General features: G+C 41.3%; 2 protein-coding genes across 5 annotated transcripts; both read left to right on the top strand.

Moving 5' to 3' along the window:
- The first annotated feature begins 51,945 nt into the window (after positions 1–51,945).
- On the top strand, positions 51,946–73,139 carry LOC306961865 (sorting nexin-1-like). Its single transcript, XM_079554798.1, has 15 exons — positions 51,946–52,066; positions 55,391–55,559; positions 57,799–57,932; positions 58,027–58,093; positions 60,145–60,188; positions 60,285–60,426; positions 60,498–60,576; positions 62,031–62,106; positions 63,724–63,837; positions 66,112–66,205; positions 67,108–67,313; positions 68,627–68,770; positions 72,575–72,655; positions 72,724–72,795; positions 72,874–73,139. Exons 1-15 carry the CDS (start codon positions 51,947–51,949, stop codon positions 72,922–72,924), a joined length of 1,593 nt encoding a protein of 530 aa, XP_079410924.1. The 5' UTR covers position 51,946; the 3' UTR covers positions 72,925–73,139.
- Positions 73,140–82,989: 9,850 nt separating this feature from the next.
- Positions 82,990–142,285, top strand: csnk1g1 (casein kinase 1, gamma 1). 4 transcript variants are annotated; one of them, XM_079554726.1, is made up of 15 exons: positions 82,990–83,168; positions 99,642–99,780; positions 102,062–102,278; positions 105,216–105,256; positions 106,423–106,492; positions 116,104–116,255; positions 121,307–121,541; positions 123,503–123,588; positions 124,447–124,531; positions 125,710–125,858; positions 125,944–126,051; positions 127,994–128,104; positions 133,383–133,483; positions 139,737–139,760; positions 142,171–142,269. In XM_079554726.1, exons 3-15 carry the CDS (start codon positions 102,092–102,094, stop codon positions 142,223–142,225), a joined length of 1,404 nt encoding a protein of 467 aa, XP_079410852.1. In that variant the 5' UTR covers positions 82,990–83,168; positions 99,642–99,780; positions 102,062–102,091; the 3' UTR covers positions 142,226–142,269. The 4 variants fall into 4 exon arrangements, with proteins under 4 accessions (XP_079410852.1, XP_079410853.1, XP_079410854.1 ...); XM_079554727.1 differs by lacking the exon at positions 139,737–139,760 and having other exon boundaries at positions 142,171–142,285; XM_079554728.1 differs by lacking the exon at positions 127,994–128,104.
- Positions 142,286–144,179: the final 1,894 nt, after the last annotated feature.

The following is a 144,179-nucleotide window of genomic DNA, read 5'->3' as shown; positions in this document are numbered from 1 at the left end:
AACCTGCCCATTGAGGCAAACGTCAGATAGTATTTGTATAAACTGCCAAGAGGTACTTGGAGCAACGACCCAACTAACGACATGTTCAGATTTGGAGTACGTGACCTGTAGACCTTTCTCACTGACACACCAGGTCCTTTTCTCATCAGTTTAATGAAGTTTAAGTTTTAATGTTCAACAGTAATGAGTCCTAAGTTTGGACAAGAGCACCTTTTAGCATCCGATATTTATGAAGTTAGCATAAGAAACGAACCCTTCACTAATGTATCTGACTTTTCGCATTTCAGGAAATAATCATGATCCAAGTTAAACATAATGCTGACTAGAAAATGTTTTAGAAGCTCTTAGGCAACGTTCTTTCTAGTTTATCCGGCTTTAGATTTAGCCAAAACCCGATTTAGCTAACGCGTGTCATGACATTAAACATTTGATTAACAAAGATTGAAGCTGTTGTTCCGACAAAATGGAAACATCCATTTTTTAGACAGAAGTTACTGAGAAAAATGACATTTATCGTACACAATATGTCATTCACAGGTAAAAGCGCTCTCTAATATAGATACAGACGGCATCTCTGGAATCGCCCATATATGGTCATGTTTGAAAACAGTTAAGGGGGAAAACAATTTGGAGAAAAATCTAAACTTTCTTTAACAGCCCATAAATACATGAATAACGGAGAATGCTAACTTGATGCTACATGTTTGCATCGGGCTAATGCTAACGGTTAGCTAGCATTAGCAACAACTGCCGTTTTTTCACTTCTACTGAACAATCTGCTGTGAGAAAATATCCATATGGGCCCGATTTACACTTGACTTTACTTATGTGATAAACAAGTTCATATTCCACCAGAAAATGGCTAAAAACTGGAACATTGTGTTTCTCTAAAGATTCTATTTTCCCCCTCGGCGAAGCCACGCCCCCTTCTATGACGAGATGCCGTCTGTATCTATAGAGATCATTTGCATCTCCACATCCGGCTGCTCGGAGAGCCCGATTAGACAGGAGAGTAACAGACATGTAAACGATCAGAGTAAATCTCATTGTTTTCTCTGTCGTCTCTGTTTAGAGCTGTTTGTAAAAATGTGCGACGGCCAAACGTTCAGGGCGTTTGTGAACGAGCGTCTGGCTGCGGCGGCTGGAGAGATTCGTGCGCTGTTTGAAAGGAGGAGAGCGGAGTGCGAGGAGGAACTGCGTCGCTCCGAGGACGAGAACAGGAGGAAACGGCGGCTCCTGGAGCAGATACTGAGCCCGAGAGTCGTACTGGTCAGAGCGAGGGTCCAGACGCCCCCGACGAGGATTAAAGAGGAGCCAGAGGAGGAAGAGCAGCTGCAAGTGTAGGCTCCAACACTTATTTATTTATTTCAAGGATGGCCCCGTTGAGATGAACCATCTCTTTTTCAAGGGGGTCCTGAACACAGAATAACAAAACATAGCAAGTATTGTCACATACATACAACAGTCACATACACATAACAACATAACATCACAAGGTCTCATGTCTTGTTCCCCATCCCCGCCCACCCCACCAGTGAACCCCACTTTCCATACAAAACAATATTAACAATAGGTATGAAGAAAAAATAACATAAGAAGAGGGATAATAGAAAAAAGGAATAATAATAATAAAAGGTTACAACATTGTTTGGACATTAGGAAAAATGCTAGTAACATTGACATTGACATTTTAGATGATTGTACAAGGATGTTTTGAATATATGTAAAGATGTCGTTGATCTAAGTTCTATTGATAATTTATTCCAGTCATTTGGGGCTTTATAACGAAAGGCTTTCCTGCCGACCTCCTTTTTTACATGTGGCGCTCGATAGAACGGTTGGTCCAGATCTCTAAGTGCGTATGATGACGTGAAAGGAACCATCTGCTGTTTTAAATATGTAGGATAATCATATCGAATACATTTATAAACTAGAATAATCCAGTGGAGCGTCTTCTGTCTTTGGGTTGTAGCCAGTCAAGTGTGTTATACATAGAACAGTGATGGGTCAAATAATTACATCGAAGCACAAATGTGCAGAGCGAGTTTGTGAGTGTCGTCAGTGGTTTAAGAACAGCATCTGTGGTGTTTTGGTAAACAATGTCTCCATAGTCGATTATTGGTAGTATGAGTTGCTGAGCTCTTCTTTCCCTGATATTGAGGGTAAAACAGTTGATAGATCTATAGAGTTGACCAAGACAAGCATTTACTTTATTAGTTACATATTCATTGTTTTTTAAAGGTTAGTTCTTGGTCAAGCCATAGTCCTAAATATTTAAATTCATCGGTGTTTTCAATCAGGTTTCCATTTGAATAGTGTATATTAAGGCTCTGCAGAGAAGTGAGACGATTCTTAAAAAGCAAACTGCAGGACTTCTTGTTAAGTATCAAATTATGTTGAAAAAGCCAAGATTGAATATTGTTAAAGTCAAACTGAAGTGATTCTTCAATGTAACATTTGTTCATGTGCGAACTATACATTATTGTGTCATCAGCAAATAGGTGAATTTTTGACTTTTTAATAACTTTAGATAGAAACAAGCAAAGTAAACTTGGTCCGATCAGGAAAAAAGTCTAAATGAGTGAAAACCGCTCAAAACAAGATACATTTCCTCAATTCAAGTCATTTAAGCCAATGCTTGATATTCACTTTTTGCAGTGCAGTCGCCAATAACAGAGAGAATAAACGACTGTAGCTCCTCCCTTTTCATTTCTCTGTCATAACTGAATCCCCTAAAACTGTGTGAAGCGCTTTGGGCGACTTGTGTCATGTGGAAATAAGCTTCCCTTCTGCAACAGCTTCACAAACAACACATGAATGGCCACAGCAGGTCCCAAAAAGAGTTTATTTACATCTATGTGATTTTTCAGGTGTTTCCCGGAGTCCAGTGCCGTGAGCGTGAAGAGAGAAGAGCCGTCCCCGCTTCCGCAAAGACAAACCGAGCGCGGGAGCCTCAGCTCAGAGCCACGTCTCCGCTCAGAGACGGAGGGACACGCCGAGCACTCGTCTGACTCTGACGACGACGACGACGACTGGACGGAGACAGAGGCTGACGGAGAAAATCACCACGACCAGGTCCAGAGCAGAGACAGAAGCACCGGAGTCTCCGCCCAAGACAAGTCTGCACCAGAGACGAGCGCTACGGTCGACGACGGAGGAGAAGAGAAGAAGAAGAAGCACCAATGTCTTGTTTGTAACAAGAGATTTAGCGAAAAATTTAATTTAACAAAACATAATAGAGTGCACACAGGAGAGCAGCCTTTTCACTGTTTAACCTGCCAGAAAACATTCACCCAAAAGTCTAGCCTAGTTAACCATAGAAGAACACACACAAGGGAGAAACCTTACAGCTGCCAGGTCTGTCAGATGAAGTTTACACAGCACTCTAACCTCACGACACACAGAAGAACACACACTGGGGAGAAACCTTACAGTTGTCAGGTCTGTCAGATGAAGTTTACACAGCTTTCTCACCTCACGACACACAGAAGAACACACACTGGGGAGAAACCTTACAGTTGTCAGGTCTGTCAGATGAAGTTTACACAGCTTTCTCACCTCACGACACACAGAAGAACACACACTGGGGAGAAACCTTACAGCTGTCAGGTCTGTCAGATGAAGTTTACACACCTTTCTACCCTCACGACACACAGAAGAACACACACTGGGGAGAAACCTTACAGGTGTGCCGTTTGTGAGAGAAGATTTGCCAGAAAAGACTACCTCACAAAACACATGAGCACTCACTAGATTTGAAGTACAACGCTCAACATTTCCAAGTGTTCAATCCTCATTTGATCAGCGTTTTAAAGTTATTCAGTGCTGACTTTTATCGTTGTTTTTCATTTTTGTTCTAAACGTACATGAGTAAGTTCGTTTTTGTTTTCGCCGCCTTGTGATTCAGTCATTTCTATTGTTCAAATCGACTTAACGCTGACAATCTTTTTAAGTTCTGCTTTTACACACTTTCAAATAACTTATTTTGTTCATAAAAAAAAACATTTGTTGCTTTAGAAGTTACTGTAAATATGTTCAACCCCTTAACTCCCACCTGAACCGAGCACATTTTCTCCAGTAAACGAAAAATTGACCCAAAAAATGACAAAAATGTGACAAAAAATGACAAAAATGTGACAAAAAATGACAAAAAAATTATAAAAATGTGACAAATTTGATTAAAATGTGACAAAAAAATTACAAAAATGTGACAAAAATTTGAACAAAAAATGACAAAAAAGTTACAAAAATGAGTTGAATACCCAACAAAAAAATGATGGAAAAAAAAACAATCTGACGTGAGGAAAAAGATCCTCTCGGTTCAGGCGGGAGTTAACAGGTTAAGTTGTAATCTGAATATTCTGTATTGAAGCTCATTGTTAATCGATTCAAAATGTTGTTGACGTTTATTGTCTTTACCCATATTGTTTCTCTTTTGTTTTGGTAAATAAAATGATGTAAAAAACGCCATTAAATGTCAGTTTCATAATCGTAACAATCAGAAAATCAGATCAAAACCGCTGGGGAAAAGTTTAGCTCTGTCCCTCTGGGCTTTTTTGGAATTTGATTTAGTGGTAAATACGTTTGTAACAGTGTTTAACAAGTGTAGCCTAAGCACCTTCTCAACGATCCACTGCTTTTATCCAGTAATATTATGCATATCAAGATAAGTATTCAGAATACAATAGAGTTTGGGAAAAGTCACCGTTACCATGGAGATCCGAATGTTAGCATACATTATCCATGTACTAACATTAGCTAAAAACAGCATAAAAAGTGGAGAAAAGCCATATTTGCTGCTGAGTCACTGCTGGTAAAAACATGTAACGCAATAATTTGAAATTGATAATAAACAGACAGATAGATAGAGATAAATCGATAAATGAAAATGAAAAAGGGAATGAAAAAAAAGTGAGCATTTGCAGTGTTGAAGGTAAATATTATTGGGTTAGATGGATGGACATATCGGGGACTATTTTCTTACTAGCGCTGGACTTCTGGAAGTCTTAACGAGGAAAAATACAATTTGAATTCATTCACAAAGTGATTGAAACAAGGGTCAGTTTACAACAATATACAGAGCCTCTCGAAAGTATTGATACACCTTGAACTTTTGCACATTTTGTCATGTTTACAGCCCTAAACATAAAGATTTGATTTTGATTTTTTTACTGAACGTTCACACACAAGTAACAGACAACTGTGAAGTGAAAGCAAAATGATACATGATTCCGTTGTTTTTCAAAAAATAGAAAAGTGAAAAGTGGGGCGTGCATAAGTATCATACAGCATTTTCTGAGTGCATTAAATTGCCTTTATAACATTCCTCATGACTCCAGAATGTTCACACCTTGGCCTAACGGTTAAATAGAGGCACCTGTGTGTAATCTACTCTCAGTATAATTACAGCTGTTCTTTTAGGCCCTCAGAGCTGTGGTCGGAGTGTATTGGTCACTAAACAACATCATGAAGGTCCAGGAGCACCAGAGAGGTCAGGGATAAAGCTGTGGAGAAGTTTAAAGCAGCGTTAAGTTATACAAAGATTTCCCAAGATTTAAACATCTCCCGGAGCAACTGTTCAATCCATCATTCAGAAATGGAAAGAGTAAAGCACCACTGCCAACTTACCAAGACACGGCTGTTCACCTAAACTAACAGACCGAACAAGGAGACACTGGTAAGAAATGGAACCAAGTGCCCCAAGATAACTCTGGAGGAGCTGTGAAGTCCTGCCGCTGAGCTGGGGGAATCTGTACATGAGACAACTATAAGTCGTGTCTACACAAATCTGGCCTTAATGGACGAGTGGAAGAAGAAAGCCATTATTGAAAGGAGGCCATAAGAAATCCTGTTTGAAGTTTGTAGAAGTCATATGGAGGACACAGCTCCATGTGGAAGAAGGTGCTTTGGTCAGATGAGACAAACGTTATGTATGGAGCAAACCTGACACTGCTCATGGTCCTGAGTGCACCATCCCCAGTGTCAAATATACGGGGGGGGGCATCATGCTGTGGGGCTGCTTTTCCTCAGCGGGGACTGGGGAGATTGTAAGAATAGTTGTGAAGATGGATGGAGCCAAATACAGGGACATTTTGGAGGAAAACCTGCTGGAGTCACAAGAGAACTGAGGCTGGGGCGGAGATTCACCTTCAGCAGGACAATGACCCTAAACACAAAGATAAATCTACAATGGAATGGTTCAATAAAAACATATTAATGTGTTAGAATGGCCCAGTCAAAGTCCTGACCTGAATCCTATTGAAAATCTGTGGAATAATCTGAAAACTGCTGTTCACAAACGCTCTCCTTCTAATCTGACAGAGCTTGAGTTGTTTTGTAAAGAGGAATGGGCTAAAATGTCAGTCTCTACATGTGCTAATCTTGTAGAGTCAAACCCAAAAGACTTGTGCTGTTATTGCAGCAAATGGGGGTTCCACATTCATGCTGTATGAATACTTATGCACGCCCCACTTTTCGGTTTTCTATTTTTGGAAAAATAACAGAATCATGTATCATTTTGCTTTCACTTCACAGTTGTCTGTTACTTGTGTGTGAACGTTCAGTAAAAAAATCTAAATAAAATCCTTATGTTTAGGGTTGTAAACATGACAAAATGTGCAAAAGTTCAAGGTGTATGAATACTTTCGAGAGGCACTGTACGGGAGAGGAAACAGTTTTTGAAAGAAATTCCCAAAAATAAATGTTTTCCCTGATCATTATTTGACAGTGACTGGATTGACAAACCCGACACATTTTTCTTATGGCTGAAAGTGCTTCTACTGACCCACATCACGCTCATGCTTTTGAATATTGTCTCCACTTTTAAGATAAGATAAACTTTATTGTCCAATAGGGAAATTTGTCTTGGACTTGCCATGCTGTGGTTCACACAATAACAATAATCTCTCAGTGTTGGTTTTACACAGGACAGTAAGAGGCCAAACCAGGAAACCATGTATCTAACCAGGGGCGGACTGGCCATAGCTCCATTCTGGAAGAGCACAGAAGGGCCACCCGTCCCGCCTTAACTGAGCTTTACCCAAATCTAAAAGCTAAAAAGAAAAGCATCAAAATGGCGACAAAAAAAAGATGAAAAGAAAACAAAAATGTGCCGGTGTGACGTATCTGATGGGGGCGGTAAGTCAAACTGGGACGAACAATTTTGTGGCCTGGTCTTGTCTGGACTTTGTTTACAAGGACCAAAATTCACATCATGTCATCTTTGTAATAGATCTTTTCTAAATCGAAAAGGAATGATGATTTAAATGGGCGTATAAACCGTTAAAGCAAATGTTTATTTGTTTTAGAACAGGCCCTTTAATAGACACCTACTATCATCCTTCCAAGGGAGCTTGCTGGCTGTGTAGATGCCTGTCTATAATATGAGTCAGGTGAGCTTACACATGCTAACAATGCGTAATGCCTTGGAGTGGATTTTACCTTCATTACCTCAAGTAAAGGTAAATCATTTGGTGTAATCTGTCACTGTTGAAATATTCAGAGGAAATGACATTCAGTTACCCTGCCTTACTACAGGCTCGAAACTGCACATCAATAATCATCACAACCCAACGTATTGTAGTCATGGCTTATTCAATATATACATTAATATACATAATTGTGACATAAATGTTGAACTGAACAAAAATCACCAGCCTAAAATATGCTACCACTAACAATGTTCAGACTGTGTAAAATCAGCAATGTTTTAAAACAATCTATTCAATGTGGAAACATCCATATACTTGACAGAAGCTTGTATTGTTTTTAATTCTGTTGTCCACTTACAGCATTTTGAGATTTGATGTCGTATGTAAATTGCATTACAAATAAAAATGTATTATTATTATTATTATTATTGACATTATCATCATGCTGCTGATCAGCTGCTTTTAGAGGTTCCTCGCTCCAAGTATGTGACCAAAGGGGACAGGGCTTTCTCTGTTGCAGCTCCAAAACTGTGGAATGAACTGCCTCTCCACATCAGAGCTGCTCAGACACTTGACCATTTTAAATCTTTGCTTAAGACACACTTTTATGCAAAAGCTTTTAACACTGTCTGCACATGTACCTGGCTAAAATCTGAGCTGTTAGTGCTTTGCTGTTTTGTATGTTGTGTTTTGTTTATTATTATTATATATTTCTTCTGTACTGTAGACCTTTTGTGAAGCCCTTTGGTCAACAACAGATACAACAAATACATTTCATTTCATTTGATCATCATTAAGCTGTGTCACGGTCAATGCTAACAAAACATTTCTCTCTTCTCTCTCCAGATGGCGTGGATTTGACCACTATAGTGTATATAAAGGTATAGCAATTGCAATGTGTAGCACTCAATGTGTCATGAATTTACATCAATTCTTGCAAACAAGACTGTCTTCTTAAATTGTCAAACGAAATAACTTAATAAATACATTATCCTAAAGTAACAAACTGCTATGAAAACACACACAGCATGTTTTAACAGTTGTCAAGATCCTTGAATGTGAATAAAGCTGTGTACACCAAACCTGGAATTTCAACTCGTATGTCAAAGCATATTTCAAACTATCTGAAACATTTGCCACCACATCATACTAAAACAGCTCATATAAATCAATGTCACATCTAAATGTAACTTGAGATGATCCACTGCTATTGTGATACACCTGTGTATGAAAAGTGTCATAAATAAATGTTGATCAGCAGCATTATTACCAATTAAATATTGGAGGTTGTGAGCTAAATACAGCGTATGCATTCTGGGTCTGCCTGCGCAATGAAAAGTGTGTCCAATAAAGTCAGTCAAAAACTCTTGACTCTAAAGTGTGTTTATTATGATTCACATTTTGCTCAACATACAAAATATAGATGTGTAACACAAACAATACAACAGAACATGTATTTCCAACACATGCATAGATATATGATCATGTGACACACATGTGCAGTGTTTGAAGTGGCATAAGACACTTCAAATCTTTATGAATGACATGACATGACATGACATGCAAGTAATAACACATGCATTACATACTTACTAAGTGCATCACACGCACGTCAAGTGTCATGACCTACACCTGGGTCACGCCTGGGCCACACAGGTGCAAATCATTGCATGTGGGTTATTTAAGCGCCAAGACAATGGACCCCAAAAAGGCTGAAGAAATTTCAAAATATTTGAAATACAACATTTTCCCTCCTGGACTCAACCACAAGGAGCGATACAATATCAAGAGAAGGGCTGCAAGCTACTCCATAAAAGGTAAAACGGCATATTGAGTAAGTCTGTTCCTGACATTTAGTTCAATCATATGCATCTCAATGTTAGATGGGGAGCTTTACTACCAGTGTAAAAAGCTGCAAGATCAATCCCGGTGGCACCTGGCGAAGGTGGTCACTACCGCCAAAGAGACAAATGAATTTTTCATCGCATTTCATGACTCACCTTTGGGTGGCCATTTTGGCATTGAAAAAACCCACTATGCAATAATACAAAGATACTACTGGCCAGGGATGCAAAGTGACATCAAGAAATGGGTGAGTTGACATGTCAAAAGAAGTTCAACAGTTTTTGCATAGTTGATACCTTTTTATCATGCATATTGCACTCCAGATTGCACAGTGTCCTGCTTGCCAGAAAAAACGGGCAATCTCCCAAATCAAGGAGAAGACACAGTACTGTCCCATCGAGGTAAGAGTATTATGTCAGCCACTAAAAGATTTGCTACCACCATGTATGATTTAAAAATAAATCACTGTTGCACATACAGGTGTCAGAGCCCTTGGAACTGGTGGGGATGGATTTGGTGGGTAAGCTCACAAAAACCGATGGTGGCAACCAATACATGTGTGTAATGGTTGATTATCTCACCAAATGGCCAGAGGTATACCCACTAAAAGGCAAAGCAGCAGTCGAGGTGGCATTTTGTATTCTGGACTATGTATACAAATATGGCGCACCAAAAAGACTGCTAACAGATCAGGGCAGGGAATTTTGTAATAAGGTATGTGATTGTACATTAAATAATGCTTGTCCTTGATTGTGCTCATTCCTAACTATCCTTTAAAGATCAATTTTGCGCTGTGCAAAACCCTGGGCATAACACGCAGTTTCTGTACCCCATATCATCCACAAACAAATGGGTTGGTAGAGAAACCGAACGGCACCATTCAGCGGTAAGTTTTATTTATTTATTTTTCTTTCCCCTTATGTATGAACTTTTCATATACACTGCTCACAAAAACTTAGGGCACACTCATAAAACACCATGTAACTCCAAGTCAATCAAATTTCTGGGATATCAGACTGTCCAGTTAGGAAGCCACGCTTATTGTGACTCAATTTCACTTGGTGTTGTGGAAATTAAACAGACACAGGTGGAAATGAGAGGCAATTAGCAAGATCACTCCAAAAGAGGAATGGTTTTGCAGGTGGTGACCACAGACCATCTCCCTGTCTTCATCCTTTGTACCGTATTTTTGGAACACTTTTGCATTTGTCCAGTGTTCTCACCACTAGAGGCATCATGAGGAGCATCTACAACCCACAGAAGCCGGAAAAGCAACAAAAAAAGTGACAAAAAATGTGATGAAAACTCAACAAAAACACAACAACAAAGCAACGAAAAAGGCCACAAAAACATGACAAAAACACAACAAAAAATTATAGAAAAATGTGACAAAAACACAACAAAAAGCCACAAAAAAGTGAAAAAACAACAAAAATATGACCAAAAAACACGGCGACTTGACAAAAAGCTACAATCACTTTTGTAGGTCTTTCAAATGAGGCGTTACACTGTTGCTCTCCAGTCGAGAAGCTTTTAGATTTGGGTAAAGCGAGGATGTAATGCGCGGCTTCCTTACGTTGTGCCGCTCCACTGTGGCGCCTGCTCCCTCGTGGCACCTTCTACTTGTCGGCCTCTTCCAGCGTTGTGGCCAGACACTGCAGCTCCAGTGGCTGCAAACAAACTGGACGCAGGTGGACTGGAGGTGGTCATCACCCAGAGGCAGCAGCGGTGGAGGAGGGGCATCCGGATGGCGAGGGATGACTCGGCTGACAGGCAGTGGGTGTTGAAAAGCAATAGGGCTGCCTTCCTGCACTTTCCAAAAGCCGAGTGGACGAGAGGGACATCGGCGCTGACGGCCATGGTGGTGATGAGAGGCGCGAGGTCAGCTGGAAAGTCCTCATACACCTCTGCAACCCAGAGGACATCAGTGTCAGGCATTTCTCCCCGCACTGCTTTGTAACTTTTGGAGTAAAAAAAAAAAATCTACATTGGCACAGAACAACTCCACGAGAACTTTAACAACTATTACCTCACACCATTTCCAACAGTGGCTGCTTTGGCCTCGCGGACACAAAAACCATGTCGCGTACACGGCCTGGTTTCACACCCTGGCAGCACATAAACTGACATTAGTTACAGCACATACTTGGAGAGAAGGCATGATATATGTAAATGTACATCCCATAAATATTAGTGTCATTATACATGATGTGAACAGGTCTATATATACACTGCTCACAAAAACTTAGGGCACACTCAAAAAACACAATGTAACTCCAAGTCAGTCAAATTTCTGGGATATCAGACTGTCCAGTTAGGAAGCCACGCTTATTGTGAATCAGTTTCACTTGGTGTTGTGGAAATTAAACAGACAACAGGTGGAAATGAGCGGCAATTAGCAAGATCACTCCAAAAGAGGAATGGTTTTGCAGGTGGTGACCACAGACCATTTCCCTGTCTTCATCCTTTGTACCGTATTTTTGGAACACTTTTGCATTTGTCCAGTGTTCTCACCACTAGAGGCATCATGAGGAGCATCTACAACCCACAGAAGCTGCTCAGGGAGTGATGCTCATCCAAAATGGCACGTCCATTCGTGCTGTGGCAAGAAGGTTTGCTGTGTCTCCCAGCGCAGTGTCCAGAGCATGGAGGAGATACCAGGAGACAGGCCAGTACACCAGGAGACCTGGGGGGGCCGACCGAGGTCAACAACCCAGCAGCAGGACCGCTATCTGCTCATGTGTGCACGGAGAAACAGGAGAAGCACTGCCCGAGCCCTACAAAATGACCTCCAGAGGGCCACAAATGTGCATGTTGGTCCTCAAACGGTCACAAACCGACTCCATGAGGGGGGTATGAGGGTGGTATGAGGGGGGTATGAGGGGGGTATGAGGGTGGTATGAGGGGGGTATGAGGGCGTTGGGCCGGTGCTTACTGCCCAACACCGTGCAGCCCCATTGGCATTTGCCCGAGAACACAGCGATTGGCAGATTGGCCAATGGTGCCCTGTGCTCTTCACGGATGAGAGCAGGTTCACCCTGAGCACATGTGACAGACGTGACAGAGTCTGGAGACGCCCTGGAGAACGTTCTGCTGCTGCAACATCATCCAGCATGACCGGTTTGGTGGTGGGTCAGTGATGGTCTGGGGAGGCATTTCATTGGAGGGCCGCACAGCCCTCCATGTGCGAGCCAGAGGTTCCCTGACTGGCATTGGGGACCGGGATGAGATCCTCAGACCTATTGTAAGACCATATGCTGGTGCTGTGGGCCCTGGGTTCCTTCTGATGCCTGATAATGCCAGGCCACATGTGGCAAGAGTGTGTCAGCAGGTCCTGCATGATGAAGGTATTGATGTTCTGGACTGGCCGGCCCGTTCCCCAGACTTAAATCCAATAGAGCACATCTGGGACGTCATGTCTCGGTCCATCCATCAACGCCACGTCGCACCACAGACTGTCCAGGAGCTACTGATGCTCTAATCCAGGTCTGGGAGGAGATCCCTCAGGAGGACATCCGTGGTCTCATCAGGAGCATGCCCAGGCGTTGTAGGGAGTGCATTCAGGCACGTGGAGGCCACACACACGACTGAGGATGATACAGACTCGTTTGGAGGAATTTCTACAGAATTTGGATCAACCAGTGACCTGATTTGTCACTTTGATTTTGACTATAATTTTGGATCCAGACCTCCAGGGGCTGAGAATCTGATTTCCATTTATCATTCTTATGTTATTTTGTTCTCCACACATTGCCCTACACTATGAATAGAAGAATGATGAATGAAGATTTTCATCTGAAAAATCGAATTGATTGACGTCTAGGATGTGTTTTTTGAGTGTGCCCTAAGTTTTTGTGAGCAGTGTATATATATTTAACTTATGTTAATGATAACTAATGTTTGTGTTAGGTTTAACTAAAGAACCCCAAAGCAGAGTCAGAAGCAGGAGGCAAGTTTAACAGTTTATTTAGCAAACTGATGGCGGCAGGCAGTGGAGGCAGGGAGCTGGTCGTCGAGGAGCAGGTCACCAGAAACGAGACACCAGGAGAATCTGAACAGATGAGGACACAGCAGGTAAGTATTTTCCAGGAAAGTGAAAACACACGTACTTCCAAAACAAAGAGCTCTGTAACACTACTGAACAGGACGGAATTATCTGGCAGTGAGTGCTGAGACATCCAGGCCTTCATACTGTGGTTGATTAGGTAATGACGTGCAGGTGTCTAGTCTGCAGCACCAGGAGGACTCAGCCACGCCCCCTGCCACACACTGCTCTGCTGCAAAAAGAAAACAAAAAGGGGGGAGGAGGCGCCAAGACCCGCCAGGCTTATCCGGGTGAAGAACATAAAAATCCCTAATGAGATCAGGGTCCAAAATGAAAGAGCGCGGAACCCACGAGCGCTCCTCAGGCCCATACCCCTCCCAGCCCACGACCCCGACGCCGGACATCCAACAGGCAGCAAACAGAAAAGGCCGGGTGGTCATCGACAGCCCGGGGGGGTGGAGGGGGCTCGGCCGGAGGGCAAACATTACTGGAGGAGACAGGCTTCAGGAGGGAGACATGGAAAGAAGGGTGAATGTTCAAAGAGGAAGGCAATTTTAAACGGACGACAGTGGAATTGAGGACGCGCTCAATCTCAAACGGCCCAATGAATCTGGGAGACAGCTTTCTGGACTCGCACCGCAGAGGAATGTCACGAGTGGACAACCAGACTCTCTGTCGAGGGCTGTAGTCAGGGGCTGGGACACGGTGCCGATCTGCCAGCATCTGGTTACGAGTCCTCGTTCGCGAAAGAGCAGCCCGGGCCTCCCTCCACACGCGTCGAGCCCTCCTCAGGTGTCCCTGAATCGAAGGCACTGACCCTGCCCTCTCCTGTGTCGGGAAGAGTGGAGGCTGATAGCCGTTAGACGCCATGAATGGAGACATACCTGTGGCCGAGGAGATCAGGGTATTGTGGGAGTATTCGATCCAGGGGAGATGAACGGACCAAGAGGCAGGGTGGCTGGCCGTGACACAACGTAAGGCAGCCTCCACATCTTGGTTGGCCCAAGTCTCAGTCTGGCCATTGGTTTGTGGGTGATAACCTGAAGATAAGCTCACAGTGGCTCCGATGGCACGGCAAAAAGCACGCCCTACTCGGGAAATGAACTGGGGACCTGTTAAAAGGCCGTGCCCTGAAATCGACTACATTACCCAGAATGCATGTGTTCTTGTAGTTTCACTCACTCGTGGTTGCGCTTGTTGCTTTCGCTTTGGTGTGGTCCCGTGCAGTGAGAGCAACATCCACGGAGCAGAGAATGGCCATCAATAGTCAATCCTGCTCTGATCTCGTGTGTATGAGTGTCGTGTGCGTCCTTAAAATGTAAGTATAGTTTTTGCATGACTGGTGTGTTTATTTCAGCGTTATAATCCCATTGTGGCGAGGTTGTTATGCTCGTGTTATTGCCTACTGCTATACTGCCGCGGCCCGCTCCAGCGCTCCACATGCGCTCCTACATTAGCCATCCGCTGTCTTTATAAAAGCCATTCAGTTGTAAATACCTGTAGATATTATGTTTAATGTATATTACGCCTGTTTTGGCACTTTCCACTATTTAGCAATCTTTTATGCATGTTCATTTATAGTGTTAGCACTCCCCCTAGTGGATTTTCAGTGGTACTGCAGGTCATATTTTATACAACTGTATGCAGCCTGCTCACATGTTATTAATATACATTTTATTGTTTTTTTCTGTTTCAGATAACCACACACACACACACACACACACACATCCACGCACAGACATCCACATCTGTGTCACCCATCATCATCTCATGTACCTAACTCCTCAATAAATTCTCAAAACTGCACCATTGTTGCCTATTCCTTCTGACCGAGGAAGACTCAGTTGACGAACAACCACAATCAGCAATAGACGCACACGGTCTCTTACAAGACCCCTGTCCGAAACTATGACCTGAGGGAGTCCATGGCGCCTGAACACATGCTCAACCAAAAGATTAGCCGTCTCAAAGGCAGACGGGAGCTTGGGAAGAGGAACAAAGTGGGCTGACTTGGAAAAACGATCAACAATTGTTAAAATAACGGAGTTACCTTCTGACGGGGGAAGGCCGTTCACAAAATCAACTGCTATGTGGGACCAAGGGCGATGAGGTATGGGAAGTGGCCGCAGAAAACCAGCAGGGGGACGATGAGATGCCTTGTTGCGGGCACAGATGGAGCAGGCAGAGACAAATTCCCTTGTGTCGGCTGTCATAGATTGCCACCAAAAACGTTGTTGAAGCAGGGTCAGGGTGCGGTGGATACCGGGATGGCATGCGACCTTAGAGCTGTGTCCCCACTGAAGCACCGCAGACCGGGCAGTAGGTGGCACAAACAGAAGCCCTGGTGGACACTCAGCAGGGGTAGGAAGGTCTCCCTGCGCCTCCTGAACTGTCCGACTATGCATGAGGAGGGTAGGATGGTGTCCTCTGGTGGATCAGCAGAGATAGCAGGGGTGAATAGGCGTGACAAGGCGTCGGGCTTCACATTTCTGGACCCTGGACGGAAGGTGAGTGTGAAGTTAAAGCTGCCCAGGAAGAGGGCCCACCGAGCCTGGCGTGAATTCAGCCTGCGGGCAGAGCGAAGGTAGGACAAGTTTTTATGATCAGACCATACCAGGAAAGGTTGAGAAGCTCCCTCCAGCCAGTGTCTCCACTCCTTGAGAGCCAGGACGACTGCCAAAAGCTCACGATTGCCCACATCATAGTTCTTCTCTGTTGGAGTGAGTTGTCGAGAGAAAAAGGCACAGGGGTGCATCTTCTGATCGGCGCCTGACCACTGAGAGATCACAGCCCCAACTCCAGACTCCGAGGCATCTACCTCCACCACAAACTGAGCAGAAGGATCAGGATGACATAAAACAGGAACAGAACAAAACAGGTGCTTTAACCTGACAAAAGCGGCACCTGCTTCGGGAGACCAGGAAAAAGGTGCCTTAACAGAAGTAAGCTTGGTGAGAGCAGTGTTAATTTTGACAACATATTTTAATTTAGTTTTAGTCTTAGTCTTTTGACGAAAATGTAGTTCGATTTTAGTCTAGTTTTAGTAAAAAAAAATCTTAAATTTTAGTCTAGTTTTAGTCGACTAAAATTGCAAGTAATTTTAGTCGACTAAATTTAAGACTAGTTTAGTCGACTTTGCATTGATAATATTCATTATAATCATATTTAATCTTGTTCCTCTGCTTCATGGAGCTGCTCCACATGAACAAAGCTCAGAGCTGATCCTTTAACAGAGAATTTACATGATCTGAGGCTCTTTCAGACGCTCAATAGAAGTTTGGATGATTTTTGTCTCTCCTTTTCATTATTATTTAGTCTTATTTTAGTCGACTAAAATATCTGGACATTTTAGTCATAGTTTTAGTCTCATGAGAAACTTTTAATTCAGTTTTAATCCAATTTTAGTCGGAAAAAATATCACTTTGACTAAAATTAAGACTAAATATTTTAGTCGACGAAATTAACTCTGGGTGAGAGGAGACACAACTCTACTATAGTTGCTTATAAACCGTCGGTAAAAGTTTGCAAAGCCCAGAAATCTTTGGAGTAGTTTTCTGGTCGTAGGTGTGGGCCTGCTTGATTTTTTCTGTCTCTGCGGGGTTCATGCGGGGTTCATGTTGGCCAGATAATTCTGTTAGGTTTAACTAAAGAAAACCAAAGCAGAGACAGAAGCAGGAGGCAAGTTTAAGAGTTTATTTAGCAAACTGATGGCGGCAGGCAGTGGAGGCAGGGAGCTGGTCGTCGAGGAGCAGGTCACCAGAAACGAGACACCAGGAGAATCTGAACAGATGAGGACACAGCAGGTAAGTATTTTCCAGGAAAGTGAAAACACACGTACTTCCAAAACAAAGAGCTCAGTAACGCTACCGAACAGGACGGAATTATCTGGCAGTGGTGCTGAGACATCCAGGCCTTCATACTGTGGTTGATTAGGTAATGACGTGCAGGTGTCTAGTCTGCAGCACCAGGAGGAGTCAGCCACGCCCCCTGCCACACACTGCTCTGCTGCAAAAAGAAAACAACAAGGGGGGAGGGGGACAGCACACAAACCCCCCTCACAGTTTTTTCAAATAGAACTGGAGGGCATCCAAATGTATGTCACACAAGTTAATAAAATGTCACTATTATTTCATCACGTCTCATAGTACAACACCCAAGCAGGCCTGGATCTACAGGGGTGCAAAAGGGTGCATTGCAACCTCATTTTTTAAATGTTTGCAACCTCTGTTTTAGTGGCGTCACAATATATTTTAGTGGCGAGAATCTCTAGTTGATCCTTTTGAAACTCTAATGCCGCCTCAGTCAGGTTGTTCTGGGGCCGGCGCTGCACCAAAGTATTGACACTTTCATTATACCAGAGTTAATTCACTGCCTCCTCAAAAAAAACTGTCTTAACCAGTAGCAAAAAAGTGAGCACATCCAAGCCCATTGGGATACATAAAAATATGAACCAACTGGATCCACTTTGAATCCCTATGGACATTTCCATATGGGCAGGCTCACTTTTTTTATTACCTTCTTCACTGTCGTCCCATTTAAACTTATACAATATTGGCGGAAATATGATGGGTGTACTTACTTCCTTTACATACTGAATACATCTCAGGTTCCGTTGAGATGTGCACTTACCACGGTCCTTGGTTTGTGCCAGCTTTGTTCTGTCTCTGTGCAGCTCAGCACTGGTGGCACAGCTGACACATTCAGAGCAGAGTAGTGTGCGGTCTGGTACAGCAGAGCAACACTGTGATCGCACAACACGGTACCAGCCGCACAAGAGCACTCCACCTCCGCTATCTCCACAGGGCAGCGGTCTTCAAACATAACCTAAACATAAAACAAACTGTCACAAAAACAGCAGAATAATCACCATCGTCAGTCGGCCGCTAGAAAATGAGAATGTGGGAGCTGGCAAGTCAAATATAATATCAAATATGTAAGATATAATGAAAGAGGCAAATGCTTATTCTGTCATGTAAACATCTATAACTTCCTACTAACTGTCCCATATTGCTCATTTTCACATTAAGCTGGGAACACAATTCAGGATTTTAAGTAAGCACCAGGATGCATTTAGGTCTCATAGGACCCAAATGCATCCTGGCCAGAACCTGTACTGCGTTCCCAGCTTTAGACAGAACAAATGATAACCACGAAAAGTCTTAAGCCGACTGAACTGGCCCGTGAACTGGCCTCAGCATTAACAAAGTGAAAGAATTCCAACTTAAAGTAGAACAAGGAACTGAGGCCATCAAGACCGGCTTCTGGGGTTCTCGTGAAAGCTATTGATGCAAGTGTGCACACCCTATCATTTAGCTCAGTGGTTCTCAACCTTTTGGCGCCGCAACCCCCATTTTAACAGTAAAAGGGATTCGTGAGGAAGAGAAATAGTAGCCGACATAATTCTTAACCTCTTAACTCCCGCCTGAACCGAGAGGATCTTTTTCCTCCCGTCATCACTTTTTTTTACACCATTTTTTTGTTGGGTTTTCAACTCATTTTTGTCACATTTTTGTCAATTTTTTTTAATTTTTTTGTCCAATTTTTATCACATTTTTGTAATGTTTTTGTCAATTTGTTGTGATATTTTTGCCACTTTTTCATCCATTTTTCATCACTTTTTTGTCACATTTCCATCATTGTTTTCAACTCATTTTTGTATCTTTTTGTCATTTTTTAGTCAATTTTTGGTAATTTTTTTGTCCAATTTTTATCACATTTTTGTCATTTTTTTGTCACTTTTTGTCATTTTTTTGGTCAATTTTTGATTATTTTTTTGTCCATTTTTTATCACATTTTTGTAATTTTTTTCTCACATTTTTGTCATTTTTTTCGTCATTTGTCATTTTATTGTAATTTTTTTGTCACATTTTTATCACTTTTTTGTCACATTTTTGTCTTTTTTTTGGTCAATTTTTGTCAATTATTTGTGTCATTTTTGCCACTTTTTTTTTTCACATTTCCATCATTGTTTTCGACTCAGTTTTGTTGCTTTTTCCCAGAAGCTTTTGGATTGGGGTAAAGCCAAACTGGAGAAAATGTGCTTGGTTCAGGTGGGAGTTAAGGGGTTAAAAAAAAAAGTCTAAAATGAAATTCATCAAACTACAAACAAATAATGGCACTCTGGTAAAATAGCACACACATGCTACAACAAAACATCAGATTATATGCTAATGAAAATATGGCTATTTTATCTAAATGATCTGGTGACCCCCCAAATCTGAAGCCGGATACACTACAAATCACGTTGCCTAAGAGCTTCTAAAACATTTCCTTGCCAGCGTTACGTTTCGATGATAATTATTTCCCGAAATGCGAACATAAATGCGTGAAATTCAGCATAAAGTCAGATGGAGCGCACGTTTACCCGCAGCCTTCATAAACAGAGCAACTTGCTAAATGTACTCAATGCCGTCAAGTAACAGCAACTAGGCCTACGTAACTTTAACATTAGTGACATAAGAAACCCAAAACATAGTCCGACTGGCCTGGAACAGATGAGCGTTTTTGTTGTGGCACTGACCTGTAACAGACTGCCCTGACGCTCACCCTCCCTGATGGGTCTGGGTTAGAAACTGTGGAGAATTAAGACTGTGAGACAACTGAAACTGTAAAGACTGAGCTTACTTTGGAACATACATTTTACAACTGAAGAAAGGCACACACACAAAAAGTTGATGAGCGCTAAAGCTAGTTAGCCTGACAGTGACAGGTCGTTCTTTTGTTTTACTTACCTTCATAGTTGTCGATGTAGTTTGACACGTACAATTTGAAGCCCTTCTCCTTCTTGCAACGGGGAGCCGATGATAAAGCCCGAATCAAGCGAAGAACGTCGTTAATAGACACTTTTGGCAGGTCCTGAAGACAGCGGGTGTAAAACTGCGCCATTGTTTTTTCAGCTGAACCGGAAGTGCAAGCAATCCCACCGTGGAATGCGGAAGTGAATTTACGTTGCGACACCACTCCCTCTGTGAAGCCGACGACGGATTTTATTCAATTTAGACACAAAACAGGTAAGAAGATTCATTTGTTTCATAATGTTTAATAACGTCGTTTAACATTTGTTTTCATTATTGTTGGCCTTAATCACGATGAAGCTGAAGCTACAATCTCTGACGAGCTAACGGCTAAACGTCAGTTAGCTCGACAGGAGAAACTTAACTGTTTCTGTAGCAGCAAAAATATGTGAAAGTGACATTTATGTGGGCGCTTTATGGTCAGTCCACACGAATATGTTTCAAAAGACAAATCAAAATGAACGTTATTTGTCTCGTCTTGTGTTTTGGTGACAGTTTAAATGTTAGCTTTAGCTCTATAGGGCAGTGTTGTGTGAAAAATCAAAATGGCGGTTATAGCAAAGGTGAATACAACGCTCTCATTGAAAACACCGGCAGATCGCTGGCATTGGGTGGTTGTCGTTGGACTTGAGAGGATTTATCAAACTGAATAACTCCCACCTGAACCGAGCACATTTTCTCCAGTAAACGAAAAATTGATGAAAAAGTGGCAAAAATGTCACAAGAAATTGACAAAAAAAGGACAAAAATGTGACAAAAAATGACAAAAAATGTGACAAAAAATTGACCAAAAATTGACCAAAATGTGAGACAAATTGACAAAAATGTGAGAAAAATTTGACAAAAAATTGACCAAAAATTGACCAAAATGTGAGAAAAAATTGACAAAAAATGACAAAAAAAAGTTACAAAAATGAGTTGAATACCCAACAAAAAATGATGGAAAAAAAAAACAATCTGACGTGAGGAAAAAGATCCTCTCGGTTCAGGCGGGAGTTAACAGGTTAAGAAGTTGTAATCTGAATATTCTGCATTGAAGCTCATTCTTAATCGATTCAAAATGTTGTTGACTACGTTTATTGTCTTTACCCATATTGTTTCTCTCTTTTTGTTGCTGTTAATAAAACGATGTAAAAAAACGCCATTAAATGTCAGTTTCATAATCGTGAGAAATAAGAAAATAAGATCAAAACAGCTGGGGAAAAGTTTAGCTCTGTCCCTCTGGGCTGTGGGTAAAGTACTTTTTTGGAGTTGTATTTTGAAATTGTTAATAGATAGATAGATATTTAGATAGATAGATAGATAGATAGATGAGGGAAAAAACTATTGGGTTGGATATTTCGGATACTATTTTCTTACTAGAGCTGGACTTGATAAGTCTCAATAAGGAAAAATACAATATTGAATTTCATTCATAAAGTGATTGAAACAAGGGTGAGTGAACAACAATGCATGTGGTATGTTGCAAGAAGAAAAACAATATTAAACCTTCGAAAAACATAAAATTGAGGATGTTCAAGATTTTAACCTCTCTTCGCCAGAACCAAATGCATTCTCTCCTCTTTGCCATTGACGTCACTTATTATTTCCCTTATGTGTTTTTGTCTCTTTTTATGATGGATTTTTGTCATTTTTTTGCTGGATTTTTTTCATTTTTTTTGCTGGATTTTTGTCATTTTTTGCTTTATTTTTGCCTTTTTTTGGCTGTATTTTTGTCTTTTTTTGCCTCTTTTTTCTGGATTTTTGTCATTTTTTGCTGGACTTTTGTCTTTTTTTTGTGCTGGATTTTTGTCTCTTTTTTATGATGGATTTTGGTCTTTTTTTATGGATTTTTGTCCTTTTTTTGCTGGATTTGTCCTTTTTTGCTGCTTGTCATTTTTATCAATTTACATCCTCATTTTCTTCTCGTTTTTTGTCGCTATTTTGAAGAAGCTTTTAGATTGGGAGGATTTGCAGAACAGGAGAAAACATGTTCAGGTGGGAGTTAAGAGGTTTAAACTAATGGTCACACTTTACACGTATTCTGTGCAGTACCACCCTCCACCGCCAGAGCGCGCTCCTCAGTTTACTCCCGGTCCCGCCGCCCTTTGACCTCCCGCCTACGTCAGCGCTCACAACAAACCAACATGGCGGCCAGCTCGGAGCGTGAAGCCGACGACTGATTTTATTCAATTTAGACACAAAACAGGTAAGAAGATTCATTTGTTTCATAATGTTTAATAATGTCGTTTAACATTTGTTTTCATTATTGTTGGCCTTAATCACGATGAAGCTGAAGCTACAATCTCTGACGAGCTAACGGCTAAACGTCAGTTAGCTCGACAGGAGAAACTTAACTGTTTCTGTAGCAGCAAAAATATGTGAAAGTGACATTTATGTGGGCGCTTTATGGTCAGTCCACACAAATATGTTTCAAAAGACAAATCAAAATGAACGTTATTTGTGTCGTCTTGTGTTTTGGTGACAGTTTAAATGTTAGCTTTAGCTCTATAGGGCAGTGTTATGTGAAAAATCAAAATGGCGGTTATAGCAAAGGTGAATACAACGCTCTCATTGAAAACACCGGCAGATCGCTGGCATTGGGTGGTTGTCGTTGGACTTGAGAGGATTTATTCAACTGAATAACTGTCTGATTGTGATGAAATGTGATTTGATTACCACGATAACCTGCCCATTGAGGCAAAAGTCAGATAGTATTTGTATAAACTGCCAAGAGGTACTTGGAGCAACGACCCAACTAACTACATGTTCAGATTTGGAGTACGTGACCTGTAGACCTTTCTCACTGACACACCAGGTCCTTTTCTCATCAGTTTAATGAAGTTTAAGTTTCAATGTTCAACAGTAATGAGTCCTAAGTTTGGACACGAGCACCTTTTACCATCCGATATTTATGAAGTTAGCATAAGAAACAAACCCTTCACTAATGCGTCTGACTTTTCGCATTTCAGGAAATAATCATGATCCAAGTTAAACATAATGCTGACGAGAAAATGTTTTAGAAGCTCTTAGGCAACGTTCTTTCTAGTTTATCCGGCTTTAGATTTAGCTAAAACCCGATGTAGCTAACGCGTGTCATGACATGAAACATTTGATTAACAAAGATTGAAGCTGTAGTTCCGACAAAATGGAAACATCCATTTTTTTAGACAGAATTTACTGAGAAAAATTACATTTATCGTACACAATATGTCATTCACAGGTAAAAGCGCTCTCTAATATAGATACAGGCGGCATCTCTGGAATCGCCCATATATGGTCATGTTTGAAAACAGTTAAAGGGGAAAACAATTTGGAGAAAAATCAAAACTTTCTTTAGTTCTTTAAAAACTACTTTAACAAATGCTGAATTATGAATATATTTTTCTACTAAATAAAGATATAAAGACATGGGGAGGAGCAAAGTGGTTCAACAGCCCATAAATACATGAATAACGGAGAATGCTAACTTGATGCTACATGCTAGCATTGGGCTAATGCTAACGGTTAGCTAGCATTAGCAACAACTGCCGTTTTTTCACTTCTACTGAACAATCTGCTGTGAGAAAATATCCATATGGGCCCGATTTACACTTGACTTTACTTATGTGATAAACAAGTTCATATTCCACCAGAAAATGGCTAAAAACTGGAAAATTGTGTTTCTCTAAAGATTCTATTTTCCCCCTCGGCGAAGCCACGCCCCCTTCTATGACGAGACGCCGTCTGTATCTATAGAGATTATTTGCATCTCCACATCCGGCTGCTCGGAGAGCACGATTAGACAGGAGAGTAACAGACATGTAAACGATCAGAGTGAATCTCATTGTTTTCTCTGTCGTCTCTGTTTAGAGCTGTTTGTAAAAATGTGCGAAGGCCAAACGTTCAGGGCGTTTGTGAACGAGCGTCTGGCTGCGGCGGCTGGAGAGATTCGTGCGCTGTTTGAAAGGAGGAGAGCGGAGTGCGAGGAGGAACTGCGTCGCTCCGAGGACGAGAACAGGAGGAAACGGCGGCTCCTGGAGCAGATACTGAGCCCGAGAGTCGTACTGGTCAGAGCGAGGGTCCAGACGCCCCCGACGAGGATTAAAGAGGAGCCAGAGGAGGAAGAGCAGCTGCAAGTGTAGGCTCCAACACTTATGTCTTATTTATTTCAAGGATGGCCCCGTTGAGATGAACCATCTCTTTTTCAAGGGGGTCCTGAACACAAAATAACAAAACATAGCAAGTATTGTCACATACATACAACAGTCACATACACATAACAACATAACATCACAAGGTCTCATGTCTTGTTCCCCATCCCCGCCCACCCCACCAGTGAACCCCACTTTCCATACAAAACAATATTAACAATAGGTATAAAGAAAAAATAACATAAGAAGAGGGATAATAGAAAAAAGGAATAATAATAATAAAAGGTTACAACATTGTTTGGACATTAGGAAAAATGCTAGTAACATTGACATTTTAGATGATTGTACAAGGATGTTTTGAATATATGTAAAGATGTCGTTGATCTAAGTTCTATTGATAATTTATTCCAGTCATTTGGGGCTTTATAACGAAAGGCTTTCTTGCCTCCTCCTTTTTTACATGTGGCACTCGATAGAACGGTTGGTCCAGATCTCTAAGTGCGTATGATGACGTGAAAGGAACCATCTGCTGTTTTAAATATGTAGGATAATCATATCGAATACATTTATAAACTAGAATAATCCAGTGGAGCGTCTTCTGTCTTTGGGTTGTAGCCAGTCAAGTGTGTTATACATAGAACAGTGATGGGTCAAATAATTACATCGAAGCACAAATGTGCAGAGCGAGTTTGTGAGTGTCGTCAGAGGTTTAAGAACAGCATCTGTGGTGTTTTGGTAAACAATGTCTCCATAGTCGATTATTGGTAGTATGAGTTGCTGAGCTATTCTTTCCCTGATATCGAGGGTAAAACAGTTGATAGATCTATATAGTTGACCAAGACAAGCATTTACTTTATTAGTTACATATTCAATTTGTTTTTTAAAGGTTAGTTCTTGGTCAAGCCATAGTCCTAAATATTTAAATTCATCGGTGTTTTCAATCAGGTTTCCATTTGAATAGTGTATATTAAGGCTCTGCAGAGAAGTGAGACGATTCTTAAAAAGCAAACTGCAGGACTTCTTGTTAAGTGTCAAATTATGTTGAAAAAGCCAAGATTGAATATTGTTAAAGTCAAACTGAAGTGATTCTTCAATGTAACATTTGTTCATGTGCGAACTATACATTATTGTGTCATCAGCAAATAGGTGAATTTTTGACTTTTTAATAACTTTAGATAGAAACAAGCAAAGTAAACTTGGTCCGATCAGGAAAAGTGTCTAAATGAGTGAAAACCGCTCAAAACAAGATACATTTACTCAGTTCAAGTCATTTAAGCCAATGCTTGATATTCACTTTTTGCAGTGCAGTAGCCAATAACAGAGAGAATAAACGACTGTAGCTCCTCCCTTTTCATTTCTCTGTCATAACTGAATCCCCTAAAACTGTGTGAAGCGCTTTGGGCGACTTGTGTCATGTGGAAATAAGCTTCCCTTCTGCAACAGCTTCACAAACAACACATGAATGGCCACAGCAGGTCCCAAAAAGAGTTTATTTACATCTGTGTGATTTTTCAGGTGTTTCCCGGAGTCCAGTGCCGTGAGCGTGAAGAGAGAAGAGCCGTCCCCGCTTCCGCAAAGACAAAGCGAGCGCGGGAGCCTCAGCTCAGAGCCACGTCTCCGCTCAGAGACGGAGGGACACGCCGAGCACTCGTCTGACTCTGACGACGATGACGACTGGACGGAGACAGAGGCTGACGGAGAAAATCACCACGACCAGGTCCAGAGCAGAGACAGAAGCACCGGAGTCTCCGCCCAAGACAAGTCTGCACCAGAGACGAGCGCTACGGTCGACGACGGAGGAGAAGAGAAGAAGAAGAAGCACCGATGTCATGTTTGTAACAAGAGATTTAGCAAAAAATCTAATTTAACAACACATAATAGAGTGCACACAGGAGAGCAGCCTTTTCGCTGTTTAACCTGCCAGAAAACATTCACCCAAAAGTCTAACCTAGTTAATCATAGAAGAACACACACAGGGGAGAAACCTTATCTCTGTTTAACCTGCCAGAAAACATTCGCCTTAAAGTCTAGCCTAGTTAAGCATAGAAGAACACACACTGGGGAGAAACCTTACAGCTGTCAGGTCTGTCAGATGAAGTTTACACAGCACTCTAACCTCACGACACACAGAAGAACACACACTGGGGAGAAACCTTACAGGTGTTCCGTTTGTGAGAGAAGATTTGCCAGAAAAGACTCCCTCACAAGACACATGAGCACTCACTAGATTTGAAATACAACGCTCAACATTTTCAAGTGTTCAATCCTCATTTGATCAGCTTTTTAAAGTTATTCAGTGCTGACTTTTATTGTTGTTTTTCATTTTTGTTCTAAACGTACATGAGTAAGGTCGTTTTTGTTTTCGCCGCCTTGTGATTCAGTCATTTCTATTGTTCAAATCGAGTTAACGCTGACAATCTTTTTAAATTCTGCTTTTACACACTTTCGAATAACTTTTTTTGTTCATAAAAAAAAAACATTTGTTGCTTTAGAAGTTACTGTAAATATGTTCAACCCCTTAACTCCCACCTGAACCGAGCACATTTTCTCCAGTAAACGAAAAATTGATGAAAAAGTGGCAAAAATGTGACAAAAAATGACAAATGTGAAAAAGATCCTCTCGGTTCAGGCGGGAGTTAAGAGGTTAAGAAGTTGTAATCTGAATATTCTGCATTGAAGCTCATTGTTAATCGGTTCAAAATGTTGTTGACGTTTATTGTCTTAACCCATATTGTTTCTCTTTTGTTTTTGTAAATAAAGCGATGTAAAAAACACCATTAAATGTCAGTTTCATAATCGTAACAATCAGAAAATTAGATCAAAACAGCTGGGGAAAAGTTAAGCTCTGTCCCTCTGGGCTTTTTTGGAATTGGATTTAGTGGTAAATACGTTTGTAACAGTGTTTAACAAGTGTAGCCTAAGCACCTTCTCAACGATTCACTGCTTTTATCCAGTAATATTATGCATATCAAGATAAGTATTCAGAATACAATAGAGTTTGGGAAAAGTCACCGTTACCATGGAGATCCGAATGTTAGCATACATTATCCATGTACTAACATTAGCTAAAAACAGCATAAAAAGTGAAGAAAAGCCATATTCGCTGCTGAGTCACTGCTGGTAAATACATCAAACGCAATAGACGATGTTGTATTTTGAAATTGTTAATAAACAGATAGATAGATAGATAGATAGATAAATGAGGGAAAATACTATTGGGTTGGAAATTTCGGATACTATTTTCTTACTAGAGCTGGACTTGAGTCTCAATAAGGAAAAAACAATATTGAATTCATTCATAAAGTGATTGAAACAAGGGTGAGTGAACAACAATGCATGTGGTATGTTGCAAGAAGAAAAACAATATTAAACCTTCGAAAAACATAAAATTGAGGATGTTCAAGATTTTAACCTCTCTTCGCCAAAACCAAATGCATTCTCTCCTCTTTGCCATTGATTCCACTTATTTCCCTTATGTGTTTTTGTTACTTTTTTTGTTGGACTTTTGCCTTTTTTTGCTGGACTTTTGCCTTTTTTTGCTGGATTTTTGCCTTTTTTTGCTGGATTTTTGTCTTTTTTTTGCTTGATTTTTGTCTCTTTTTTATGATGGATTTTGGTCTTTTTTTTATGGATTTTTGTCATTTTTTTTGCTGGATTTGTCCTTTTTTCTGCTTGTCATTTTTGTCAATTTACATCCTCATTTTCTTCTCGTTTTTTGTCGCTATTTTGAAGAAGCTTTTAGATTGGGAGGATTTGCAGAACAGGAGAAAACATGTTCAGGTGGGAGTTAAGAGGTTTAAACTAATGGTCACACTTTACATGTATTCTGTGCAGTACCACCCTCCACCGCCAGAGCGCGCACCTCAGTTTACTCCCGGTCCCGCCGCCCTTTGACCTCCCGCCTACGTCAGCGCTCACAACAAACCAACATGGCGGCCAGCTCGGAGCGTGAAGCCGACGACTGATTTTATTCAATTTAGACACAAAACAGGTAAGAAGATTCATTTGTTTCATAATGTTTAATAATGTCGTTTAACATTTGTTTTCATTATTGTTGGCCTTAATCACGATGAAGCTGAAGCTACAATCTCTGACGAGCTAACGGCTAAACGTCAGTTAGCTCGACAGGAGAAACTTAACTGTTTCTGTAGCAGCAAAAATATGTGAAAGTGACATTTATGTGGGCGCTTTATGGTCAGTCCACACAAATATGTTTCAAAAGACAAATCAAAATGAACGTTATTTGTCTCGTCTTGTGTTTTGGTGACAGTTTAAATGTTAGCTTTAGCTCTATAGGGCAGTGTTATGTGAAAAATCAAAATGGCGGTTATAGCAAAGGTGAATACAACGCTCTCATTGAAAACACCGGCAGATCGCTGGCATTGGGTGGTTGTCGTTGGACTTGAGATGATTTATTAAACTGAATAACTGTCTGATTGTGATGAAATGTGATTTGATTACCACGATAACCTGCCCATTGAGGCAAACGTCAGATAGTATTTGTCTAAACTGCCAAGAGGTACTTGGAGCAACGACCCAACTAACTACATGTTCAGATTTGGAGTACGTGACCTGTAGACCTTTCTCACTGACACACCAGGTCCTTTTCTCATCAGTTTAATGAAGTTTAAGTTTTAATGTTCAACAGTAATGAGTCCTAAGTTTGGACAAGAGCACCTTTTAGCATCCGATATTTATGAAGTTAGCATAAGAAACAAACCCTTCACTAATGCGTCTGACTTTTCACATTTCAGGAAATAATCATGATCCAAGTTAAACATAATGCTGACTAGAAAATGTTTTAGAAGCTCTTAGGCAACGTTCTTTCTAGTTTATCCGGCTTTAGATTTAGCTAAAACCCGATTTAGCTAACGCGTGTCATGACATTAAACATTTGATTAACAGAGATTGAAGCTGTAGTTCCGACAAAATGGAAACATCCATTTTTTAGACAGAATTTACTGAGAAAAATTACATTTATCTTACACAATATGTCATTCACAGGTAAAAGCGCTCTCTAATATAGATACAGACACATCTCTGGAATCGCCCATATATGGTCATGTTTGAAAACAGTTAAGGGGGAAAACAATTTGGAGAAAAATCAAAACTTTCTTTAGTTCTTCAAAAACTACTTTAACAAATGCTGAATTATGAATATGTTTTTCTACTAAATAAAGATATAAAGACATGGGGAGGAGCAAAGAGGTTCAACAGCCCATAAATACATGAATATCGGAGAATGCTAACTTGATGCTACATGTTAGCATCGGGCTAATGCTAACGGTAAGCTAGCATTAGCAACAACTGCCGTTTTTTCACTTCTACTGAACAATCTGCTGTGAGAAAATATCCATATGGGCCCGATTTACACTTGACTTTACTTATGTGATAAACAAGTTCATATTCCACCAGAAAATGGCTAAAAACTGGAAAATTGTGTTTCTCTAAAGATTCTATTTTCCCCCTCGGCGAAGCCACGCCCCCTTCTATGACGAGATGCCGTCTGTATCTATAGAGATTATTTGCATCTCCACATCCGGCTGTTCGGAGAGCCCGATTAGACAGGAGAGTAACAGACATGTAAACGATCAGAGTAAATCTCATTGTTTTCTCTGTCGTCTCTGTTTAGAGCTGTTTGTAAAAATGTGCGACGGCCAAACGTTCAGGGCGTTTGTGAACGAGCGTCTGGCTGCGGCGGCTGGAGAGATTCGTGCGCTGTTTGAAAGGACGAGAGCGGAGTGCGAGGAGGAACTGCGTCGCTCCGAGGACGAGAACAGGAGGAAACGGCGGCTCCTGGAGCAGATACTGAGCCCGAGAGTCGTACTGGTCAGAGCGAGGGTCCAGACGCCCCCGACGAGGATTAAAGAGGAGCCAGAGGAGGAAGAGCAGCTGCAAGTGTAGGCTCCAACACTTATTTCTTATTTATTTCAAGGATGGCCCCGTTTTTCAAGGGGGTCCTGAACACAAAATAACAAAACATAGCAAGTATTGTCACATACATACAACAGTCACATACACATAACAACATAACATCACAAGGTCTCATGTCTTGTTCCCCATCCCCGCCCACCCCACCAGTGAACCCCACTTTCCATACAAAACAATATTAACAATAGGTATGAAGAAAAAATAACATAAGAAGAGGGATAATAGAAAAAAGGAATAATAATAATAAAAGGTTACAACATTGTTTGGACATTAGGAAAAATGCTAGTAACATTGACATTGACATTTTAGATGATTGTACGAGGATGTTTTGAATATATGTAAAGATGTCGTTGATCTAAGTTCTATTGATAATTTATTCCAGTCATTTGGGGCTTTATAACGAAAGGCTTTCCTGCCGACCTCCTTTTTTACATGTGGCGCTCGATAGAACGGTTGGTCCAGATCTCTAAGTGCGTATGATGACGTGAAAGGAACCATCTGCTGTTTTAAATATGTAGGATAATCATATCGAATACATTTATAAACTAGAATAATCCAGTGGAGCGTCTTCTGTCTTTGGGTTGTAGCCAGTCAAGTGTGTTATACATAGAACAGTGATGGGTCAAATAATTACATCGAAGCACAAATGTGCAGAGCGAGTTTGTGAGTGTCGTCAGTGGTTTAAGAACAGCATCTGTGGTGTTTTGGTAAACAATGTCTCCATAGTCGATTATTGGTAGTATGAGTTGCTGAGCTATTCTTTCCCTGATATCGAGGGTAAAACAGTTGATAGATCTATATAGTTGACCAAGACAAGCATTTACTTTATTAGTTACATATTCAATATGTTTTTTAAAGGTTAGTTCTTGGTCAAGCCATAGTCCTAAATATTTAAATTCATCGGTGTTTTCCATCAGGTTTCCATTTGAATAGTGTATATTAAGGCTCTGCAGAGAAGTGAGACGATTCTTAAAAAGCAAACTGCAGGACTTCTTGTTAAGTATCAAATTATGTTGAAAAAGCCAAGATTGAATATTGTTAAAGTCAAACTGAAGTGATTCTTCAATGTAACATTTATTCATGTGCGAACTATACATTATTGTGTCATCAGCAAATAGGTGAATTTGTGACTTTTTAATAACTTTAGATAGAAACAAGCAAAGTAAACTTGGTCCGATCAGGAAAAGTGTCTAAATGAGTGAAAACCGCTCAAAACAAGATACATTTCCTCAATTCAAGTCATTTAAGCCAATGCTTGATATTCACTTTTTGCAGTGCAGTCGCCAATAACAGAGAGAATAAACGACTGTAGCTCCTCCCTTTTCATTTCTCTGTCATAACTGAATCCCCTAAAACTGTGTGAAGCTTTGGGCGACTTGTGTCATGTGGAAATAAGCTTCCCTTCTGCAACAGCTTCACAAACAACACATGAATGGCCACAGCAGGTCCCAAAAAGGGTTTATTTACATCTATGTGATTTTTCAGGTGTTTCCCGGAGTCCAGTGCCGTGAGCGTGAAGAGAGAAGAGCCGTCCCCGCTTCCGCAAAGACAAACCGAGCGCGGGAGCCTCAGCTCAGAGCCACGTCTCCGCTCAGAGACGGAGGGACACGCCGAGCACTCGTCTGACTCTGACGACGACGACGATGACGACTGGACGGAGACAGAGGCTGACGGAGAAAATCACCACGACCAGGTCCAGAGCAGAGACAGAAGCACCGGAGTCTCCGCCCAAGACAAGTCTGCACCAGAGACGAGCGCTACGGTCGACGACGGAGAAGAAGAGAAGAAGAAGAAACACCGATGTCATGTTTGTAACAAGAGATTTAGCCAAAAATCTAATTTAACAACACATAATAGAGTGCACACAGGAGAGCAGCCTTTTCACTGTTTAACCTGCCAGAAAACATTCACCCAAAAGTCTAACCTAGTAAGGCATAGAAGAACACACACTGGGGAGAAACCTTACAGCTGTCAGGTCTGTCAGATGAAGTTTACACAGCTTTCTGCCCTCACGAGACACAGAAGAACACACACTGGGGAGAAACCTTACAGCTGTCAGGTCTGTCAGATGAAGTTTACAGACCTTTCTAACCTCACGGCACACAGAAGAACACACACTGGGGAGAAACCTTACAGCTGTCAGGTCTGTCAGATGAGGTTTACACAGCTTTCTGCCCTCACGACACACAGAAGAACACACACTGGGGAGAAACCCTACAGGTGTTCCGTTTGTGAGAGAAGATTTGCCAGAAAAGACCACCTCACAAAACACATGAGCACTCACTAGATTTGAAGTGAAACGCTCAACATTTCCAAGTGTTTAATCCTCATCTGATCAGTTTTTTAAAGTTATTCAGTGCTGACTTTTATCGTTGTTTTTCATTTTTGTTCTAAACGTACATGAGTGAGGTCGTTTTTGTTTTCGCCGCCTTGTGATTCAGTCATTTCTATTGTTCAAATCGACTTAACGCTGACAATCTTTTTAAGTTCTGCTTTTACACACTTTCAAATAACTTTTTTTGTTCATAAAAAAATAAACATTTGTTGTTTTAGAAGTTACTGTAAATATGTTCAACCCCTTAACTCCCGCCTGAACCGAGCACATTTTCTCCAGTAAACGAAAAATTGATGAAAAAGTGGCAAAAATTTGACCAAAATTTGACAAAAAATTTGACAAAAAATGACAAAAAAAAGAGTTGAATACCCAACAAAAAATAAATTATGGAAAAAAAACAATCTGACGTGAGGAAAAAGATCCTCTCGGTTCAGGCGGGAGTTAACAGGTTAAGAAGTTGTAATCTGAATATTCTGTATTGAAGCTCATTGTTAATCGGTTCAAAATGTTGTCGACGTTTATTGTCTTTCCCCATATTGTTTCTCTGTTTTGTTTTTGTAAATAAAACACTGTAAAAAACACCATTAAATGTCAGTTTCATAATCGTAACAATCAGAAAATCAGATCAAAACAGCTGGGGAAAAGTTTAGCTCTGTCCCTCTGGGCTCTTTTGGAATTGGATTTAGTGGTAAATACGTTTGTAACAGTGTTTAACAAGTGTAGCCTAAGCACCTTCTCAACGATCCACTGCTTTTATCCAGTAATATTATGCATATCAAGATAAGTATTCAGAATACAATAGAGGTTGGGAAAAGTCACCGTTACCATGGAGATCCGAATGTTAGCATACATTATCCATGTACTAACATTAGCTAAAAACAGCATAAAAAGTGAAGAAAAGCCATATTCGCTGCTGAGTCACTGCTGGTAAATACATCTAACGCAATAGATGATGTTGTATTTTGAAATTGTTGATAAATATAGATAGATAGATAGAGATAGATCGATAAATGAAAATGAAAGAAGGAAAAAAAAAGTGTGACCATTTGCAGTGTTGAGGGAAAATACTATTGGGTTAGATGGATGGACATATCGGGTACTATTTTCTGACTAGAGCTGGACTTGATAAGTCTTAAAAAAAATACAATTTGAATTCATTCATAAAGTGATTGAAACAAGGGTGAGTTTACAACAATATACAGAGCCTCTCGAAAGTATTCATACACCTTGGACTTTTGCACATTTTGTCATGTTTACAACCCTAAACATAAAGATTTGATTTTGATTTTTTTACTGAACGTTCACACACAAGTAACCGACAACTGTGAAGTGAAAGCGAAATGATACATGATTCTGTTGTTTTTCAAAAAATAGAAAAGTGAAAAGTGGGGCTTGCATAAGTATTCATACAGCATTTTCTGAGTGCATTAAATTGCCTTTATAACATTCATAATGACTCCAGAATGTTCACACCTTGGCCTAACGGTTAAATAGAGGCACCTGTGTGTAATCTACTCTCAGTATAATTTAGACTGTTCTTTTAGGCCCTCAGAGCTGTGGTCGGAGTGTGTTGGTCACTAAACAACATCATGAAGGCCAAGGAGCACCAGAGAGGTCAGGGATAAAGCTGTGGAGAAGTTTAAAGCAGCATTAAGTTATACAAAGATTTCCCAAGATTTAAACATCTCCCGGAGCAACTGTTCAATCCATCATTCAGAAATGGAAAGAGTAAAGCACCACTGCCAACTTACCAAGACACGGTCCTCCACCTAAACTAACAAACTGAACAAGGAGAGCACTGGTCAGAAATACAACCAAGTGCCCCAAGATAACTCTGGAGGAGCTGTGAAGTCCTGCCGCTGAGCTGGGGGAATCTGTACATGGGACAACTATAAGTCGTATCTACACAAATCTGGCCTTCATGGACGAGTGGAAGAAGAAAGCCATTATTGAAAGGAGGCCATAAGAAATCCCGTTTGAAGTTTGCTAGAAGTCATATGGAGGACACAGCTCCATGTGGAAGAAGGAGCTTTGGTCAGATGAGACAAACGTTATGTATGGAGCAAACCTGACACTGCTCATGGTCCTGAGTGCACCATCCCCAGTGTCAAATATACGAGGGGGGGAGCATCATGCTGTGGGGCTGCCTTTCCTCAGCGGGGACTGGGGAGATTGTAAGAATAGTTGTGAAGATGGATGGAGCCAAAGACAGGGACATTTTGGAGGAAACCCTGCTGGAGTCACAAGAGAACTGAGGCTGGGGCGGAGATTCACCTTCAGCAGGACAATGACCCGAAACACAAAGATAAATCTACAATGGAATGGTTCAATAAAAACATGTTAATGTGTTAGAATGGCCCAGTCAAAGTCCTGACCTAAATCCTATTGAAAATCTGTGGAATAATCTGAAAACTGCTGTTCACAAACGCTCTCCTTCTAATCTGACAGAGCTTGAGTTGTTTTGTAAAGAGGAATGGGCTAAAATGTCAGTCTCTACATGTGCTAATCTTGTAGAGTCAAACCCCAAAAGACTTGTGCTGTTATTGCAGCAAAAGGAGGTTCCACAAAGTATTCATTCATGCTGTATGAATACTTCTGCATGCCCCACTTTTCACTTTTCTATTTTTTTTTGAAAAATAACAGAATCATGTATCATTTTGCTTTCACTTCACAGTTGTCTGTTACTTGTGGGTGAACGTTCAGTAAAAAAATCTGAATAAAATCTTTATGTTTAGGGTTGTAAACGTGACAAAATGTGCAAAAGTTCAAGGTGTATGAATACTTTCGAGAGGCTCTGTATGGGAGAGGATATATAAGACAAACGTGGCCACAGCAAGGACAATTCTAGATAAGATGTCCTGACCTTGACCAAGCAGGTGCAAATGATGTAATGGTCAAAGGAGTCTAACATTGTTGAGATACATACACAAACATGCACCTGAACTCTAGTAAATGAGGTAATGCTCACTGAATATAGGTCACTGTATGTAATGGTCAAACACATCAAAATGGCGACAAAAAAGGTGATGAAAAGTCAACAAAAACACAACAACAAAGCAACGAAAAAGGCAACAAAAATATGACAAAAACACAACAAAAAATTATAGAAAAATGTGACAAAAACACAACAAAAAGCCACAAAAAAGTAGTGAAAAAACAACAAAAATATGACAAAAAAACGCGGCGACTTGACAAAAAGCTACAATCACTTTTGTCGGTCTTTCAAATGAGGCGTTACACTGTTGCTCTCCAGTCGAGAAGCTTTTAGATTTGGGTAAAGCGAGGATGTAATGCGCGGCTTCCTTACGTTGTGCCGCTCCACTGTGGCGCCTGCTCCCTCGTGGCACCTTCTACTTGTCGGGCTCTTCCAGCGTTGTGGCCAGACACTGCAGCTCCAGTGGCTGCAAACAAACTGGACGCAGGTGGACTCGAGGTGGTCATCACCCAGAGGCAGCAGCGGTGGAGGAGGGGCATCCGGATGGCGAGTGATGACTCGGCTGACAGGCAGTGGGTGTTGAAAAGCAATAGGGCTGCCTTCCTGCACTTTTCCAAAAGCCGAGTCGACGAGAGGGACATCGGCGCTGACGGCCATGGTGGTGATGAGAGGCGCGAGGTCAGCTGGAAAGTCCTCAGGCATTTCTCTCCGCACGGCTTTGTAACTTTTGTAGTAAAAAAAGAAAAATCTACATTGGCACAGAACAACTCCACGAGAACTTTAACAACTATTACCTCACACCATTTCCAACAGTGGCTGCTTTGGCCTCGCGGACACAAAAACCATGTCGCGTACACGGCCTGGTTTCACACCCTGGCAGCACATAAACTGACATTAGTTACAGCACATACTTGGAGAGAAGGCATGATATATGTAAATGTACATCACATAAATATTAGTGTCATTATACATGATGTGAACAGGTCTATATATACACTGCTCACAAAAACTTAGGGCACACTCAAAAAACACAATGTAACTCCAAGTCAGTCAAATTTCTGGGATATCAGACTGTCCAGTTAGGAAGCCACGCTTATTGTGAATCAGTTTCACTTGGTGTTGTGGAAATTAAACAGACACAGGTGGAAACGAGAGGCAATTAGCAAGATCACTCCAAAAGAGGAATGGTTTTGCAGGTGGTGACCACAGACCATCTCCCTGTCTTCATCCTTTGGACCGTATTTTTGGAACACTTTTGCATTTGTCCAGTGTTCTCACCACTAGAGGGATCATGAGGAGCATCTACAACCCACAGAAGCTGCTCAGGGAGTGATGCTCATCCAAAATGGCACGTCCATTCGTGCTGTGGCAAGAAGGTTTGCTGTGTCTCCCAGCGCAGTGTCCAGAGCATGGAGGAGATACCAGGAGACAGGCCAGTACACCAGGAGACCTGGGGGGGGCGACCGAGGTCAACAACCCAGCAGCAGGACCGCTATCTGCTCATTTGTGCACGGAGAAACAGGAGGAGCACTGCCCGAGCCCTACAAAATGACCTCCAGAGGGCCACAAATGTGCATGTTGGTCCTCAAACGGTCAGAAACCGACTCCATGAGGGGGGTATGAGGGTGGTATGAGGGGGGTATGAGGGGGGTATGAGGGTGGTATGAGGGGGGTATGAGGGCCCGACGTCCACAAGTTGGGCCGGTGCTTACTGCCCAACACCGTGCAGCTCGATTGGCATTTGCCCGAGAACACAGCGATTGGCAGATTGGCCAATGGTGCCCTGTGCTCTTCACGGATGAGAGCAGGTTCACCCTGAGCACATGTGACAGACGTGACAGAGTCTGGAGACGCCCTGGAGAACGTTCTGCTGCTGCAACATCATCCAGCATGACTGGTTTGGTGGTGGGTCAGTGATGGTCTGGGGAGGCATTTCATTGGAGGCCGCACAGCCCTCCATGTGCGAGCCAGAGGTTCCCTGACTGGCATTGGGGACCGGGATGAGATCCTCAGACCTATTGTAAGACCATATGCTGGTGCTGTGGGCCCTGGGTTCCTTCTGATGCCTGATAATGCCAGGCCACATGTGGCAAGAGTGTGTCAGCAGGTCCTGCATGATGAAGGTATTGATGTTCTGGACTGGCCTGCCCGTTCCCCAGACTTAAATCCAATAGAGCACATCTGGGACATCATGACTCGGTCCATCCATCAACGCCACGTCGCACCACAGACTGTCCAGGAGCTGACTGATGCTCTAATCCAGGTCTGGGAGGAGATCCCTCAGGAGGACATCCGTGGTCTCATCAGGAGCAAGCCCAGGCGTTGTAGGGAGTGCATTCAGGCACGTGGAGGCCACACACACTACTGAGGATGATACAGACTCGTTTGGAGGAATTTCTACAGAATTTGGATCAACCAGTGACCTCATTTGTCGCTTTGATTTTGACTATAATTTTGGATCCAGACCTCCAGGGGCTGAGAATTTGATTTCCATTTATCATTCTTATGTTATTTTGTTCTCAACACATTGCCCTACACTATGAATAAAGATTTTCATCCGAAAAATCCAATTGATTGACATCTAGGATGTGTTTTTTGAGTGTGCCCTAAGTTTTTGTGAGCAGTGTATATATATATTTAACTTATGTTAATGATAACTAATGTTTGTGTTAGGTTTAACTAAAGAACCCCAAAGCAGAGACAGAAGCAGGAGGCAAGTTTAACAGTTTATTTAGCAAACTGATGGCGGCAGGCAGTGGAGGCAGGGAGCTGGTCGTCGAGGAGCAGGTCACCAGAAACGAGACACCAGGAGAATCTGAACAGATGAGGACACAGCAGGTAAGTATTTTCCAGGAAAGTCAATTATCTGGCAGTGAGTGCTGAGACATCCAGGCCTTCATACTGTGGTTGATTAGGTAATGACGTGCAGGTGTCTAGTCTGCAGCACCAGGAGGAGTCAGCCACGCCCCCTGCCACACACTGCTCTGCTGCAAAAAGAAAACAAAAAGGGGGGAGGGGGCGCCAAGACCCGCCAGGCTTATCCGGGTGAAGAACATAAAAATCCCTAATGAGATCAGGGTCCAAAATGAAAGAGCGTGGAACCCACGAGCGCTCCTCAGGCCCATACCCCTCCCAGTCCACCAAGAATTGCAGCCCACGACCCCGACGCCGGACATCCAACAGGCAGCGAACAGAAAAGGCTGGGTGGTCATCGACAACCCGGGGGGGTGGAGGGGGCTCGGCCGGAGGGCAAACATTACTGGAGGAGACAGGCTTCAGGAGGGAGACATAAAGAAGGGTGAATGTTCAAAGAGGAAGGCAATTTTAAACGGACGACAGTGGAATTGAGGACGCGCTCAATCTCAAACGGCCCAATGAATCTGGGAGACAGCTTTCTGGACTCGCACCGCAGAGGAATGTCCCGAGTGGACAACCAGACTCTCTGTCGAGGGCTGTCGTCAGGGGCTGGGACACGGTGCCGATCTGCCAGCATCTGGTTACGAGTCCTTGTTCGCGAAAGAGCAGCCCGGGCCTCCCTCCACACGCGTCGAGCCCTCCTCAGGTGTCCCTGAATCGAAGGCACTGACACAGCCCTCTCCTGTGTCGGGAAGAGTGGAGGCTGATAGCCGTTAGACGCCATGAATGGAGACATACCTGTGGCCGAGGAGATCAGGGTATTGTGGGAGTATTCGATCCAGGGGAGATGAACGGACCAAAAGGCAGGGTGGCTGGCCGTGACACAACGTAAGGCAGCCTCCACATCTTGGTTGGCCCAAGTCTCAGTCTGGCCATTGGTTTGTGGGTGATAACCTGAAGATAAGCTCACAGTGGCTCCGATGGCACGGCAAAAAGAACGCCAGACTCGGGAAATGAACTGGGGACCTGTTAAAAGTCCGTGCCCTGAAATAGACTACATTACCCAGAATGCATGTGTTCTTGTAGTTTCACTCACTCCTGGTTGCGCTTGTTGCTTTCGCTTTGGTGTGGTCCGGTGCAGTGAGAGCAACATCCACGGAGCAGAGAATGGCCATCAATAGTCAATCCTGCTCTGATCTCGTGTGTATGAGTGTCGTGTGCGTCCTTAAAATGTAAGTATAGTTTTTTGCATGACTGGTGTGTTTATTTCAGCGTTATAAGCCCATTGTGGCGAGGTTGTTATGCTCGTGTTATTGCCTACTGCTATACTGCCGCGGCCGCTCCAGCGCTCCACATGCGCTCCTACATTAGCCATCCGCTGTCTTTATGAAAGCCATTCACTTGTAAATACTTGTAGATATTATGTTTAATGTATATTACGCCTGTTTTGGCACTTTCCACTATTTAGTAATCATTTATGCATGTTCATTTATAGTGTTAGCGCTTCCCCTAGTAGATTTTCAGTGGTACTGCAGGTCATATTTTATACAACTGTATGCAGCCTGCCCACATGTTATTAATATACATTTTATTGTTTTTTCTGTTTCAGATAACCACACACACACACACACACACACACATACACATCTGTGTCACCCATCAACATCTCATGTACCTAACTCCTTAATAAATTCTCAAAACTGCACCATTGTTGCCTATTCCTTCTGACCGAGGAAGACTCAGTTGACGAACAACCACAATCAGCAATAGACGCACACGGTCTCTTACAAGACCCCTGTCCGAAACTATGTCCTGAGGGAGTCCATGGAGCCTGAACACATGCTCAACCAAAAGATTAGCCGTCTCAAAGGCAGACGGGAGCTTGGGAAGAGGAACAAAGTGGGCTGACTTGGAAAAACGATCAACAATTGTTAAAATAACGGAGTTACCTTCTGACGGGGGAAGGCCGTTCACAAAATCAACTGCTATGTGGGACCAAGGGCGATGAGGTATGGGAAGTGGCCGCAGCAAACCAGCAGGGGGACGATGAGATGCCTTGTTGCGGGCACAGATGGAGCAGGCCGAGACAAATTCCCTTGTGTCGGCTTTCATAGATTGCCACCATAAACGTTGTTGAAGCAGGGTCAGGGTGCGGTGGATACCGGGATGGCATGCGACCTTAGAGCTGTGTCCCCACTGAAGCACCGCAGACCGGGCAGTAGGTGGCACTAACAGAAGCCCTGGTGGACACTCAGCAGGGGTAGGAAGGTCTCCCTGCGCCTCCTGAACTGTCCGACTATGCATGAGGAGGGTAGGATGGTGTCCTCTGGTGGATCAGCAGAGACAGCAGGGGTGAATAGGCGTGACAAGGCGTCGGGCTTCACATTTCTGGACCCTGGACGGTAGGTGAGTGTGAAGTTAAAGCTGCCCAGGAAGAGGGCCCACCGAGCCTGGCGTGAATTCAGCCTGCGGGCAGAGCGAAGGTAGGACAAGTTTCTATGATCAGACCATACCAGGAAAGGTTGAGAAGCTCCCTCCAGCCAGTGTCTCCACTCCTTGAGAGCCAGGACGACTGCCGAAAGCTCACGATTGCCCACATCATAGTTCTTCTCTGTTGGAGTGAGTTGTCGAGAGAAAAAGGCACAGGGGTGCATCTTCTGATTGGCGCCTGACCGCTGAGAGATCACAGCCCCAACTCCAGACTCCGAGGCATCTACCTCCACCACAAACTGAGCAGAAGGATCAGCATGACATAAAACAGGAGCAGAACAAAACAGGTGCTTTAACCTGACAAAAGCGGCATCTGCTTTGGGAGACCAGGAAAAAGGTGCCTTAACAGAAGTAAGCTTGGTGAGAGCAGTGTTAATTTTGACAACATATTTTAATTTAATTTTAGTCTTTTGACGAAAATGTAGTTCGATTTTAGTTTAGTTTTAGTCAAAAAAAAATCTTCAATTTTAGTCTAGTTTTAGTCGACTAAAATTGCAAGTAATTTTAGTCGACTAAATTTAAGACGAATTTAGTCGACTTTGCATTGATAATATTCATTATAATCATATTTAATCTTGTTCCTCTGCTTCATGGAGCTGCTCCACATGAACAAGGCTCAGAGCTGATCCTTTGGCAGAGAATTTACATGATCTGAGGCTCTTTCAGACGGTCAATAGAAGTTTGGATGATTTTAGTCTCTCCTTTTCATTTTTATTTAGTCTTATTTTAGTCGACTAAAATATCTGGACATTTTAGTCATAGTTTTAGTCTCATGAGGAACTTTTAATTCAGTTTTAGTCCAATTTTAGTCGGAAAAAATATCACTTTGACTAAAATTAAGACTAAATATTTTAGTCGACGAAATTAACTCTGGGTGAGAGGAGACGCAACTCTACTATAGTTGCGTATAAACCGTCGGTAAAAGTTCGCAAAGCCCAGAAATCTTTGGAGTAGTTTTCTGGTTGTAGGTGTGGGCCTGCTTGATTTTTTCTGTCTCTGCGGGGTTCATGCGGGGTTCATGTTGGCCAGATAATTCTGTTAGGTTTAACTAAAGAAAACCAAAGCAGAGACAGAAGCAGGAGGCAAGTTTAACAGTTTATTTAGCAAACTGATGGCGGCAGGCAGTGGAGGCAGGGAGCTGGTCGTCGAGGAGCAGGTCACCAGAAACGAGACACCAGGAGAATCTGAACAGATGAGGACACAGCAGGTAAGTATTTTCCAGGAAAGTCAATTATCTGGCAGTGTGGTGCTGAGACATCCAGGCCTTCATACTGTGGTTGATTAGGTAATGACGTGTAGGTGTCTAGTCTGCAGCACCAGGAGGAGTCAGCCACACCCCCTGCCACACACTGTTCTGCTGCAAAAAGAAAACAACAAGGGGGGAGGGGGACAGCACACAAACCCCCCTCACAGTTTTTTCAAATAGAACTGGAAGGCATCCAAATGTATGTCACACAAGTTAATAAAATGTCACTATTATTTCATCACGTCTCATAGTACAACACCCAAGCAGGCCTGGATCTACAGGGGTGCAAAAGGGTGCATTGCAACCTCATTTTTTAAATGTTTGCAACCTCTGTTTTAGTGGCGTCACAATATATTTTAGTGGCGAGAATCTCTAGTTGATCCTTTTGAAACTCTAATGCTCCCTCAGTCAGGTTGTTCTGGGGCCGGCGCTGCACCAAAGTATTGACACTTTCATTATACCAGAGTTAATTCACTGCCTCCTCAAAAAAACTGTCTTAACCAGTAGCAAAAAAGTGAGCACATCCAAGCCCATTGGGAAACATAAAAATATGAACCAACTGGATCCACTTTGAATCCCTATGGACATTTTCATATGGGCAGGCTCACTTTTTTTACTACCTTCTTCACTGTCGTCCCATTTAAACTTATACAATATTTGCGGAAATATGATGGGTGTACTTACTTCCTTCACATACTGTTTACATCTCAGGTTCCGTTGAGATGTGCACTTACCACGGTCCTTGGTTTGTGCCAGCTTTGTTCTGTCTCTGTGCAGCTCAGCACTGGTGGCACAGCTGACACATTCAGAGCAGAGTAGTGTGCGGTCTGGTACAGCAGAGCAACACTGTGATCGCACAACACGGTACCAGCCGCACAAGAGCGCTCCACCTCCGCTATCTCCACAGGGCAGCGGTCTTCAAACATAACCTAAACATAAAACAAACTGTCACAAAAACAGCAGAATAATCACCATCGTCAGTCGGCCGCTAGAAAATGAGAATGTGGGAGCTGGCAAGTCAAATATAATATCAAATATGTAAGATATAATGAAAGTGGCAAATGCTTATTCTGTCATGTAAACATCTGTAACTTCCTACTAACTGTCCCATATTGCTCATTTTCACATTAAGCTGGGAACACAATTCAGGATTTTAAGTAAGCACCAGGATGCATTTAGGTCTCATAGGACCCAAATGCATCCTGGCCAGAACCTGTACTGCGTTCCCAGCTTTAGAGAGAACAAATGATAACCACGAAAAGTCTTAAGCCGACTGAACTGGCCCGTGAACTGGCCTTAGCATTAACAAAGTGAAAGGATTCAAACTTAAAGTAGAACAAGGAACTGAAGCCATCAAGACCAGCTTCTGGGGTTCTCGTGAAAGCTTTTGATGCAAGTGTGCACACCCTGTCATTTAGCTCAGTGGTTCTCAAGCTTTTGGCACCGCAACCCCCATTTTAACAGTAAAAGGGATTCGTGACCCCTGCTCGGGTCACACCGTGAGGAAGAGAAATAGTAGCCGACATAATTCTTAACCTCTTAACTCCCGCCTGAACCGAGAGGATCTTTTTCCTCACGTCATCACATTTTTTTACACCATTTTTTTTGTTGGGTTTTCAACCCATTTTTGTATATTTTTTTGTAATTTTTTTGTAATTTTTTAGTCAATTTTTGTCACATTTTTGTCATTTTTTGTCACATTTTTGTCATTTTTTGTCACATTTTTTGTCACATTTTTGACACATTTTTTTTCCATTTTTTTGTCATTGATTGACTGCGGAATTCTTCCACAGTCAATTATTGGTTTTCATGTTCTTTATTATTATTCCTCTTCCATCTTTTTCCCGATTTTCTAGAGCTTTCAGCACCTTCATGCTTTGTGCAATTTATGCAAGTTATGCATCAAAATGTTCCGCATGTTGAGGAGAAGGGTGCTATTACTTTTGGGACTTCCGCAACTTACGGTTTTTCCGCAATCGGCCAAAATGTCGGAGATTTTTCCCATTGACTTATAATGGGGCTGCCGCAAATCCATGCTTTTCTGCACTTTTTTCTGCATTTTATGCAATTTCTGCACTTTGTGCATGTTCAGCTTATGCAACTTGTGGGTTTTGAGAAAAAATTGGCCTTCTGCAGATTTCCAGTTTTTTTATACGAGAGTTTGAAATTTTTGCATTAGTGTGTATGGGGGAATCTAGCCAATGGGGAGACTCCAGGCCTTTCAGCCATTTGTTCAGCTTCTGCCAATCAAGCACTGAGGCCATTTCAACAGTTTGACCAGTTTATGGAATATAAAAGTTTATGCAATATTAATAATTTATGCATTCATGCATTTTACCACTTTATGCAGTTTATACAGTTTATGCAACATGACATTTTATGCATTTTACCAGTTTATGCAAATTAGATTATGCAAATTAAGCAATTTATGCAATTTGAACAGTTTATGCAATTTCTGCATTCGCTTCCCGCAATTCCGCAGTCAATCGCAATGGCGCAGCCATTGCATTTCTAGTTTTTTTGTCAATTTTTGTCACATTTTTGTCATTTTTTGTCACATTTTTGACACATTTTTTGTCACATTTTTGTCATTTTTTTCAATTTTTTGTCACATTTTTGTCACATTTTTTGTCACATTTTTGTCACATTTTTGTCACATTTTTGTCAATTTTTGTCAATTTTTTCCATTTTTTGTCACATTTTTGACACATTTTTTGTCACATTTTTGTCATTTTTGTCACATTTTTGTCACATTTTTTTCAATTTTTTGTCACATTTTTGACATATTTTTTGTCACATTTTTGTCACATTTTTGTCAATTTTTGTAACTTTTTTGTAATTTTTTTGTCAATTTTTATCATATTTTTGTCACATTTGTCATTTTTTGTCACATTTTTGTCATTTTTTGGTCACTTTTTGTCAATTATTTGTGTCATTTTTGCCACTTTTTTGTCACATTTCCATCATTTTTTTCGACTCAGTTTTGTTGCTTTTTCCCAGAAGCTTTTGGATTGGGGTAAAGCCAAACTGGAGAAAATGTGCTCGGTTCAGGTGGGAGTTAAGGGGTTAAAAAAAGAATTAAAAAAAATGAAATTCATCAAACTACAAACAAATAATGGCACTCTGGTAAAATAGCACACACATGCTACAACAAAACATCAGATTATACGCTAATGAAAATATGGCTATTTTATCAAAATGACCTGATTTAGCTAAATCTGAAGCCGGATACACTACAAATGACGTTGCCTAAGAGCTTCTAAAACATTTCCTTGCCAGCATTACGTTTCGATGATAATTATTTCCCGAAATGCGAACATAAATGCGTGAAATTCAGCATAAAGTCAGATGGAGCTTACGTTTACCTGCAGCCTTCATAAACAGAGCAACTTGCTAAATGTACTCAATGCCGTCAAGTAACAGCAACTAGGCCTACATAACTTTAACATTAGTGACATAAGAACCCCAAAACATAGTCCGACTGGCATGGAACAGATGAGCGTTTTTGTTGTGGCACTGACCTGTAACAGACTGCCCTGACGCTCACCCTCCCTGATGGGTCTGGGTTAGAAACTGTGGAGAATTAAGACTGTAAGAAACTGAAACTGTAAAGACTGAGCTTACTTTGGAACATACATTTTACAGCTGAAGAAAGGCCCACACAAAAAGCGCTAAAGCTAGTTAGCCTGACAGTGACAGGTCGTTCTTTTGTTTGACTTACCTTCATAGTTGTCGATGTAGTTTGACACATACAATTTGAAGCCCTTCTCCTTCTTGCAACGGGGAGCCGATGATAAAGCCCGAATCAAGCGAAGAACGTCGTTAATAGACACTTTTGGCAGGTCCTGAAGACAGCGGGTGTAAAACTGCGCCATTGTTTTCAGCTCAGAAGTGAACCGGAAGTGCAAGCAAGCACACCGTGGAATGCGGAAGTGAATTTACGTGGCGACACCACTCCCTCTGTGAAGCCGACGACTGATTTTATTCCATTTAGACACAAAACAGGTAAGAAGATTCATTTGTTTCATAATGTTTAATAATGTCGTTTAACATTTGTTTTCATTATGGTTGGCCTTAATCACGATGAAGCTGAAGCTACAATCTCTGACGAGCTAACGGCTAAACGTCAGTTAGCTCGAAAGGAGAAACTTAACTGTTTCTGTAGCAGCAAAAATATGTGAAAGTGACATTTATGTGGGCGCTTTATGGTCAGTCCACACAAATATGTTTCAAAAGACAAATCAAAATGAACGTTATTTGTCTCATCTTGTGTTTTGGTGACAGTTTAAATGTTAGCTTTAGCTCTATAGGGCAGTGTTATGTGAAAAATCAAAATGGCGGTTATAGCAAAGGTGAATACAACGCTCTCATTGAAAACACCGGCAGATCGCTGGCATTGGGTGGTTGTCGTTGGACTTGAGATGATTTATTAAACTGAATAACTGTCTGATTGTGATGAAATGTGATTTGATTACGACAATCTGCCCATTGAAGCAAACGTCAGATAGTATTTGTATAAACTGCCAAGAGGTACTTGGAGCAACGACCCAACTAACTACATGTTCAGATTTGGAGTACGTGACCTGTAGACCTTTCTCACTGACACACCAGGTCCTTTTCTCATCAGTTTAATGAAGTTTAAGTTTTAATGTTCAACAGTAATGAGTCCTAAGTTTGGACAAGAGCACCTTTTAGCATCCGATATTTATGAAGTTAGCATAAGAAACAAACCCTTCACTAATGCGTCTGACTTTTCGCATTTCAGGAAATAATCATGATCCAAGTTAAACATAATGCTGACTAGAAAACGTTTTAGAAGCTCTTAGGCAACGTTCTTTCTAGTTCATCCGGCTTTAGGTTTAGCTAAAACCCGATTTAGCTAACGCGTGTCATGACATTAAACATTTGATTAACAAAGATTGAAGCTGTAGTTCCGACAAAATGGAAACATCCAGTTTTTAGACAGAATTTACTGAGAAAAATTACATTTATCGTACACAATATGTCATTCACAGGTAAAAGCGCTCTCTAATATAGATACAGACGGCATCTCTGGAATCGCCCATATATGGTCATGTTTGAAAACAGTTAAGGGGGAAAAACAATTTGGAGAAAAATCAAAACTTTCTTTAGTTCTTCAAAAACTACTTTAACAAATGCTGAATTATGAATATATTTTTCTACTAAATAAAGATACAAAGACATGGGGAGGAGCAAAGAGGTTCAACAGCCCATAAATAAATGAATAACGGAGAATGCTAACTTGATGCTACATGTTAGCGTCGGGCTAATGTTAACGGTTAGCTAGCATTAGCAACAACTGCCGTTTTTTCACTTCTACTGAACAATCTGCTGTGAGAAAATATCCATATGGGCCCGATTTACACTTGACTTTACTTATGTGATAAACAAGTTCATATTCCACCAGAAAATGGCTAAAAACTGGAAAATTGTGTTTCTCTAAAGATTCTATTTTCCCCCTCGGCGAAGCCACGCCCCCTTCTATGACGAGACGCCGTCTGAATCTATAGAGATTATTTGCATCTCCACATCCGGCTGCTCGGAGAGGCCGATTAGACAGGAGAGTAACAGACATGTAAACGATCAGAGTAAATCTCATTGTTTTCTCTGTCGTCTCTGTTTAGAGCTGTTTGTAAAAATGTGCGAAGGCCAAACGTTCAGGGCGTTTGTGAACGAGCGTCTGGCTGCGGCGGCTGGAGAGATTCGTGCGCTGTTTGAAAGGAGGAGAGCGGAGTGCGAGGAGGAACTGCGTCGCTCCGAGGACGAGAACAGGAGGAAACGGCGGCTCCTGGAGCAGATACTGAGCCCGAGAGTCGTACTGGTCAGAGCGAGGGTCCAGACGCCCCCGACGAGGATTAAAGAGGAGCCAGAGGAGGAAGAGCAGCTGCAAGTGTAGGCTCCAACACTTATTTCTTATTTATTTCAAGGATGGCCCCGTTGAGATGAACCATCTCTTTTTCAAGGGGGTCCTGAACACAAAATAACAAAACATAGCAAGTATTGTCACATACATACAACAGTCACATACACATAACAACATAACATCACAAGGTCTCATGTCTTGTTCCCCATCCCCGCCCACCCCACCAGTGAACCCCACTTTCCATACAAAACAATATTAACAATAGGTATGAAGAAAAAATAACATAAGAAGAGGGATAATAGAAAAAAGGAATAATAATAATAAAAGGTTACAACATTGTTTGGACATTAGGAAAAATGCTAGTAACATTAACATTGACATTTTAGATTATTGTACAAGGATGTTTTGAATATATGTAAAGATGTCGTTGATCTAAGTTCTATTGATAATTTATTCCAGTCATTTGGGGCTTTATAACGAAAGGCTTTCCTGCCGACCTCCTTTTTTACATGTGGCGCTCGATAGAACGGTTGGTCCAGATCTCTAAGTGCGTATGATGACGTGAAAGGAACCATCTGCTGTTTTAAATATGTAGGATAATCATATCGAATACATTTATAAACTAGAATAATCCAGTGGAGCGTCTTCTGTCTTTGGGTTGTAGCCAGTCAAGTGTGTTATACATAGAACAGTGATGGGTCAAATAATTACATCGAAGCACAAATGTGCAGAGCGAGTTTGTGAGTGTCGTCAGTGGTTTAAGAACAGCATCTGTGGTGTTTTGGTAAACAATGTCTCCATAGTCGATTATTGGTAGTATGAGTTGCTGAGCTATTCTTTCCCTGATATCGAGGGTAAAACAGTTGATAGATCTATATAGTTGACCAAGACAAGCATTTACTTTATTAGTTACATATTCAATATGTTTTTTTAAAGGTTAGTTCTTGGTCAAGCCATAGTCCTAAATATTTAAATTCATCGGTGTTTTCAATCAGGTTTCCATTTGAATAGTGTATATTAAGGCTCTGCAGAGAAGTGAGACGATTCTTAAAAAGCAAACTGCAGGACTTCTTGTTAAGTATCAAATTATGTTGAAAAAGCCAAGATTGAATATTGTTAAAGTCAAACTGAAGTGATTCTTCAATGTAACATTTGTTCATGTGCGAACTATACATTATTGTGTCATCAGCAAATAGGTGCATTTTTGACTTTTTAATAACTTTAGATAGAAACAAGCAAAGTAAACTTGGTCCGATCAGGAAAAGTGTCTAAATGAGTGAAAACCGCTCAAAACAAGATACATTTCCTCAATTCAAGTCATTTAAGCCAATGCTTGATATTCACTTTTTGCAGTGCAGTAGCCAATAACAGAGAGAATAAACGACTGTAGCTCCTCCCTTTTCATTTCTCTGTCATAACTGAATCCCCTAAAACTGTGTGAAGCGCTTTGGGCGACTTGTGTCATGTGGAAATAAGCTTCCCTTCTGCAACAGCTTCACAAACAACACATGAATGGCCACAGCAGGTCCCGAAAAGAGTTTATTTACATCTATGTGATTTTTCAGGTGTTTCCCGGAGTCCAGTGCCGTGAGCGTGAAGAGAGAAGAGCCGTCCCCGCTTCCGCAAAGACAAACCGAGCGCGGGAGCCTCAGCTCAGAGCCACGTCTCCGCTCAGAGACGGAGGGACACGCCGAGCACTCGTCTGACTCTGACGACGACGACGACGACGACAGGACGGAGACAGAGGCTGACGGAGAAAATCACCACGACCAGGTCCAGAGCAGAGACAGAAGCACCGGAGTCTCCGCCCAAGACAAGTCTGCACCAGAGACGAGCGCTACGGTCGACGACGGAGGAGAAGAGAAGAAGAAGAAGCACCGATGTCATGTTTGTAACAAGAGCTTTAGCAAAAAATCACATTTAACAAGACATAATAGAGTGCACACAGGAGAGCAGCCTTTTCACTGTTTAACCTGCCAGAAAACATTCACCCAAAAGTCTAATCTAGTTAATCATAGAAGAACACACACAGGGGAGAAACCTTACAGCTGCCAGGTCTGTCAGATGAAGTTTACACATCTTTCTACCCTCACGACGCACAAAAGAACACACACTGGGGAGAAACCTTACAGCTGTCAGGTCTGTCAGATGAAGTTTACACAGCACTCTACCCTCACGACACACAGAAGAACACACACTGGGGAGAAACCTTACAGCTGTCAGGTCTGTCAGATGAAGTTTACAGACCTTTCTAACCTCACGACACACAGAAGAACACACACTGGGGAGAAACCCTACAGGTGTTCCGTTTGTAAGAGAAGATTTACCAGAAAACCCTCCCTCACAAAACACATGAGCACTCACTAGATTTGAAGTGAAACGCTCAACATTTCCAAGTGTTCAATCCTCATTTGATCAGCTTTTTAAAGTTATTCAGTGCTGACTTTTATCGTTGTTTTTCATTTTTGTTCTAAACGTACATGAGTAAGGTCGTTTTTGTTTTCGCCGCCTTGTGATTCAGTCATTTCTATTGTTCAAATCGACTTAACGCTGACAATCTTTTTAAGTTCTGCTTTTACACACTTTCAAATAACTTTTTTTGTTCATAAAAAAAAACATTTGTTGCTTTAGAAGTTACTGTAAATATGTTCAACCCCTTAACTCCCACCTGAACCGAGCACATTTTCTCCAGAACGAAAAATTGATGAAAAAGTGGCAAAAATGTGATTAAAAAATTGACCAAAAAAATGACAAAACAGTTACAAAAATGAGATGAATACCCAACAAAAAAATGATGGGAAAAAAAACAATCTGACGTGAGGAAAAAGATCCTCTCGGTTCAGGCGGGAGTTAACAGGTTAAGAAGTTGTAATCTGAATATTCGGCATTGAAGCTCATTCTTAATCGATTCAAAATGTTGTTGACGTTTATTGTCTTTCCCCATATTGTTTCTCTCTTTTTGTTGTTGTTAATAAAACGATGTAAAAAAACGGCATTAAGTTTCAGTTTCATAATCGTAACAATCAGAAAATAAGATCAAAACAGCTGGGGAAAAGTTTAGCTCTGTCCCTCTGGGCTGTGGGTAAAGTGCTTCTTTGGAGTTTTATTTTGAAATTGTTAATAGATAGATAGATAGATAGATAGATAGATAGATAGATAGATAGATGAGGGAAAATACTATTGGGTTGGATATTTCGGATACTATTTTCTTACTAGAGCTGGACTTGATAAGTCTCAATAAGGAAAAAAACAATATTGAATTCATTCATAAAGTGATTGAAACAAGGGTGAGTGAACAACAATGCATGTGGTATGTTGCAAGAAGAAAAACAATATTAAACCTTCGAAAAACATAAAATTGAGGATGTTCAAGATTTTAACCTCTCTTCGCCAAAACCAAATGCATTCTCTCCTCTTTGCCATTGACGTCACTTATTATTTCCCTTATGTGTTTTTGTTACTTTTTTTGTTACTTTTTTTGCTGGATTTTTGCCATTTTTTTGCTGGATTTTTGTCATTTTTTTTGCTGGACTTTTCCCTTTTTTTTGCAGGATTTTTCCCTTTTTTTGCTGTATTTTTCCGTTTTTTTGCTGGATTTTTGTCTTTTTTTTGCTGGATTTTTGCCTTTTTTTTGCTGGATTTTTTTTTGTTTTTTTGCTGGATTTTTGCCTTTTTTTTGCTGGATTTTTGTCTTTTTTTTTTTGCTGGATTTTTGTCTCTTTTTTATGATGGATTTTTGTCTTTTTTTTTAATGGATTTTTGTCTTTTTTTTGCTGGATTTGTCCTTTTTTGCTGCTTGTCATTTTTGTCAATTTACATCCTCATTTTCTTCTCGTTTTTTGTCGCTATTTTGAAAAAGCTTTTAGATTGGGGCGATTTGCAGTACAGGAGAAAACATGTTCAGGTGGGAGTTTACACTAATCACACTTTACATGTACTCTGTGCAGTACCACCCTCCACCGCCAGGGCGCGCTCCTCAGTTTACTCCCCGCTCCCGCCGCCCTTTGACCTCCCGCCTACGTCAGCGCTCACAACAAACCAACATGGCGGCCAGCTCGGAGCGCAGTCCTCCTCCTTTCCCCGCATCCGAGGACCCCGAGGCCGCTGCGAGTGTCCCGGCGGACGGAGACAGCGACGAGGGAGAGGACATCTTCGTCAGCAACGTATGCCCGCTCGCTTTTCCGCCGATTTACCGAGTTTCCGCGTTGTTTTCCCGCGTCCCGTGACGAGGGAAGGCTAGCTCCTTTATGCGAACTGGCTGACACGCATTCAGTCAGGCGGACGCAATAACTGTCGGTCCGGGAGGCTGCTCGGGGAAACCGGGCTGATTTAAGGGGGAAAGACAGCAGGGTTTGTTGCTGTAAGGGTTGTTTAAGTTATATTGAAGATTATGTGTCACGTGCCAGGATTTTGACGTGGGATTTTGTCACGTCTGCAGCTGAAGATACTGCTGTCCGTTCAAGTTTGTTGTTGTTATCTGTTGCTGATGTGGCTCCACCCGGGCGACTTTATCTCACCCGTTTGAACGGCCGCTGCCTTAACGTCACTGACAATGACAGAACTTGGCGTTTCCCTTTTTGGCTCATTTTGTCGAGGCTGGGGTCAAACTGGGTCACTAACCTTTATAAGCCACTTCAAGAGGGTGAAGATGTAGGGCCACCTGTTCAAAAATATTAACCTCTTAACTCCCGCCATTTTTTGTCATATTTTTGTGATTTTTTTTCGGCCATTTTTTATCACATTTTTTGTCATTTTTTGTCAATTTTTTGTATTTTTTTTTGTCAAATATTTATCACATTTCTGTCATTTTTTGTCACATTTTTTGTATTTTTTTGGTCATTTTTTCGTCAAATTTTTATCAACGTTTTTTCTTTTTTTTTGCTACATTTTGGTAATTTTTTTGTCACATTTTTTTCATTTTTTGTCAAATATTTATCACATTTTTGTCTCTTTTTGTCACTTTTTTGGTCATTTTTTGGTCACATTTTTGTCTTTTTTTGTCACTTTTTTTTGTCTTTTTTTGTAAATTTTTTGAATTTTTTTTGTCAAATATTTATCACATTTCTGTCATTTTTTCTCACTTTTTTTTTCATTTTTTCGTCAAATTTTTATCAAAGTTTTGTCTTTTTTTTGCTACATTTTGGTAATTTTTTTTGTCACATTTTTGTCATTTTTTTGGTAATTTCTTGTCAAATATTTATCACATTTTTGTCTTTTTTTGTCACTTTTTTGGTCACATTTTTGTCTTTTTTTGTCACTTTTTTGGTCATTTTTTGGTCACATTTTTGTCAATTTTTGGTCATTTTTTGGTCACATTTTTGTCAATTTCTTGTGACATTTTTGCCACTTTTTCATCAATTTTTCGTCACTTTTTTGTCAATGTTTTCTCACTTTTTTGTCACATTTCCGTCATTGTTTACATCTCAGTTTTGTTGCTATTTTCACACCTTTTTTCCAGAAGCTTTTGAATTGGGGTAAAGCCAAGCTGGAGAAAATGTCCTCGGTTCAGGTGGGAGTTAAGGGGTTAATATCCAAGACGCTGCTTAAAGCTACACAGTATTAACTATGTCCAGGTTAATGCCCAGTTATTTGTCTTGTTGTGTATTGTTTGCTGCGGTTGAAAAGTAGCTTTATATCCCAAATATTTACAGACGTATGGATAAATATGCAGGGTCCTTGCTAAAAAAAAAAACATTTAACCGTTTTTTCATACTGAGATATGTTCTCACCTGAGCTTAGACGAGTTGATGCGTGGTCTTTGTGCGTGCGCTCAGTCACACAAAACGACCAAAGATGTTGTTAGCATTTGGCCTCTCCCAATGTATTCCTATGGCTCCAAACGGGGGTGAAGTTGGAAGCGACCGAGCTCTTCCACGGCCAAGACCAGACAGGTACGCATCAACTCGTCTAAGCTCAGGTGAGAACATATCTCAGTCTGGGAAAACGGTGGCCTGTTCCTTTAACAAATTACTAGCTATAGGAACAGAAGAAAAAATTACATGAACATTTTGTATTTTTGATGAAAATTGCGGTTTGGTACAGTGTTTTGTACATTGTAAATGTCGTGAATATAATTTGTTTGCGTCTCAGAGCAATTATCCAGTAGACCCTTTAACTTCTTACATCATCAGTGACATCATCTGGAGGCAGGAAGTGATACAGAGAAATAAGATTAAACTAAAACTTGTGACTGTAAGTGTAAAACTACAACTAAAATGTGGTCATGTTGTGGTTTAAGGTGCCAGAACAAGAGGAACGACATTAGAGACGATAAAAGAAGGTTTATCTGATATTTCCAACAACGGTTAATGAATGTTATGGTAAACATTGAGACCATATTAAATGAAAACCGGAGAGAAGTTGTCATGAATCAAGCGTGCAGGTTTATTTGACATATGCATATGGAGACACACCAAGTACCTGGATACAAGATGCTCTGAAGAACAGTTCACAGCTCACAGTATTTATACACAAAGACAGCACAATGATCGTACGATTATGGAATGCCCCAATGGTGTAACGGGTCAGATTGACCTAAGACATTCAGAGACACTGACGAAATGTATGACAAGCGTCGCCAAAGCGAGGACACAAACGCCATATCTTAAAGGAATAGGCCACCCTTTTTACATGCTGAGATATGTTCTTACCTTAGCTTTGACGAGTTCTTTAGGACCTGTCTGATCTTCCCCCGTGCCTTCAGTCACGTAAACACAGCGCAGACGGCGTTAGCATTTAGCCTCTCCCTCTCTCCACTATAGCTCAAACAGGTCAAGATAGAAGCTACCAAGCTCTTCCACGTTTACTCTATTTAAATATGGTTACGTGAAGTGTTCCACTACAAAGTATAATTACACAAAATTAAACAATGTGGATTTTCTAAGCGATAAAAGGGGGAACTATATTGTAAGGCGTAATAATACCAGGAGTAGTTTGGCATCCGCACAGTAAAGTGAAGATTACTGCGCGGATTTCGAACTACTCCTGGTCTTATCGGCATTTATTGTGTTATATAGACCAGACAGGTCCACATCAACTCGTCTAAGCTCAGGTAAGAACATATCTCAGGATGCACAAACGGTGGCCTGTTCCTTTAGAGCTCAGTGGCTGAACTCTGGAGGTTCTTAGCTTTCAAATGAGGAATGGCCTGACTTGTTCTTATGTTCATGTGCAGCTTTTGGCAAACCAAGTTCAGCTGTGGTGCAAACATTCACTTCAAGTCCATCGACACGTCCGTCGCTTTAGCTTTATGTGGGAAAAAGTCTTTCACAGTCGAGCGATTCATCGTAAAAAATAATCGTCTGATGAATTGATTACTGAAATTAGATTGTGAAGGAAGCGTTATGGAGCTTGACTGTCCAAAGGTTTCGGGAAGTAAAAAAAGAATCCCAAGTATGTGACCCGTGTCCACATGAAAGGATCCGGTCCCTCTGTGGATCTGTGGAGGTGTGAATGTGTGTTTTTATTCATGTTTGTTTCTGTTGCAGAGTAAACCTGTCGCCGTCAGTCGTGGCGTTTCTCACTCTGAGCGCGAGGAGCCTCCAGACCTGTTCAGTGAAGAGGCAAACGACCCTGCACCCACTGCCAAGTCCAACGCCAAGGCCAACGCCAAGTCCAACGGAGTGCACTCGGACGACGACGGAGACCTGTTCGCCGGTAAGAGCTCGACGGGTCCGACTGCAGGCTCTGGGCACTGTTGCTTTTTTTTACACCAGTACTTTTTTATTATCCCCCCATTTTTTCCCTAAATTTTCCAAATTTTTTCCCAATTTTTCTTGTAAATTTTTCTTCTTTACCAATTTATCCATAATTTTAAAAATAAGATAAACATTTCAATTTTTTCCGCTTTTTTTTTTTTTTTACTTTTTCGCATCTCCCCAAAATGTTTCCCCTTTTTTTTATTATTATTTTATTTAATCCATCACCTTTTTCACTTGTTTTTGTTTTTTTTAACTTGTCTTTCACCATTTTTTCTGATAAATTTAATGAACAACAGCATCAAAACTTAGACATAAAGATTTAATATTTCTTTTTGGTTCCTGCTTTTAGGGCGACATGGCCAAAAGTTAAAATCTACAATTTTTTTTTACTCAGTTTGGACGATTACGATTTTAATCGATTTTATTTGAAATAAACATGAGTCTCCTGATCTTTCATATGAAGAAAACTGCTCAGTCCTGCTCATTAATATTTCATAATGTAGATATTTTACTTATATGACTTGTTCTAGTTTTTGTCCTATTTTTATTGTTGTTGTTCACCTATTGTTGTATTTCTGCTTTGCTTGTTGTACATGGGAGACCTCGTGTTTATTCTATTTAACTGGTTGCACATTTTCCTGTCTGTTTTTGCACAACTCTGAGTGATCTTCTTGAACGCCGACTGTGACAAGTGAATTTCTCGATTGTGAGATCAATAAAGGATTATCTTATCTTATCTTAGCTGCAATTAGCCCCATTAAGAAAACATAACCCTCTGTTTAAAAAAGGTTATTTCTGTTTTAGATACTCCTCGTCTGCTCTCAAAAGTAAAACCTCTTAATAAGCCATGGAGTTTTCAAAAGTGTTTTAGTTTTATCGTTTTCATGCCTCTGCTGTGATTGAACCGTCTCCATGGAGACTCAAGGGAAAGGGGCGGAGTTAAATGGTCGGCTCAGAGCAGAGTGAGAGAAAGACACAGGAGCAGATGGAGGAAAGCGGGAAAGAAAACTCTTAATGCGAGACACGTCAGGTGAAAGTATTGATTTTTCACGCAGTGGTCGAAGTGGAGATTTGTATCTATTTTCCTCCCTTTACATCTTAGTTTTCATGTCAGATATAAAAATGATGATGTTTAGTTTATGATGTTTTGTCTGCGAGGTGGGGGCGACCCGGAAGTAGAAAGGCCGTCTTTCAAGCGGGTTTTCATTCATAAATATTGACAGATTTTACATCCACGTGTCCTGCTAAGGGGCCCCGTGATGACGCTTTCACCCAAATATGGTGTTTTTCCTCCTACGAGACGCTGGTGCGGAAAAGTCGGAGAACGGGCCGAGCATGAGCACTCGCTACAAAACTTCAGGGCTGGTTTTCTCTGAATGAGAGAAGCCGCACTCGGGCAGAGCCTGAGCCCTTATAGAAGCTCCCACAGACTCCAAACTTTACAGGCTGAGACACAACAATATTTTGAAGGTTTTTTCAGAGGGATTTTTTAATATCTAATTCCTAGCCTGATTTATTCAGCTTTGAAACCAAAAAAACAGGTGGAATTTGAGTTTTTACAGATTTTTTCACTGATGATTAGTTTATTGAAAAACTAAACAAAATATCCAAAATCCCCTCTGAAAAAATCTTAGTCACTAATATGTCAATAAAATAAAACATTTTAATCTGGCTCAATTCATTATTTTGATTCCGTTGCCCAAAATATAGGCAATTTTGGCCATTTTAATGCTAATGACAGAAAAAGTGCAATACATTTTTTTCTCATATTTATATCTGTGAATTTCAGCAAAAGTTTCAAATTGATATCTCTACATTTATTGTTTTCCCCTGTTCACCTGCAGTGTCTCGCCTTAAAACACGACACTCTGCCTTTGTGAAGCAGCAGATCGTCAGAAAGTCGCTGCTTCTCCACTGGAGACATTTCACTACGGAGCGTCTGAAACGCTGATAAATTGGCCGCACTCAATTTTACGATTTAGCCATTTTCCAAATTGTCTGTTTTTAAAAGAATGAATTAATTGAATTAATTTGATTTATTGCCCAGCCCTACCTGCTTTTGATAGATTTTTAGTAGTACACAAACCTTTTTTTTTTTTTTTTTTCCGATACTGGACTGATTTCGTTTAACGTTACCCAGCCCTGTTTTTAAGTATTGTCCTTGCACTTTTAATCTGGGTTCTGCTTTGGCCCAGACGCCCGAGTGGAGCTGACCACGGACAAGACCAGCAGCACTGCCCACAAACCGGGTCCTGCCTCAGCCGGAGCTCGGAGCGTGCCCTCCTTCACCCCCGGCCCTGCTGCCATGAACCAGACCTCCTTAGAGCAGGTCACAGGCCACTCCTTACCCAGCAGACCTGCACGTTCTCACCATGTGTCAGCCCTCACTGATCTGCTCTCTCACTGATCTGCTCTCTCTACAGCTGGAGGAGGACGACGCCAAGGACTGCTTCGACGTGGACGTCTCCGTCACGAGTCCAGAGAAAGTTGGTCAGTCAGAATTTGTTGAATTGTTTACCTTCCGATGTTCAAGGAAACGCATCATTGTGTGAAGCGACCTTTAATTGCAAAAGCTCTTCAGTAGATTTTTGACTAGAGAGGCACCGATCCAGCTTTTTGCTTCCGATACCAATACTGGGTGTTTGATTATCAAGAGACTTTCTTAAAAGGGCATAAGGGCGGGATCTTCACTGTGGACTCGGCCCTCACGGGGCGCGTAGTTTGGTCGTAGCTGCGCCCGCGCCATTAGCTCTCAAGCTAACGGCCTGTCAATGAAAGTCCGGCCCTCATTAATAGGTGGCGTTAACGATTTAGAATGTGATGATGTCATAATGTCAGGTGGAGGGCGGGGCCAATACAACTGTATCGCTGGGTTTCAGGTGAGATCACAGCGTTTTAAAGGCCTATAGATACAGACGGCATCTCGTCATAGAAGGGGGCGTGGCCTCACCGAGGGGGAAAATAGGATCTTTAGAGAAACACAATTTTCACTCTTTTTAGCCATTTTCTGGTGGAATATGAACGTATTTATCACATAAATAAGGTCAAGTGTAAATCGGGCCCATATGGATATTTTCTCACAGCAGATTGTTCAGTAGAAGTGAAAAAACGGCAGTTGTAGCAAGCGCGAGCTAACCGTTAGCATTAGCCCGATGCTAGCATGTAGCATCAAGTTAGCATTCTCTGTTATTCATGTATTTATGTGCTGTTGAACCACTTTGCTCCTCCCCATGTCTTTGTATCTTTATTTTGTAGAAACTATATTCATAATTCAGCGTTTGTTGAAGTAGTTTTTGAATAATTAGAGAAAATATAAATTTTTTCAAAATTGTTTTCCCCCTGAACTGTTTTTAAACTTGACCATATATGGGCAATTCTGGAATTCTGGAATCGCCCATATATGGTCAAGTTTGAAAACAGTTAAGGGGGAAACAATTTTGAAAAAATATACATTTTCTAATTATTCAAAAACTACTTTAACAAACGCTGAATTATGAATATAGTTTCTACAAAATAATGATACAAAGACATGGGGAGGAGCAAAGAGGTTCAACAGCCCATAAACACATGAATAACAGAGAATGCTAACTTGATGCTACATGCTAGCATCGGGCTAATGCTAACGGTTAGCTCGCGCTAGCTACAACTGCCGTTTTTTCACTTCTACTGAACAATCTGCTGTGATAAAATATCCATATGGGCCCGATTTACACTTGACCTTATTTATGTGATAAATAAGTTCATATTCCACCAGAAAATGGCAAAAAAGAGGGGGAAATTGTGTTTCTCTAAAGATTCTATTTCCCCCCTCGGTGAGGCCACGCCCCCTTCTATGACGAGACGCCGTCTGTATCTATAGGGAAAACTGGCTCCTCCCCCCATTGGGTCCAGTGACATCATCATATTCTAGAACCTGCAATCCAGCAATGAGAGAAATGCAGTTTTTGTAAGAAATCTCAGAAAAGAAAATGGACAAATGTTTTTCCTCTTCAGTATCTGATCGTGATCGGATTCACAAACCTGTGATATTATTTTTATGTCTGAAAGTCCTTTCTATTGGACAACATCACGCTCATGTTTTCGCATATTGTCACCACTTTTTGACGTTCTTCAGAGAAAATAATTGTACATTAGTTCATATGTGACAGAGGAGATAATGAACTTTGTGACAGTTGGTGTTTCATGTAGATTCCTCCAGTAATGACTGAGATATGAGCCAAAAAACAGAAGACCGAAAAATATTTTGCAAGATTTCTTAGATGTACCTTACGAAAACCAGCCTGTTTTTTTTTTTTTTATTGTAACTAACCCAGCGTTATCACAGGAGGGATTTCTAGCTGTAGAAAGTTTAGGAAAATTAGAAACCAGGCTTTAAAGTCGCTTTTAACATGTCTAAAGTGCAGTGTTTTCCAATGGGTAGCTAGCGGCAAAATGTAGGTACTACAGCAATGGCGGCCCCTCGTGTCGTGGTCGTGAAGCAGAGCAGCCAGGCGGCCATTGATTCTCACATTGCATCGCATTCTTTGTGTTTGCTTCCACAGGCGATGGCATGAATGCATACATGGCCTACAAAGTTTCTACAAGAGTACGTTAATCCTTCAGTCATATACATCATAAACCACATTGTTTTTTGTGCCGTTTTCCACATTTGAATCTTGACGGTCTCCGTGTTTCTCCGCAGACGTCTCTGGCCATGTTCAAGAGTAAGGCCTTCTTTGTGCGGAGGCGCTTCAGTGATTTCCTCGGTCTCTATGAGAAACTGTCAGTGAAACAGTCGCTCCACGGCTGCGTCGTCCCTCCCCCGCCAGAGAAGAGCGTCGTCGGTCAGTGCTTCGCTCTCATCACGCTCTGTAGTTTTACCAGTTTGTGAACATGTGAAATGTGCGTCCGCCAGGGATGACCAAGGTCAAAGTGGGGATGGACGACCCGTCATCCGTGGAGTTTGTGGAAAGAAGAAGAGGAGCTTTGGAGAGGCAAGATTAACATTTCCAGACAGTTATTTCAATGTAATACGTGCAGATCGACCTACAGTAAGTTACGACGGCAGAGTTAAAAGCAAATGGAAATAATGTGGCTCCATTTAATCAGGAAATAAATTGTCCTTTGCAAAACACATAATAACCCGGCTCCAGGACGTTTAACCTCTAGCCCCTCCCTCTATCCCCCTCTAACTCTGTTCTCGAATGCATGTGTTTCTTGTTGTTCGTAGTTCACTCGTCTCGCAAATACTATTATTCCTGGAAGTTTAAATGTGAGAGAGCAGATCAGTGAGAGAGCAGATCAGAGTTTAAATGTGCACAGTGAACAAAATCTTGACTTTAAAACAGGCATCAGAAATTGTATTACCGTAAATTCTCTAATACTGGCCTGTATTCCATTAGTGGCCGGGTCTCCGACAGAGGCCGGGTTTGCGGCCGCCGGAGGCAAATTAAAGCCGGTCTCTAAAACAGGCCGGGGCTTTTATTAGAAACTATAGAGGTAGAAATATTCCCCATGTTAGGAATTTGTCTCATACTGGTGTAAATGAAAACTCACGTACAGGAAGTAACAAACGGGAACCCGGGCCGAGGGGGGACGCTGCGGAGGAGCTGATCCGAGCGTAACTTTGACACAGATTTAGCCACTTTTCAAACCACCTGTGACTATTTGTAGAAACAGGGCAAGGAACAAATGTTGTGTGACCCTCCAGGCTTTTAATAAAGTCTCCATCGCGTCTTCAAAGCACGTCCAGCTGCTCCGTGTGCAGGTCAGTCCCACGCCTCAAAATAACTCCTCCCATCAGCGCGAGCGTCTCGTCTTCTCTCGGGTCAGTCTCATGATCGATCACAAACACAAACGCTCCGTCTAAACTCGCCTTTTACACGAGATAACAACAAATAATCCGGTCCGCGGTAAAAACGAAACAGAAACCTGCAGTGACACTGATGTCAAAGCTCCGCTAACAGCAACGAAACACTTCCTGTTGTCCCGACAAAATAAAAGGCGTCAATGTTCCAGCCGCTGGGAGAGGGTTTGAAATGTTCATGAATAAATTAACCTAATATTTTAGGTGCAAATGGACACAAATCTCGTTTTTCTCCGTTTTTCTGGTCGTCCGTTTTGCTCAAATAGAAATAAAGGCCTGTCTCTAATTGTGGCCTGGTTCCAATAAAGGCCTGGTCCCAGATGCCCTTGAGTAAATAAAGGCCCCGGCCTGTATTAGAGCATTTACGGTATTCTAAAATTGTGCCTGAAGTGTTAAAACAGTTTAATTGATTTTGAAACTAAAGGGCTGGAGGATAAATTTAATTGCTTTGATTATTTAGATCTTTGAAAATCTAATATGTGAGGACACTAATTTGAACAGTTTTGAGGCTGTTTGTCTAAAGCCTTCACACACATGACCGTCCTCCCTGTAACTCACTTCAGATCCTCGTTTTCCTCTCAGGTATCTGCAGAGAGTCGTGTGTCACCCGACTCTGCTGCAGGACCCGGACGTGCGCGAGTTCCTGGAGCGAGAAGAGGTGAGTCCTGCAGGTTTGCTCTTCACTTTGAGCGTTTTTCATATATTATATAATATTATAGTAATATAATTTAGATATAATTTCGGACTATTGAGCTGAATATAAACTGCTCAGACTAAACTAAACAAAATAGGCCGCACTGGTCTATTAGCCGCAGCTGTCCACGCTGTTACATTTGAAGCGCCGTCACGGTCAAATATTTCAAGGGAGCGGCGCCTCCAGGTGCTTTCACTGTGGACGGCACGGTGGTGCAGTGGTTAGCACTCAGGCTTCACAGCTAAAAGGTCCCGGATTTAATCCTCGGGTGAGGCCTTTCTGTGGAGTTTTCTTTAAAAAAAGTGTTAGAACCTGGTTCTTTTGTATCACCTGAGAACAGTTACTTGGATATAGCCAAAGCAAACACAGGAGATAGAAGTTGTCTCAAGGATAAGGCTTTTATTGCCGTTGTTCCTTGTTTCAAAGCAGTATAAGCTGATTGAGACAAAGTGGGTTTGTCTCACTAAGTATAGTTTGGTCATTTTGCTTCGTTTGTTTCATTTGCAATATCCATTAGCTAACAATAACCATCAGATTAATTTTGTTTATTCATTTACTCGGTATACACATTTACCTGTACCACCTGGTGGGAACGAAGGGGAGGTGTGGTCTGTGTCGGCCGTTTTAAAATCTTAGGCTGGACCATGTGGCCGGGGAAACCTTTGCTTTGAGTCTCCTTTTTGTATGATTTTTGGTTTGTAGTTTGTCTTTATTCATTTGATTTGAACACTTATCGTTTTGGATGAAGCACTACTTCGTTTTATGTAAAATGTTAAAAGCTTGCCTGCTGAACTTGCATGTGGAGAGAAACAGAAAAAGTGAAGTCCAGACCTCTGTTGACAGTTGCCTTTTATTCTTGTCTTGCACTTCTCTACGCAGAGAGGGTGACTGCCTACCAGTGAATCAGTTGTGTGTGTACTTTATCTGTATTTCACGTTATGTTCAGAATGATTATGGTGTGACCGTTGTCTATCAGCTAATCTCACTGACATGGTCTTCTTGATCTGTAAGCAAAGCATGTGAAATTATATCTTTTAATTAAAAAAAGGAAAAAAATCACATAGTTGTTGCTCCGGAGTCTTTGACGCACCCCCTGCCAAACTATGAAAAAAAGTGTGACTTATTGTCCGGAAAATACGGTAGAGGGTTCTCATTCGATATGGGATCCTCTCTGTGGTGTGACCGTGTTTAGAGCCGTGATCCTCGGCCGCTCTGTGCACACGGACTCGGGAGTTTCCTTGGAGTTTCCCGGGGCTGGGTCTGTGTAGAATCGATCTAGGCTAACTTTTGATGAATTTGCCCTGCATTTCGCTTTGTCCCTCCAAAGTGAGAGGATTAGTCACATTTGTTTTGCCCCTGAAGCCACGTTTCAGGCGCGGGTCTTTGTATCAGCTTAGTTACGTTAGGTCTGGCGCCATCTGCAGGCCGCTCTCAGAAGGACAGTTTTGTGGTTTCTCGTCATCACATTGGAAAAAACTGTCAGTCCATTGAGTAACTCTTAAATCTGAGCTGCTAAAGGAGCACAGGAGTCCCGGGCATTCCAGAAGCTGCTTGTTAAAGTCTAATATGTTTTGTGTGAAGCTCCCCAGAGCCGTGAACACCCAGGCCCTGAGCGGCGCCGGCTTCCTCAAGATGATCAACAAGGCCTCAGACGCCGTCAACAAGATGACCATCAAGATGAACGAGTCGGACACGGTGAGGCTCAGACAGGAAGAGCAGGCAGCTGGAGGGGAGGGGCCTGAGGCGGATCAGTCCACATGGTGTTTGTGCAGATTGTGAATCTAAATATGTGACTAAGTGTTGAGGTCAGGGTTGGGAACAGGCTCAAGTTATTACATTTATCAGTCGGGGTCGCTGCGTTTTTAAACAACATCATCCTCTGAATCTGACACAAAATGAGGCAGGACAGAAGGACAGAAGGATTAGGAACAGGTTTGAGTTAGTTTGATGTAGTTTGTAGTTGGAAAAAACACCCAATTGTGACTTTTCTGACAGATACTGTAAGTGGATTTGGATTTTAATATTTTATATAAAACATTGAAAGTTACACATTGCGACTGGACATTTTTACATAGTTGCTCAATGTTTCGAGAGTCATCCAACTCTCTTCTTCAAAGGGCCAAAGATGTTAAATGAACTATGCGGAGTTTAAAAATGTTAAAACTATGTATTTTCCTCCCCCTACATGTTCCAGCCACGTCTTAATGTGTGGAATGATCTCAGACCTGTTCACCACAACTGCCTCTAAAATCCTGCACTGTCACTCAGAAAGGATTCACAAGCTTAATATAGAAGCTGCAGTTACATGTAAGACCTGAGGTGGCAGTAGTGAGTATAAAATGGCCAACTTGCATCTAACCCTCTAAGTCCCATCAGATGATGGAAGCTGCAAATAAAGTTCTAAAACTGCTGTTAAACATCATGATACTCACTCGGTTATTACCGTGTTTTCCGGACTATAAGTCAGTCCGGAGTATAAGCCACTAGCCATAAAATGCCCAATGAAGAAAAAACCAACAGACTGAATAGGCGTACCGTATGTTAACGTAACACATCGATGGTTTAGCTACATAATGCATAAACAACAAACTAAACAGACGTCTGGTATAGATACAGATGGCATCTCCGGAATCACCCATATATGGTCATGTTTGAAAACAGTTAAGGGGGAAAACAATTTTGAAAAAAATCTAAATTAATAATAATGCATCGGTTTTATATAGCGCTTTTCTGGACACTCAAAGACGCTTTACATTGCATTATTCATTCACTCCATACCCGGTGGTGGTAAGCTACTATTGTAGCCACAGCTGCCCTGGGGTAGACTGACGGAAGCGAGGCAACCAGTCTGCGCCATCGGCCCCTCCGACCACCACCAACCACTCACTCACTCACTACATTCGCTAGGCTTCCTGGTGTTTCCCAAACGGTCTCCCATCCAAATACCGACCAGGCCCTTCCCTGCTGAGCTTCCAAGGTCTGACGGGATTGGGCAGAGCAAAGGCAAATTTTCTCTAATTATTCAAAAACGACTTTAACAAATGCTGAATTATGAATATAGTTTCTACTAAATAATGATACAAAGACATGGGGAGGAGCAAAGTGGTTCAACAGCCCATAAATACATAAATAACGGAGAATGCTAACCTGATGCTACATGTTAGCGTCGGGCTAATGCTAACGGTTAGCTAGCGCTTGCTACAACTGCCATTTTTTCACTTCTACTGAACAATCTGCTGTGAGAAAATATCCATATGGGCCCGATTTACTCTTGACTTTATTTATGTGATAAATAAGTTGATATTCCACCAGAAAATGGCTAAAAAGAATGAAAAAGTGCGTTTCCCAAATGATTCTATTTTCCCCCTCAGTGAAGCCACGCCCCCTTCTATGACGAGATGCCGTCTGTATCTATGTTAACGTCACCTAAACAGCTCAGATAAACTATAGCATAAAGAACAAACCACTGCACCGTTGACAAACCTCTTCCAACAGCATGTTTTTCAAGCTCTCCTTTGTGAACTCGTTCCTCTCGCTGTGGCTCGAGCTTTTAGCCCGTGATTAGTGTTCTTTTGTTTTCTTCATTGCGGTAAGGGTAACCTCAACTTCTCGCTCACTCCAAACTTTCTCTCTGCTGCTCGCTTAGCCTGCAGTGCCCTCTCGCGGCATGTGAAATTATATATTTGAATTTAGCACATGACTTTTACACATTTTAAGCTGTTTTAATTACTTACTGTATCGGATCGGCCCCTGGGTATCGTTATATGTGTCGGATCATAACAAAAGTGTATCGTCCTAGAAAAAACAGCCTTAGTATAATCATTCTCAATGACAGAAAAGGTTTATTTAATACAAAAAATCTATTCTGAGGAATCCTGTGCAAACATGTTAGAAACTGTAGTATTGTAATGGCATATACTGGGTTATTAATGGTGTAATAGTTGAATGATTCTCTGTCGTTTTCCTCAGTGGTTCGAGGACAAGTTTCAGGAGGTGGAGAGTGAAGAGCAGCAGCTGAGGAAGCTCCATGTGGTGGTGGACTCTTTGGTCAATCATCGAAAAGGTCCGTCCCACCCCTCGCCTCAGATTAACCTCTTAACTCCCGCCTGAACCGAGAGCATTTTCTCCAGTTCAGCTTTACCCAAATCCTGTAGGCCAGTGTAACGCCTCATTTGAAAGCTAAGAGCTACAAAACTCATCTAAATGGATCTTTTTCCTCACGTCATCAGATTTTTTTCCATCTTTTTTGGGGGGGGCATTCAACTCATTTTTTTTTTGTCACATTTTTGTCACATTTTTGTCATTTTTTTGTCACATTTTTGTCTCATTTTTAGTCATTTTGTGTCACATTTTTGTCTAATTTTTTGTTATTTTTTGTCACATTTTTGTCTCATTTTTAGTTATTTTTTGTTATTTTTTGTCACATTTTTGTCACATTTTTGTCATATTTTTTGTCACATTTTTGTCTCATTTTTTGTTATTTTTTGTCACATTTTTGTCATATTTTTTGTCTCATTTTTTGTCTCATTTTTTGTCATTTTTTGTCACATTTTTGTCTCATTTTTAGTCATTTTTTGTCACATTTTTGTCTCATTTTTTGTCATTTTTTGTCACATTTTTTGTCACATTTTTGTAATTTTTTGTATTTTTTTGTCACATTTTTGTCATTTTTTCGTCACTTTTTTCTCAATGTTTTCTCACTTTTTTGTCACATTTCCGTCATTGTTTTCGTCTCAGTTTTGTTGCTATTTTCACAGCTTTTTTCCAGAAGCTTTTGGACTGGGGTAAAGCCAAACTGGAGAAAATGTGCTCGGTTCAGGTGGGAGTTAAGGGTTTAACTGTATCGTTACTTTAGCCAAAACAATAAGAGAATGTTAAGAGCCACAGAACTCATTACTGCTGGGTCACACATACGTCTCACACCCGACTCCCCCGTCAGATTATTGACTCTCTCTGTCCACGCAGAGCTGTGCATGAACACGGCGGTGTTTGCCAAAAGCATGGCCATGTTGGGGAACTCCGAGGACAACACCGCCCTGTCCCGCGCCCTGTCCCAGCTCGCGGAGGTGGAGGACAAGATGGAGCAGCTGCACCAGGAGCAGGCAGCCAACGACTTCTTTGTCCTGGGGGAGCTGCTGTCCGACTACATCCGGCTGCTCGGGGCCGTGCGGGTGAGAGCGCTCACTTTCACCCGGCTTGTTTTAATGCTATTGAAACGGGTCATGCTGTAGCTTCAATTAGATTTCTTGATATTGCCATAATTACAGTTTGATTTCTCGCAATCTGATTGTGGAAAAGCAGCAGCAGAAAGTTAAAGGAATAGACCACCGTTTTTACACACTGAGATATGTTCTTACCTTAGCTTTGACGAGTTCTTTAGGACCTGTCTGATCTTCCCCCGTGCCTTCAATCACGTAAACACAGCGCAGACGGCGTTAGCATTTAGCCTCTCCCTCTCTCCTCTATAGCTCCAAAACAGGTCAAGATAGAAGCTACCAAGCTCTTCCACGTTTTCCCTATTTAAATATGGTTACGTGAAGTGTTCCACTACAAAGTATAATTACACAAAATTAAACAATGTGGATTTTCTAAGCGGATAAAAGGGGAAACTATATTGTAAGGAGTAATAATACCAGGAGTAGTTTGGCATCCGCACAGTAAAGTGAAGATTACTGCGTAGTAAAGTGAAGAGTCTGAGGGGGCGTGGTGTTAGTCTGAGGGGGCGTGGTGTTAGTCTGAGGGGGCGTGGTGTTAGTCTGAGGGGGCGTGGTGTTAGTCTGAGGGGGCGTGGTGTTAGTCTGAGGGGGCGTGGTGTTGTGTAGTGAACAGCTGTAAAGCCGACACTTCTCTCTTGCTTTCTGGAGCGTTTGACAAAGCAGAGCTTTTCCCATGGAAAGATCAAAGCTGTTCAGATTTTAACATTTCTCTGAGTTTTTAAACGGTGAAAATCGGTCCAAGGACGACTGAGAAACATCCTGTTAAAGTCTTCAATCCGAGTACCAGGTAATCGAGCCACATCATGTGTCCATAGCTATAACATAGAATACACTGTGGTGCTACAAATATCATGAAAATGGTCTGGATTGTTGGCTCTCAATGTGTTTAGAGTCTCTTTTACATGGGAGCAACAGAACATGCAAACTCCACACAGAAAGGCCCCGTCCAGGTGGGAATCGAGACCGGGCCCTTCTCGCTGTGGAGAGAATATTGTCCATTGTACAAATAATGTTGTTTTATCTACCAAATGTACAATGACTTTTAAAGGTTTAGAATCTGGTTTAGAACTGATTCATTTCCTTTTGTTTATTTGTTCTAAGCTTTAATTTCACAAATCATTAAAAAAAATCGTAAAATCCCAATCACTGCATCTGCCAGAGAAAGTCCCGTTCATTCCCCGCCATCGTGCGGTCTTGGTAAACCGGGGCCAGGATCCAGAGCGTGACTCGGGTCATAAGGAGTAAACGTCATGTGCTGTTTTCTCCAGGGATGTTTTGACCAGCGTATCCGAGCGTGGCAGCGCTGGCAGGAGGCCCAGAGCACGCTGCAGAAGAAGAGGGAGGCCGAGGCCAAGCTGCTGTGGGCCAACAAGCCCGACAAGCTGCAACAGGCCAAAGACGAGATCACAGAGGTACAGTTTACAGGCCACAGGGGGCGCTCCAGGCCAGATTAAAAGAGTCTGTTTGAGATGAGCTGTTCTAAATATACCATTTAGTTGTGAATTCAAAATGTGTTGTCAGGCTGCAGCTCTGCTAAAAAAAGGAGCCAATATAACACTTTTGCTATTTCCAGTCGAGGCAAGTCCCGAGTCGTGACTAAAGTTAGTTGAAGACGGTCACAGAGAATCAAGTCTTTTAGTGTGAAGGGTCAGTGAAAAAAAGTGTAATGTGGGCGGCAGAAAAAAAGACGTGACGAGACCCCAGTTGCAGTAAATCAAACTTGTTTGAATTTTAAGGGTGATTTTGGAGGCTGATCCACCTCCTTTCCTTATTAAAGGGGGGTATTCTGCAAAATGGACTTTTTCAAGCTTTACATCATGTTATTATGTCATTCCCTCATTAAAAACATGCCTGAAGTGTTGCCTTGGCACATTCACGTATTTTTGAGTAACCTGTAAAAACTCTGATGGCGGCCATTTTAGGGACAGGTTTGCCTGAGTCCTCCTAGGAACGCCCCCACCTCCTGGAGACGCCTCCGAGCTTTCGTCACCAGCCGAGTAACCGACCACTGCTCCTCAGCAGAACCCCCTCCCCACTGATGCCACAGACAGCGTGTGGAGGGGGCGTGTCTAAAGGCTCAGAGGTTCTTAAAGAGACAGAGGCCTATTTCAAGACATTCACTACAGCCATTTTGAGAGAGACATTTTATACAAGGCAGTTATTCTAATTTACTGCATTTACAGACCAACAGAAGGTTTGTCATCATTGTAGTGTGATATAGACTGGTGCTGTGTGACTGAAAAAAGCAGAACACCCCCTCTTTAAAGGAATAGGCCACCGTTTTTACATACTAAGATATGTTCTTACCTCACTTTAGACGTGTTAATATATCCCCGTCTGGTCTTTGTCCGTGCGCTCTGTCACGCAAACGGAGCACATACGCAGCCTCTCCCACATGTCACATAGCTCCGAAAAAGCTCACGATAGAAGCTACCAAGCTCTTCCACGTGTTCCCTATTTAAATAAAGTTACGTGAAGTGTTTTCATGCGAAGTATATTTACCCAGAAATGTAGCATGTCGATTTTATAAGCAAATAAAAAGGGGGACTACATTGTGAGGCGTAATGATACGAGGAGTAAAACGTCCGCGCAGTAACTCCTAAAGGTTATTGACGGAAGTGAGCGGGGGAAGTCTTTAGGAGTTACTACGCGGACGCTGTGCTCCTCGTATCATTACGCCTCACAATATAGTCCCCCTTTTTATTTGCTTATAAAATCGACATGCTACATTTCTGGGTAAATATACTTCGCATGAAAACACTTCACGTAACTTTATTTAAATAGGGAACACGTGGAAGAGCTTGGTAGCTTCTATCGTGAGCTTTTTCGGAGCTATGTGACATGTGGGAGAGACTGCGTATGTGCTCCGTTTGCGTGACAGAGCGCGCGGACAAAGACCAGACGGGGATATATTAACTCGACTAAAGTGAGCTAAGAACATATCTTAGTATGTAAAAACGGTGGCCTATTCCTTTAAATCATTTGGGAATGCGTCCCGCTTCTCTGTGTCGCCGACATTTAATTTCTATTTGAGAGACTTATAAACAAGTTCAGGAAACAGTGGCAGATTTTTGCTGTTCTGAGGTCAGTTTTTTTCCACCGAAGAGAAATTGCGCATGAGAGAAGACAGTATTATATAATACAGCAGCATCAGCTGTTTGACAGACTCATGTTGTGTGGCTGCTCTCACGATTCTTACTCATTATGTGTGAACCAGTGTTAATTTCGTCGACTAAAATATTTAGTCTTAATTTTAGTCAAAGTGATATTTTTGTGACTAAAATCGGACTAAAACTAAATTAAAAGTTTCTCATGAGACTAAAACTGTGACTAAAATGTCCAGATATTTTAGTCGACTAAAATCAGACTAAATAAAAATGAAAAGGAGAGACTAAAATCATCCAAACTTCTGTTGACCGTCTGAAAGAGCCTCAGATCATTTAAATTCAGCTCTGAGCTTTGTTCATGTGGAGCAGCTCCATGAAGCAGAGGAACAAGATTAAATATGATTATAATGAATATTATAAATATAAGTCGACTAAATTAGTCTTCATTTTAGTCGACTAAAACTAGACTAAAATTGAAAAGTTTTTTTTTGACTCAATCTTGACTAAAATTAAATTACATTTTAGTCAAAAGACTAAAAGTAAAATAAAATATGTTGTCAAAATGAACACTGGTGTGAACCCCCAATTCATTGATATAGTGTGTGGACGCGCCCACTCCTCTTAAAGACACAATGTGTGCAGATGTTCCCAAACTTTTTTTGCTGGAACCCCAATAATTATCACGTAAAGAACTCGGGACCCCCATTGTATAAAGTTATTGCCCCTTACAACCCTTAAAGCAGTACTAAGTAACGCGTTTACCTTAATAAATCCTCCCCGTAGTCCCTGTGGGGGTGATACAAGTGTTTATGGGATGATTGGAGGGTCTTTCATCGCCCCCTGGTGTCTCTTGCCAGAAAACCATGTTTGCAACTTGGCTGCCACCGGACCGGAGAAAGCAATACACACTAATGTAATCATGAAGAAGAAGCTAACATGCTAATGGGCAAAGCTAACTGCGGGCTAACGTCACTTTAAACCAGGGGTCCTCAGACTTTTTTCTCTGGGGGCCACATTATTGTTCCTGACTGTGATCGGGGGCCGGACCGGGTTGGCTCTAATATAGAATTGTATGGCCCAGACCAAAATGCCTCATTGTGAAGTAGAGATGACTCGCCTGCACAGTCGTCCCCACTACTATATCCACAAGATCAACACTTGATTCAGGCACACATTTGTTTCACTGTAGTGGTTTGCAAAAATAGTAATCAAGTCTTCACACTTTCTTTTAATTTCCATTTATTTTTATTTTCAAATAAAACAACATTATGTAATGTGACCAAAGTAATAACTTCTTACAGTTTCTCAAAGTACTTTATTATTCATTCTCTCCACACTCTGTGGTGATAAGCTTCATTTACCACGGGGCTATAATGTGTTATTCTGATCTCTTATGTCAGTGCCCTCTGCTGGACACCTGTGGAATTATTTTTCATTTATTCAAATTGCCCCCTAGTGGCTGGAGTGAGTAAACTGGTTATTTAGTTAAAATATCCTAACTCCGCACAGGAATGGGCTAGAGACTTACTTTTTTTTTTTGACATACTCAGGGTTTTGTGCTCTACAAGTGGGGGGCCGGATTAAATCATCTCGCGGGCCGGATTTGGCCCGCGGGCCGTAGTTTGAGGACCCCTGCTTTAAACAGTATTTACAGCCAAGTTTGAGTGAAAAATATATTTCCATTGTATAATTGGATGAACAATATCCCTCTGTCCCTTCGCCTTTCCTGTCAGCATCATATTTACTCTCCAAGACAATTAAGTTAAAAAATCGTAACTTGCTACTACACCTGCAGTTGCGCTTATGGCCTCTAGGGGGAAGAGTTACTTAGCACTGCTTTAAGGGAAGAAAAACATTTTAAAATCAAGTTAATATGTATTTATTTTGATAATATGAATGGATTTCACAATGATATGCTGTTTTACACTCAAAAATATATTAAAAACAGTGGATATTATTTCACAGAATGTTGCGACGGTGATAATTTGCCAACATGTTTTGTCACACATGTGTTTTATTTCTGCATTCTTTTTGTTCTAAGTTCTAAGTCCAGGTCTGCAGCCCAGTAAAAGCATCACATTAACCGTTTCTCTTCATGTCTCGGCGCAGTGGGAGTCCAGAGTGACCCAGTACGAGAGGGATTTCGACAGGATCGGCATGACTGTGCGGAAGGAGGTGCTCAGATTCGAGGTACGGATCCTGTGTGACTTCGCACGGGGAAGAACGATCGATTTCACTGTTTGCTTTTATCCGTGCAGAAGGAGAAAGTAAAAGACTTCAAGAGCCAGATAATCAAATACTTGGAGTCAATGCTGCAGTCTGAACAAAGGGTAAACACAGACTCTTTCAGTGTTGTAGTGTTTTAGACGATCGACAAATTCACTCTCCTCTGCCTTTGCCTTTTGCAGGTCGTGAAGTTCTGGGAGGCGTTTCTTCCCGAGGCGAAAGCAATAGCCTAATGGTGAGACTGGAGGCTTCTTTCCAAGACCTTAACTGCCTTTTCGAACACTTTTACCTCTTGATGTGGAGCTGAGAGGACCATTTTGAACCACACAGAAACCTTCCATCCATGTACGCTTCTGTCCTTCTTAATCACATTTTTTAACATGCATTGCTTTTTCGATATAGTCTACTGCCCTGTGAGAACAAAAACTGCAAACTTTCAGTATTTGAAGCCACACTGCGGAACATGTAAATGGTGCATGTGCTCCACCTAGTGACCACAGAACCACATTACACAGGTCTGATCGAATTCTATAGTGGAAATACAATATTCCACATAGAGCTGACTTTATTACAGACGACACTCCCTAAATCAGAGTCTGTGCTGCTGTGTGGAGTCTGCAGTGTTTACAAGATACAGGCTAATGATGCTAATGTTGCTAAACTAGCCGCTAACAGTTCTGGCGATCCTGAAGCCGTTTTATGCCCAGGGGTTTATTCATCTGAAAAACTAACCCAGCAACTAAAAAGTCCTTAGAAAATCCAAATTAAAGACATACAGCATGTTTATATTGAGCCAAAATGCGCTGCAGCAAAACAATGAAAATGCTGAAGCTCCTGGATAAGTTACTATAAACACACGAGAAAATCCACACGGAGCTGAAGTAAAGGAGAAAAGAGCCCATTTAGCTGCAGCTGCAATACTATTGTTAAATAAAAATATATAAATGGGGAGCTTTTGGACACCAGCTGTTCTGTCTATACATGACCATATATGGGCAATTCCAGAGATGCCGTCTGTATTTATATTCACCTTATGGTGCGTTCCAGGCAACTGGTAATTTACCACTTCCCACTTGGCAAAATGCCTTGAAGCCGCTCGAACTGGTAATTACAACTTGTAAACTCGGAAACCTGAAGACAGCTACGAGTTCGTATACGAGATGAAGAGAGTAATGGCGCCCCCCAGTGGAGCAGTACAGCTAACGTTAAAACTGTAACAAAACCACTACATCAGTGAAGTGAACGTTACTTTTGGTCACAGCTTTCATCACAATGTTATGTCACATGAAGAAACGTTCATTTAACGTTAGCATCGTCTGAGCTAGCTGTTGTAGCATTAGCCGTTCTGTTTACATACGACTTCAAACACACTGAAGTCGTAACTGGTGACTTTCAAGTGGGAAAAATACCAGTTTCCAGTTGCCTGGAACGCACCATTATTCCGGAACTTCGCGTGGGCTTCGCCATGAATTGTGCCCGCCCCTTTTCTCCTATGTGTTAACATGGGACTGGAGAAGTCCACATAAAATCAGTCACTACACGACAACAAAGCCGTTTTTCGGCCGAGCAGAGAAACGCTGCAGAGTCGACATGTCGGTGCAAATGAACATCGGACATTTTACACAAATCAATCTGTTAAACATCAGATTTGAGCGGAGAATATTTTCCCTCGTTCTCCGTTTAATTGAACGGGCTTTGTGCTCGACCGGAAGTGCCGAGACAACGCAAAAGTGGGCGGGGCGGAATAAGGTGAATAGATACAGACGGCATCTCTGGAATCGCCCATATATGGTCATGTTTGAAAACAGTTAAAGGGGAAAACAATTTTGAGAATCTAAACTTTCTCTAATTATTCAAAAACTACTTTTAACAAACACTGAATTATGAATATATTTTTCTACTAAATAAAGATTCAAAGACATGGGGAGGAGCAAAGTGGTTCAACAGCCCATAAATACATAGATAATACAGAATGCTAACTTGATGCTACATGTTAGCATCGCGCTAATGCTAACGGCAAGTTAGCGCTAGCTACGACTGCCGTTTTTTCACTTCTACAGAACAATCTGTTGTGAGAAAATATCCATATGGGCCCGATTTACACTTGACTTTATTTGTATGTGATCAATAAGTTCATATTCCACCAGAAAATGGCTAAAAAGAGTGAAAATTGTGTTTCTCTAAAGATTCTATTTTCCCCCTCGGTGAAGCCCCGCCCCCTTCTATGACGCGATGCCGTCTGTGTCTATAGCCAATCCTTACTGACTTTCAGCCAGAAAGCCTTGAAGTGTCACCAGTTCGACACGAGTGCACATTTCTACAATCTACATTCTTTCTTTCAAACAAAAACATAAAGTGGAATGAAACAGAAGTAGAAAAAGAACATTGGCAGCTGTGACTTCCTTCACCTCCTCCTCACCCGGAATGTTCCGCAGTGTGGCTTTAAGAGACGACACTTGAAGATTGTCCAAACGCAGAAAAAAAGGACCAGAGATGTTTTTTCTTGCCACTACCTTAAAATGTAATATGTATTTATGTCGCTTTGCTTTAAATCGTGTATGAAAGAGTTGAAACACTGAGGTACCGCCCCCCCCAGATTAACACGTCATAGTTTACACTAGAAATAGACTTTAACGCATTCCAGACTTTAACTTTGTCCAAACAATGCATGACTATTGATGCACTAAAATACATTGTACAGACTGAGCTGATTTCTACGAGAGTGTTTGCACATTATTATTATTATTGTACTAAACGTTACACCTTTCAAATACAAGTTTTTACATAAAGACATGAAGTAGAAACATGTTTAGAGTCAGGGCTGAGGATTTAAACTGCAATTTCTTTGTATAGTGATTAAAATGAAGTTCACAGCGCATATTCTAAACACGTCCGAGGAGCAATAAAGCCGAAAAATCAAAAATCCCATTCATTTTCCTTTATAGCCTTTACCGTCACGATCAAATCCGAAGGAAAATATTGCGATAAATGATGGTATTAAAGACCTTTTAATGCCACAGAACAATGACACTAAAGCTTTGTCTGAAAAGTGCTTCATCTTAACCTCTTCACCCCCTTTTCAAATAATGATGATACAAATGATACAAATTTAAAACAAATGGCATTACCCAAATCTAAAAGCGTCTTGAAAAAGGGTGTCAAAATGGCAAACAAGTATGAAAATCATCTGTTACATTGACCTATACAGGATGTAACCTTTTAGATCTGGGTAAAGCTGAACTGGAGAAAATGGTTAATGCGGGGTTAAGAGGTTAAAGGACTAACCAGCTATGCAGTAACCCACAAGTACACATGCCTTTCAGTCATGTGACTTTTGTTGTTATGGTGGCCATTTTGAATACCAAAGTAGAATTTTGCAGTATTAAAACATGTAGAAATGTCTCTACTCAGGATATAAAAGAAAGACAACTGATCGACAGGGGCATTTTTATGAACTCGTAATCATTGCTCAAGAAGAAAACAGTGAAACACGGCCCCAGAGACGCACGTTTATGTGAAGAAGTTGTTAGCATGCTATCGGTTAGCATTTACCTTCAAGAGCTCAGCTCCGGCCTCTCCAACAGAAAGCCCTGAACCACACTCAAAACCTTGGCTACGACATGGGGCAAAGGTCAGAGTGTTCATAGATGTGAGCCACACATGTGTTGAAGCCATTGACAGTCGCTAACCGGTAGCATGCTAACATCTTGAGCAGCTAAAACACTGACTCAGACTCTGTTGACATGCAAACTGTAAAAATCACAGAGAGGTTTTCTATTCTGTCATCTTGAGTAGAGATATTGTTACATATTGTAGTACTGCATAATTCTACTTCGGTATTCAAAATGGCCGCCGGAACTATGCGTGATGTCATTGGAAACACATGTAGACAAGTTGCAGTATTTACGACGTGCTTTCAAGTATTTGGCGTTTTCTTTCGTTTAATATGAAAAATAAAGATCTATGGAAAAGATGGAACTGGATTTGGAGCGGGACCCCTGGATATTTTGTGCTTAATAGATGATAATTGCAAGTTTTCAATGAATCCCGAAGCCCTGAGCTAAAGTGTTGAAGTTGCAACTCAAAGTTACAATATGTATTTTCTATGATAATGTACTTGACAGAAAATGTGATGTTATTTTCTCATGTTTTGTTGATGAGACTTTATTTCTTTTTTGAATTGTCGAAGGCCGAAGCTCCTCCTTTGGATTTGCCGCCGAATGTTTACTGTTACATGGACCATTGTTACTACGGACTTCGTCATGTACCACAAAGTTAACACACTATTGTAAAACGTTCACGTAATACTGACATTATTTTTCTGATTCAGCATTTGTAAACGCAGTGATTCCGTCATGTCATATTTGTGTAAAAATGTGATTTATTTTTGTAACCACTACTTTGCATTAGCACACACTTTTTCCCTGGAAATGCTTTACAGGTAGATGTACAAAATAAATGCAATTGGATAAACTTCGGGACTCGGTGAATATTTATAATTCCCTACATTATAGAGCACTTCCCTACATTTGTATTATGGAACTTTTTATGAAGAAATAAGTTGATTTTAGTGCATTTTTCTAGGGTTTCTGGTAGGTTTTTACAACAACCTTGAAGTGCATATGACAGGTTTGAATGCTTTTGAAAATACGACTTGTTTACATCGATAACGTCAGTTGCATAATTATCATTTTATTTCTGTGAAACAGCAATTTTAATGGGAAATGTTGGGCAGAAGTAATTTTTGAAAGCTACTGACAGGAAGTGACATAGATACATCTCGTCATAGAAGGAAAATAGAATCTTTAGAGAAACACAATTTTCCACTCTTTTTAGCCATTTTCTGGTGGAATATGAACTTATTTATCACATAAATAAAGTCAAGTGTGAATCGGGTGCATGTGGATATTTTCTCAAAGCAGATTGTTCAGTAAAAGTGAAAAAACGGCAGTTGTAGCAAGCGCTAGCTAACCATTAGCATTAGTCCAATGCTAAAATGTAGCATCAAGTTAGCATTCTCCGTTATTCATGTATTTATGGGCTGTTGAACCACTTTGCTCCTCCCCATGTCTTTATATCTTTATTTAGTAGAAAAATATATTCATAATTCAGCATTTGTTAAAGTAATTTTTGAATAATTAGAGAAAGTTTAGATTTATCTCCAAATTGTTTTCCCCCTTAACTGTTTTCAAACATGACCATATATGGGCGATTCCAGAGATGCCGTCTGTATCTATTGCTGGGTTGCAGGTTCTAGAATGTGATGATGTCATCGGGCCCAGCGGGGGGCAGGAGCCAGTTTTTCCTATTAACAGCATTACACTTTCACAAGTCGTAGCTCAAAAGAAAATGTATGAATTAGAAAAATGGTCATTAATATCAGTCACTGGGTCCATGATCTCTCTGTACAAGACCAAAAATTTCCTCAAAAACAAAATAATTTTTCCTCCATACAATAGCATTGGCCTTTAGAACGCTGTGATGTCACCTGCAACCCAGCAATAGAAGAAGGTAACGTTCCATAGCAGTTTGACTCATTTCCCATAGATACAGACGGCATCTCTGGAATCGCCCATATATGGTCATTTGAGTCGTTAAGGGGGAAAACAATTTTGAAGAAAAAAAATAATATATATTTTTTTAAACTTTCTCTAATTATTCAAAAACTTCTTTAACAAATGCTGAATTATGAATATAATTTTCTACTAAATAAAGATACAAAGACATGGAGAGGAGCAAAGAGGTTCAATAGCCCATAAATACATGAATAACAGAGAATGCTAACAGAATGCGTCATGTTAACAATGGGCTAATGCTAACGGTTAGCTAGCGCTTGCTACAACTGCCGTTTTTTCACTTCTACTGAACAATCTGCTGTGAGAAAATATCCATATGGGCCCGATTTACACTTGACCTTATTTATGTGATAAATACGTTGATATTCCACCAGAAAATGGTTAAAAAGAGGGAAAAATTGTCTTTCTCTAAAGATTCTATTTTCCCCCTCAGCGAAGCCACGCCCCCTGCAGGTGACATCACAGCATTCTAAAGGACGATACTATTATTGGTGGGTTGCAAGTTCTAGAATGTGATGATGTCACCGGACCCAGCGGGGGGGAGGAGCCAGTTTTTCCTATTCACAGCATTACACTTTCACAAGCCGTAGCTAAAAAGAAAATATATGAATTTTAAAAATGATCATAAATATCAGTCACTGGGTCCATGATCTTTCTGTACAAGACCAAAAATGTCCTCAAAAACAAAATCATTTTTCCTCTATATAATAGTATTGGACTTTAGAACGCTGTGATGTCACTTGAAACCCAGCAATACAGGGGAAAAGTTATCCTGTGACATCATCACATTCTAGAACCTGCAACCCAGCAATAGAAGCAGGTAACATTCCATAGCAGTTTCACTCATTTCCCATTGACTTAACATGGTTGCCCGGCAACAGTTTAAAATTGTTTACCTTCTTCTTTGTCACTTCCTGTCGGTGTCCAATAAGGAAGTGAAACTATAAACATCACAAAAATTAAAGAAAGAAAGCTGAGTACAATCTTTAGCAAAATCTATAATCATGTTCACTATGTTTTACCAAAAAATGGTGTCTAATGTGTCATAAGCACTTTAAGTATAATTGATCCTGAAAGCAGAGGTGCCGTGGTAACCATCGATACAGCCTTTGGGTCACTGAAAGGTCAAACACGCACCAATAGTAACTTTTTTGCCGCATAACAAGTTGCATAATTCATCTTTAACCATGAAAGTCTCACTGAGATTAGGATCTGGCCTCAGGGGGGAACCTATTGTACATGTTTTAGTGGTAGGGGGAACCAGAGCACCCAGAGGAAACCTACGCAAACACAGGGTGCACATGAAAACTCAACACAGAATGGCCTTGTCCAGCCGGGACTCGAACCTGCGACTTTCTAGGTCTGCAAGAGTGCTTAACCCTGTGTTCAAGATTCCCTGGAGGCGACCACTTGCCCCACTTTGCTCGAAAGCTCAGGCCTGTTCCCGCTCCCACCTTTTCGTTTGTGCCCTGTGTAAATTGTATAGATAGAAGCTTATAGTCCTGCCATGAAGACATGACTGTGGAGTCTCAACCCGGGCCACTTCCAACTGACTTCATCCACATCAGCTCCATTCCTCACTGTTAGAGGAAAACATTAAATCGATATTAATCATACTGGGACAAGCTGTACAGTCGCACTATCGGTCATAGCCTTGACTGTGGTGCTCAGACTCTGACGCTCTGAGAGGGGATTTATCCCTTTTCTGTGGAAGCAGAGACAGACTTGAATGGTAGGACGAGCATAATGTCTCGAGTTCATGTCTCCGGGTCCCGCACCGATGATTAAAGAGGGGGTATTCTGCTTTTTTCAGTCACATAGCACCAGTCTATATCACACTACAATGATGACAAACCTTCTGCTGGTCTGTAAATGCAGTAAATTAGAATAACTGCCTTGTATAAAATTGCTCTCTCAAAATGGCTGTAGTGAATGTCTTGAAATAGGCCTCTGTCTCTTTAAGAACCTCTGACCCTTTAGACACGCCCCCTCCACACGCTGTCTGTGGCATCAGTGGGGAGGGGGTTCTGCTGAGGAGCAGTGGTTGGTTACTCGGCTGGTGACGAAAGCTCGGAGGCGTCTCCAGGAGGTTGGGGCGTTCCTAGGAGGACTCAGGCAAACCTATCCCTAAAATGGCCGCCATCAGAGTTTTTACAGATTACTCAGAAATACGTGAATGTGCCAAGGCAACACTTCAGCCATGTTTTTAATGAGGGAATGACAGAATAACATGATGGAAAGCTTGAAAAAGTCGATTTTGCATAATACCCCCCCTTTAATTAACTCTGCTGCCTGTTCTTCATCCATCCTCTCCAACACCATTGTTAATTCTGTAACACTCTTAAACCTGCTGGTGAATATTACTGTGATATTGCTCCCAATACCAATATGCTTTTTTGCACCAAAGTATTGAAATTGCAGCTTCCATTCAATTATTGGGATTTATATGAGGTAGAATTAACACCAGGTGGCGGTTCATTCAACTTTGTTCTAAGGGGAAACCACAGTAGCCTAAAGAAACCTACGCAGACACCGGAGAACATGATGCAGACTCCACACAGAAATGCCCCGTCTGACCGGGAATCGAACCCGGGACCAACTTGCTGTGAAGCCCGAGTGCTAACCGCCCCAGAGGTTGCTGTAATCTAAGCTTCACAGGCCTGTTCCCAATTTAGATGATTTCCTTCCCCGTGTAAATTGTATAGAAAAGGCAGATTTTTAAAGTCCTGACATAGAGAAGACTGAGCCCATCTCACAGCATCTGGTCCTGCCATGAGAGACCAGACTGCGGAGTCTCAAAAATAAGCAACAAAAACGTGATGAAAACACAAACAAAAAGGAAGAAACTGTGACAATCATAACAAAGACGATACTTAGATTACTTTTGTAGGTCTTAGCTTTCAAATGAGATGTTACACTGTCACGCTCAGCTGGATAAATTGGAAGCTTTACTTTTTTGTATCCAGTTTGAGGCGGTCTCTTTAACCTCTCACCACCCGCCTAAACCGAATGCCTTCTGTCCTCTTTGGCTATAGGCCTGTGTAACACCTCATTTGAAAGCTAAGACCCACAAAACTGATCTTTTTCCTTGCGTTGTTGCTGTGTTGTGTCACCTTTTTATTTTATTTTTTTGTGTGTTTTTTTTTGTACTTTTATTGTTGAGTTTTTGTCAAATTTTCTTTTTTTTTAAGTCACTTGTTGGTTGACTTTTGTCACATTTTTGTCACATTTTTGTCACTTTTTTGTTCAATTTTTGTCACTTTTTTGTTGATTTTTTTGTCACATTTTTGTTCAATTTTTGTCACTTTTTGTTGAATTTTTGTCGCATTTTTGTTGAATTTTTGTCACTTTTTGTTGATTTTTTGTCACATTTTTGTAGCCTGGCTAACACCAGACTAAAATCACAAGTGATATTTAGTCTGGGGACACCAATTCATTTTCTCGTAGGAGAGGTGTGGTTTACGATCGTCCATACTCGTTTATTGGGCGATACGAAAAAAAAAAAAAAAGTCTCATGCGTCTGCACGTAGCCATGGCCAATCGTATCATCGTATGAGATGACGTATGACGTACCCGCTGTAAACCTTTGAGCTAAATTATTTAGAACAAGGTCTAAAGCTTGATCGAAAAATACCATCGTGTCTGCTGCTGTCATGTTGGATCCGTAAATAAACTTTTTTTTTTTATCCGTAAATAAACTACAAGCTTCCGTATATCGAATAGCGCGTCATCGTCTTGCCGTCCCTCCTCGTTCTGTGATTGGTTCCCAAATCCACCCGAAAATTTCGGCCATGGTCCCCAGGCTGTTGTGCAGTTCGAAATAATTCAAGCGCACACAGCAGCCTGGCGTTAGCCAGGTTAACATTTTTGTTGAATTTTTGTCACTTTTTTGTTGAATTTTTGTCGCATTTTTGTTGAATTTTTGTCACATTATTGTCACTTTTTTGTTGAATTTTTGTCATTTTTGTTCAATTTTTGTAACTTTTTTGTTGAATTTTTGTCGCATTTTTGTTGAATTTTTGTCGCATTTTTGTTGAATTTTTGTCACTTTTTTGTTGAATTTTTGTCACTTTTTTGTTGAATTTTTGTCACTTTTTTGTTGAATTTTTGTCGCATTTTTGTCGAATTTTTGTCACTTTTTGTTGATTTTTTTGTCACATTTTTGTTCAATTTTTGTCACTTTTTTGTTGAATTTTGTCACTTTTAGTTTGAGTTTTTATCAAATTTTTGTCATTTTTTGTTGATTTTTTTGTCACTTTTTTGTTGAATTTTTGTCGCATTTTTGTCTAATTTTTGTCACTTTTTGTTGATTTTTTGTCACATTTTTGTTCAATTTTTGTCACTTTTTTGTTGAATTTTTGTCACTTTTAGTTTGAGTTCTTATCAAATTTTTGTCACATTTTTGTTGAATTTTTGTCACTTTTTGGTTGCATCCTTGTTTTCTTCTCCTTTTTTTCCCCAAGAAGCTTTTTGATTAAGGTAAAGCCAAACAGGAGAAAACGGGATCCGTTCAGATGGGAGTTAAGAGGTGAATAAATCTATGAAACCTCCCTGCAATAATAAAACGAAACCCGCTCATCCTCCCCAAACCCTGCGCCTCCACCGCGTTTGTTTACCTTCTCCAGAGCCGGTGACCTGGAAGTGTGGAGGGCGCAGCGGGCGGCGCCGTCTTTGTACATCCGGTGTGTTTCGGAGCTTTCCCCGGAGCAGCAGCGGCGGAGAGACAGCGAAGAGGCAGCGAAGAATGGACCGACAGGCTACAGCCAAAATAACCGTGCAACATCACTAACGCAACAACAAGTCTCAGCGACGGCGACTCCCGCGACCGCAGCGCCGGATCCCGATGCGCGCCACCCCCGTGACCGGACCGTGAGAGTCCCGCAGATCCGTGCACGGCGAAGGTGAGCCCGTGTGTTGATCAGACTGCAGCCCCTCGGTGCGGGGATGGAGGCTAATATTTTCGTAGCTAACGGGGCTAATTCCCTTGTTGCGCTTTGGGGGGGGGGACTTGTTAAATCACAGGCGTTTCGTCCGAGTAGGCGTGGATAGCGTGATCGTACATTTGTGATTGTTTTTTTTGTTTTTTTTTATATCATCTGTCCTGGTTTTGTTTTGTGGACACTTGTCACTCTTTTAGCTACACTTCACAGCTATTTAGGCCGCTGTCTCACCTATTTAGACTGGTTTATAATCGGGGTTTGACATTAGCATAACGTTAGCTAACTGGTAGATTTGAATATGGCAGTGATAACTAAAATCATTTCTGTTTTTTCAAGTTAGAATAATAATATAAGACCAAATAATATGTTTTTGTGGCAATTTATTCATCAATACATTCATAAACAATATTTTATTATGTTATTGAGCAAAAAGAAAAATGTCAACAATGGTGTCTAGTTATAGTAAATAGTGCTATCTCACTCTAATGTGAGTGCAAATGAAACCCTATGACAGCATTTATTTATTTATTTGACTGCATAAGATGGAAAGCCTTAAGTCTGCTTCTCTTATGTTTGGATTTTTTCCCCCCACACTTTCAAAAAGCACAAACATAAACTAATATCGTGACCTTTCACCTTTTAACCCTCCCGTAAACAGAGTGCATTTCCTCCACTTCAGCTTTCACTCGGTCATGTTATGCCTCATTTGAAAGCTAAGACCTGCAAAGCTCGTATTTTTCCTCGCGTTGTCATCGCTTTATTGACATCTTTTTCCCATTGCTCGCTTTTGCTTTTGCTTTTTGCCACATTGTCATCACTTTTTGTTGCTTTTTTGTGGGGTTTTCGTCACTTTTTTGTCACATTTTCATCACTTTTTTGTGGGTTTCTCGTCACTTATTTTGTCAGTTTTGCCACATTTTTGTCACTTTTTTACCATATTTTTTCACGTTTTTGTTCCATCTTGGTCACTTTTTCATCACTTCCTTGTTTCTCTTTTTTGGCTTTTTTGTTGTGTTTTTGTTACACATTTTTGCGTCACTTTTTTGTCAAATTTTCATCATTTTTTTGTCACTTTTTTTTACCACATTTTTTCATGTTTTTGTTACATTTTTCTCACTTTTTCATCACTTCCTTGTTTCTCTTTTTTGGCTTTTTTGTTGTGTTTTTGTCACACATTTTCTCACTTTTTGTTGCTCTTTTGTCGGTTATGGGCTACTTTTTTGTCAAATTTTCATCACTGTTTTGTGGGGTTTTTGTCAGTTTTTTTTGTCAGTTTTGCCACATTTTTTTCACTTTTTTGTTACATTTTTGTCACTTTTTCATCAATTCCTTGTTTCTCTTTTTTTTTTTTTTTTTGTCACACATTTTTGCGTCACTTTTTTGGTCAAATTTTCATCACTTTTTGTGGGTTTTTTGTCAGTTTTGACACTTTTTGTCACTTTTTTAACCACATTTTTTTCACATTTATGTTACATTTTTGTCACTTTTTCATCACTTCCTTGTTTCTCTTTTTTGGCTTTTTTGTTGTGTTTTTGTTGTGTTTTTGTCACATTTTCACCACTTTTTTGTGGGTTTTTCGTCACTTTTTTTCTGAATTTTCACATTTTTGTCACTGTTTGTTGCTCTTTTGTCAATTCGTCACATTTTTTATCACATTTTTGTCACTTTTTCATCACTTTTTCGTCTCATTTTGTGCTCGGTTCAGGTTGGGGTTAAGACGTTAACGCGTTACTAAGGAAACGCTTTTTTATTGTATAATTATTATTATTTTCTAAATTTTGTAAAATGGCTTTGTAGTAAAAGATAAATGAATAAATAGCACATTTACTTAGAAACCCTTCCCAAATAAATTGTAAAAAAAATAAAAAATAAAATAAATTTCGAAGCTCACGCGACCCCGCCTCCGTGCGAAATGCCTGGCTCTGCCGTTACGCTCGGTTCCGCTGTCAGTTGTCCCAGTGCTAGCTCCAGCGTCCACACACTCTGCCGGATCGGTTCATCTTCCCTGTTTACATCGCTTATCAGCTTTAAAACACACGAATGCGCTCTTGTTAAACGATCCCCGGGCAGACTACGTTAAAAACACAGGAAATCTCCGAGGCTCATCACTGTTTGGCTAACGTTAGCGCGGTGCTTGTTTGGGGAAACTGCGATGCTAACAGACGGAGCTAACGGGGTTTCTGCTCACTTATCGATCAACACAACTTAGGTGCACTGGCGTGGTTTACAGCAAAACAGAGGCCAAATAAACGCTTTTTATCTTACATTACAAACAGCCATAATCGTTTTAATAAAGAGAGGCTTATCAGTAAATTAGGGGAGTTGATCTGAGTTGTTGTCATGCCTTGAGAGTCCAGAGTGATGTGAATATGGTGAAGAATTAGCTTTTCTAAACAATGCCTTTCTTCCCTGCTGTTTTGAATCTCAGTGTTTGGCACATAAAGGATGATATTAATATATATTATTTACCCCCCACCGTGACTGAATGCATTTTCTCCAGTTTTACCCAAATCTAATAGCGTTTTTGTCACATATTTGAAGTGTTTTTTTTGTTGTTGTTGTGATTTTGTCTGTTCCTTCATTGCTTTTTCTCCTTGCTTTTTTGTAGTGTTTTCACCATGTTTTTGTCACTTTGAAGTCGTGTTATTGTTGTTCTTCCGGCACATCTCTTTTTTGGCTTTTTATTGTGTGTTTTTTAACCACATTTTTGTCGGTTATGCGTCACTTTTTTGTCAAATTTTCATCACTGCTTTGTGGGGTTTTTGTCACTTTTTTTTTTTACCACTTTTCTCACGTTTTTGTTTAATTTTTGTCACTTTTTCATCACTTCCTTGTTTCTCTTTTTTGCGTTTTTTGTGTCCTTTTATCTTGTGGCTATTTTGATCACTTTAAATGTGTTTTTGTTGCCTTTTTTGTCCGTTTTTTGGCATTTGCCTCTTCACTGTTTTGACGCTTTGTTTAAGAAGCTTTTAGATTTGGGTACTGGAGAAAATGTGCTCGGTTCAGGTGGTGGTTAAGAGATTTTTTCTTCTAGCATGTTTTTATCCTATATTGGTTACACAGTTTCTGACGGCTCCAAACTCTCTTTACTGTTATTCCGTCTCCTTTTGAAAAAGCATAAAAAACACGTCCAGCAACCAAGATTTCACATCACTTTTTTGCCTTGAACAAATCAACACGATGTTTTTTGTTAATTTCGTGCAGTGGGTGATGCTTTGAGAGATACAAGAGATGATTAGTTATTTGACAAATTCGATTTTTAAACTGTTGTGTCATTATATATTGCTAACCAAATCTAAACCAGAACCGAAACCTATTACTTTCTTTCTTATTTCTCTATTTCTAAACTTAGGTGTTTTTCCGACTCCTGGCCCGAACCTTAAACACCCAGGTCGTATTCAGACCAGAAAAGTCCTTTGCTCCGGATCAGAAGCTGACTTTTTTTTTTTCGTTTGGTGCAGTTCGTGTTCAGACTGTACTTTTTGCAACAGAACTATATTTTGTAAACACGTGTGAGACGATCGAGGCTCCCATTGGACGGCAAGGACCACAACAAATAAATAAAGATGAAAATTTGACGCTTACTATGATGATAAAAGAAACATGAGAGGCTAAACCACTGACCTATAACCTCAGCTTCACCGGAGCAGCTGGAGGAAGAGGAGTTTTGTGCGGATGAAGGGTCGTCTGCTGAGCTGTTTGTTTCTTTTATGTCCACGGGACAAACTGTTGGTCTTGATCCACTTTTCTTTAAAGCGTCTGTACTTTCATTTAAGTTTTGGCGAAGTTTTTTCCACTTGTTCAGGAGACGCTCGAAGCCTCTCCTTCATTTTCTCGCTAAACACGAACGCATTTTTGTGTGTCTTTTCTCGCAGTTGTGTTTGTGCATCTGCCCAAATATCCAGGAGGCTCCAGGTCTGTCCACGGCTCATTGTTTGTAGCATCCATCCAGTATTAGCGTTAGCAGCAGCGAAGGGCCTTGCTACGGTGGCTTGTTAAGCCCAAAAAGGCGCATGTTTCCCGCAGTTGTTTCGGATCAACAGTGGTTTATATTCACACCTGGAGCGAACTGGACCAGAGTCCGTTTGGAAGCCGGACCGAGACCACCTGAAAAAGTGGGTCTCGGTTCTTTGATCCGCAACAGGATTCGTTTGTTGTTTTCAGACCTGCATAAAAAATCCGGACCAGCGTTCAAAACGAACCCTGATCCGTTTATAATGGACCAAACAGTGCAGGTCTGAATACAGCCCTAATTAACAACAAGTACAATATGTTCACGTCCAAATCCATCATGTAGTAATACAGGCTCACGTGTAAGCAGGTTTTACAGCGTATTTTCTGAGTTAATGTACAAAATAGTGGCTTATTTTCATTTCCTTTCATTAGGTTTTAACTTAATTTTTATGCAATGCTCAGTGTTTACCTGCTGCGCCTCCAGAAACAAACAGATCCGTGTCCTCTCTCCTCCTCCTGGCCTCTCATCTTCCTTGTAAATCCAAGGTCTGACTAATAATAATAATAGTAATACATAAGTCGTGTATAGCGCTTTTCAAGGAGCTCAAATGAGATAAGATAAGATGGCAGTGCTGTTGTAGGTTGTATTCGAGCTGAAGCAAGTGAGTTTTGAGCAGTTTTTTGTAGGTGGTCACTGAGTCTGAGTTTCTGATGTGGACGGGGAGTGAGTTCCAGAGGGTATGGGCGGCGATGGCGAAGGCGATGGCGAAGGCTCGGTTCAGTGCGTTGAAGTAAACAAGCTTTCGGTCCCAGAGTGTTAGATCGTAGTTGATTCCACGTGAACAAGTCCGTGAGAGAGAAAAGTTGTGATTCCATGGGTAAAACTATGTAGAGCACTAAAAAGTGAACACTAAAAACAACGATAAAAACAACTAGCCGCTGGTCTGCTATGGTGTAACGCTGTTTATTGTCCCACCGAAACACGGAAAAGGGGTTCCGCCTTGACATTAATGTTGAAATTGGGCAGAGAGAGGGAGAAAGAGATGAACACACGACTAGTCGACTCTAAAATGAGGTCGACTCTTGCCGCAGAAGTCGACTAGTCTGTTCATGCCCTAGTCCACATCGTGACGGTAAAATAGCCCGGAACCATCCTACGACACTGTTTTTTTGCAGCCTTTATATTTTGTAGTATTTGTTTGTTTCAGAGTGCTACCTTTTCTGCTGTTGTCTTTCCATCCATCCCTCTTCTTCCACTTGTCCGTTGCCGGGTCGTGGGGGCAGCCGTTGGAGTTGCCCAAATCACATTGCACCAGCCCCTTATGGCTCCTCCTGCAGGTGGTGGGTCCACAGAAGGTCTTTACATGAACTCTCCAATTATTGTTGTTGTTGTGATAAAATGTAGCACAGAATCCTGTCTCAAACTTGACCCACGTCGTTAGATAAAGCTCTTTTCTAGTCAATTGTCAAACGGCATATATCGTCACATACGGCCCATTATGGGACATAATCATATGCAATTATGCCACAATCCATGTGTGATCAGTAAGTGTCATATGACTTGTCCTCAATATAGCAACCTCCTGCAAAAGCCACTAATCACTAGGCCTTTAACAGAATTCGAAGTATCAAAAGTGGTATAAAACAATATTATTGAAGAAACTCTTAAGCTTAAAAGTGACAGGTAAGCTTTGTTAATCTTAAAATATGCCACTGTAAACATGAAATACAGTGAAATACAACCTACTTAGGGCGAAAAGTAAAGTATTTAATGAGAAAAATGTAGCATAAATTGCAGATAAACGTACAGACGATGCATTTTGAGGCCAAATTGCATTGTATATCCGTCATTTATCAGTCAATGTAGTAATTACTGTGACAGCCCTGCTAATCACATGTCTGTATAATGATGAGCTCATGTCTGGGCTCTCAATATTTCTTATAATATTTTGCAAATTCCACTCTTGAATCATGTCTTTGAATCATCTGAAATGGAAAACCAGTTCTTAGATTCTGTCCTGTTGTTTGGAGCGGGCGACACGGCAAAAAATCTCCTCACGATCCTGTGCAAACCTTCATTCAAGGCTTCTACATTTCAGGACAGCTGATCTGAAATGAGTGATCCGCGTTATCTTCAGATTCACTTGTGCGAGACTCTGCCGGCCCCTCGTCGGAAAATCCCGGGAGCGGAGCCAATCTTACTGGAAGGGAGTGACGTGTGGATTCTCCCACTGGTTAAATCCACCTGTCAGTCAGTGGGAGCGCCATGTGGAGCGCGATGTGGAGCGCAATGTGGAGCGCGATGTGGAGCAGACTGATCGATAGCAGGAGTGTGTGGGGAGAACAGGAGACGGCACGTGTCTGCGCTTCAGTAATGGACTGCGTTTAATAGGAAACCACTTAATCATCATAGAATAATCTCTACATTTGCAGATTGTGATATGGTCAAAGGCGCTGATTTGTCGTTATCTGAAATCACGACTATTTTCCAAAACAGATGAGCTCTTGGCAGCCTTTTTTAAATGAAGGTTTTTTGTGTGTTGTTTCTGTGTGTTTCATGTAAACGTCGCGGGTTAGTTAAGGTGACTGGAGGCAGCTGTCGTCTGGAGATGCCGCCATAGGGGTCCATCTATCGCCAGGTGATGTGACTGAAGGTTAATGCTCACACAGCAGCTCGGGCTCTGACGGCGAGAAGCATTGATTTATCACGCAGTGTTGAAGTGGAGCGTTAAGCTAGTTTCCTCTGTAACATCTTAGTTTTCATGTCAGTTGATAAAACAAGACAAAGCTGACCCCGTGCGATGCTTGTTTTGTGATGTCTTGTCGTGAACGAGGTGTAGAGATCCCGGAAGTTGCTACAACATCGCTTCAGAAAGCCGTCTTTCCCTCGGGTGTTCCTTCATAAATATTGACGCGCAATGACGCTATAACCTATATATGGTATTTTTCTTTCTGCGAGACGCCCGGTACAGAAGAGCTGAGAAATGTGTCGTGTACCTTTTGCAAAGCTTTAGGGCTGTTTTTCTCAAAATGAGGTTTTTGCCTCCACTCATGCAACAAAATAGCTACTATGTACCTATGTTCCCCGGGTCCTGTGTTCCCCGGGACCTATGTTTCCTGGGACCTCTGTTCCCCGGGACCTATGTTCCCCGGGACCTATGTTCCCCGGGACCTATGTTCCCCGGGTCCTATGTTTCCCGGGTCCTATGTTTCCCGGGTCCTATGTTCCCCGGGACCTATGTTCCCCGGGACCTATGTTCCCCGGGACCTATGTTTCCCGGGACCTATGTCCCCAGGTCCTGTGTTCCCCGGGTCCTATGTTTCCCGGGTCCTGTGTTTCCCGGGTCCTATGTTCCCCGGGTCCTATGTTCCCCGGGTCCTGTGTTCCCCGGGTCCTGTGTTCCCCGGGTCCTATGTTTCCCGGGTCCTATGTTTCCCGGGTCCTATGTTTCCCGGGTCCTGTGTTCCCCGGGTCCTATGTTTCCCGGGACCTATGTTTCCCGGGTCCTATGTTTCCCGGGTCCTGTGTTCCCCGGGTCCTATGTTCCCCGGGACCTATGTTTCCCGGGTCCTGTGTTTCCCGGGTCCTATGTTCCCCGGGTCCTATGTTCCCCAGGTCCTGTGTTCCCCGGGTCCTGTGTTCCCCGGGTCCTATGTTTCCCGGGTCCTATGTTTCCCGGGTCCTATGTTTCCCGGGTCCTATGTTTCCCGGGTCCTATGTTCCCCGGGTCCTATGTTCCCCGGGTCCTATGTTCCCCGGGACCTATGTTCCCCGGGACCTATGTTTCCCGGGACCTATGTTCCCCGGGACCTATGTTTCCCGGGTCTTATGTTCCCCGGGTCTTATGTTTCCCGGGACCTATGTTTCCCGGGTCCTATGTTCCCCGGGTCTTATGTTCCCCGGGACCTATGTTTCCTGGGACCTATGTTCCCCGGGTCTTATGTTCCCCGGGTCTTATGTTCCCCGGGTCTTATGTTCCCCGGGACCTATGTTCCCCGGGACCTATGTTTCCCGGGACCTATGTTTCCCGGGTCCTATGTCCCCAGGTCCTGTGTTCCCCGGGTCCTATGTTTCCCGGGTCCTATGTTCCCCGGGTCCTATGTTTCCCGGGACCTATGTTTCCCGGGTCTTATGTTCCCCGGGACCTATGTTTCCCGGGACCTATGTTTCCCGGGTCCTATGTCCCCAGGTCCTGTGTTCCCCGGGTCCTATGTTTCCCGGGTCCTATGTTTCCCGGGTCCTATGTTTCCCGGGACCTATGTCCCCAGGTCCTGTGTTCCCCGGGTCCTATGTTTCCCGGGTCCTATGTTCCCCGGGTCCTATGTTTCCCGGGTCCTATGTTTCCCGGGTCCTATGTTTCCCGGGTCCTATGTTTCCCGGGTCCTGTGTTTCCCGGGTCCTGTGTTCCCCGGGTCCTGTGTTCCCCGGGTCCTATGTTTCCCGGGTCCTATGTTTCCCGGGTCCTATGTTCCCTGGGACCTCTGTTCCCCGGGACCTATGTTCCCCGGGACCTATGTTCCCCGGGACCTATGTTCCCCGGGTCTTATGTTCCCCGGGTCTTATGTTCCCCAGGTCTTATGTTTCCCGGGACCTATGTTTCCCGGGACCTATGTCCCCAGGTCCTGTGTTCCCCGGGTCCTATGTTTCCCGGGTCCTATGTTCCCCGGGACCTATGTTCCCCGGGTCTTATGTTCCCCGGGTCTTATGTTCCCCAGGTCTTATGTTTCCCGGGTCCTATGTTCCCCGGGACCTATGTTCCCCGGGACCTCTGTTCCCCGGGACCTATGTTCCCCGGGTCCTGTGTTCCCCGGGTCCTGTGTTCCCCAGGTCCAATGTTCCCCGGGTCCTATGTTCCCCGGGTCTTATGTTCCCCGGGTCCTATGTTCCCCGGGTCCTGTGTTCCCCGGGTCCTATGTTCCCCGGGTCCTATGTTCCCCGGGTCCTATGTTCCCCGGGTCCTGTGTTCCCCGGGTCTTATGTTCCCCGGGTCTTGGACTTAACAAGATTTTTAAGATTTTTTGAATATCTAATTCCAGCCTGATTTTTTCAGCTTTGAATCCTTAAAAACAAGGCAAAATTTGAGTTTTTAAATTTTTCCCCCTTATGATTACCTTATTCAAAAACAAAACAGGATCCAAAAACATTTCAATCTAGGTTTATCCATTATTTAAAATATAGGCAATTTTGGAAATTTTTATGCACAAAATGCCTTATTTTTATATGAAAGCATAAGATGACAGAAAACTTGCAATGCATTTTTCAATACATGTTCAGCAAAAGTTTCAAATTGGTAACTCCAAATGATTCTTTTTTCGTCTCTTTTGTTGCTATTTTGACACTTTTTTTCAAGAAGCTTTTAGATTTGGGTAAAGCCAAACTGGAGAACATGTGCTCTGTTCAGGGGGTTAAGAGGTTTAAAAACGATTTGTGCCGGAGGCTCGAAATGTTGGACACGAACAGATGTGTAGTTTTATATAATACTTTCAAATACTTTTTTTTTCCACCACGTCCTGTTACGTCACACATGTACTTCGCTTCAGAACTTTATATATTTGTGTGTTTTCCGTCTCCGGGCTGCGGGAGGCGCAGGATTAGTTGGAAAACCACCAAAGCCATCTCTGAAACCACATGACGGCGGCTCATTGATCACTTAACTTCACGCTCCGTCCATTCATTATGTGGTCGGTGAGGATTCAAACTCTCACCACACGCTGGATCGTTCATGTCAGGCTGTTTTTACCCCGAAGAAAAGTGGCTTTGGAACATATTAAAAGTGCTCACACAAATACTGGATTTGAGAATCTGAAAGTAATACGTAAATGACTTGATATGTCTTGATATTTCACTAAACCATTTCAACACCACATCCAGAGTGTTGCTGATTTCTGGAGAGATTTTTTTTTTTTGTAATACATGCAGTTCTTATATTTGTAAAGAGTTTCGTGGCGCTAGGCTAGTGCAAGGCTAGTGCATGTCTATGGTATCAGCTAGCCTGCATTAACCTCTTAACTCCCGCCTGAACCGAGAGCATTTTCTCCAGTTCAGCTTTACCCAAATCCTGTAGGCCAGTGTAACACCTCGTTTGAAAGCTAAGACCTACAAAACTAAATTGATCATTTTCCTCACATCATCAGATTTTTTTTCAGCACTTTTTTTGTTGGGCAAATTTTCGTTACTTATTTGTCCATTTTTCGTCCATTTTTTCCCTAAATTTTTCGTCATTTTTTTTTCCATTTTTGTCAATTTTTTGTACATTTTTTGTCAATTTTTTTTTCCATTTTTGTCCATTTTTTGTCACTTTTTCGTCCATTTTTTCATCTCAGTTTTGTTGCTATATTCACACCTTTTTTCCAGAAGCTTTTGGATTGGGGTAAAGCTGGAGAAAATGTGCTTGGTTCAGGTGAGAGTTAAGGGGTTAAAAACAGTGTGACCCGCTCCACAGAGCACCTGAGGCAAATCACTTATAACACCAGACTAACCATATAAATGTCTGTGTCCATAGAATCATTTTAACCATTTTGCATTTAAAATAACTTATATTTGAGCAGCATCAGCTTTGTGGTTGTATAAGCTACGCGGTGGCGGAGTGATCTGCTAGAAAATAGTCCCTCAAAATGTGATCATTCATGTGATGCAGGTCAGACAAAAATGTAACAAAAATGTAACAAAAATTCAACAAAAATGTGACAAAAAATCAACAAAAATGTAACAAAAATGTGACAAAAATGTGACAAAAATGTAACAAAAATGTAACAAAAATTCAACAAAAATGTAACAAAAATGTGACAAAAAATCAACAAAAATGTAACAAAAATGTGACAAAAATGTAACAAAAATGTAACAAAAATGTGACAAAAATTCAACAAAAATTCAACAAAAATTCAACAAAAATCAACAAAAATGTGACAAAAAATCAACAAAAATGCAACAAAAATGTGACAAAAATGTAACAAAAATGTGACAAAAATTGAACAAAAATTGAACAAAAATTCAACGAAAATGTTACAAAAATTCAACAAAGTGACAAAAAAGAAAGAAAAAAAAACATACAAAAGGTGACACAACACAGCAACAACGCGAGGAAAAAGATCAGTTTTGTGGGTCTTAGCTTTCAAATGAGGTGTTACACAGGCCTATAGCCAAAGAGGACAGAATGCATTTGGTTTAGGCGGGTGGTACGAGGTTAAAATACGGTTTGTGTAATATCTTCGCCTGTAGAAGCCCTGCTCTGATCCTCTTGTCGCACGAGCCTGTGTTTCCTTGTTCGTCCTCGTGTCGGACATGTCTGGGCTTGTTCCTTCCTCAGGAGACGCGGCGTGTGCACCTGTTAGCGATGTTAGCGCCGCTACATAGAAACAAACATGAGAAGCGGCGTTTGAGCCTAACGTGTGCGGACACTTTACAAGACGGCTCGTACAGGAGACTTTTCAGAGCATGTTCACCAGTTCTCCCAGAGCAGCCGCTTAATAACTCTTTCAGGAGGTCGTGACGCCATCTGTCCTTTCTATGTTTAGTTTATAAAGCGTAATATGTAAAAGCTACGAAGCCTCAAAGCTGCTTTATAGTTAACAGGGACCTGCCATAGTAACCCCTTGTTCCGGATTATCACGTGGTTCATGACGTTGTGCCGTCTTCATCAATGTGGGATGAATTTAAACCAGATCCTGCAAAATGTAGGATTTGTCGGAACAGACTCTGAGCTAAAGGCATTTCTCTGATTTCCATGGCGGCACAAGACCGCGCTACACTCATACAGCGACAAAACTTTATGGTTCATGGAGATATTTACTTCCGAGTGTTGATGAAGTGAGAGAACTTCAGGTTTGGAAATGTGCTGAACATCCTTGTACGACACTTTATCACTGTGATGTTTCAAGGCTGGAATTTTGGATGAAGTGCGTGCTTGAAAGTATTCAAGGTTCTGCTGAGGAGTAGTTAACTACGGACCAATGATAGGCTGTTGGAAATATGTATCTTGAAAGGCCCTTGAAGATGTTTGATTCTTAAAAAATATAGTGTGAAATGAAAACAGGTCAGGTAGAAGGAGAGCTTTTCTTCTGTGTTTATCAGTGATTGAACTCTCTGAATTTGGCTTCCTCGCACCAGTTTTGCCATACGTGCTGCGCCCTGTTTGATCAACTCGCCGGAAAAATATAGAAGCTTCTTTGTGACGTGAACGGACATAAAAAGGGACGAGACTCTTTGGGAAAACGATTCACACGGCGGAGACGAGCACAAAGCGTGTGAGCGGAGACTGAGGCGTTTTGGCACAGTTTACTAAACGAACACAACTAGTATTATACACACACGCACTGTGCAGCTATAGGGCTTGGTCTGGTTCAGGTCTGGGGTTCAGGTCTGGGGTTCAGGTCTGGGGTTCAGGTCTGTGGTTCAGGTCTGTGGTTCAGGTCTGGGGTTCAGGTCTGGGGTTCAGGTCTGGGGTTCAGGTCTGGGGTTCAGGTCTGTGGTTCAGGTCTGTGGTTCAGGTCTGTGGTTCAGGTCTGGGGGTCAGGTCTGTGGTTCAGGTCTGGTGTTCAGGTCTGGGGGTCAGGTCTTGGGGTTCAGGTCTGGGGGTTAGGTCTGGAGTAGGGATGTCACGGTTACCGGTGTAGCGGTAAACCCCGGTAAAAATGTTGACAATAATAATTACCATCTTGTTTTTGAAAAAATACATTATCTCGGTGGATTACGGCGCCCGCGGTTTAGGCAAACTGAGCCTCATGAGGCGCTGTCTCCTCTGCTGAAGTTGCCGCAGGCGCCTCTGTAGCTACAACTAAAACTAAACTTTCTGGAAGCTGGAATCATGTCCGACACGACAGCGCAGGATCAGCCTCAGAGACCGAGCCTGAAGTCTGGACATGTTTTGTGTGTTTTAAGAAGCTGAAGGACAGTTGATAGAGACAGTTTTCCTGTTTGTGGAACGTGCAGGAAAAAGTGTCTCTAAAGCAGCAAGACTTCGAACCTCTGACTCTCCTGCGTGACCGTCTCCCACAGCTCTATAGCAGTAAGCTAACGTTAGCGTGACCGTCTCCACAGCTCTATAGCAGGAAGCTAACGTTAGCGTGACCGTCTCCCTCTATAGCAGTAAGCTAACGTTAGTTAGTTACTTTAGCTGAAATGCTGATGTGGGACTTTGGGTTGAGGGAGAATGTAACGAGTCGCCCCATAGTGCGGCTGCAGCACCACCGCCAGCATAACCCGTGTCCGGATACCTCCGCACGATGGCACAATGCGTTACGGGGCTCCCGGTGGCAGATTGATCACTGTCTGATGGCATTTCCCAAATCTGCAAAGAGAAATCTCACTGGACGGACACAAACTGAGGACAATGTTCCTGATATAGACGGTTTATCTTCGTTTCTGGTGCTATAAATAGTCCATGTAAAACCCTCGAAACATCAACAACACATCGTTATAGTTCCTTTACTTTGATGTGAAAAGGCTTTGTCTGTATTTTTTTTATGTAACAAGCACTGTTAAACTTTTTTGAAACTATTTCAGTTTGTGCAGGACTATCAATGCTTTCTGAACATATTAACACACATTAAAAAAATACCGCGATAATACCGAAAACAGTGATAATTTTGGTCACAATAACCGTGAGGTAAAATTTTCATACCGTGACTGCCCTAGTCTGGAGCTCAGGTCTGGTGTTCAGGTCTGTGTGTTTCCCCCATAGTCCCTCTGCCCCTACTCTCACTCTCAAACACTCACTCATCCTGGCCTATTGTACATGTTTTAGTCTAAATAAACAACACAGATTGCTCCTTGAATTTCCACATCTAAGGTTGAAAATGTAATGCTCTCGTTTAAACAAACATCAAAAGCTGCACATATGTAGGTCATGCAGTATAACATAAACATCTGCTCTGGGTGTTTTCATGTTTTCCTGCCGTCGTCGGTGGCATTGGGAGAACCCGTCAGAACCACTACAAACCCGGGCTCTCGGGGGACTCCTCATCACCGCATCACGCACTGTTGTCTTGTCGTTTGCTTTTATGTAACGGCAGCTCGGAGTCGACACACTCGCCCTTGAGAAAACACACGCCTCTGATGCCGGGTCCGTCCAGGCAGCACGAGCGCGAGTGAGTCATGAGGAAGCCCACACAAAAACACGCTCCACGGCCGCCTTTTCACGCCAATCACAGGCTCCCGATCAAAACACTACTACGACTCCAGGTGAAGAGACTCCTCCTCAGAGCCGCACTTTGTTTTCATCAGTTTGATCGACTATGAGAGATGTGAGAGATGTGATTCAGATGTGGAATTTGATATAATTTAACATATTTGGCTGTGCAATAAGTTGAACTGACAATAATCTGTTGGTGTGGACTGTTGCTGTTGGAGGTGACTCGGTTAAAGCAGTACTAAGTAACTCTTCCCCCGAGAGGCCATAAGCGCAACTGCAGGTGTCATAGCAAGTTACGATTTTTTACCTTATTAATTGTCTTGGAGAGTAAATACTACGCTGACAGAAAACACAAAGGGATAGAGGGTTACTGTGCATCTAATTACACAATGGAAATACTTTTTTTCACTGAAACTTGGCTGTAAATACTGTTTGAAGTGACGTTAGCCCACAGTTAGCTTTGCCCGTTAGCATGTTAGCTTCTTCTTCGTGATTCTATTAGTGTGTATTGGTGACTCCGGTCTGGTGGCAGTCAAGTTGCAAACATGGTTTTCTGGCCAGAGACACCAGGGGGAGACGAAAGGTCCTAGTGGGACCAGGCCTCGTGGAAGACCCAGGACACGCTGGTGGGACTATGTTTCCGAGCTGGCCTGGTGTCGCCTCGGGGTCAGAACATCTGGAGGAGGTGTGTGTGGATCGGGAAGTCTGGGCATCTCTGCTGAGACTGCTGCCCCCGCGACCCGGCCCCGGATAAAGCGGAAGAAAATGGATGAATGGATGGAAATGAGTAAACTGTGCATTTATTAGTAAAAAAGAAAACAAATCCACATGGTCCAAATAGCGATGATAGTTTTCCTCTTCGAAGGTAAACTCTTAATCATCGTGAGCCTCCTGGTCTCTGAAGCTCCTCACCTGTTTCTGTTTCTCCTTTAGACGAGTTAACGCGACTTTGTAGCTGATTTTACAGTAAAATCACCAGGTCCTCTTTGTGCCGCATGTATCATCCTGTGCTTCCTGTTTGTTTGGGCCGTGTGTTTCCCTGGGATTGACCTGACAGGCGCTGCTGCTGCACCGTCCATATTTTTCTCCAGACGGCCAATTCTCCTCGATTAAAACGCACCACGCGATTATCGTGATCGACCTTTATTAAAATCTCTATTCGATTAAGATTTGATTAATTGCCGAGTCAATATAAAGTGTTTGTGGCTATGTCTGTGAAAGGTGCTATACCGTGGGGCAAAAAAGTATTTAGTCAGCCACCAATTGTGCGAGTTCTCCCACTTAAAATAATGACAGAGGTCTGTAATTTTCATCATAGGTACACTTCAACTGTGAGAGACAGAATGTGAAAAAAAAATCAGGAATTCACATTGTAGGATTTTTAAAGAATTTATTTGTAAATTATGGTGGAAAATAAGTATTTGGTCAATAACAAAAATTCAACTCAATACTTGAATATAACCTAATATAACCTTTGTTGGCAATAACAGAGGTCAAACGATTACTATAGGTCTGTACCAGGTTTGCACACACAGTAGCTGGTATTCTGGCCCATTCCTCCATGCAGATCTTCTCGAGAGCAGTGATGTTTTGGGGCTGTCGCCGAGCAACACGGACTTTCAACTCCCTCCACAGATTTTCTATGGGGTTGAGGTCTGGAGACCGGCTAGGCCACTCCAGGACTTTCAAATGATGTTTCATTATTTTAAGTGGGAGAACTTGCACAATTGGTGGCTGACTAAATACTTTTTTGCCCCACTGTATAAATAAAGTTCTTCTATAAAAACACATGAAATCTGCGTATCTTTGTAATGGGATCTCCTGCAAATGACCAGGCTGCGGCGACCAGACCATGGATTTAAACTAAATCCAGAAATCCTTCAAACATAAGAAAAACAAATCCCCAAAAATGACTTTTACGTTTCAGAATTTCATCAAACTTCACTAATGTAATAAAAACTTACAATGAAGAAAATAAATCATTTTAATTTGAAAGCGTGATTAAGCTGAAAGAAGCACCTGCAGAGCCTGGTGTTGACCCTGAGTCTGTCCTGCCCTTGTGCTCATTCGATATCGTTGTTGACATAATACAGTGAGCTGCTGACACTTGCTGTGGGCTCTGGACAGATCATGATCTCACTCTTCACTTACTGTTCATGGACTCGCCAGGACTCGACGAATACAACACACTTTAGTCGACGTGTCTTTGTGAGAATTACAAAAGGTCTGAAAAGTGAAGCGACATGAGCAACACTGTCAAATCCATGTATTGATTGTGTATTGACTCACTTCCTTGAACATGATACTCTTTCTTCTCTTATAAAACGTGATCTTTTTTGTGTGTGAACAGGTCGGAGCCCCTCGTATCCGCAGATGTCCCCGTCCCGCCTGTGTTAGAGCCTGTGAGGGGACCAGCCTCTGTCCCATGAGAGAGTGCTCCGGGCGCTGCCACTGACCAGGGCTGTGGCTGGGCTGGGTCTACAGCAGAGGTGAGGAGAAACCACCACATAGTCTTTTACTCCAGTAACGCTTCGGAGCAAGAGTCACGTTGTTTTGTATCAGGAGTCGCCTCACTGGGCTGCGCGAAAATCAAAACAATGAAACAGTAAAACAATGTGATGTAATGCAAATGTAGGGTCCAGGCAAGTATAATGTCCAAATAAGTGTGAGCATCAGATGGAACCGTCCCCCGCCATTAGATCCTTCTACAGAAAAACTCAAAAACCCAGTAAGAGAAAAGAAAAACCTCGAGGAGAACTACAGAAGGAAAGATCCGCTTCCGTGGACGGACAGGCCGATGGACCCAGGGCTGATGGGAGTCCCCCTGCTGGAGACTGTGAACCTGTTTGTTTTCACTGAGACTTCCTGGAGACTCGCCTTATCTCAAAGACGTGATTAAATTAAATTAAAATTAAATTTGCTTAAAATGATGTCTTATATTTGAAGCATTTGTTTTTAAGACCTGCTCAATAATTAATGAAAAAAAAAAAAAGAAACAAAAAGGGATAGAAATGAATGAATATAGAAAGAAAAACAAAGAAGAGGTTTTTAAAAATATTTTTATTATTATTATTGGTGTATTTGTTTATTTTTTCTATTTTTTTATTATCTGCAATGCTAACAATCTCTAACAATGGACACACATACCTTTCACCCCATACAGCACCCATACACACATACACTCGCACACATATTCAACAAAATAAGACTTAATCATAGTCATTCAACTTGTATATTTACTGTTGTCCACCCCCCCCCCCCCCCCCACATTCTTTTTCTTTTCTCCCCCAACCTAACCATCTTTCACAACTCCTACCAAGAAGAATTTGTAAATACTGTATATTGTTCAAAAACATTTTTTTTGTTCTTGGCTCCCCCCTTGTCACTGTATCCTCCTCACTGGGTGCTAAATAACATTTAAAAAAGTAATAATTAGTAACGCAGGCGTTTTCTGTTTGTTTTTATAACGAGGTGAGGGACAGAACCTGGTGCAGTGTTTGGAAACGGCTGTTTACAGAGCAGCTAACACTGTTAGCCACGTTAGCATCGCCGCATCACTTTTTGCTCTATCGGATCCTTTTTTTCCCTCTTTCGGAGGCAGCTCTCTGTGTCTGAAGATCGGATGACCATTTTTATGTAGGACTGGTCAGCACGAAAGCCTAGTGAACTGAGTGTGCAACGAGATAAACTGGTGTTAGTCCATTCATTTGGAATCATACAATTCATATAGAGTAGTATCTAATGCACGCATCATTTTTATAAAAGTGTAAATTAAGGCCCTTATTTCCTTAACCATTTTTTAATTGATATTATGCAGATCGCTTGTTTCTGTTTTTTTTGGCAATTTAAAATATTTTTTCTTAATTTTACATGAAATGAGAGTCATCTTCAGGAGCTCGTGGTCTTAAATTTTGTAATTCTAGTTACTTAACCCCTTAACTCCCACCTGAACCGAGCACATTCTGGAAAAAAGGTGTGAAAATAGCAACAGAACTGAGACGAAAACAATGATGAAGATGTGACAAAAAAGTGAGAAAACATTGGCAAAAAAGTGATGAAAAATTGATGAAAAAATGACAAAAAAATGACAAAAAAATGACAAAAAAGTTCCAAAATGAGTTGAATACCCCCCCCAAAAAGATGGAAAAATATTGGATGACGTTAGGAAAAAGATCCATTTAAATGAGTTTTGTAGATCTTTCAAATGAGGTGTTACACTGGCCGACAGGATTTGGGTAAAGCTGAACTAGAGAAAATGCTCTTGGTTCAAGCGGGAGTTAAGAGGTTAAAAGGGTCTACATTTGTCATGGCAAGAACCCTGTCCAGGCCGGTGAGATAGGCCCTTAAAATGACCATAAACCAAATTAAAAGTGTTTAACCTCCAGGTGTTTTTGTCAACTTAAGCAACAAAATACAAAAAAAGGGACTTAAAAGCATGTGAGCTTCAGTGACACAGTTTAAAACACCCTCATATCATTTAGATTCACCACTAAAGAAGCAGGTCTGGGCTTTGTTCATGTGGGGAAACAGGAAGCAGAGAATCATTAAATATGTATGTTTGACTAAAATCATTTAAGTGACCGGTGTTAACCAGGAACGTCCCACTGAGATTAAGAATCTCTTTTTCAGGGAAGTCCTGGCCCCAAAGTGGATCCTATTGCACATATTTTTAGTGGTCAGGGAAAGCATAAATCAGACTCTTACACCAAGTTCCTCACTTCCTTTACTTCCTTTCTAAAGTAAATCCTCTGTCCTCTCTCTGGTCTGCAGCCGTCTGCCCCTCCCTGTCCCGCCCCCAGCATGGACCAGCAGAGGGACAAGTACGGAGAGCGGCCCTCCCGGAGCACCAAGGTGTCCCAGGGCAGCCGCAGCGGGCACCCCTCCAGGCCCTCGGGCTCCTCCAGCTCCTCGGGGGTGCTCATGGTGGGGCCCAACTTCCGCGTGGGCAAGAAGATCGGCTGTGGCAACTTCGGGGAACTCAAACTGGGTGAGTCGAGCTGACGTTCGGCCTGGGTCAGAAAATCAGACTGGACACCTGTATACATGCATTTCAGACACGTGACTTTTGTTGTTATGGCGGCCATTTTGAATACCACAATAGAATTATGCAGTACTATAACTGGCTGTGTCCGAATGTCCACACTATCCCCTATATAGTGACTATATAGTGACTATATAGTGCTCACGCCGTGTTGTAGGGGTGTCCGAATGTCTAGAGAGAAAAAAGTATCCACTCGAAATTTCCCACAATGCATCTCGAAAAGTAGTGAGCATCGATGGTCACTACACGGGTCAATATAGACCACAATGCATTGCGAGAGTTGGAGAAGAGCCTGACAGAGACAGGTCTTTGAACTAAACAACACGACTGAAGTAAATCAGCTGTTTCAGTCGTGTGTTTGTTTCTCATGAATAAACAACCTAAATATAACCGGTTACGGTGAAAAGATGCTAACGTTAGCTGCTAACCTTTAGCTTGAGCTGTTAAATGACCGACAGCTTCCTCTCAAATAATCCAAGCCATTCACGTAAAATCCATGTGAAGTAAAAGCGTATCTGACTTGTATTAATCCATAAATATTCCACTGTCTCTGAGTTTGGTCTTTATCGCAGAAATACTTTATTCCCGGAGTTTAGCGAACTTTTAGCAGATGTGGTCACTCAATCTGCTGGTGTTCGGACACCGGGCTCTGACCGACTTTTACCTACTTTTTTAGTCTTTGAGCTCACGCTGGAGTTCCTTTTTTTGTTTTGTGATGATAGTTTTAATTTTAATTTAAATGACAAATAAAACGCCTGCAAAAGTGCCAAAACAGTCGTAAATTCAGATAAAATCTTCAAAAAAAAAAACATATCTGCACGCAGCAGCACGCCTGACGTCACGCAGCGCGGAGAAAGTAGTGGCTTGTGTCCGAATCGCCAACAGAATCAGTGACTATATAGTGCGGCCTATGTAGTGAATGAGGGGTTAGGGAATAGGGTGGACATTCGGATACAGCCTATATCTCTACTCGGTAAGGCAACTGATTCACCGTGGCATTTTTATGTACTCGTAATCATTGCTCAAGAAGATACCAGTAAAAACGCGGTTTATGAGAAGAAACCAGTGAGTCAGTTGAAGCTATAAAATGGTTTGAGTCATATCTAAATAATCGGTCACAGTCTGTCAAAATCAATGTTTCAACTCTCCTCCCCTCCCTTTAAAGACAGGAGTGCCACAAGGTTCAAACCTGGGTCCACCGCTCTTCTCTCTCTACATAAATGACCTTCCCTCAGTTTGTTCCAATGTCTCCATTCAAATGTACGTCGATGACACAGTTATTTACACACATGGCAATAACCCAACTCAAGTCGCAGACAAACTCTTCCAGTCTTTGGCCCATGTTACAAAATGGTTACTTCAGTCCTGTTTAAAACTCAATATCAATAAAACTGTCTCAATGTTCTTCACAAGGTCCAATATTCAACAGCAGATATCTTTATGGAAGGTGAAAAGATGCAAGTGGTGTCAGAATACAAATGCCTTGGTATTACAATAGACTCAAACCTAACATTTAAAACCCAAGTTAACAAAGTCTGCAATAAAGTCAAATTCAATATCTCCAACTTCCGGTTCATCAGGTCACAACTCAAAAATGTCACAAAAGCAAAAATGTTCATGAATTCCATGGTCCTATCACACATAACCTACTGTTTAACAACCTGGTCCCAAGCAAACAAAACAACAGTAAAACCCTTAGAGTCACTTTACAAATGGACAATACAAATTAATAAATTAATAAAACAGTGTTAAAGATGTTAGCATGCTACCGGTTAGCGTTTAACTTCAACAGCTCAGCTCTGACCTCTCCAAGAGAAAGCCCTGAACCAAACTCCAAACATCTGGCCTTGGATACAACATGTGACAGAGGTCAGAGCTGTTACTGTAGTATTTCCTCAGTGTTCATACATGTGAGCCACACACGTGTTTATCATGTTTCAGCCATTGACAGTTGATTGACAGTTGCTAACCGGTAGCATGCTAACGTCGTGAGCAACTACACTGACTCCGACTGAGACTCTGTCGACAGGACAAATTTGAAAAATCACAGAGAAAGGTTTTCTGTTTCCTCTTGTTCATTTAGTCTTCAGAGTGAAGCAGATCTTTAGTAAATCCTGCTGTAGCTCGACGGACAGAGCTGCTGCGTCTGTGGCACAGTTGCTGGTTTTATCACATAAACGTGCGTCTCTGGGGCCGTGGTTTTGCTGTTTTCTTCTTGAGCAATGATTACGAGGACACAAAAATGTCACTGTCAATCAGCAGTCTTTGATTTTAATCCTGAGTAGAGATATTGTTACATGTTGTAGTACTGCATAATGTGTAGCACTGTGAGAAACCGAATAAAAATAGACTTCATTATTACTGCAATTTCAGACTTTATTCATTTTCATTTATTGATCATTTCATTCATCATCAGTGATGCGTTTACACCCAGTGAGCCGTTAATTCAGGTCTTTTCTTTAGGTCCTTTTCAGATCCGGATTAGTCTTGATTTGTTCCCTATTGTTCCCTTTTCCCGCCCTATTCTATATTGTGGAGCTGGTGCCAAAAATTGCTAACACAGCTGAGCTTCGTGAGCCCACAGTGAACGTTATGGGGAACCCTCTGTCCATCGCTATTTAACCGTCTATGGTTTCACCTGAATGCCTCAAATCCTCAGAGAAACCCAGGGTTAAAGGAACAGGCCCAGGTTTTTCCATACTTATATGTTCCTGTCTGTGTTATTACGTCTTACAGTATAGTCCCTCTTTATATTTGCTTAGAAAATCTGCATTGTTTAATTTTGTGTAACTATACTTGGATCATGTAACTACTCACCATAAGTACCGTATGTTTTGAGTATGGATGAACTGGTGACGCCTCTCTTTTTTTTGTCTTTTTCAGGCAAGAACCTGTACACCAACGAGTATGTCGCCATTAAACTGGTGAGTGCGTTTTTACATCGAACTGTTTTACTCTTGTTAACCCCTTAACTCCTACCTGAACCGAGCACATTTTCTCCAGTTTGGCTTTACCCCAGTCCAAAAGCTTCTGGAAAAAAGGTGTGCAAATAGCGACAAAAATGAGACGAAAACAATGATGGAAATGTCGCAAAAATGTCACAAGAAATTGACAAAAGGTGACAAAAAAAATTCCAATAAATGACAAAAATCGGATAAAAATTTGACAAGAAAATGACAAAAAATTGACGAAAAAAATGAAAAAATGTGATAAAAAATGGACAAAAAAATGACAAAAATGTGATAAAAATTTGGCTAGAAAATTATGACAAAAATGTGATAAAAATGTGATAAAAAATGGACAAAAAAAGGACAAAAAAATGTGATAAAAAATGGACCAAAAAATGACAGTTACAAAAATGTGATAAAAATTTGGCAAGGAAATTACAAAAAATGTAAGAAAAAAATGTGATAAAAAATGGACCAAAATGTGATAAAAATGTGATAAAAAATGGACCAAAAAAGGACAAAAAAAGGACAAAAAAATGACAAAATGTGACAAAAATGTGATAAAAAATGGACCAAAAAATGACAAAAAAATGACAAAAATGTAATAAAAATTTGACAAGAAAATTACAAAAAATTGACGGAAGAAAATGACAAAAATGTGACAAAAATGTGATAAAAAATGGACCAAAAAAATGACAAAAAAGTTACAAAAATGAGTTGAACACCCAACAAAAAAATGATGGAAAAAAAATCTGTTGACGTGAGGAAAACGATCCTCTCGGTTCAGGCGGGAGTTAAGAGGTTAAAAAGTAGAGTGATACACATGCCATGCAGTCAATGTTTCAGATGGAAATGCTGCTTAATTAAGAGAAAACATCTACATTCAAACGTGCTTAGAGTAAAGTTCACACACAGTTTCTCACCGATTTAGAAAACTCGAGTTAAACATTGGATTTGTGTGATGTTTCTGATCAGAACGACTTTGCTGCAGCTTTAGATTCATCCACTGAGCTCACAAAGAGATCATTTAAAACACAAAGTACAAGGACAGGCTCTGAAATCTAGTAATAAGTAACATATAAAAAAAGCCTGTGACTTACTGCTGTCCCCTCTAATGTGTCTCTCTTGTGCCGACTGCTCAGGAGCCAGTGAAATCGAGGGCCCCGCAGCTGCATCTGGAGTACCGCTTTTATAAAACCCTGGGAAACACGGGTGAGGACACACACAGGCTCATCACTCACACATTACTCTTAACATGGCTGTGTGATTTGCATGTGATTTGCATTAACGCTCATTTGCCTGGTTCGGATCTTTACGTTTGGACATTGCCGGTTGTTTTGCTTTTGCCTCATGTCGTTGCTGTACGGTTGAGCTCTGGTTGGTTTTAGACGGAAAGTAAACAGTTCTGTTATAGAGAGAGGTGATGTTGTAGCTCATGTTTATTTTAAAGAGGGGGTATTCTGCTTTTTTCAGTCACATAGCACCAGTCTATATCACACTACAATGATGACCAAACCTTCTGCTGGTCTGTAAATGCAGTAAATTAGAATAACTGCCTTGTATAAAATGGCTCTCTCAAAATGGCTGTAGTGAATGTCTTGAAATAGGCCTCTGTCTCTTTAAGAACCTCTGAGCCTTTCCCACACGCCCCCTCCACACGCTGTCTGTGGCATCAGTGGGGAGGGGGCTCTGCTGAGGAGCAGTGGTTGGTTACTCGGCTGGTGACGAAAGCTCGGAGGCGTCTCCAGGAGGTGGGGGCGTTCCTAGGAGGACTCAGGCAAACCTATCCCTAAAATGGCCGCCATCAGAGTTTTTACAGATTACTCAAAAATACGTGAATGTGCCAAGGCAACACTTCAGCCATGTTTTTAATGAGGGAATGACATAATAACATGATGTAAAGCTTGAAAAAGTGGATTTTGCATAATACCCCCCCCCTTTAAAATCTCAATTGTTTCGATCTATCCATGGGAAGCCGCTCTGCTTTGTCAACATCCACGGCTGCAAACTCAAAAAATAATCCACATGATCCAAATGCAGTGATCGATAGTTTTCCTCTTCGAAGGTAAAATTTCATCCGCGTGCGAGCATGTTTCTGTTTTTTTTTTTTCTGTTTGTAGCTGATTTTACAATAAATTCACCAGATCCTCACTGTCGCACTGCCGCGTTCAACTTCCTGTTTGTTAGTAAGAGTATTCCCTGGGATTTTTTTTTCCAGAATGCAACAATGGACAATTCTTCTGTCGATTAAAACGCACCACGCAATTTTTTATATCTATAAAGCTATCAAAATGTATAAAAAAAGAGATTACAATTGCGATTCGATTAGTTGCCCAGCCCTAGTACAGGTCAAAGGTTTGGAAACACTTTTTATGATTTGTCTTTTCTTTATTTTCAAGACTATTTACTAGGGCAGGGACCATCCACTTTTGGCCCGATCCGATCCGTATCACGATACTCAAGGCCGATCCGATAAGTATTGCAATACAGTAAAAAATTAAGTAACATGTCAATCTTAAAATGTGTAAAAAGATAACGGTCGTTTGTTCAAAGTTTATAAGTACATTAACACAAAATGTAACAAAGTGCTGTGTAACTGTTACCGGAAAACAAAAGAGTGCAGGATAAAAAATACCTCCAAACACAAGAATTGACAGTATTGCGACACTTGATAAAGTATAGTCTTAAAATAAAAGATAAACTATTACATCCATCATGGTTTGCGTAACAATCAGCTAAATCACCTGGGACGGCTTCGCTGTATCGCTCCCCGATGGAAAAAGATGCAGGGAGTTGTGTGTTTGTATTTCCTTTTTTGGAAGGGCGGCGTTGGTTGCCTCCAGTCGGTCCAAGAAAGGTTTTCCTTGTGAAGCATGAATAATTAAATACGTTAACAAACCTTACTTTTCAAGGAAATGCCTCCAAGTCTCCTTCACTTAAGAACTCCTTACTTTGCTGAAGAAAAGAAATCTACATCACAGCAGAGGATTTTGTTATTGATAAAGTCTACTCCTTTTCTGAGGGGAATTATCTGTGAGTGGCACACAGAAAGGTCTCACTTACGGATCTTTAGGTATGATTTGTTAAATTCCCATTGGATCCTAATGCGCTCAGTGTAGCTGCTCATACAGAGGTGAGTCCTGCAAACTGCAAGGCCTGGAAAAAAAAGACGCTAGGCTCCTATCGCTAACCTGCCGCTAACACCTGCAGATTGAACACTCACTGAGGACGGTCGGGAGCCTTGAACAATGGCTGCTTCTGAAACATCAAATTATAGACTCTATGTCCTAACACTAGGTCCTGATCCTTAACCTTTCATGGGGTCAACTGTTAGATCTCTCTGCAGTTAGTGAACTTTAGCTTCAGCAGCATTTTCCCAATTCGACCGTCCTTACCCAGGGGAAAGAGGAAGTGACATCACCAACAGCTGCTGTTCTTCTTCTTTAAGGTTACTGGTGGACTGCAAACAAAAGCGCATGCTGGCATCTACTGTATTGCAACAACATAGTGTCCAAGTAAGAAGAAAACAAAGAAGTATCCAAATGAGCCATCACATTTCCCTTTAGCCTTATTTTATCTCAACAGCTGTTTCATAAAGCTGCATTATGCAAATTAGCCATGCGGCTTAGGTAAGGGTGGGGGGATTGGCGGCGCGGTGGCTTGTGGGATGGCACATAGCTCATAATCACCGGTGAGTTAGCACCAGAGGTCCCTATGCTAAAGTGGCTAAGATAGTTAGCATTGAGGCTCCTTTTCCTAAGTCCTTCCTAACTGACAGCCCAATTCGGAGGCTTCTTATCATGGTGAATGCTGATGCACATCCGGTTTGGCGTGAGACCTCTTACCAATTTAAGGTTTCTGATTCAGCCACGGGCAGCGAAATGTTCCTTGTTTCCTTTGCAGAGCTGCCATTAGCTTTTACAGACGAGGGTTCTGCAGGAGCACACTTTTGTTTACGCAGAATAATTAGCCATGTGCTCCTGCTAGTGTTTATGTCCAAAAAATAATGCAGTAGAACTGAATGGCCTTCAGAAGCAGATAGAGCTGAAACTATAACATATACTGCTTTGTTGAAAACTCTCCATTTTAGCCTTCATATTTATTACCCAACATTAACTTCCAATTTAACATTCATAGCTAAATCCAGAACCTCTTGCATATTTATAGAAAGGCCTGTAATGGACTAACATATTTCCTCTCATATATTATTGACATGTATATACATATATATAATGATATGTATTATATACATTTTTAATAGTATAAAAAGACTTTGTGTCGGCCAGCATGAATTGTCAAAATATCCTCAGCATCAGCCTCACGCACAAACAGCTGGAGCGTTTGCGGCTGCACTTAAAAGTGGAGGTGTCATGCATAATTGACGCCTAAACATTATTTTGGTTACCTCAGCATTTATATTTCATACTGTGTCATGTGAAATAATGTCAACCTAAGTGGCTCAGACGTTAGTATGTCGTAAGGTCGGCGTTTTGAATCCAGACTCCGGCTGATGCAGACGGTCGTGGTGTCTTTGGGAAACTTCACCCACGGCCTGTGAATGGAGAGTGTGTGGTTTTGGTGGTGGTGATGTGTAAACTCGATGCCGATGGGTCTGTTCAGAACGTCACATAGCAACATGATGCTAACGTCTTTGGGTAACTATTGTTTCCTGTCTGTGTTATTCCTATGGAGCGTTAATCCTGTCTTGTTGAAATCAATAAATGTTCAAGCAGTGCGTGGCAGAAAACGTGCACAGACAGGAAGTAGTCTTTACCAGACACTGGCCAACAGGAAGTTAGCCAAAAACATTCATATGGGAAAGAAAAAGGATCTCTCTGCTGATGAAAAGAGTGGAATAGTTGAATGCCTTGGTCTAGGTATGAAAACTTTTGATATTTTATGAAAGATTCAGCGTAATCATTGAACTGATAAGAGATTTGTGGATGATTCAGACACACGCGGGTTTGTGCAGATAAAGACACAATGAGGACGGTTTCTGCCCGATAAATACATCAGATTCAGAGAACAGCAGCTACAAAGCAGCATACAGGTATTTGAAGCTGCTGGTGCCTCTGGAGTCTCCCGAACATCGAGGTGTAGGACCCTCCAGAGGCTACAGTTGTGCATAAACCTTCTGTCCGGCCTCCCCTGAACTCATTTTCAAACAGTCTTGTTCACTGATGAGGCCGTGTGACCCTGGATGGTCAGATGGATGGAGTAGTGAATGGTTGATGAACAGCCACCATGTCCCAACAAGGCTGTGACATCAGTAAGGAGGGGGCGGAGTCATCTTTTAGGCCAGAATCATGGTGAGAGAGCTGGTCGGCCCCTTTAGGATCCCTGAAGGTGTGAAAATGACCTTTAAAAAATATGTGGAGTTTCTGACTGACCACTGTCTTCTATGCTACAAAAAGAGGAGCCGTGCTTTCCCTAACAAGTCCAACCATGTCCTGCTGTAAAGAAAACCTCTGCATCATTGGCTGCTATGGGCATAAAAGGAGAGAAACTCATGATGTGGACCCCCTCCTCCCCTGACCTCAGCCCTATTGAGAACCTTAGGAGCCTTAAGCAAAACTTCTATGAGGGTGGGAGGCAGTTTTCATCCAAACAGCAGCTCTGGGAGGCTAATCTAAACATCCTGCAAAGAAATCCAAGCAGAAACTCTCCAAAAACTCTCAAGTTTAATGGATGCAGGGGTTTTGAAGCTGCTATCAAAGAAGGTCTCCTATGATAAAATATAACTTTACCTGTAATTTAGAAGATCTTAGAAGAACATAATTTGCATAATAATTTGCAACAGGGTTAAGAGCCTCTGTTTTGTAACTTGAACCTGGGCCGACCAACACACAGATTCCTCAAAGGTCTTCAGCAGTGCCTTTTTTTTTTAGATATACGTTCATCTGGTTGCAATCAAGCGCCGGGATGATGAATCTCCTGCCCGTGGCCTTAGTCACCGCTTGGCAGGGAAATGAAATGAGTGGTGCTGCGCTCTTTGATCTACCTTTCAGACACCGGATTTAATGACCATTGTTTTCACAGAGGCAGCGGCTGGAAAAGGCCAACTGTGCGGAAACTCATTAAATATTTAGAGCGCGGCGGGTCTGCCTCTCCTCAGCCGCTAACCTGCGTCCTCTCCTCTAACGTGACCTCATTTTCTTCTCCACAGCGAGGTTGTCATAGTGTCGCCGGCCACGGGCTCGTAATGAATTAACTTATCGGCTGCTTTTATCGGCGCGTGGCCCGGCTGTTACGAGATGTTACGAGGGGGGGGGAAAGAAGCGTTACCGGGGAAATATCCAAGCCAAATTCCTGTCGTTTACGGTCGCAACGGTGTTACCAGACAGCAGTGTGTTCGTAAAGCGTTACTCTGCCAAGGACAAAGCGATTGGGAAGATGAGGAGATTTCATTGCTGGGTGGGCGGGACACTATTGAGCGGTTAAAGGTATTTCCAGCCAAGCCTGATGATGAAACCTGACACCAGCGCTGAAATCACTGCACTCACCGGGAGAGAACCACTTCACAGGGACTTGGTCTCACGCGCCGCATTCACAAAGTGTTCAGAGTGTTCTTTTCATTTTTTTTTAAAGATAAATTATGTATCCTGTCGGTAGCCATTTAATTTTAGGTTCATTCTTAGGCTTATTCCAGTTCTACATTATGCAAAATCCACCCTTTTGAGCGTTAAACCGTGTCCTTCATGGGAATGGTGTTTTGTTTCAATTATGCATATTACATGTGTCGGCACATTGTAATCCATGAAGCTCCATCCTGTTTTTAAAGTCTACACACCTTCACCCATTATGCCAATGCTCAGATTTTCTTCACATCACTGTTGTGTTGCCAGATCCGCTTTCTTTCTGCACGACTGAAAGTGGGACAGGATGCACACGGATGACTGTGGCATATCTGAACCAATCCAGGGTTCCCATTGGGTCTTAAAAAGTCTTTAATTGGCTGAAAATGTGGGTTTAGGTCTTAAATTCGAAGCGTGCTCGTCTAATGAGTTATTTATAGTGATTAATAATGCAAGAGTTTTGTTTGGTTTATGACGAGGCGAGTCAGACGGTGAGCAGCGCTTGGAAACAGCTGTTTACAGAGCGGCTAGCACTGTTAGCCACGATTAGCATCGCCTCGTCACTTTTTACTCCATGGGATCCTTTTTAACTTTCAGAGGCAGCCGTCTCTCAGGCAGTAGATCAGACGGATAAACATTTGGAAGTAAATCGGGTCAGTGAAACAGCACAAGAGGTATCGGGTTAGCTGCATCCTTAGCATCTCGCGGCGCAGCTAGCTTACAGAAGTTATTACTAACCGATTCTTGGGGATTTCTGTTGACCAATGACAATATTCTTGGCTGATATTTTTGGCCAATTTGTCTGGTCTATAATAGGGCTGAAACGACTAATCAATTAATCGCTGACCAATCGATTATTGAAATAGTCGACAACTATTAATAATAATAATAGTAATCGATTAATCGTTTTCTGGTTCACACTGACTTAAATGGAGCAAAAATTACATTAAAAACATATTTTTTATATAATCCTACTTTGTTTTTAATAGTTAGGGTCTGTAGTGTTTTGTACATTTCATGAATACAGCCTCCAACAAACATTTCCCTTCAGTTTACTCCATCAAAACCAACAATATGAACTAACCAACAGTTTTTTGTTGTTGTTTTTTTTGTTTGGTTTTTATTCTGCACAGCTGGTCTGTCAGAGAAGGTTTTTAAGGAATGTAGGTAACGATTTTAACATAGTTTAAACTGAGGTTGACGGGCCGTGGTTTGTTCTTTGTATGTTGTCAATGCTTGGATCTGTCTGCTGTGGTCATTGTTGTATCTGTGTATCTCCACTCACTGCAAATGAATTTCCCCATGGCGACAATACATTTCTACTACTACTACTACTACTACTACAACACCCTCAAGCAGGACCACTTTTTATAAAATTTTCCGACACCATTCACAGCCAATCGATTAATCGTAAAAATAATCGTTCGTTGCAGTCGTTGTAGTCTATAATCCTGTAAACACATGAACACTTGGCCCGTTCAGCAGTGGAGGTGATTCAGTCGTAGTTTCCCTGTTTTGTTAGTTGACATTAGCATTAGCATACTAGCCGTGGTATTTTGCTCAACGATCAAAATTTGCAGACATTTAAAGTAACTCAGCGATTGAATTCCTCAGGTTCTGTGCTTCAAAATGACCTGCAGCATGTCCATATTCACTGAGGTTTAGTGAAACTTGTGTTTGACAAACTTGCTGATCAATTTTCATCGCAATGTTTCTCTGAGGCCTCGGGAGCTGTAAGGAGGACTCGTTTTAAAGCTCTTTCCAATGCAAAAAACGGAAAGACTCAGTCACTTTCGGCCCGGGAGATATAGAATAAAATCAAATAGCTATCTATCCAATATATCGGTCAACCTCTACTTATTATGACCCATCGTGTCCTCATTTTGCATTGGGCAGTTTTTTGATGTGTGAGGGGAACAGGGATGTGCACCTGAGTGAAGTGCGGGGGTGGTTGCTAGATTTCTGAATCATTATCCGCAATAAAAAAGGTTTCACCCTGGTGCTCTTCAGACAGTCTTCTAAACAAAGACTGAGTCACTCCATGGGTTTAGAAACATTAATAAGTCAGTTTTGCAGGACATGTCCCCTTAAATGTAACTCTGCCCAACACTGGAGTCCTTCATATGTTTTCATTTGATAAATATCTACCTCTTGTCCAATTTGTCTCTTCCGCTCTCCTGATTCTCTGCGTTCAAAAGTAAAAAACAGAAAGTGGAGTCGGGGTGAGCGGAGTCGTGGGTGTTTTGATAAGACGGTTGAGATTACACTGGAGGCCCCGGTCTCGCATGTGCACACACTGAGCTCCATTACATGCGTGTTATGTTTACCCACGCAGCGCCCGCTCAGATCTGTCCTCAGAAACCTCGTCCCGCCCCTCCTCCTGTCCGCCTCGCTCCGCACGCCTCGCCTCACGATAAATACTGTTTCGATGGTTGTCAGTCTGCGCCGTCGAACCCTCCGACCACCCCCAGCCGTTCAGTCAGGTGAGATCAGGAGGTTTGAGAGTTCACGCTTCACTGAAATCGTTTAAAATCCACCTCTCGCTCACCACTCGGAGGGTGACGGAGGTTTGACAAATATTGGGATTGGGTGGGGGAAAGCAAGCAGACGTTTATTTGCAGAGAACAATTCACACCCAGAGCAATTTAAAGTGCTTTACAGACCAAGGAGGTGCTAAAGGCCCTGTTCATCAATCATTTTTTTACGATTATAAAGGGTCGCGGCAATTTTCAATTACACCTGATTTATTTTCAGGTTCATTTTTTGATTTTTTTGAAGTAAAAAGATTTGCCCTTCAGTCTGATCTCGCCGGCCCCGAGTTGTCGCTTGTTTTGACATGTTAAAACTGATATGACGGGGCCAAGAAGATTATCGCGTGTCGACAAAACATCGGCAAGAACATCCACCTCGGTGCTCTTAAAGGAACAGGCCTCTGTTTTTAAAGGGGGGGTATTATGAAAAATCGACTTTTTCAAGCTTTACATCATGTTATTATGTCACTCCCTCATTAAAAACATGCCTGAAGTGTTGCCTTGGCACATTCACGTATTTCTGAGTAATCTGTAAAAACTCTGATGGCGGCCATTTTAGGGATAGGTTTGCCTGAGTCCTCCTAGGAACGCCCCCACCTCCTGGAGACGCCTCCGAGCTTTCGTCACCAGCCGAGTAACCAACCACTGCTCCTCAGCAGAACCCCCTCCCCACTGATGCCACAGACAGCGTGTGGAGGGGGCGTGTCTAAAGGCTCAGAGGTTCTTAAAGAGACAGAGGCCTATTTCAAGACATTCACTACAGCCATTTTGAGAGAGACATTTTATACAAGGCAGTTATTCTAATTTACTGCATTTACAGACCAACAGAAGGTTTGGTCATCATTGTAGTGTGATATAGACTGGTGCTATGTGACTGAAAAAAGCAGAATACCCCCTCTTTAAATACTGATGTTCTTACCTGAGCTTAGACGAGTTGATGTGTAGGTGTCTGGTCTTCATGCGTGCCCTCAGTCACGTAATAGATACAGACGGCATCTCGTCATAGAAGGTGGCGTGGCCTAGGGGGGAAATAGAATCTTCTGGGAAAGAAGTTAGCGTTAGCATTAGCACGATCCTAACATGTAGCATCATGTTAGCATTCTCTGTTGTTTATGTATTTATGGGCTGTTGAACCACTTTGCTCCTCTCCATGTCTTTATATCTTTACTTAGTATAAAACTATATTCATAATTCAGCGTTTGTTAAAGTAGTTTTTGAATAATTAGAGAAAGTTTAGATTTTTCTCCAAACTGTTTTCAAACATGACCACATGTGTGCGAATCCAGAAATATTGGCGTACGGTATGCTAACGTTTCTCACGAATAAACCACTTGAATATAAACGGTTACGGTGACAAAATGCTAGCGTTAGCTGCTAAGCTTTAGCTGGAGCTGTTAAATGACCGACAGCTTCCTCTCGAATAATCCAAGCCATTCATGTAAAATTCATGTCAAATAAAGCGTATCTGACTCGTATTTATCCATAAATATTCCACTGTCTCTGAGTTTGGTTGGTCTTTATCACAGAAATACTTTATTCCCGGAGTTTAGCGACTTTTAGCAGATGTAGTCACTCAATTTGCTGGCGCTTCGGACACCGGCCGAATGATGATAGTTTTATTTTAAATTTAAATGTCAAATTAAACACCTGTAAAAGTGCCCAAAAAAAGTGTACTTTAGAAGCTTTAACCTCACGTGTCGGTGTTTTGTGCTTCCAGCGGAGGGCGTGCCACAGGTGTTCTACTTCGGCCCGTGCGGGAAGTACAACGCCATGGTGCTGGAGCTGCTGGGCCCCAGCCTGGAAGACCTGTTCGACCTCTGCGACCGCACCTTCTCCCTCAAGACGGTCCTCATGATCGCCATTCAGCTGGTGAGTGCCGCCGCTCCGAAAAGGATCAGCAGCTTTTGTTTCAGCTCCACCGGTGATCACGGGCCACACAGTTTGTCTGGCTGTTCTCCTCGTTTGTGACAAGGACGGACTGGATTTGTGCGTAACCTTGAGATGACGATAAATCTTCCTTCGGCGCCTGTCGGGAGAGGACGCTCGGAAAGGACATGAGAAATCAGCGCCTGGGACTGTTGTTTAAAGAGCAAATGCTAATCGGGCTTTTTTATTATTACACAAAAATAAAGATTGTTTAACCTCTTGACCCTCGCCTGAACCGAGCACGTTTTCTCTTTATTTGGCTTTACCCAAATTTAAAAGTTTCTTGGAAAAAAAAAAAGTGTTCAAACTGTGATGAAAACAAGGATGAAAATACGTCAAAACAAGGCGACAAAAACATGATTTAAAAGTGATGAAATGGCAAAAAGAGTGACAAAAACGCAAGAACAAAACCATGCCGGAAAAGCAAAAATAGCGCAATAAAAAAGCGACAAAAATGTAACAAAAAACCGATGGAAACCAGGCAGTTTTGTAGGTCTTAGCTTTCAAATGAGGCATTACACTGGCATATAGGCTGTAATCTCCATTCGAGAAGCTTTTAGATTTGGGTAAAGCTGAACTGGACAAAATGCACTCAGTTAAAGGGACTAGATTCAAGTTGGTCATTTTTATACTCACTACTGCCACCTCAGGTCTTACCCGTAACTGCAGGTTCTATATTAAAGGGATGTTTGACATAGGGCCTCATTTCCTAGTTATCCAGAGTGTTGCTGATTTCTGGAGATATTTTTTTGTAATTCATGCAGTTCTTATGTTTGAAGAGTTTCATGGCGCTAGGCTAATGCGAGGCTAGTGCATTTCTATGGTATCAGCTAGCCTGCATTAAAAACAGTGTGACCCGCTCCACAGAGCACCTGAGGCAAATCACTTATAACACCAGACTAACCATATAAATGTCTGTGTCCATAGAATAATGTTTAGAATATAACTGACCTGCATCACATGAATGATCGCATTTTGAGGGATTATTTTCTAGCAGATCACTCCGCCGCTGCGTAGCTTATACAACCACGAAGCTGATGCTGCTCAAATATAAGTTATTTTAAATGCAAAATGGTTAAAATTACTCTATGGACACAGACATTTATATGGTTAGTCTGGTGTTATAAGTGATTTGCCTCAGGTGCTCTGTGGAGCGGGTCACACTGTTTTTAATGCAGGCTAGCTGATACCATAGAAATGCACTAGCCTTGCATTAGCCTAGCACCACGAAACTCTTCAAACATAAGAACTGCATGAATTACAAAAAAAAAATCTCCAGAAATCAGCAACACTCTGGATAACCAGGAAATGAGGCCCTATGTCAAACATCCTGAAACATCCCTTTAAGCTCGTGCATGACGGCACTTTGGACCCGAATGAACACCTTTCTGAGCGACAGTGCAGGATTTTAGAGGCCGTTGTGGTGAACAGGTCTGCGCTCATTCCACACATTAGGACATGGCTGGAACATGTAGTAGGAAAATACTTAGTTTTAATATTTTTAAACTCCGTACAGTCCCTTTCAGGCGGGGGTTAATAGGTTAAATGAACATAAAACAACTTTTTTTATTTCAAGAAAATTGCAATTTTTCAACTAGTTTTGAGTGTGGTGATTTCTTTCATCTTCCATCCATCCATCTTCCTCCGCTTGTCCGTTGCCGGATCACTAAGGCTATGGCTCCTCCTGCAGGTGGTGGGTCCACAGAAGGACGACCTCATGGTTCTAACCGGGCCTGTTGGTCTCTCATAAGGGGCTTCTGAACCGCTCTTTGTCTGACCCGTCACCTACAGGACCTGTTTGCCCTGGGAGACCCTACCAGAGGCACGAAGCCCCCGACAACGGAGCTCCAGGATCATTCAGGCGCTCACTCCCCTCCACCACGTTAAGGTGGCGGCTCCAGGAGGGGGTTCTTTTAACTTAATTTGAGTAAATAATATCTTGCCCCGTGGACAGATCTCTTAAAATGATTCTCTAATCAAGAACAGAAGAACTTATTTCAAGATTACTTTTTGCAGCGTTCTCATCCAAATCTACTCTTGGATTTACACACGGCAACAATCATTAGGAGCATGTTTTGTATTGCTGGCAACAGAAAAGATATGGGCAATAAATCAAATTTATTCTATTAATTTTCACAAAATGGACGACCTCTCCATGTCCGCCTCACGTTCACCGCACAGATAATCCAGCAGCTTCTCAGTCCAAACCAGTGGACGTCCTCGAGACCTCCTGAAGACCCTTTACTTCACAAAAGCGTGTTTTTGGGGCAACAAAGGAAGTAGTTTTATTTCACTTAAAAACAGTTTCTTCTTCCCAGACTCCTCAGTTTCCCCCTTTTCCTCCTGTGTGCGTCTCCATGGCGACGACTGTCAATCACGAGCAGCGCGTGAGGTTTGAGGAAACACAAACTCAGTGACAAGTCTATTCTGATCTTTATTATGAGCAGATCGTGCTTTTTCAGACCAATACAAGAAATTAAAATCAGTGTAAAAGGAATCTCAGTTTCTGCTGCCAGCGGAGTGAACCCCAGCCAAGAAAATAGATGCTAAATGAGTTGGGTCCCGTTTTTTTTTTTTTTTAATACCTGTTCTATAATATTTGGCATCGAGAACAAAGACAACAAAACAATAACGTGTGGAAGATTTGCAAATTTACAATATCATTTCCAATGTCAAGAAATGTGTGAAAATGGGGTATAATTTTGGGGAGAAAATTGGGAGAAATTGTGGCAAAAATAAGGAAAGATTGTGTAAAGAATTTTTGAAGTAAAAAAAAAAGAATTGGGGAAAATTTTGAAAAAATATATCTGGAAATAGGGAAAATATTTGCAATAAAAAATGAGAGGGAAAAAATGGGGGAAAAATAAATAAAAATTAAAAAAACCTGGGAAAGTCATTTAGTTTAATGCCGTCCCTGGAACAACAGCATCAAAACTCGAATCTAAATATATATGATTTTTATTTGGGACCCTCTATGTTCGATATCAGTTGAACCTAAACTTTTTTTCGGATGCCACACTGGTGCAGATCAGTTTGTGGAGGCAAAACAACTTTCTCCAGCTCAGTTCAGACAAAACTGAGATCATTTTCACAGACACAAAGACAAAGTGTTCTCAGTCACCTTGAGTCTCTCTCTCTAAAACCAATAAAACAGGTTAGAAATCGAGGAGTGATCAAGGACTCAGACCCGAACTTTAACAGCCACATCAAAGCAATAACATCAGCAGCTTTTTACCATCGGAAAAACATGAAGATCAGAGGAACAGTGTCAAAACCAGACTTAGAGAGACTTATCCATGCATTTGTCTCCAGCAGGTTAGACGACTGTAGTGGCTGCAGAACATCAAGAACCAGGAAATACGACCATATTAGTCCAGTGCTCTGGTCTCTGCACTGGCTTCCTGTCACTCAGAGAATAGACTTTAAAACAGCTCTGCTTGTTACAAGTCTTTTCATGGTTTAGCTCCAAAGTCCATCTCTGACATGTTAGAGCCGCATGAACCATCTCAGGCCCTGAGAACTTCAGGGAGGGGCCTCCTGGTGGTTCCAGAGTCAGGACTAAACACGCTGAGGCTAAAGCTAAAATCTGGAACAGTCTTCAGGAGGATGTGAGACAGGCCTCAACTCTGACGATGATCAAATCCAGGCTGAAAACAGTTCTTTTTGTCTGTGAATATAACAAAGTATTTTATCTGCACTCTTACCTTTTACTGTGATTGATTAATTTTATGTTGATGTTTTTATTGATTCTATTTGCTTTCTTGTCATTTTATGCAACTGTGAAGCACTTTGAATTGCCTTGTGTATGAATCAGTGTTAATTTTGACAACATATATTATTTTAGTTTTAGTCTTTTGACTAAAATGTAATGTAATTTTAGTTGAGATTTAGTCGAGTAAAATTGCAAGTAAATCTAGTCGACTAAATTTAAGACGAATTTAGTCGACTTTGCATTGATAATATTCATTATAATCATATTTAATCTTGTTCCTCTGCTTCATGGAGCTGCTTCACATGAACAAAGCTCAGAGCTGATCAAGCTTTGGCAGAGAGTTTACATGATCTGAGGCTCTTTCAGACGCTCAATAGAAGTTTGGATGATTTTAGTCTCTCCTTTTCATTTTAATTTAGTCTTATTTTAGTTTAGATTAAAATATCTGGACATTTTAGTCATAGTTTTAGTCTCATGAAAAACTTTTAATTTAGTTTTAGTCCAATTTTAGTCATCAAAAATATCACTTTGACTAAAATTAAGACTAAATATTTTAGTCGACGAAATTAACACTGCACTGCAAAAAGTAATTAACCAGATCAGTATAAACATCTCAATTTGAGCACAATAATCCAAATTTTAGTTGTTTTGACTAGGTAAGAAGTTCTTGGGCATTTGTCCTAGATTATTTCACTTGTTCTGAGATGTTTCTGACTCGTTTCGATACATTTCGTCCTTATTTCAGGTCATTTTCTTTGCCAATGGGGAAAGAAAATTGGTCTGATCTCATTGTCAATTGTACTTTCTTATTTCAAGCGAGATTTACCTTAGAACTGGTCTGAAATGTCCTCAAACAAGCAAAGTAAACTTGGTCCGATCAGGAAAAGTGTCTAAATGAGTGAAAACCGCTCAAAACAAGATACATTTCCTCAATTCAAGTCATTTAAGCCAATGCTTGATGTTCACTTTTTGCAGTGTGGTATGAATTGTGCTCTACAAATAAACTCACCTTGTTTAACAGTACAGTACTCCTATAAATGAGCACTGCTAACCTCCTCAAGTTCATTTTCCCTCATATTTTGATTGATAAAGTATCAATACTGACGTGGCCAAGAGCAGATTTATAAGCCAAAAGAATAAAAATGTGTCCACTATAAATGGAAGTCAAAGAAAACAACATACTACTTAGCATGTTGGTAAATCAAAAGCCTTTTCCCTTATTGCTGCAGGTGTGTGAGATCACGTGTATGTCGTAACCAAAGGTGGCGTTTTGTCTTTGCAGATTTCTCGAATGGAGTACGTGCACTCTAAAAACCTCATCTACCGAGACGTCAAACCGGAGAACTTTCTGATCGGACGGCAAGGGAACAAAAAGGAACACATCATCCACATCATCGACTTTGGCCTGGCCAAAGAATACATCGACCCAGAGACCAAAAAACACATTCCATATCGGGAGCATAAGAGTCTGACGGGCACGGCGCGGTACATGTCCATCAACACGCACCTGGGCAAAGGTGGGTTTGTTCTTCTGCGGCTTCAGGACGGTCGCACTCGTTTGTTTCTATGTCACTTAAGATGTTGTCAAGTTCCTTCTGATGCTAAAGAGGTTAAAGGGATGTTTCAGGATTTTTGACATAGGGCCTCATTTCCTAGTTATCCAGAGTGTTGCTGATTTCTGGAGATATTTTTTTTGTAATTCAAGCAGTTCTTATATTTGAAGAGTTTCGTGGCACTAGGCTAGTGCATGGCTAGTGCATTTCTATGGTATCAGCTAGCCTGCATTAAAAACGGTGTGACCCGCTCCACAGAGCACCTGAGGCAAATCACTTATAACACCAGACTAACCATATAAATGTCTGTGTCCATAGAGTCATTTAACCATTTTGCATTTAAAATAACTTATATTTGAGCAGCATCAGCTTCGTGGTTGTATAAGCTACGCGGCGGCGGAGTGATCTGCTAGAAAATAGTCCCTCAAAATGCGCTCATTCATGTGATGCAGGTCAGTTATATTCCAAACATGATTCTATCAACACAGACATTTATATCAGGGGTGCCCAAACTTTTTGTCTCTGAGGGCCAAAATTAAAAAGTGTCTATGGGTAGCGGGCCAAACACTGTTAATTTCGTCGACTAAAATATTTAGTCTTAATTTTAGTCAAAGTGATATTTTTGACGACTAAAATTGGACTAAAACTAAATCAAAAGTTTCTCATGAGACTAAAACTATGACTAAAATGTCCAGATATTTTCGTCGACTAAAATAAGACTAAATAAAAATGAAAAGGAGAGACTAAAATCATCCAAACTTCTATTGACCGTCTGAAAGAGCCTCAGATCATGTAAATTCTCTGTTAAAGGATCAGCTCTGAGCTTTGTTCATGTGGAGCAGCTCCATGAAGCAGAGGAACAACATTAAATATGATTATAATGAATATTATCAATGCAAAGTCCAATAAATTCGTCTTAATTTTAGTCGACTAAAACTAGACTAAAATCAAATTACATTTTCGTCAAAAGACTAAAACTAAATTAAAATATGTTCTCAAAATTAAAACTCCGATGTGAAGCGTGAAGCACATATAACTACAAATAATAATAGTTACTTCATTTTCTATACATATACATAACATACATATATAACGGCACCGTGCATTATACATGACATGCTACAAAAGCCTGGTTTTAGTAGAACAAAATCAATTATTGTAGCCATATAGTGTAAACAACAACACCTACCTGCACTACCTACAGTGACTTTACCTCATTCTTTTCTTTAAGTCAAAGAAAATGCCATATTAGACCAATTTAAAAGTGTCAGTTCAGCATAAATTCTTTTATAAGTCATATATGTCAACGACCTTTGCAATAAAATATGGAAAAATGGGAAAGTTGATGCTACGACGCTCTGTGATTGATAAATACCAAGACACCACAACGGTGTTTCCTTAACTCTGTGAAAGGAGGGAAACAGCGCCCCCAATTTGTCGCTGGTGGCCAAAAAGTGTACTGCATCCATATTTGCCACTTAGAATGAATGGGAGAGAGTTAGTATTAACCAAATGCGGCGCAAAAGTAGGTCACTCTCTGGCGGGCCAACTTAATGGGCCCCACTTTGGGCACCCCCTGATTTATATGGTTAGTCTGGTGTTATAAGTGATTTGCCTCAGGTGCTCTGTGGAGCGGGACTGTTTTTAATGCAGGCTAGCTGATACCATAGAAATGCACTAGCCTTGCACTAGCCTAGCGCCACGAAACTCTTCAAACATAAGAACTGCATGAATTACAAAGAGAAATATCTCCAGAAATCAGCAACACTCTGGATAACTACGAAATGAGGCCCTATGTCAAAAATCCTGAAACATCCCTTTAGAGTCATTTTAAATGCTTGAAAACGTCCCAAACCTTCTAGTTACTCGTATTAGACACTGTGCGTTCAGTGTATTTGTACTACACGTTTGTTCTGTTGTTGTAGAGCAAAGCCGGCGCGACGACCTGGAGGCGTTAGGACACATGTTCATGTACTTCCTGCGAGGGAGTCTGCCCTGGCAGGGACTCAAGGTTTGTCATCAGTCAGGCCCTGTCAAAGAGCCACACGTTTCATCACAGAGAAATGTATGAGCGCCTGGACCTCCAGTCACGAGTTCAGTTCACCATTTGGATTAACCACTGTTTTTGTAGAGCCTCAGAGTAACAGTGTTTTGCTCAGGCTGTAACTGTGTCTTAAGATGGGCTTTCACTGTGCGATTTTAGAGACGATTTTTTATCAACTCACAGCCTCCTGTACACTGCACGACAAGCGCGTTATTTCCCTTTTTTATGTGTAATTGTAGAAAAGTGGTCTGTATTGATATTAACTGAGGAAATGTATCTTGTTTGAGGACATTTCAGACCAGTTCTAGGGTAAATCTCGCTTGAAATAAGAAAGTAAAATTGCCAATGAGATAAGACCAATTTTCTTACCCCATTGGCAAAGAAAATGACCTGAAATAAGGACGAAATGTATCGAAACGAGTCAGAAACATCTCAGAACAAGTGAAATAATCTAGGACAAATGCCCAACAACTTCTTAACTAGTCAATACAGATGAAATTTGGATTGTTGTGCTCAAATTGAGATGTTTATACTGATCTAGTTCATTACTTTTTGCAGTGTTCCCACTCCCTCTTTTCTTTTGTTTACTCTCTTTCCTTAGTTTTAAAAAGTCTAAAAAAGGCCAAATGAATCGTTTTCCATTAGCGTCCTACACACACACACACACACACACACACACACACACACACACGCACAAACACACACACACACACACACACACACACACACACACACAGAGGCTTCATTAGTGGGATGAATGTTGATGATTCACATTTCAAACAAACACGTGTCGTATCGGTATAAACGGTTTCCTCTGATCCTCAGGCCGACACGCTGAAGGAACGATACCAGAAGATCGGGGACACGAAACGAAACACTCCCATCGAAGTACTTTGTGAAAACTTCCCAGGTATTTCCCTACGTGCTCATACATACGCAGGGGCGGGACTGAAAAACTGCCCTGGGCTCTGGTCAGCCTGGCCCGAATTAGCGTAAATGTGACACTTCCACAAATACATATGTGAACCTCTGACCCCCCGCCTAAACCGAGAGCATTTTCTCCAGTTCGGCTTTGCCTAAATCTAAAGGCTTCTTGACTGGAGAGCAACACTGTAACGCCTCATTTGAAAGCTAGAATCTAGAAAAGTGATGGTCACTTTATGTCACGTTGTCGCTGCATTTTTGTCATGTTTTTGTTGCTTTTTCATTACTTTTTTCGTCACTTTTTTGACACTTTTTCGTTTTCGTCTCTTGTTTTTCGGGTTTTTTTTTCATGTTATTGTTGTTTTTTCATTGCTTTTTTCATTGCTTTGTCGTCACGTTTTCGTCACATTTTGTTGTGTTTTTGTCACTTTTTTGTCACTTTTTTGTTGCTTTTCCAGCACATTTTTCTTCTACTCATTTTTCTTTTAACCCCTTAACTCCCACCTGAACCGAGCACATTTTCTCCAGTTTGGCTTTACCCCAGTCGAAAAGCTTCTGGAAAAAAGGTGTGAAAATAACAACAAAACTGAGACGAAAACAATGATGGAAATGTGACAAAAAAGTGAGAAAAGTTTGACAAAAAAGTGCCGAAAAAATGACAAAAAAATGACAAAAATGTGACAAAAAACATATAAAAATGTGACGAAAAAAGGACAAAAATTAGACGAAAAAATGTCCAAAAAAAAAGACCAAAAAATGACAAATGTGACAAAAAAGTTACAAAAAAAATGACAAAGAAGTGACAAAAAATATATAAAAATGTGACGAAAAAGTGAGAAAAATTTGATAAAAATTTGACAAAAAAATGACCAAAAAAAGACAAAAAAATGACAAAAAAAAGACAAAAAAGTAACAAAAAAAATGACAAAGAAGTGACAAAAAATATATAAAAATGTGACAAAAAATTTGATAAAAATTTGACAAAAATTTTATTAAAAAAATGGACAAAAATTTGACAAAAATGAGTTGAAGTGAGGGGTCAGACCGGTGGGCTTAGAGCCAGTGGCCCTTCTGTGCTCTTCCAGAATGGACATATGGCCAGTCCGCCCCTGTACATACGTGATCAGACTGTGGTACAAACCGTGTCCCCTCCTGTCCCGCCAGAGGAGATGGCCACGTATCTGCGGTACGTCCGGAGGCTGGACTTCTTCGAGAAACCCGACTACGAGTACCTGCGGACGCTGTTCACCGAGCTGTTCGAGAGGAAAGGATACACGTTCGACTACACGTATGACTGGGTCGGCCGGCAGATCGTGAGTACCAGCATCGCCCCCCCCCCCCACCCCCCCCCTGCTCTCCTTAGGTTTGAGTAACTGATGTTTTGTGATGGCGCCGCAGCCCACTCCGGTCGGGTCGGTCCACATCGACTCCGGGGCGTCGGCCATCACGCGGGAGAGTCACGCCCACAGAGAGAGGCCCTCGCAGCACCAGCCCGTCCGGAACCAGGTACATAAGCTCCGAGACCGGGCGCTAAACCCAGGAAACCAGTCTGTGTTTGGAAGATTACTTTAAAAAGGAGTTAGTTATAGTTAGTCATTATTCCATGGTCTGGGTGAATACTGGATTCTGATTGGCTGGTGCATTATTTTGGTATAACCGCACACGTAGTCCGGTAGTTAAATCACTGGGATATCACTCCGCTGTGGCGTCGCCATAGCAACGCATGACACAGCTGAATCAGATAAAGGCGTAATTAGTGACTGACAGGAACGTATGAGATGGATTTTGTGTTAATTTCAACGTTTTTGGCCAAAACAAAACGTTTGCTAAATGTTTGTAGAGGAGAGTGAGCAGCTAGGTTAGCTACTGTTAATAACATATGAGCTTTACATTTCTATTGAAAACGGTTAAGGCTATTCATCATTTTCAGGCGTACATAAAATGATCCTGCATTGAAGCATATTTGTCTGGATTAGTAAAGTCAAACATAAAAGTTTCAGTTGGGGGGGCCCAGGTGTGAGCGACTCCACCGCAGCTGTTTTCCATAAACAGTTGAGCTGGTTGAGCTAGCTAGCTAGCTTCAGGTTAAACAGCGTAAAAGTGAAATAACTCCTGCCCACGAGTGCCGCATATCGGTGTTTACTTCCAGGGAAAAGTGTTTCCGGGTTAGTCCTGTTGTGTTGTGATTCTGTGCTGATGTTGTGTCGTTGAGCCTGACTGAGATCCTCGTAATAGCTGCGGAGAATGACTCGCTCTGAGACCAGCCTTCAGTGACCGGCTAATAACCCACACAAAATAGTCCCGTAGTCTGGCAGATTTAGTGAGTTTAGTCAATGAAAAAAACATTTATTATAAATGACAAGGACAACGAGGAGCCGCATTAGACGTTATAATGCACTTCTTGACTCCACGTCGTGCATTATAACGTCTAATGCGGCTCCGAGTTGTTTAATCCTTACTTATTGGACAGTGTAATTACTAAGTTACAAATAATACTGCCAGTAAAAGTGCTCATTCAGAATGTTGGAGCCTGTTCAAGCCGCATAGTCACAAAAGGTCAGCACACACTACACAACCTTTATGCCCAATTTTGCTGTAGTTTTCAAATTTTCGCCAGAACTACCTTTTAAGGTATAATTTTCCAGCTTTTCCAGCTACATTTTCCAAGTACATTTCAACCGCAAACAGCACTTACTAAGTTTGGAGACAACTTTTCTCCGTTAGCTTCTCTCCACTTTCTCCTCCGCCTCGTGGCTCATGGTCCGTCTCCTTTTCTTATTAAATCCAAAGAAATACGTCCCGTATCTTCATGTGGCCGACGTTTATCTCCATTTTGACAGAACGGATCCCATTTTCTCCAGTTTGGCTTTACCCTAATCAAAAAGCTTCTTGGGAAAAAAGCACCAAAACAGCCACAAAAAATAAGAAGAAACCAAGGATTTAAACGCAACCAAAAATTCAACAAAAATGTGACAAAAATGTGACAAAAACTCAACAATAAAAGTACAAAAACTCCCCCAAAAACCACACACAAAATAAAACATGAAAAAGGTGACACAACACAGCAACAACGCGAGGAAAAAGATGAGTTTTGTGGGTCTTAGCTTTCAAATGAGGTGCTACACAGGCCTATAGCAGAAGAGGACAGAAGGCGTTCGGTTTAGGCGGGTGGTAAGAGGTTAAAGGTCTTTGTCTCTAATCTAATTACAAACCGAGTGTAAATGACATGTTTGGGGCTTCGCGCTTGTTTACAAATCAAACTCCTCAACTTGATTTACTTATTTTTGTATCTTTATTTTCTCATGCCGCTTTGCATGGTACATGACACTGCGCACCCGAGTCTCCATCTTTTTTCCTAACCGATATTTCACCTCCCCCTGCTCCTCCCCCCCCCATCCTCACCTCCTCCTCCGCTCCTCCACTCCCCACCGTCCCGGACCGCGAGCAGACCGCCTCCTCAGACCGGAGAGGGGCGTGGGAGGTGCAGCCGTCCCGACAGGCCAACTCCTCGTACCTCAGCTCCCACCTGGCGGCGGACCGACACGGGGGCTCAGTGCAGGTATACACCCCCCTGCCCTCCCCTCTGTCCCTCTTCTGTCCCGCCCGGGGCCACGGGGGCAGATCTGTGTCCGCTTCCATGGCAAACAAACAAGTATCATCTGTTACCAAGGAGTTTAAATCATAGTGTTGTTCAAACCAGACCGTTTTTAATGGTTTTATCTATTTTTAATTGTAGTTTTTTGTTCAGAAAGGGTTTCCGTGGGGCATTAAAAGTCATTAAATTGGATTAAAATTGCCAGTCAATATGAAGTTTATTGGAAAATTATGACATTACCCAACAATTTAAGTTTAATTTACGTTTAAAACATTTTGCTTCTGCCTGTATAAACCCTGAATCAAGTTTATATACAGCAAGTGTGTACAAATAATGCATACAGTCCTGATCAAAGGTTTAAGACCAGTTGAAAAATGGCAAAAAGAAAAATCTGGATCTCATCAAGGTTCAAAGTAGAACTTATGCAACAAGAAGAAAAGAGAGCGAGACAAACAATGTTCTGAGTAAAGCTTTTATTGAAGTGGCAAATAAACTGAAATGATCTGGTTTTTTTGCGGCTGATCACATGTCTTTAACCACTTAACTCCCACCTGAACCATTTTCTCCAGTTTGGCTTTACCCCAATCCAAAAGCTTCTGGAAAATAGCAACAAAACTGAGACGAAAACAATGATGGAAATGTGACAAAAAAGTGAGAAAACATTGATGAAAAAATGACAAAAATGTGACAAAAATGTGATTAAAATTTGACAAAAAAATATTTAAAAAATGGAAAAAAAATGACAAAAATATGACAAAATGTGGAAAAAAATTATAAAAAAATGACGAAAAAATGACAGAAATGTAACAAAAATTTGACAGAAATTTGACAAAAAATGACAAAAAAAATTACAAAAAAGTTACAAAAATGAGTTGAATACCCAACAAAAAAATTACAGAAATGTGACAAAAAATGAACAAAAAATGGCAACAAAAATGTGAGATAATGTGACAAAAAATGACAGAAATGTGAAAAAAAATTGACAAAAAAATTTGACTAAAAAATGACCAAAAAGTTACAAAAATGAGTTGAATACCCAACAAAAAAATCATGGAAAAAAAATCTGATGACGTGAGGAAAAAGATCTTCTCGGTTCCCGGTTTTCACACTGTGATGACGTCCTGGTCGAGCTGCATAAGCGGAGCCTCTCGCCGTGAACCATCACTGAGGTGGGACGCAGTAAAACAGTCATTTTGAATTTCTGAAATGATCCTGAGGGTTATGGAAAAGAAAAAAGTTTCTCATGGGACTAAAACTATGACTAGAATATCCAGATATTTTAGTCGACTAAAATAAGACTAAATAAAAATGAAAAGGAGAGACTAAAATCATCCAAACTTCTATTGAGCGTCTGAAAGAGCCTCAGATCATGTAAATTCTCTGCCAAAGGATCAGCTCTGAGCTTTGTTCATGTGGAGCAGCTCCATGAAGCAGAGGAACAACATTAAATATGATTAGAATGAATATTATCAATGCAAAGTCGACTAAATTCATCTTAAATTTAGTCGACTAAATTTACTTTTAGTCGACTAAAACTAGTCTAAAATTGGAGACCACACTCAAACCACTAAGACCCGTGTATAATCAGGCTTTAAAGGCACCACTTCATCATCATCATTGCAATATCCTGAGTCATTTTATACAATAATCTAAGAACTATATTCAAAATCAGCAATAACGCAGCTCCACCACCACTGAAGAACTTTGTCAGACTTTGTTCTGAGCAAAATACAAGCGCCACTCGATCCAAATAAAAACTGTGTCATTCCATGGTCGGCCTTTGCACAATGAGCCTCCTCGTGTCGCTCCATTAAACTTCCAGACCGTCTGAAACTGTCTGTGGATCTTAATAGTTTTACTCGAAATTTGAAAAAGTACATTTTAGATCATCGGTCGTGTCAGCATTAATGAATGTAAACTATAGAGATTGTCTAGTTTTTTTTTGTGTGTGTACACTTTTAGGAAAAGCATATATTTTATACAGTGATTTTATTGTAGATTATAATTGTAATGCTTTATGTTCACACCTGTCCAGGGACTGCGGATGGAAAATATCTGCTGAGCTAAATCTGGTACAAACCGTCTCCTCTTGTAAAGACTAATGGTTCTGTACATCGTCCCTGTTTCAATAAATAATGATAATGATAATAAGATATTTTTTTGACTAAAACTAGACTAAAATCGAATTACATTTTCGTCATAAGACTAAAACTAAATTAAAATATGTTGTCAAAGTGAACACTGGGGGGGAAGTACAGATCCTCCACATGTACCTCATTACAGTAGTTAAATAATTACTCGGCTCTAAAGGTTCACCTCTGGTTTGTAGGAGGAGTAAAAGCATCGCCCTCAGGCTCAGATCTGCCCCCTGCCCCGTCCTCCTGACCCCTGGCTGGGAAATGTTTTTTGTTTTTTTCTGCTCTTCATGTGCATGTCGTCTGGTGGCGCCGCTCCAGATGGTCGCCAGGTGGCGCCGTGTGTTTCTGATGGCGACGCCTTTCGCATGGCACAGTGACCTGTCCAAACGCTTGGCTCTGCACTCAGATCATGAGCGGATTCTGTTGGTTTGAGAACGCTTTGCTTACATGGGTGGAACTGTGTTTGTGCTACGAAGGGCTGGAAGCAGAGGGCCAGCTTTTGTACTTCTGATGCCCAATATTAACCGTTATGAATAGATTTAAAAATGGCTTCTGTGAGTGAAAAAGCAAATGGTCTTTCCTCCAGTGTGAGATCAATAAAGTCTTATCTTTTCTTGCAAATGAGATCAGATCAATTATCAGCTGTATCTATTACTTAACGGTAAACATCACTGCAGTTTTCTACACTGAACATGAGAGGTCGACTGATGCGGGTTTTCCTAAGGCCGATGCTGATACACCGATATTTTGGGACGATTTTTCCAAATGTCTGGTCTACAATCCTGTGTATGAAGCTTCTAAAACTGTAAAATGTGTCAGTGTTGAACAGCAGGGGGCGCTTTATTAGTGGTGTGAGGTACATTTAACAGGGAGCTTGTGTGAAAGACAAAAATCAGCAGATTCCAAAACAAAAAACGGTAAGTCTGCATCTCTTAAAAGTCCCCAACATAAAATATATCAAATAGGATCCACGGTGTACAAACTTGTGACTGGTTTTCATCGCAATCAGTGTTAATTTCGTCGACTAAAATATTTAGTCTTAATTTTAGTCAAAGTGATATTTTTGACGACTAAAATTGGACTAAAACTAAATTAAAAGTTTTTCATGAGACTAAAACTATGACTAAAATGTCCAGATATTTTAGTCTAAACTAAAATAAGACTAAATAAAAATGAAAAGGAGAGACTAAAATCATCCAAACTTGTATTGAGCGTCTGAAAGAGCCTCAGATCATGTAAATTCTCTGCCAAAGGATCAGCTCTGAGCTTTGTTCATGTGGAGCAGCTCCATGAAGCAGAGGAACAAGATTAAATATGATTATAATGAATATTATCAATGCAAAGTCGACTAAATTAGTCTTAAATTTAGTCGACTAAAACTTGACTAAAATTTAAAAGATTTCTTTGACTAAATCTCGACTAAAATTCTGAAATGAGGGATGCACCGTTACCGATACCAGTGTCTGATATCGGGCCGATATCACATGCTTGTACTCGTACTCGGGTCCCGATACCAGAAGCCGACACCCCCTGCCGTGTGTCCGGCGCTCCTACAGGAGCAGCTCCACTGAGGAGAGAAAATAACAACAAACTGGAGAATAGTTTAGTGTAAATACAATAATCCACATAGAGCTGACTTTATTACAGACTGCGCTCTCTAAACCAGAGTCTGAGCTGGATTTAACCAGAGCTAATGTTGTTAGTGCAGCAGCGTCTGCAGTGTTTACAACATACAGGCTAATAAGATAAGATAATCCTTTATTGATCTCACAATGGAGAAATTCACTTGTTGCAGTCGGCGTTCAAGAAGATCACTCAGAGTTGTGCAAAAACAGACAGGAAAATGTGCAACCAGTTAAATAGAATAAAAACGAGGTATCCCATGTACAACAAGCAAAGCAGAAATACAACAATAGGTGAGCAACAACAATAAAAATAGGATAAAACCTAGAGCAGGTCATATAAGTAAAATATCGGGGTGTAAAGTTACAGTCCTAGTGCAGGATGCCAATAAGTGATGCTGGTACAGGGAATAAAGTGCAGCTGATACAGAGATTATTGCACATGTTACTTTACAGTCTTATTGTACAGTCAAATGTTGCTAACTAGCCGCTAACTCGCAGCTAACAGTTCTGCCGATTCTTCCGCCGTTTTATGCACAGGGGTTTATTCGTCTGAAAAACTAACCCAGCGACTAAAAAGTCCTCAGAAAATCCAAAATAAAGAGATGTTTATATTGAGCTGCAGCAAAACAATCAAAATGCTGAAGCTACTGGATAAGTTACTACAAACACACGAGAAAATCCACACGGAGCTGAAGTAAAGGAGAAAAGAGACCATTTACCTGCAGTAATAAGTAACATCTCAATACTATTGTTAAATAAAAATACATAAATGAATAAAGCACAAGCACTGAGGAGCTTTAGGACATGAGCTTTTCTGTCTATGACGGACAGAGACATAAAAATAATGAATAATATTGAATGAAAAATAAATAAATAAAATGGCATCTGTTCAGTTCTGATGTAATCTGTGAAAAAGTCAGTCTATAAATCGTCTATTCACTTTAAAAAGTCCGTTGAAGGAAATGCCTTGTACTCGTATCGGTGCTTCCCTAATCTCAATGTTTCTCAGCTCTGAGGCCGAGCGGGTTGTGGGAGGGCCTCAGTTTAAAGCTCTGACTGAGCTCCGGAGATATCAACCTTTTATCGGCATTAGATTGGCCGATAGCCGATATTGTAAATACCCAAATATCGGGCCGATACATCAGTCGACCTCTGCTTAATATCCTCGGCCAAATCACTCAGGCTGGAACACTGTATTAGTTAATCTCGTATTAGTTCCGCAGGTCATTTATTTGTTTTTCTCGTCTAACCTGGTCACAGTGGTACTGAAAGAGTTCTTGATAAACCCATGAAGGCAAAGAATCTCTCCTGTTTGTTTGTTTTTGTATATTTAAATGTCTTCTCTTCGCAGGAGCTCGATTATTATCAGTCCTTGTCACATGTTTTGTCCTGTTGTGGATATAATGTGATTGAACCAGGTGAAATCATCGTGTACGTGGCTCATTATCCCCCGGCCGCTAAAGCGTGTCTTTACTGCAGGTGGTGAGTTCGACCAATGGGGAGCTGAACGCGGACGACCCCGCCCACTCGAACGCTCCAATCACGGCGCAGACGGAGGTGGAAGTGGTGGACGAGGCCAAGTACGCTTCCTCTGCTTTACAATCACGTTTCTCAGTGTTTTCATGCTCCTCTGCAGGCCCTTTTAACGGAAACTTTTCAAAATTGTGAAGAAGAACGAGGTTTAATGTTGGGTTCACATCGTCATGTCCCTCAAAACTCAATTTAAAACACTTTTGGAGCCTTTTAACTTGAGGTACCTTTGAAAGTGCATGTTTTTGGCACTTACTTAATAGCATCCAAAGCCTGGTCATTCCACGATGTGTTTCTTGCTCCAGTTTGGATTTATTAAAAGTATAATCTGGCAGCATTTGGGCAACATGCTAAAAGTTTGTTTGCTAACTTTTCCGCGGAGACGCCACAGTATTATACCTGGAACTCACTTGATGGTAATGGTAGATATTAGGGATGTACCGATCTGATACAGTCTTTTTGTATTGTTATATTTTTATATAATATACATCCTTATATATTATTGCCAATGGATATTACAGTAGTTTTACCAGTTTTCTTTGTTGGATAGTGGATAGTTTGTGAACTGCAGGCAATATTACCCCCTTAACTCCCACCTGAACCGAGCACATTTTCTCCAGCTTTACCCCAATCCAAAAGCTTCTGGAAAAAAGGTGTGAAAATAGCAACAAAACTGAGAGGAAAACAAGGATGGAAATGGGAAAAAGTGAGAAAAATTTGACGAAAATTTTTGAAGAAATGGACGAAAAAGTGATAAGAAATTAACAAAAAAAATGAGAATAATTTGACGAAAAAACTGACAAAAAATTTAGAAAAAATGACAAAAATGACAAAAATTGACAAAAATTTGACACAAATTTGACTAAAAATTTGACTAAAAATTTATGAAAAAATGGACAAAAAAGTGATCAGAATTTGACCAAAAAAATGCAAATAATTTGACGAAAAAAGAATTTAACAAAAAAATTAGAACAATTTGACGGAAAAGTGACAAAAATTTAGAAAAAATGACATAAATGGACAAAAATTTGACAAAAAAGTGAGGAAAAAATGGATGAAAAAGTGATAAGAATTTGACAAAAAAAATGAGAATAATTTGATGAAAAAGTGACAAAAATGAGACGACTGCCCGACAAAAAAAGTGATCTGAAAAAATCTGATGTGAGGCAAAAGATCAGTTTAGTTTTGTAGGTCTTTCAAATGAGGCGTTACACTGGCCTACAGGATTTGGGTAAAGCTGAACTGGAGAAAATGCTCTCGGTTCAGGCGGGAGTTAAGAGTTTAATGAATAGGATTTATGCACAGAAAAAGTATTTTGGGGGTACATTTTGTCCCTCAGCGCCCCCTAACTAAAACATCCTCCCACGGCTCTGTCTGTGATGATTGATTATACCGTTTCTGTGGTTTTATTTTGGCAGCATCTGAATTCTGTTTTGAATTGTGTCTTGTAGGCCATGAGGGCTTCTTTCCACATTTTTCTACCACATAAAGCTGAAGTGGCGCAGCTTGAGGACATGTTGGAGTAAACTTAAAGTGAACATTTGTAGGAGACTCACTACGAACTCTAACTTTACAAACAAAGCAGGTTTTCATCAAATATACATAATTGTCATGTCATTTTTTCTCTATTTGAGTCTGTGTTCACTAGAAAATGCTGTCGACTATTTCAATAAACGATTAGTTGTCGATTAATCGATTAGTTGTTTCAGCCCTACTTACGACATCTGCTGTTTTGTTACATTTATAATCACTTTAAGATAAGATAAGATGATACTTTACACCAGTTCTGTTATTTTGTCTTTCTTACAATATTTACTAGGGATGTACCGATCCGATATTCAGTATCGGTAGCCGATCAGGCTTTTTTAGAGTATCGGATTGGATCGGATTTGATGACTGGCCGGGTCCGATACAAGACTGCCGTGAATCCGCGGTCCTGGATCTGCAGCGGCTCAGTGGTGATCCTGCAGACTGGAGCCGCTGCAGATCCAGGACCACAGATTCACGGCAGTCTTGTATCGGACCCGGCCAGTCATCAAATCCGATCCAATCCGATACTCTAAAAAAGCCTGATCGGCTACCGATACTGAATATCGGATCGGTACATCCCTAGTAAATATTGTAAGAAAGACAAAATAACAGAACTGGTGTAAAGTATCATCTTATCTTATCTTAAAGTGATTATAAATGTAACAAAACAGCAGATGTCGTAAGTAGGGCTGAAACAACTAATCGATTAATCGACAACTAATCGTTTATTGAAATAGTCGACAGCATTTTCTAGTGAACACAGACTCAAATAGAGAAAAAATGACATGACAATTATGTATATTTGATGAAAACCTGCTTTGTTTGTAAAGTTAGAGTTCGTAGTGAGTCTCCTACAAATGTTCACTTTAAGTTTACTCCAACATGTCCTCAAGCTGCGCCACTTCAGCTTTATGTGGTAGAAAAATGTGGAAAGAAATGCAATTTCACAGCGACTTTCACAGCAACTTTTAATCGCTTATTAACTTCATTTCATTTCATTAACTTCAGTAGATTAATCAATTCCCAAAGTTACAGCTGTAGTCATAAGATCGCTGTTCTCTTCACTGCTGCACAATTCAGCGTGAAAAATTCCCCCAAAAGTTATATGTAAATTATGGAAAGAGAGTCAAGGGCCAGATAAAAGTCCTTGGGGGGCCGGATACAGCCCACGGGGTCACAGTTCACCCAACTCTGTCCCTAGGAATAGGCGGTTCCTGTATTTAAAGTGGGACTGAGGGATTTCTAGTGTTGAGTTCCTGTAACATTTATGTGCACAGTTCCATAATGGGAACTTTGGCTTTTTAAAAAATGACAATTTTCTAAACTGTTTGTCAAAACTAGTTCTCGGTGTAATGCCTGATTTACATGAATCTGAATTCTGTTGTGGCTTTAAAGGAATAGGCCACCGTTTTTACATACTGAGATATGTTCTTACCTTAGCTTTGACGTGCCTTTAATCGCGTAAACACAGCGCAGACGGCGTTAGCATTTAGCCTCTCCCTCTCTCCTCTATAGCTCCAAAACAGGTCAAGATAGAAGCTACCAAGCTCTTCCACGTTTTCCCTATTTAAATATGGTTACGTGAAGTGTTCCACTACAAAGTATAATTACACACAATTAAACAATGTGGATTTTCTAAGCGGATAAAAGGGGGAACTATATTGTAAGGCGTAATAATACCGGGAGTAATTTGGCATCCGCACAGTAAAGTGAAGATTACTGCGCGGATTTCAAAGACTTTTTACTGACCAATATTGTTGATTATGTTCATTTTGCATCATGTGTTTCTAAGTTAAGCTCCGACAGTCCCACATAAGCCACATCCACACAGGCTAAAGCTGGGGGCGCATGTGTGAATGTGGCTCCTTATTGACATCACGGTTTCACATCTTCGTCCTGTTTGAAGTTCGGAGCGTTTTTTTTGCCTACCTGACAAAAAAGTGACTTAAAAGGGGCTGCGTGTGTTTTGCGGTGGACTCATGCTGTCATCCTGCTTCTGTCCCATTGTGTTTGGTATCTGCTGCTGCCTGCCTCCGTGCTCCTCCATTGTGTGCTTCTTCTGTGCCTCCGTCGTACTAACATCCACTGTTGACTTTATGTGCAAGCTTCAATCTGAGCTTCAAACTAGATGATGATTCTTTCACTGAGCTGCTGTGGATATAATGTTTTTTTGAGTTGACTCACATAGAGAGGCAACACTGTGAGTCAATCACCTGAAGAAGTAGAAGAAGAAGAATGCTCTGCCCTTTGTCCGTCCAACACCAAGCTACACCCGACTTACTTTTGTCATGTTGACCAGCCGTAGATACAGACGGTGATCTGGTATCGCCCATATATGGTCATGCTCGAAGCAGCCAGAGGGAAAACAAAGAGTAGAAAAAACAAGCTTTCTCCCATTTCTCCACTATTACATTAAAGGAATAGGCCACCGTTTTTCCATACTGAGATATGTTCTTACCTGAGCTTTGACGAGTTCATGTGTACCTGTCTGATCTTCCCCCGTGCCTTCAGTCACGTAAACACAGCGCAGACGGTGTTAGCATTTAGCCTCTCCCTCTCTCCTCTATAGCTCCAAAACAGGTCAAGATAGAAGCTGCCAAGCTCTTCCACGTTTTCCCTATTTTTCCCTATTTAAATCTGCGCAGTAATCTTCACTTTACTGCACGGATGCCAAATTACTCCTGGTATTATTACGCCTTACAATATAGTTCCCCCTTTTATCCGCTTAGAAAATCCACATTGTTTAATTTTGTGTCATTATACTTTGTAGTGGAACCATATTTAAATCGGGAAAACGTGGAAGAGCTTGGTAGCTTCTATCTTGACCTGTTTTGGAGCTATAGTGGAGAGAGGGAGAGGCTAAATGCTAACGCCGTCTGCGCTGTGTTTACGTGACTGAAGGCACGGGGGAAGATCAGACAGGTCCTAAAGAACTCGTCAAAGCTCAGGTAAGAACATATCTCAGTATGTAAAAACGGTGGCCTATTCCTTTAAAAGTCTTCAATCCAGAACCAGGCTGTTTAAATGCACACGCCATAAAAAGAGATCGAGAACACGCGTCTTTCAAAACATGTCAACAATGTGGATGTTGAAAATTGACTTGAAACGATTATATTTAGGCTTTTGCCTCTTCACATAACTGTCCAGAGAGGAGTTAATCAGAAAGGATAGAGTTTCATAAAACACACAATATCTCTGTTCCTAGAAAAAAAATCAGTGATTTTGTTCAAAATTAGCCCCTGTTTAGCTTAGATTTCTCAGGAACCGAGACACGTAGAATTAAACTGTTTTCACCCACGGAGAGCTGAGAGTCTCACCTTTCAAACGAGCCACAGCCTGTTTCCATAGCTATAACATAGAATACGCTGTGGTGCTGCAAATATCATGAAAAACGGTCTGGATTGTTGGCACTCTTCAGCTAAACACACCATTATATAAGGTCAAATCTTTGCCGGATCCTAAATAGTTCCCGGATCCAAACGGATGATCAAATGAAGAACCAGCACCAGCCCTATCTTAGGCGGCTGCGTCATCCATGAACTCTTCGTAACATCCCAATCTGTGACCTCTCAGTTTAGTCTGGTCTCTCTGAGCGACCCAACCCTCCCCGATCTCCCCTACTGTCAAGTACAACAAAATGTCCAAGCAGAATACCCAGTTAGATCATACATTATGTTACGGCGGGCAAGGCCGTGGGAACACAGGGTGCTGAGGGCGCTGCAGCACCCCCTGGTGGATAGTTTGTGAACTGCAGGCAATATTATCCCCTTAACTCCCACCTGAACCGAGCACATTTTCTCCAGCTTTACCCCAATCCAAAAGCTTCTGGAAAAAAGGTGTGAAAATAGCAACAAAACTGAGACGAAAACGAGGATGAAAATGTGAAAAAAGTGAGAAAACATTTCCAAAAATTTACCAAAAAATGACAAAAATGGACAAAAAATTTACAAAAAAGTGAGAAAAATTTTACGAAAAATTGAGGAAAAATGGACGAAAAAGTGATAAGAGTTTGACAAAAAAATACGAATAATTTGACGAGAAAGTGACAAAAAATTACAAAAAAATTACAAAAAAATTACAAAAAAATTACAAAAAAATTACAAAAAAAATGCGAATGATTTGATGAAAAAGTGACAAAAAAGTCACGTAAATGTGACAAAAATGAGACGACTGCCCAACAAAAAAGTGATGAAGAAAAATCTGACGTGAGGCAAAAGATCAATTTAGTTTTGTAGGTCTTTCGAATGAGGCGTTGCACTGGCCTACAGGATTTGGGTAAAGCTGAACTGGAGAAAATGCTCTCGGTTCAGGTGGGAGTTAAGAGGTTAATAAATAGGATTTATGCATAGAAAAAATATTTTGGGGGTAAATTTTGTCCCTCAGCGCCCCCTAACTAAAACATCTTCCCACGGCTCTGACGGCGGGTTCGGCCCTTGGTCTTTTTTCAATGAAAACGATTGTCCGCCCCTGCTGTTAAAACTGCTCTTCAACTCACAAGAGGAGACTTTAATGCTAAGAACTGTACTTTTTCTCCATGTTTAATGCAGTTATCTTGCAGATGGTTAGTGGTGGTAACGCTGAGCAGCCCCGTGTTCCCCCTGCGCTCCCCTAGAACCCCCTCCATCTCCTGTCCACGTCCACCTCCTGTCCTCTGGCCGTCTGTGCATGTGTGCTGTGTGGCATGTGTCGTCTCCGCCCCCCCCCCCCCCCCCGTGTCGGTCTCGCTATAATAATCTGTCTTTTCTCTTCACTCTTCCTCTTGTGCCTCTGTAGCTGCGTGAAAATGCTCAACCTGTGGTGAGTCCCACTGTCCGTCACCTCCGTCTCACGGGACAGGGAGCGGACCCATCTAGGGCGGAGGGAGAGGGCCCGGGCGGGGGTTACAGCTCTTAGTATTCAGAGGAGTGATTCTTTTCCTTCTGCAGCTGTGTTGTAGCATTCAGATCCACTTCAGCGGCCTCGCCCTCCCGTTACGACCCCCAGATTATATGTTGATACTATTTATTTTCCATGTAATGTAATTTTCCCTTTTGGCAAGAGTCTAAAGTACCCACGTTCTAAATAAGGAGTTAAAATTACTTTGAGAGCTGCAGTACACAATGTATAAATCTACTTTGTAAGTGCAGGATTTGTGATAGAAAAGCCTCGTATCTCACCGGCCCAGAGACTAGTTGGAGACTAGAGGGACTCGCTCCTCTGATACGTCCCCAGGCAATAAGGCGAGTCTCCAGGTGGTCTCGATTTCAGTGGATTCTCTGCACGGTCTCCGACACGCGATCCACGCGGTCTCAGGCTGGTGTCAAGCGAATACTATTTGTTGTCCTCAATCTGGGAGACGTTTCTGTGACGTCCCTGCAATGTCTCTGAGACCTGTTGGAGACCGAGGAGATCTGAAAGAGTCGAATGGAGTCTCTTTGCTTGAGACCACGTAGACCTCTGGAAGACCCTGCAGAGACTTTTTCCAAGTCTCCATGTTAGAGGTCGACCGACATGGGTTTTTCTGAGGTCGATGCTGATTGTTGGGGAGTTTTATTGGCCGATGCAGATGAGCTTGGCTGATTATTTTTGCCAAATGTCATTTTGAACTGCACAGCAGCCTGGGGACCATGGCCAAAATCACAGAACGAGGAGGGACGGCAAGACGCACTATCCGGTATACGGAAGCTAGTAGTTTGTTTACGGATAAAAAATAAATAAATAAAAGTATTCACAGATCCAACATGACAGCAGCGACTCCATGTTTTGATCAAGCTTTAGATCTTGTTCTAAATAGTTTAGCTCAAAAGTTTACAGCGGGTACGTCATACGTCATCGGGTACGATGATGCGATTGGCTGTGGCCTCGTGCAAACTCATAGGAGAGACATTCAGCCCAATAAACGGCTCTGGACGATCGTAACCCACACTTCTCCTACGAGAAAATGAATTGGTCCCCAGACTAAATATAGCTTGTGATATTTTGTCTGGTGATATCCAGGCTACTTGGCCACAGATTTATTTTATTACTTTAGGTGATTCAGTCATAGTTTCTGTCCCAGCTTTGATTAGCTGCCGTTAGCATTAGCAAGCTGTTGCTAGCTGTGGCATGTTGTGCAGCAATCACAAATATATTGTGGAGGTTAAAACTAACTCAGCGATTGAATGCTTTTGGATCTGTGCTTCGAAATGCAGAAAGTCCATATTGACTGAGGTTTGGTCAGTGTTAATTTTGTCGACTAAAATATTTAGTCTTAATTTTAGTCAAAGTGATATTTTTGACGACTAAAGTTGGACTAAAACTAAATTAAAAGTTTCTCATGAGACTAAAATAAGACTAAATAAAAATGAAAAGGAGAGACTAAAATCATCCAAACTTGTATTGAGCGTCTGAAAGAGCCTCAGATCATGTAAATTCTCTGCCAAAGGATCAGCTCTGAGCTTTGTTCATGTGGAGCAGCTCCATGAAGCAGAGGAACAACATTAAATATGATTTTAATGAATATTATAAATGCAAAGTCCAATAAATTAGTCTTAAATTTAGTCGACTAAATTTACTTGCAATTTTAGTCGACTAAAACTTTTTTTAGACTAAATCTCGACTAAGATTAAGTTACATTTTAGTCAAAAGACTAAAACTAAAATAAAATGTGTTGTCAAAATTAACACTGGTTTAGTGAAAGTCGTATTTAACAAACAAATTTTCATAAGTGCTTCATAAGTGGAGTTTTCATAATTTCTTATAAGTTATAACTAACTTCTTCCTACTCCCTTTGAGCAGCAGTAACCTCTTATGTTGTGAAAAATTCTGTATGTTACACGTATACTATACTTGTATGCATCTGTTGCTCAAATAAACAATAAACAAATCATTGCGAGGTTTCTCAGTTCAATTGAGCCCGAGGAAGTTGTGAGAAAACTCATTTTAAAGCCTCTTTCCAAAGCATAAAACCCTCCCTTTCGGTCGCGGAGATATCTGCTTTTATCTACGTTAGATCGGCCGGTATTGTCTCCAGGGGGACGTCTCGGAAACATCTCCGTGACCAGTCCCTCTAGTCTCCGGCCGGTGAGAGAGGCCCTTAAGAGTCTCAGGTTAGTTTCCAGGAGTCGTCTCACACTGCGCTCCCAGATGATCCACTCACTCCCCCTTTTGTGTTTTTATCGATGTTCCCCAAACCGAAGCCGTGACTCACATCTCCACATTTTCACTCCTTCTCTCTCTCTTCGTCCAGGTGCTGCTGTTTCTTCAAGCGAAAGCGGAAGAAGAACTCGCCTCGACACAAATGATGGTCCGGCTCTCCAAAACGCAGGCTTTCGGTGAGCCCCGCCCCCCCCCACACGGCCCCCGCTGCGAGGAAGACTGCGGCGCCCCTTCACACGGGCCCCCAGAAACGCAGCACTCACGTCTTCTTTTTAAAGTTCTTTTACAGTTTTCACTCGACCGAGATTTCATTTTGGGGGAAGCGTTTTATCGGGGCAAACACACCGCAATCCCGTCGTCTTTCGTTCCTGTGGACACTTTTCGTTTCTTTTTTTTTGGATGAACCGCCATTTTGTTTTGTTTTTTGCCGGGTGTTGCTTCAATCACAAAAGCCACGAGCGTTTCCTGAATGTAAAAACCAAAAACGGAGCCACATTCGGGAGTTGCCGCCGTCGTCGAACTCCGAAAAAGCAAAATCTTTCGCACTGTGTTCTCTACAAGGCATGGCTTATAAGCACTCCCAGCGTTTTTTACTTTTTCTTTCTTTCTTTTTCTTTTTAAAGCTTTGTGACAGGCAACAACCTATCGACATGGGGCTACTCTCCACGCTATTTATGCTATTTATCCGATTTCAATACATACACGGTGAATGTATGGACGAGCATTTATATACTCCGCATGGAAGGAACCGGAAAGGTAGGTGGACTTTTTCGGAAGGAGACCCGATGATCGTAGCTGTATTAATCACGTGATGGTATGTTTTTTTTGCGACACTGGGGGGGGGGGGAACGATGATGAAACGATGATGAAACGATGACGAAAGCGAGAAAAGCGTTGGGAGATCGACTCACAGCTTGCTACTGTTCAATGCCTTAACCCCAAAAACGGAAACTTTTTTTCTGACTTTTTCCTCGACAAAACTCCAGGAGCAGAATCCCGCAGTTCTGGCACCAAGAAGCCTCAAGTTGTGACGTTCTTTTTCTCCCATTGTTGAAGATATTGTGATGCCAAAAGAAAGCTTGGACGAATGGAGGGAAGGGGAAGGAAGGGGAAAGGGGGGCGTCTCTGCTTCTTTAGCGACGTTAGCATGTCCGTACCATTGTCGTTTTTGCGTTTCGGAGGACTGCCTTGTATCGGGGAGGGGGGAAAAGAAATCCTTATTTTGAACAGTCACCTTGCCTCCGAAACACAGTGAATGATGTTTATTTTTTTATTTGTTACAATGTGAATCGTTTTTTTTTTTAATGCAATGACGTGTTTCATTCCAAATAGCCATTTTTTTTATTTATTTTTTGCGTGTGTGCTTTTTTTTTTTTGCTGATGTGGAAAAAAAGGAAGAACTGCACTACATTTGTCGAAGCTTCCCCTCATTGTACGTGCGTTGCTTTGCGTAGCCGCCTCGCGTCGCAGGCCTTCATCCGAGTACGGTGGCCCTGAAGGGAGGAGTCAGTGGGAAAAACAAAATGTGTTTTTTTTTTTTTTTTTGGATGTGCATTCTAAACCGGATTTCTTTCAATTCTTTTTTTGTTTCGTTAACCCCTTAACTCCCACCTGAACCAAGCACATTTTCTCCAGTTTGGCTTTACCCCAGTCCAAAAGCTTCTGGAAAAAAGGTGTGAAAATAGCGACAAAACTGACGAAAACAATGATGGAAATGTGACAAAAAAGTGAGGAAAAATTGATGAAAAAGTGGCAAAAAAGTCACAAAAAATGTCACAAGAAATTGACAATAATGTGACAAAAATGTGACAAAAAATGACAAAAATTTGACAAAAATTTGACAAAAATTTGATAAAAATTTGACAAAAATTTGATCAAAAATTTGACAAAAAATTGATAAAAAATGACAAAAATTTGACAAAAATGTGACAAAAAACTTGATAAAAATATGACAAAAATTTGACAAAAATTTGACAAAAAATGACAAAAAATTGACGAAAATGTGACAAAAATTTGATAAAATGTGACAAAAATGTGACAAAAATTTTATAAAAATGTGACAAAAAAATTGACGAAAATATGACAAAAATGTGAGGAAAA

Source organism: Gobius niger (assembly GCF_951799975.1).
Source record: "Gobius niger genome assembly, chromosome: 4".
NCBI classification, from domain to species: domain Eukaryota; kingdom Metazoa; phylum Chordata; class Actinopteri; order Gobiiformes; family Gobiidae; genus Gobius; species Gobius niger.
This window is presented reverse-complemented; position numbering and strand designations above follow the sequence as displayed.

Bases quoted from the DNA above. Each gene is read 5' to 3' on its own strand.
- LOC306961865 (XM_079554798.1), top strand. From the start codon at position 51,947: ATGGCGGCCAGCTCGGAGCGCAGTCCTCCTCCTTTCCCCGCATCCGAG. The intron at 60,427-60,497 runs GTCAGTGCTTCG...TGCGTCCGCCAG, and splicing joins GCCAGAGAAGAGCGTCGTCG to GGATGACCAAGGTCAAAGTG. The intron at 68,771-72,574 runs GTACAGTTTACA...GTCTCGGCGCAG, and splicing joins CCAAAGACGAGATCACAGAG to TGGGAGTCCAGAGTGACCCA.
- csnk1g1 (XM_079554726.1), top strand. From the start codon at position 102,092: ATGGACCAGCAGAGGGACAAGTACGGAGAGCGGCCCTCCCGGAGCACC. The intron at 125,859-125,943 runs GTGAGTACCAGC...ATGGCGCCGCAG, and splicing joins ACTGGGTCGGCCGGCAGATC to CCCACTCCGGTCGGGTCGGT. The intron at 139,761-142,170 runs GTGAGTCCCACT...CTCTTCGTCCAG, and splicing joins GTGAAAATGCTCAACCTGTG to GTGCTGCTGTTTCTTCAAGC.